Source organism: Phodopus roborovskii, unplaced genomic scaffold, assembly GCF_943737965.1.
Source record: "Phodopus roborovskii unplaced genomic scaffold, PHOROB, whole genome shotgun sequence".
Taxonomy (NCBI): domain Eukaryota; kingdom Metazoa; phylum Chordata; class Mammalia; order Rodentia; family Cricetidae; genus Phodopus; species Phodopus roborovskii.
Window position 1 is genome coordinate 8,429,097 of NW_026126571.1, and position 144,179 is coordinate 8,573,275.

Consider the following 144,179-nt stretch of genomic DNA (forward strand, 5'->3'; position numbering starts at 1 on the left):
GCTTTGTGGCTTACCTGTCAATTAATTTTTTGTACTTATTCATTTCTGTTTTCAAATATTTGTGTGGTTTATTTAAAGTGTGCATAAAGAGGGACACGTACATTTTCTTAACAATTAGGATTCTTTAGTTAACTAAATATTTGAGTTGGAAAGAATAGACTGCTGATTTAATTAAAGGACAAAAGTTGTACTGTTAATTGCATTAAAGGCTTGATGGTGTTAATTATCCACCTGACAGATTCTAGAATCAACCAGTAGAGAAGGCATGAGGCACACCTGTGAGGGATTACCTATATTAATGTCTGTGTCTGAGATATTGTGTAAGATGGACTTCATCATGCTAATAAATGATAAAAAATGCCATATTAACTGAAAGCAAGAAGGACTTGGATGATAGCCAGAGTGGGCATCTTGAACTGTGTAAAATGGAGAAAAGGAACCGACACAAACATTCCTCTCCTTCTGGTCCCTACCAAGAGGTTGTGGTTTCGAGTGCCTACCCTACCAAACTTCCTCACCATTTTGGACTAAACCTTGGTTTATGAACCAGAAATAAACTCTTTCCCCCTTAAGTTGTTTTGGTCAGGAACAGGAAAATAACTAAGACAATAGCTGTGTTCCAAAGGAGTAGAACAATATCCAAAAATGCTAAAGACGTACACTCTCAGTAATTATAGGACTTCACAGTGAGAAAATGTCTGGTGAAATGTTCCCACAATATACTCTATGGTCTGAGCGTATATACAAATAAATAAATAAATGCAATGCACTAATAACTAAGTACAATTTAATTAAATAGCTGTGTAAATCATCTATAAACCTGGAGAGAGGAGATCAAATTCATAAATTTAATTGAAAATGAGGACCAGACCAAAAGCAGCTAACAATTGATAAGCCATCCCCTTGAGATAGTACATCACGAAAATATTACGTTGCCCTGTGTGATGGTATAAATGAAAATGGCCCCATAAGCTTGTATATTTGAAGATTTGACCCTCAGTTGTTGGGCCTATTTGGAGAGGATCAGGAGACGTAAATATCAGTCAGCTCTTTCTGCCTTGTGCTTGTGGATCAGATGTAAGTTCTAGCTACTGTCCCAGCACCATGCTCGCCATCCTGCTGCCATGATACTGCCAGGATGCTCGTGGCATAAACCTTTGAAACTGTAAGCCTCCAATAAACTCTTTTTTTCATCATGCTGTCCCTTGACAGCAATAGAAACGTGATTAGGACACCTTTATTTGTCCTTACCTGCATTGTCAACTTGAGCTGCTGAGAGATTTCCTAGAGATCTTGATATTTCCATGCCTATTACCCTGTGCTGTAGGGCACTTTGAGTGTTGTAGTATTTTCATTTGTAATAAGTTACAAGTCTAAAAATTTATGATGAACTACAAGCAACAAATTTGCACCCAACAAACTTAAGTCAACTTTCAAAACTCTTTTCTCACCAAACAAACCTGAAATCCTTAAGCAATAAATCATAGAAGAATGTTCCTCTACCCTATTTGAGCAATCTGCATGTCCTCTTTATTGTAATTTGGTTGCACCCATAAATGGGGACCTGTCCCTCCATCCTAACTCTATAATGTCCATAGGAGCATACCATCTTCCAATTGAACTTTGTAAGTACACTTCATGTCAACACACTCATGTTCATTCTAGCTATTCAAAATCATTGTTGATGTGAGTTATTAAATCTAACGCATATCATACTAACCTCCTATATAAACATACGAAAGTATCTCCTGGGAATTTCACCTTGATTGGGATATGATGCATATACCAAAATTGGCCTACATTTCTATTCTTTTAATTCCACATTAGTTCTGAATTTCTCTCCATTATATTGGAAGACTGAGACCAGAATTTAGTTCTGTGATTGCATTTGCTGTAGCAATCATTCTAAATGTCATTCTTCACTCTCTCTCACTTTTCTTGATTTGGGGGTATGGCAATGAAGTTTTGTTAGCAGATGTAATTAGAAAAAGCTCAAGGATCACATTCAACTGATAATTGTGTTAATGCCACATCATATTTACTTAAAGATTCATCTATGGATTTGTGTTTATAAGGATATCACATCTTCTTCCAACCATCTAATCATTCATGCTCTTTTATGTAATAAAGCCTATTATATAGTTGTGTTTGATAAAGAACAGATAGAATTAAATAAATAACTTCTCTACTATCAATACAGATTATCTCCAATCACCACAACAAATACATGTAAAATTACTCTATTGGCATAAAGTATTCAGATGGTACTAAAATAACTCAGTGGAAAGACTAGTAATTTTTTTTCTGTGTGATCAGAGAATGATACTTTTATAAAAGCAATATAAAAACATGTAAGAATGAGTTGACATTGCTATGTTTACTTTAGACCTTCCAGAGAAGACATTCCAAAGACAGAGGATAAATTACAGGGACAGTCCTATATATTTCACTAATTTAAATGATCCTGATTATCACTCAAATGATATTCCTCACAATTATTATGTGGAAATAATATCTGATGTTGAGGACAAAGATATGCACGAGCATTCATGGTTCTTGATCTAATTTTATCACGTAGGACCAAATGGATGGATACAACTTGATGATGCTCAAGTGTAAGTTTTCATCTATACCCCATCCAGGTTTGGCAACATTTAACAATGAGACAGAAAGTACTCTGTGAGTAAACAATGTTGTGGTCGTTAACTATTACTTTGTATAAAATAATCAAAGGAAGTCTTCAAAAGGAGAGAAAAGAAAAATCCCACAAAGCATTAAACTTCCTGTACACCATAGCAATGTTTCCCCTTTCAGAAAGCCCCTACAGGGTTGTTTCCATGGAAAATGAAGACAGATGGGCTTTCTGATTTCATCATGACACCTGCTCATTCTGTTCACCACACTGCTTAATCACGCGTTCCAGCCAACGGAATGGCAGGCCATATTTCTTAATATGTTTTAATAATAAAAATTACAAAACAGTAGCTTTGATTTATTTGACATAGCAATGGCCATTTGGGACTTCCCCAACTCTCCACACTAGTTTTTTTTTTTTTTTTTTTTTTTCACTTCAAACTTACCCTCTGAAAAGGGGGGAAGTCTTTGTATGAATGCAATAAAAATTTTATTGGGCATTTTAAATCCCTGTGGAAATAGACAATAGACAATAGATAATTAAATAAGAGTTTTACTTTTTAGCATATGCAAGGATTTCTTTTTTATGTCACACAACACATTTTCCGTTTCTGTTCTGTTTTGGTTTTGGCTTATCATCTTTGCAGGCTGGGTTATAAGTCGTGTGTAAATTCCTGCTGACCTAACCTGCCCTGTAGTTCTAACGACTTATCACTACACCCATAGGTTAAAATATGTCCTAACCCTCCTCCGAGAAGCTTAGATTTACATTAGATGATAATCAGCACAGAGATCTACAACTAGTCAAGGGGCAGAGAGTAAGTGAATGCATAATGTTCAGTGCTGAATTGAATGAGAATATCACATCCTCCTCCTCAGAATGATTAGACATCATTGCTAAAGAGGACAGAGCAAATCTGTAAAGAATGGAGATGGTAGATGGCTATAAGGGAACAGTATCCTCTGGATACAATAGGGCACCTGCACAATTGAACTCACAGCAGTTTTGAAAGAATGCACAAGGCCTGTGCAAGCTCTAGCCAGACTATATCACAACATGAAAAGGGAGTTGCTCATAGAACCCCACTCATACAGGAGGAGCTATTGGCAATTGCTAGATGATGGGATAGAAAAAGTTTCTCTAAACATGTGGCCTTTATTAAGTCAACAACAATCAAGTGGAAGAGCACAGATCCAAGAACATGTGCGCAGCAAAACTACACCTAATGGGCTTAAAACACACACACACACACACACACACACACACACAAAACACACACACAACACACACACACACACACACACACAAAGTTGGATTTAAAACACACACACACACAAAGTTGGATGGGGAAGATGGGGGAGGATCTGGGAATAAATGGGTGAATATGATCAAAAATCATTGTACAAAATTCTAAAAGAACTAACAAAATATTTTAAGATTATTTTTTATTTATAGAGCATATACCAGATGTTGAGTTGCCTAGAAAGGACATGTTAAACCTGTTTAAGAGCTTCTATGTCCCTCAGAAAGAACTCCAGAGATCACAGATGGTATTTCCCAAAAGACAACCAACTAGTTCCCCTCTCTTCAATAGCATTATTGTTATATTCAAGGAGTGAGAGATAAGCAAAGAGTTAAGCAGACATTCAGCCATCCTAGTGGATACATAGGAGTTAATTACAATACAATTATTATGATAGAGCTGAAACAGGCCTTTATCTAAACACAATTAAGCCTCTCTTCCTGCTTTTTCCAATTACTGCTCATCCAGAGGGAGACCTCTGAACCTGAGAATGTAAAAATAAAATGAAACAAAGGGCAGGATATATTCTTTCCAGTAATCCTCCTGGCTACTGTTCATGCTACCTTGTCAATGACCTTCTTATACATTTTTAATTGTTTGTCTTACTGACTGACCTTACTAAGATTACATTGCTCTGGTCTATCACAGTGTGAGGGAGACTTTTAGAGGCAGTTTTGTGTGATCTCTTATGAAGGACAGTTAGGAGTAAATGTCATGCAAAATCAGAGTCACATAATTATTGCAAGTATACTGAGAAGTCCCACATTTATGGAATATGCATACACAGACAGAGAGTTATTTCTTTTGAAAGTTATAAAAAGCATGATGGTGGATAAGTTAGTTGTTGATCTCACTATCTGGGAAGGGCATTTTTGGTAGCCTTTCCACAGTTGCTCAAATTGTTAGTTGGCAGCAATCTTGTAGGTCTCTAGATATTTCTTTAGGTTCAGTTTTCTCATCAAACCAATAATGGCTCCCTCTTTTATGTTTATTCTCTCTCTCTCTCTCTCTCTCTCTCTCTCTCTCTCTCTCTCTCTCTCTCTCTCTCTCTCTCTCTCGACAGAACCACCTTTATAAAGATAACTACTACATCTGCACCCAGGACTCTAATCCATCTCCTCAAAGACCAATTGCAGTATCTGTTTCCAGAGTGGGACATAAACTCTCTCCTTATTTATAAAGCTGTCTTTCAGTAATATTACTAACTCTTCTAGTAAGTACCTTTGCCTCCACAATCCATCCCTGTGTCCCTCTTGAACCATCAACATTGACATTCCTGACTGAAAAGCATGGGTTTCTCTCCATTTCCCTCCCTCTGGCAGTCACTGGGATTTCTCACCCTGCCTGTCCTATTACTTTTCATTCAAACTCTAATCAAATGCTCAGTGAGCTTCCTTCTGAGTCCATTTCTAAATTCTTTCATTCCAAAAATTGGAATCCAGCTTCCCTGGTAATGTAATTACTAAGTAAAATTTAATTTGTGACCTGGGCATTAATGTTAGTAATTAAGACTGGAATAAGAAGACCTGTGTTTTCCAGCAGCCAGTTATCAAGGGATAGCAGAACCTGTTAGAAAATTCTAGTCAATACAGTCCCTGTTTCTTTTGAATTTATTGAGATAGTCAATGGGTTATGAATATAAACACAAATATGGCACTCTGTTTCTAACAATGGAATCACAGTAGCAATAAAATATAATTTTGATGCCTTACTTCTTTCCTACTTTGTGAAAAGTGTTAAGTAGGCAGGTAGGTTGAAGCTCCTATATAGCACTGCCAGGAGAGGGTGGCAGGCATAGTCATGCAAAAGTACTCCAAGAAAAGGCAAATGATTGTCTATGAGCTAACAAAACTCACTGTTGATGCCGCCAATGATTTGGGTCCATAAACCATTGCTTTAGTGATCCATATTTCAAAAAGAATTATGAACCAGAAATGGATTAAGGGTGGGGAGAGAAGTCGTCTCTCCACTGTTCCTATGGTAGTCTTATAGTTTGTGTAAAGCTATGACACAAAGGCCAGAAGGTGCATTGATGAGTAATTAGTGACAAGACACCTCAATGTCCCCTTTCTGAGGAGGCAGGCTAACGGCTCCCAGGTTGCCTGCATCATCTCTACTGTCAAAAAGTCTTTCCTTTTCTCACATGAAGGTATCTTAATTTCCAACAGACAGCATACGCTTTATTCTGCAGTGGCTCTGCCTCAGTCAGCATAGGACCAAATTTCCCAGTGGCAAGGTTTTCCTATGGAATTCTCTGGACAGGAGACATTATTTTAACATATAAAACTGTCAGACCACAGATATATAGCTGCCTTTCATTCTTCTCTAAATATAAGGTCAAGTCCCCCTGGTTTCTCTTTTAGAACAAACGACTGTCAGGCTCTGTCTGAGATAGTAACAGCTTTTAAGTCTCAACTGGAAAAATGAAGCCTAACCCTCCTCCTTGGAACTCCAAGATAAGGCTATAGTCCTACCCAGGGCCTACCTCTGTGACATATGTGATATGCAAAGCTAATCCATGCTTTTCAGAACTTCTGCCTCAAACTGCCCCCCATCTTAAGAGCTCAGAAATCAAGTTTATTTGATGACTTTAAAGTCTCCTTCCTTGAAGTCTGCTATCATACTGTATACTATATCTACCTCTCCTAAGGCTGCTCTTGGTTAGCTTTCGAAGGGTAGGCTGCTTCTCTTACTTCAAGTATTTGTCATTCTGTCCTAGAGGATGATGTTGCTTATCCCTAATGTTCTCTTCCTTCAATTCCCAATCATGACCCCTTTGACTCTCTCTGTGTCTCTCTCTCCCTCTCCCTCCTTCTCTCTCTCCCACTCCATCTTTCTCCCTCCTAATAAAGCTCATTCTGAAAGGACTTCTGTTGTGGACTCCTTTCCTGAACCTGCATTTCTGTTATCATAGTGATAGTACTTTTGTTTTTAACATTCAACTTACAGGGATGTCCATCTACAAATGTAGTAACAGGTGGATCAAGACTATGTGCATGGAGAATTTTAGGGCATTCTTGGCTAGAGGATCTCAGTAAAGCTTATTGTGCAAATCCATCAACTGCCATTGTCTGAAACCATTTCAATTACTTAGCAACAGTCATCTTTGACATTACTGACTCACAAGCTAAATGAAAGGTGGGTTATCAAAGTGACTCCTGACTCTTGCAATTTTATCTCATATTTTTCATTAAGTGGGACTCAAATATTCTCTAAAATCTCTCTCAATGATCAAATAGTATAAATCTCATGAAGATTAATTAATCTGCTTAAATGGTTTATAGATATTGAAAAGCATATTTTTATGAAAACAAGAACATCTTTCCTGAAGATCATAACCTGTGAGTGGGGTCAACTTGTTAGGGCCATACTCATAATACTCATATATTAATGCACCTTTATAAGTGACCATACAGGACCGATTGTGTCCCTCCTGTTGGCTCTCAGGCTGATGAAACAATGAATCTTGGTTAATTAGAACTTCCTCAGGATCCTCACACAGGAGGAATAGAGAGATTGAGGCTCTTGTGCCAAGCAGAAGAAAAACTTTCTTTGCCGGGAGAGATTGCATAATGCTGAGGTAAAGATGGGCCTGTGATGATAAGGATCACATTTTGATGTGGAATGTTAGTTATGCATACCTCTCACCTTCTGTGTAAACAAAATCTCTTGTCAGAACCACAGAGACTGAGGGGAGTCACTGTAGCTCTTACTTGTTCTTCTCCATGTGGCCGCATTGAGAAAGCTTTCTTCGAGTTTCCACTAGTACTTAGCTTGTCAACTTCTGCAATGAGGACAGGTGGTAAAGCCTAGTGTTTTGGGGCTTCTAGGGCTCAGGCTTTGACACTGAAGACCCTAGTAACACCCTCATAATATCCTTTATTTTCAACTAGCACTGTATCATGCTACCTGAGCATGCCCAGAGAGTTCAACATCTATTTTTTTTTTTAACTGTGTGTTGTAAGGAGTTGAGCAAAGCATACCCTAAAAATCATCTCCTAGATATCCTTCTTAAATTATGTCATTAATGTAAAAAGTGGAATGGAGAATTCTGAGGAAGAAGCCAACCTGATGCTTTCTTTGGGTCTCTGGGGGCACTGATTTGGAAGAAACTCCCATTCTCCCTGCATGCCACAGGAAATGAGTGTTTCTCTACTCTTTTATGTCTGTGATGCTATTGCCTTGGCTTTGCATACACCAGGATGCCAATCCTTTGCTTTGGATGAAAAGATGACATTAGTAATCATCATAGGAAGGATTCAGGTTTGGCACAGTTAAAGTGTTGGAGGTGAACTGGTAAAACATTTGCTTTTGTATGTGTGAAGTTATTAGAAGTAGTGGCCCTTACATTTTTTTGTATGGACCTTGTGATCTGTTCAGGTAGCTTAACGCGATGGCAGGTGCCTGGGCTATGTGACTTCCATCCATGTGATGGTGACTAAGATATCTTTACACTCCATAAGATATTTGTTCCTGCTTTTCTAATTCTGGAATACACGTTAGTCCAGTGTCTTTCTTGGAAGCATTTGCTAATTACTACTTCTTTCTGTTCCTCATGTGCTAACATTCTTAAAAAATGTCTTGCTAGCTTTGAGAAAGAGGCAGTCTCTCTTACAGACCTGAGAGTTATCCTTTTGAACAGCAATCACCAAGGAAGACAAATAGAGCCTCTGCATGTCAGGCTTGGTGGAAGACGAAAGCAATGGTTCAGGGTCCCCTAAGGAAAGGAAAATAATCCAAAACAAATGTTGCTACTTTTGTTTGTGGATTTACTGGAGTGGGATAACTACAGTTAAAACCATTTTCAACAAATAAATATAGACAACTACAAAAAAAAAAAAAAAAAAAGAAAAAAGAGAAAGGTCTCAAGAGATACTCAGTAACAGTTCCCTCAAATGACAGCTTTTGCAAATTATTAATGGAACAGAATGGGTGGCAGAATGCGAAAACATGGGAGAGCCCTCAGTTCAACTAAACCAAATCAGCTCCAGTGGGAGGAACGATGGTACTCCCTAGGACAGAAACTTTGGTCAGTATTGACAAACATGTAGTCTATGCCACCTGCGTGGTGTCAGGTAACACTCTATATAGGATGGGAGCATTAGGAGTAATACACACAAACAGATCAGCTCAGCAGAGTAAATTCTTGAGAGGAGAGTGTCTTCAGGGAGCAGGACTGAATCTGTAAGGCCCTTGGCAGCAGCTAGGTTCCAACAACCTCTTCACCTTTTCTAGCTGAGAATTTGTGTTGGATAGTCCAAACAGGGCATAAACTGATGGAGTGTAGACAGTTGTCCTAGATGTGTGTCAAGGCTGTCAGTATTTCCAGCTGTTTCCAAACTTCAATGCAGATGGCCAGTCAAGACCCTGGCATCACCTTGCTATGGTTTCAAGCTGGAGACATGACCATGATGAGCATCAACATATCTGGCTCTCATACAGGCTATTGCATCAAGTTATTTCAAGCAATGCTAACAAAACAGTTTTGTATACTTAAAAATTCCTTAAATTCTTAATCCCTTTTTTCAGAAGAGGAACCTGTATGAAAATCATCTGGTTTAAGCCAATGTTTGTTAATCAAATATTCATGAAAATAAATCATGGTTCTTTTATATTATTACAATCTCATTTTCTCTTCATTTGTTTTAAACACAAATAAATGAAGTGTATACTTATTTCCACACTTTGGTTTCAAGCCTTTGCGCTAAGTCTGGCTCAGTCACCCATCCTCAGTAAACCAATTAGAGGTGCCAAACTGATAGTGGAAATCAGGAGAGAGAGAGAGAGAGAGAGAGAGAGAGAGAGAGAGAGAGAGAGAGAGAGAGAGAGATCCATTCCATATGAATATGTTGGAAAGAGGGACAAATAAACCCAGCAATCTCTTCAAGTCTGGTTTTTGGTTTTTTTTGTTTTGTTTTGGTTTTTTTTTTGTTTTTTTTTTTTGTGTGTGTATGTGTGTGTCATGAATAGATATAATTTAAAAAAATAACAAAAATATTTAAAAATTCTAATTCAAGGATTTAACACATAAAAGTGAATAGAAATCCCCACTTGAGATATTTAAGAATTTTTAGGATATAGACTCTAACCAGAGGGAATGAGACATAGGGAGTAGACCTTAAGGATTTATATATCCCCTCTTCCTCTGTGCATTCTCTGTTTCCTGAGTGTGATTGTAATATGACCAGCTGGACACTTGTTTCTATCACTGTGTATTGTCAGTCATCATAGAATATATTTCCCTGAAGTTTAAGTCTACATAGACCCTTCTTTCCTTAGAAAGTGTACACTCCCAGCCATGTGGAAAGGAAACAAACATAGAAGAACTATTACAAAAAGAAAAGATATGTGACTCTGCCTGGACGGCTGTTTGGAGGAATACAAACAAATAGCAGAAAAGTTAGCTGGCCAATATTTTTCGTATGAATTCTCCTGAAATGTTCTCTAAGCTGATGAAAGTGTATAGCTGTCCTTCCTTTTATTGTATTATTTATGTGCACATGTGTGTGCAGATGCCAGTGGAGGTCAGAATATGGTACTGGATGTCCTGGATCTGGAGTTACAGTCAGTTATGAGCCACCTCATTTGAGTTCTGGGGACAAAACTTCAGCCCTCTGAAAGAGTAGCCATGCTCTTAAGCACTGAGCTAGCTCCCAGCACTCATCTTTTGTACATCTATATCCTATGCACATATAGCAAAAAGAGTACTCTCAGGAATTTGTTTCTTTTGCTTTCAGGTAATGAAATTATATTTCCAAGAGGCAATATTCTGATTTTCCACATTACACAGCAAGTTAATATAAATGAGTAAATGAATGGATATAGAAGAATATATGGACAGTCTTAATAGTTTCAGTCTTTTTAAGTCATAAACAAGAATTCCAAAATCCAAATAATTTCATTTATCTTATTCATATGTATTGGTACTTAGAAAATTCATAGGTATTAGACTTATGATACAGCAATGTCTTTGACACTACACATAGGGAGAGGCACTGAGTATGTTGAAAAGATTAATGACTTCAGATGCCAAGAGAAATAGTGACCATATTTTCAATGGAAACCACTTATCCTAAGTACAAACAAGGAATTCTGCACTGGCCATGATTATAGGCAATATAACTTTGTTGAGAATCAATAGAAATGGTGAATAGACCACCATAAAATAGATGGAGGAGGTGATACAGAGTTGCTCAGTGTCTGAAAGGAAATTAGAATCAGCCTCTGTGCTCAGACTTTTAGCTTAGATTCTTTATATAATGGTAAGTCATGAAGTAGAGAGGAGAGAGGCTTTATTTCATCTTGACATTTCTTAAAAAGAATAGAGAAAATGTCAAGTTCAAGGACAGAAGAACTAGGAATAGACTACAACCTTAAGGACTACTGCCAAGGACTCACTTGCTCTTCCTATTATCAACATGTTTAATCACACGAGTCCATGTAAGACATTTCACATTCAAATAATATCACCTCTATATAAATATAATATTTATTGTCTTATCCTGCTCTCTAGCGAATGGCATGTCAAACATTTAAGGACTGTATTAGAAGAAGCACAAATTATCCAGGTGTTGAATTCTATCCATTTAAGGACCAGTGTAGTTGCTTTGCTGAATTCCATCGCTAAGCTCACTGGTTTTCTTAAACATTTACTCAAAATCATGACACTCTCTTCCTATTAATTCATTCTCCCCCAGCACCTGCTGAGATTTACAGCTTGCCTGCCCTGTTATGTTTCTCGCATACTATGATAAATGGTCCTTTATCTACCTGATGGAAAAAAATAATAATAAAAATGAAAATAAAAAAGCAAAGCTGTTGTTTTGTTTTTCAAAGAGATCAGATGAATGCTTGGCGGCACAGAATCTATTCTAATGTGCATTGTCAGGAAACATACAGCATAAACTCATGGCTCTTCCTAGTAAATATTCAGACCTAGTTTCTCTCTCTCTCTCTCTCTCTCTCTCTCTCTCTCTCTCTCTCTCTCTCTCTCTCTCTCTCTCTCTCTCCCCAAAATGGCCTCAACAGAAGAAAATGAGTGCAGATATCTTTATGGTATCACATTTCTGGTATTATAACTAAAGGTCAGTTGTCATATTCACTATCATCTCTGATTTTTCAAGGGTTTATAGCATATCAAATTACATCTGGCAGAAAATTGCAATGATATTTTTCAGCTTGGTGTTCAAATGTCTGTGGAATCTGCATTGTGCTAAACTTTATACAGAGAGCAATTTAAGTAGAAATATGAAGGAAGTTTTCAGATGACTTCTACTTTAGAACTGAAAACTATAGCAGTTTTGCACAAAGTAATAATGCATTTGAGCATTTGGCATTACCAAGTTAGAATTGCATATGTATCACTAATTCCTGGGAGATCCTCTGCTAATGAAATTACTGTGTAATAATAGGAGAACACGAATATTTTAATTTCTAACACTTAAAAGAAATAAGGAATCAAGAAAATAAAAGCAGTCATTTGATGTTACTGGGGTGAACTCTGACACAAGTTTTTCAAAATAAAATCCCTTGTTATTGATTTGGAGAAGAAAGTATCCCACTAAGCTCAAGCAGTCAGTATAAAAGGGCAGTTTAGCCGTGCAACATGAATTAGTGAAGAAATCATGTGTAACATAGTCTAGGTGCTGAGAGCTGAACAGCTTTGGACTTGACCTAACTGGGGCAATGAGCCAATGAAGAAAGGGCAGACACACAGAATACATATGTAGAAAAGCTGGGATATGGGGGACAGGGATGTCGGATGAAGAAGCACCAGCATCCAGGAAGCTTAGTGCGTTTATTACACAGTGCTGAGTGAAGAGATGGGTTTACTGTCTACAGCTGAATGAGGACATGGGGTTAATCATAGGGAGCTGTTGGAGGAAGTGGTGTGTTAGGGGATTTTGGTAGGAGACCTCTGTAAGGGAATGGGTTCAGGTTGTAGTCATCCACAGGGAGGAAGCTGCGGTTGATAGTTTATGCAAACACTGCTTTTACTTAAATGTCATTCATGCATCAGCGTCATACTTTACCATGGGAAAGGTTCTTCGTTTTCAATGTTTGGGGCATTGGGGTCTTGACACAGGCTTGCTCGTGTTGATAACATACATTCTCTCAGGACCTCATCCATTCCTCATGTTTAAATAATAGACTTAAGATGTATATGAAGGGGTAAGTGTTTAAAAAATTGATATATTGTGGTCACTGGTGAAATACCATACATGGTCATTGATGGCAGGCACAGTAGCAGGCTTCAGTAAGACAGGATATGCAGAGAAACGTAGAGTCAAGGAAAGACATGGAGAGTATGCTCCCTTGAGGTCTCCTCATTCAACTGAAAACACTGGACCTATTCCAAGATCTTTTCACAAATTGAGTAAGAAGTAGGAAGATAGCAGGGTTGTCCAAACATAATACCACAGATTTAAGGTAGATGTTTATATTCATGAAGTTAAACATACTGACCTCTTAGCAAGATGACCAGAGTGACAGCAGAGGTAATCTGCTTTGATGTGTTTTATTTTCTGGCTATAAGCAAATAGATACTGGACAGCTAATTACTATGTTTTCTGAGAGCTCAGAGTGGCCTCTTAGTGAACAATAACTTAGTGTTTCATTATAAGTAATACTCTGAAACCAATTTTCCATTACCTTAATGTTTCATGATTTGAATTTTATCAAATTTTGTGACACATAGCAGGAATTCTCACTAAATTTTAATAGATAAACAAGTACACTTGAGTAATCCTACATCCTGGGTTCTGGTTTCATTTTCTCACAGTTTCGAATATTCTTGACCATTTGAGGTGTAAAATATTAAGTGGGAAATTCCATAAATATATAATTAATAAATTTCAAACCACTCTCATTACAGCTGATTTTCATATTTACTCTATCTTAATATTGTTACCTAGTTTTAATTACTTAACATACATATCAGCATAAAATAATATAGAAATAAATAGTGAGAACATTTCATTCTACCTGTGTTGTTTGACTTATGTGACACATCTGGGTGTGTACATACATGTAGAGTGGTAATATTATGCAAAAAGCCTCATGTGTTCAAAGTAGAAACTGTAGTGTCACCTTGCCTTGCCAGTGAACTTGTAGTACTGGCCAAACCCATTGGGTGTGGTTTCAGGTGTAGACACAACCCCTTTAAGGTAGAGGAGCTGCATGCTCTTTGGTTGCTGGGAGCATTGTAAGGGCAGAGACTGCATCTTCTGGAGTAGGAAGGAAGTGGTGGTTATTTACTCTTATCGGGGTAAGTTTTCATTTACCTTGGGTCTGGTGAACTCATTTAAACCCTGCTTTAAACAAAAAATCGCAGGGCTAGAGTGATGTCTCAGCAGTTAAGAGCTATTTCTGCCCTTACAGAGGACCTAGGTTCAGCCCAAAAAACTCACTTGGCAGCTCACAGCCACCTGTCATTCTAATGTCAGAATATTTGGCACCTTTTGTAGGCACATGCATGCACGTGGCACACAACATACATTCAGAACACAACACACACAAAAATCTAAGAAAAGAAACAGAAAATCTACCAATAAAAATCACTCAAGAGTTGGGTCTCCAGGTTGGGGGAGATGGCTCATCAAATAAAGGTACCTGCTACCAAGGCTGATGATCTCCAGGTGGCTTCTTTGACCTCCACACATACACTATAGCATGTATAAATCCCATGTATAAACACACACACACACACACACACGGAAAAGTAAATAAGTAAGACTAGGTTTTAGGACCAAAAGGATATTTTGCCATACTTGCCATGGGGAACACAGTGTATTATTAACAACATTGAGTGTCCTTTGTACATTGTACATTTTCCTTTATTTTGTGAGCAGAACACATATTTGTCCTTTCTACTTAGTTCTTTTTTTTTTTAAATAAAGACAGTTTTGTTCATCTTTTCTGTTGTTAGTAATTGCCTATTTTACTTCAAAATCCATTATTTACATCTTCCCATAAGTTCACTTGTGCCTTATAATATGACTTAGGTTGTGGCTGTGAAATTTTTCTTCTTTTTATTAGCCATTTTGATGATATACGTTTTGATTAGTTGCTTATTTTGCTACATTATGAAGGGTTGGGCATATTCCTTTGTGTTTGTGTCAAGGTAATTCTAATTCCCTTTGTAACTATTTTTTTCTCTTATCAATTGGTGGCCAAAGAATGTCCAATTAATTGACATGTGCTTCTAGATTTCCCTCCTATTGATTCCTGGTTTCATCCTGTGGTGATTAGTAAAGATCCTTTAGCTGGGCTTAGAAGCTGAGTGCTTCTAAGCTGAGCATTTGAGAGGTAGAAGTCAAGAAATCTCTAGTACTGGCCAGCCTGGGCTTCAAAGAAATATTCTTCGAAAAAGGAAGAAAGAAAAACTAACATAAACTTTGCATGATTTGAAAACTACATTAGGATCAGAATATATTGTATATTGTATGGAAATATATCTTCAATAAAAACTGAAACCTATTTTGTGGCCTGCTATGGAATCTATTCTGCAGAATGTCACTTAAGGACTTTAGGAGAAGGTGTGAATTCTGGGGATATGCAGTGTTTGTTCTAGGACTGTTAGGTCCAGTTGTTCAAAGTGAACTTCAAATCTGCAAATGCTGTCTTCAATATCTATATAATTATCCCTTTCATTTTCTATGTGGAATAGCAAATCTCTTTGTACAGAATGTAGAGTTGCCTAGGAAACAAACCTTTGGACATGTGAGCACTTAACCAAAGTTAGGTTAAGCAAGGTAGAAAGCTCTTCATCTGGTGGGGGGGCATTATGAAATTTTTCCCAATTCAGGTTGGCACACCAAATGGTGTTATCATTTTACAAATCTTGTTTAGGTAGACACATTGTTAAAGTTTCATGAGTTTAAGTCCTTTTTGCATGTAGAAGAATCTTTTTGAAAGCAAAGCCTGGTCCTTTGGATGATAAAAATTTTCTGTTCTTTTCTATGATGTTCCCTCAGTCTCATGTATATTACTTGTGCTGTTGATGTATCAGTTGGAATTGGGCAAGACATGGTCATTTTCTCTGCATTGCAACTACCTGTGAATGCTGTGAATGTCTTTGATGTTCTCTGATACTTCAAAAACAAGCTTATATGGTAAGGGATGTGGGAAACACTTCCATATGAGTATAAGGATGGGTAGTTAGGTGCAGTTGGGAATTACATAGGTTTAGGAAATATGCTCATTTAATTAATTGTTATGATGTTATGATAAAAGTGAAGATTCAATATCTGTATTGAATATGTGTGCTGGTGTATGTTTATGTGTGTCTATATATGTGTGTTTGAAAGAAGAAATATGACAGTAACTCAGTAACTTTAAATAGAAAAGTCCTAAGTCCTATGAAAATACTCTAATTTATCTTCATTGCCAGATTGCCTAGCTCCTTCATCTTTCTCCCTCTGAATGAGATGCTAGTAGAGGCCAATGTTCCCCAGTGGAAAGAAATGTACAGCCTATTGCAAGTTCCTCAAACTAAACAGTCAACACACTCTGGTAGGGTAAGTTCCTTCCCAACAAAAAACAAAATGCCTTTGCATTTGTTATAAGAAGTAAGTTCATATTTGGGAGGAGAAAAGTCCATCTGTGGAGGTAATTGAATGTATCTCTTTCTGTGGATAAATCAAGAAAAAAGAAAGTTAACTCTAGAATAATGATTAACTTAAATCTTTCCCATAGACTTTTGTATTGCTATACTAAAGTTAAAATATGGCAGTAACCTACAGAGAAGGTAAGAAAATGGCATGCTAAGCAAAAGGAGGATGTAGATGACCAGTGTATTTAAATCACATGCCCACAATTATGTTCACTTTATTTATGAGTTGCTGTATTTCTTTTTTATGAACATTCAATATGCAGTAGGAAGTTAAGTTTAAAATGGTTTCCTGCTTGTTAATAGTAAATTAACCCCGTAATATTTTCACATAATATAAAATGTGATTCATCAGCTCTTGGAAAGCCTATCATTGGGCTTACTGAGTCCTCTCAACATATCTGTATATGCCTTTATGTGAAGGATGAGTAAGTTTGGCTTTTGGCATGAAGGACATTTTAAAATGTCATTTGAAAGGCTTAGATGGTGACATCAAGCTGTGTTGCAGGTGAAAGCCTTTTCCCACATTAGAATCCAAAAGAGGGAGTTGTGAACATAGATGATTAAGAAACTGATCATTGTGAACACTGTAGCTAGTACTTATAATTTATTATTGATAGTCACTTGAGTTTGTGGTAGAAGGTGTAAGAGACAAGTACATTCAGCAAAAGTTTTTAGTGTTACATATATACCTTCCAATATATCATCTAACTATATCTACACACATATTAACTAAAAATAATATGGAATGAGTACATTTGCATGTGTGTATAGTATATTGTACAATGTGTGTATTACTATATATTATGTATATGTATACTAATATATATATATGGAAACATGGCTCAGTGATTAAGATTGTTTTCTGCTCTTCCAGAGGATCTGAGTTTAGTTCCAAACACCCAAGTTAGTTAGCACATATCTGCCTGTATTTTCAGCTCCAAGAGATTTGATGCTTTCTTCTGGTCTTCTTTGGCAATCATATATATTGCATATGCTCATTTTCTCTCTACCCCCTCTCTCACACATAAACCTATGAATAAAAAATGTAAAATATCATATTTTTATAATATAAATATACATGTGAAAATTTTCATATAAATGATATTATGCCATTTCGACTGATAATGATAATTTTTCTCACAAAAGCCAAAGGCAATGTAACAAACACTCCACTACCAAGCATGAGGAACTTCTTTCTGAGTTGTTGGTCTGGGTAGCCTAAGAGACTCAAAAAATAGCACACACTATTGTTATTGTTCTTTGTGGCCTCCCATAGGTTGAAAGTAAGTCCTTATTGCTGAAGGCATTACACACTTTTGAACAGGACATTGAAAGACATGACAAAATCTGCCCTGAAAACTCCTTACTGAGTTCTAGCTTTTGTAAGACCTGACAGCTCTGTTCAGGGTGCCAGGGGAGAGAAGCAATAAGTAGCCCTAAGCAGCTTTGATAACTATGAACTGTGGAAATTACTAACATGGTGAGCTACCCCTTAAGATGCATAGTAGCTCTCTTATCTTTAAGTAATCAGCACCTCTCTAAGTGGACATAAGATCTATTTAAATGAAGGAGAAAATACTTCATACTAGAAACCTAGGCAATAACATGCTCATGGATTAGAGAAGAACCACTTTTAGATCAGCAAAATTCCTAACTACATTCTAAATTTTATCCTTACACACAGAGATAAGAGTAGCTCTTGTTTCTCAGTATATAAACTTCTGTTTATGGAAGATGAAAAAAATATAGAAAACCATAGCAAGTCAAAATGTAGGGTTGTAGAGCTACACAGAATACATCCTTATACAATGCCATGGGAATCAGAAGAGGGGCAGAAAGATTGTCAGAGAAAAGACAAATCTGCTTTGAGAGTCTTTCCTCTCAAAATGACAGGGAAGCTATACCCATGACACTTAAAGAATATGGTAATACTATTTAATACTTAAAAAACAAAACTCAAGCAATGATCATATCAGTTGACATTCTAATGCACTGAGTTAAATGACATGGTATCCACCTCTAAATAAAGACCAACAGGTAGCTTATGAATACTTAGAGAGGGAGAATTGGCTTCTTCTAGGCATGGGCCCCCTAATTGGTTATCCAGTATCAAGTGGTCAACCATGTAATAATATACACATAAGGTTGTATTTATATTTATGTACATAATACTTTTATTGTGGATGGCATTTTTAAATGACTTTCTTAAGGAGCTGGTTCCAAAAGGAACTTAAAGGCAGGGGGCGTGGGGGTGTATGCATTGTATATGTGCTTCCAAACTTTTCCCTTATTTGGGTACCCCATTAACATAGTTTTAAAATGCTTCCACTTTCTCTTGTAGCTTTCAGGGTATGGGGAAGCTAGATCTCATGGTCACTTAAGATTCATGTCACGAGAATAGATGAGGACAAATAGGGAAGGCAAGGTGATATAGAGATGTTAGGGCTTAAGCATTTAACAGTTTGTCAAGCTCTGAACTGCTGCAACAAAAATGAAACAAAGTTTTATGTCATAAAGTTGTTAAGATATCAATCCTGTGATTTCTGAGGCATCAATGTGATGTAATCATTATGAAGACTACAACATTGGAGGGACATGGGTTAAGAGTGAATGAATACACAAAATGATTGCATTATGTCATACAGACTTTGAATTCCCATATTAACTAAAGTGGAATACCATTATTTAAAGTAAAGCAAAATCAGATAAAATGAAATGAAGGAAAAATAACCTTGAATTAAATCTGGAAGGTTATCATAGCTGAATTACTGAAAGAAAGGGACCCTGTGTCCAAGCTACTGAATGAAAAGGATGTGCTGAGGAAAGAGAGGACAGTTTGTCCTGGCCACACCCATAGTATCGATTTTGTACAAGTCAGAGGTAACAAAATCTGATACCAGGACACTGACCTACTGTAGTTTCACAGGAGACAGAAGGCAGTGGACCTCGACTACCAGAAAGAATCTTAGTAGAGAGAGGACAGACATAGTTTGAGCCTATAATTTAAAAATCATAACACAAGGACTGTTACTCTGCAGAGTAAAGCTCATACTACTTTTAATGTTGGTTTTTACACGTGAATCAACAAGATAACTTATAAATAAACTGCTCATCAAACTATAAGGAAATACTATAAATATATCACACAATAAAAATTGTGAAAATAAGTTAGGCCCATGGTACATTCTGATGCCCAGTGGGGAAAACTTTCCGAAGAACTATACTGCCTCATTGACATTAATAGTATGTAAAGAGCTATTAAATCACAAGTGATTAAGACAAAAAGAGATTCTTAAGTGGCCCCAGATTTTCCTTTTGCTAGATTCAATAGCTTAAAACTCCAACATAATTAGAACCATTTCGTAAGTTATAAGATAACAATTATTCATACCCATGATCTGATTTTTGAAGAAATTATTAAACTTAACAAGATTGTGTAATAAACTGTATGAAAATCTTTTATAAGTTATACCCATGGGCTGCATAAAATTTTTAAAAGTTTTATTGTTTAACAGTTTCTTACATGCCTATAATGAATGCTCGTTTTTATTCTACTGTACCCCCCTCTATCATCTCTCCTGTCACTCATGTTGCCCTGTATCTCAATAAATCACCATCCTGATTTCATTGGACAGACCCTGAATCATAAGACAGTCCACATTCCAGAATGGTGGGTCTAACAGGTGTTATCTAAAATTGAAAAAATATGCTGAAAGACCTGTAAAACTTATAATAAAGTAACCTAGACATCTCTTTGTCTTAAGTTATTTGTATATCTGTTTGTCGAAAACTAAAAGACAGAGGGAGGAAGAAAGAATATTATATTCATAATTATGTAATCACTTTCCATGCAGTGAGAACTACAAAAAATAGTATCTAGTTGCTAGTTGCAACTATGACAAATATTGACCAAGTCTCTGTTGAAGTTGATGATACCAACACTGAAAAAATCAGATTGGATCGATTGGGATCGATTCTTCCTGAATACAGGAAGAAATATCTGACATGACTTACTATTCCATTCCTAATGAAATCCCACAATAAATCTTTTTTAGGGAGAGGGATTTTAAAGCAGTATGTATGTTGATTGTGCAAAAGCAATGTTTCCCATAATGGAAGTAGATTTTTGTGTTTTTCTGTTTTGTTTTTTTGTTTTTAATTGGTATTTGCTACTTTAAACAAAAAACAAAACAAAACAAAAAAAAAAAACAAGGTTATTACCTAAATTCTAAAGCTTTATTTACTCTTTATTCTCTTGTAAATATAATTTACTTTATTTGGAAAGTTTATTCTTTCAAATACCTGTCTTAGTTTGTAGTTGGTACTCTCAAGACACTTGGATGTCATAGTTCATGGAAGATTGTATTTATTAGACACCAGAGGGAAAGGAACTCAGTAAAGAAAAAGTACTCAAAAAAAAAAAAGTGCACTTTATAAGCTGGAGTCAGATTGTTTTCCATGCAACACTTTTGCTAACTCAACTTTTTTTCTTCTTTTGGAGATGAGATGTATAATGTTACTTCTTATAAGCAACCCTTCTCCAAAATGGGTTGTTCTTATCCCATTTCAATTAATTTTACTGTATTCTGTTCTATTCATGTCTGGTTATAACTAAGTATATCTCCTAGTATTTGGAGCATTTGCCTTTTTCTATTTTTTTATCTTTATTTTCTCCCTAAATCTAGGGAGATGAGGACCAAATCCAGAGCAAGCCCTCTCTACCAGTGAGCCCAACTCCAAGTTAAATTGAATGAAGAGCTTTGAAAATAAATTATTTAAAATACTGACATCTAGTCATAAATGAATCAAGAATTTTTATTTATGCTTTAAAATTCTTGTATATGAATATAAGGTACATTGAGCATAGCCGCCCTTCATGCACTACATTCAATGGAAAAATTGATTTAAGAAAGTCTCTTCCCACCTGCAATGTGATCACTAGATTCCATATCAATTCATGCTAATACATACATGAATGGTATTTTGAAGGAAGTACATGCTACTATAAATTGACAGGCATGAGGTTCATTGTATCAGTGTTCAGGAACAGTTGTTTCAGGCAAAAGTTTGATTTTTATAACTTAACAACTTAGAGCTCCTTGCCTTTTCACACTGTTGTCAGAGCTAAAGGAAACTTTCCTTTATTCTGTGGGGAGAAAACACTGAAACATGGATAGGTGGAATACCAGAGATCCTTATTCAAGAAAGGATGCCTTGAGAAAGTGCTCACATACTTCAGCATGTTGCCATTCTGTGTAGAAAATTATGGAGCAACAAAATTCACAATGTGTCAACTCATTTGAATATTTCAATCAAGTTGAAGCAATAAGCTTCTGTGACTGAAGTCTCCTATCAAGGAGGGGCAGGAGGTTATAGGATATGTGAAGGATTGCTTGCAGGTAGAGAGTTATTAATCTCTCACGAATTAAAATACAGACAAGTAATTTTAGGCAGTTGGCACAGGATTGCACTGCTCATAGAATGGTGGCAATGCATTTTTATTCTGATTTAGTCATTTGTCTTTAGCTTTAATTTGCACTCTCATCTTAATGTAGAATAAGCTCTTTAGTCTCAGGTACAGTGTAGAATTAAAATTAATGCCTATTTTTTAGATGTCAACTTGATTGACAAATAAATTATATCTTTCCCCATCAAAATTGAAGAGCAGTAGAAATATTAGGTCTACCACAATATATAATTTGTTGGAAAATTCTCTTTTTTGTTTCTCTGTCTTCCTAACTTACTTTTTATTGAAAATATTTTTCATACAATATATTCTGATCACAATTTCTCCTCCTTCATTTCCTCTTAGACAGCACCTCTTACACCCACCAAACTTCAAACTTTTTTTCTCTACTTAGAAAACAGACCAAATGATGAAATAAGAGAGAGAGACAATAGGAAAAAAACTCACAAGAAATACATACACAAACACAACACACACACACACACACACACACACACATAAACACACACCCAAACTTATACACATATAAAATCAGAAACTATTATAACAATTAAGGTTTAAAAATGCTGAAGCACATGAGCTGGCTTTTTGAGAGCCCACTGCCTATGTTGGGCTCAGCCTTGTGACAGGAGGAGGGACTTGGTATGCCAAATTTTGTTGACTCCCCAAGGAAGGTCTTACCCCCTCTGAGGAGTGGATGTGTGTGGGAAGGGTGGGAGGCATGGGCCAGGAGAAGAGAAGAGAGGGAGAGCTGGGGTTGATATATAAAATGAAAAATAAACTTTTATGCAAAATGACTTGAAAAAAAAGTGCCTAAGCAAAGCTATATGAGACAAAACACCGCCGAAAATACCATTGTGTTTATTTTGTATTGGTCATCTATTACTAGTTGTGGGGTCTTCCTTAAGTATGATTTGGATACCCAGTGAGATTTCATTGGAGAAACTAATATTTTTTCTCTTATTGTCAATTGGCAATAGCTTCTTGGTTAGCAACGAAGGCACATGTACAGATCCTTCTTAGTGGAGAGACACAAAATTGCCCTTTCTTGCTATGTCCCTTGATGACTTTTATAACATGAATGAACTAAAAACTAAAAACTATCATGGTGGTATGATATGTGAACTTTTAGCATTCTCAGTGAAATTGGATTAACAAAATGGCAACAGCGTAAACTCAACTGAATATATCTTTAATAGGATGCAGTTAGAGGTGGCAATACTTGACTAAATGCAACCACATGGATATTGGATAAATACATAAAATGAAATTACCTTAAAATAGTTCACTACTTAAGAGTCCAGGGAATTCATATTAAGTGGATATAGATTTTTGCAACAGCTATGCTTTTTATTGGAGTGGTCAAATGTCACACTGATAAACTAGCATTTGTGTCAGGACTCTCTTTTGTATAAATTTTAAGAGTGGCAGGTTAATGCTCTGGGAAGCAATTCAGATTTTGATCATCAATTATCTTAAAGAGCAGATTCTAGATGAAACCATGCGCCTACCTATCTCCAGCCACACGCCAGTTGCTTCTTTCTTTGGTTTCTCCTCTCCTTAGAAACTGCATAACAAACCACTAAGGAGATGTTATAAATTTTCATTTGACCCCTCACACGTTCAACTCGACCTTATGTCTCTGCTGCTTAGAAAATTTTTGTCATCTAGAAACAATGTAGAGTAATAATGTGAAGAGGAAGGTTAATTGAGAAAATACTTCCATCAGACTGTCTTATAGGCAAGTCTTTAGGGTATCCTTTAATTGATGATTGATATGAGAGGACACAGATCACCCCTGGACAGTTGGTCTTGGGTGGTACAAGAACTCAGGTCATACAAGCCAGGGATTTTAAGCCATTGTTTGCAAGCTCATAAGCATTGTTCTTCTGTGTGTGGCACCTGCTTCAGTTTCTACCTCCTGGTTCCTAACACAACTTACCTTCATCATGCAGAATAAACTGTAAGGTGAAATGAACCCGATATTCTCCAAGTTGCTTTTTGCTATGGTGTTTTAATCACAATGGAAAGTAAGCTAACACAGCATTCTTCACTATTTTGTTATGGGATTCTCTATGGCCTGAGTGAATATGACCTCCTTTTATTAGTGTTAAACTGAGGAGTTTGATAGAATGCTAAAAGTTTAGTTGTACCAATTGCGTGATCTTTGAAACAGCTGCTTAGGATGTTAACCTATGTACACATACACTTCAGCACACTCAACTATCTTTCACTAGATTTGCAGTTTTGTTCCCCAATTTTAACTACGTATCAAAAGTTACAAGTTAGAACCTGTAGAAATAGGTGAGTGGGTGAATTGTTTACCACACAAGAATGAGGACTCAAGGTCAGATGCCCAGAACCCATATACATTCACAAGCAGTAGCATGTCTATAATCCCTATAATCTCTTCTGAAAAGACTGAAGGCAGAGATAGAATACTCCTGGAATGCAGGGGACCAGGCAGCCTGATGTGTGCAGAAATGGAAAACAAAATACCCTGTGTGGTAGTTTGAGTGTAATTGCTCCCCCCCCCATAAGCTCATACAGAGAGGCACTATTAGGAGGTGTGGCTTTCTTGGAGTACGTGTGGTTTTGCTGGAAGTGTGTTACTGTGGCAGTAGGCTTTCAAGTCTCTTGTGCTCAAGCTATGCCCGAAGTGGATACAGACAGTTCACTTCCTGTTGCCTGTACATCAAGAGGTATAGCACTTAGCAACATGTCTGCATGCATGCTACCATGTTACAACATGATAATGGACTAAGCCTCTGAAACTGTAAGCCAGTTTTCCTTACTAAGAGATGCTGTGGCATCACTCCATAGTAATAGAAACCCTAACTGAGAGAGAGAAGTTGGTACCAAGGACTGGGGTTGTGACAGGCCTGGCCATGGTTTCGTTTGGAGGAAATTGGACTTTGGAACTTTGGGTTAGAAAAGCAGTGAAAGGCTCTGAATAAGGCTTAATGGACCATACTAGTAGGAATGTGGAAGATTTGAAATGTGGGGGCCTATCTCAAGAGACTTCAGAATAGGAGATTTTTAGTATGTTACCTAGAGATCATTCTTAATGATATTTTGTGAGGAGTGCAGCTCCATTTGCCCTTGCCCCAAGAATCTGCCTGAGGCTGTATTGAAGAGAGGCGGATTAATTATATTGGCAGAAGAAATCTCAAAACACCCTCGTATAGATAAAAGAATGCTGAGAAAAATAAATAAGTCTATTCAAAAATGCTTCTAATTTTACTCTTCAACCTGAAAGTTCAACAGTTTCTCAAGACTACAGCAATCAGACTGGACATCCCAAACCCAGAAGCTACTTTCAATTCATAACCATTTGCCTATTAAAATTTAGTTTTATCTAAGGGAGGAGTATCCCTGGAGGAACAAACTACTTTTAAGTATAGGCTGCATGTCCAGCACTATATGGCCAAAAGAAATTGAAACATCATCTTTGGAGCTTCCTTACCTCTCCTACCTCCTTACCTCCTGCAGGTACTTCTTTTTGCATATATTATAGCTTCTGCATTTGTTTTTGTTCTGGGATTCCTGATTGTGAGGATGAATGTCTCTGCGTCTATGTAAGTGTGAGGTGCTTTTTCTTAGGCCTTTCCCCCCTTTTCTTTGTTTGTGTTATGTTGTTGTTATCCTTTAGATGCCTATTTGCTTTCAGATGAGAGATAGAAAGGGGATGGATCTGGATAGGAGGGAAGGTGGGGAGGAACTAGGAAGATGAGATGGAAGTGAAACCGTAACCAAAGTAGCTAATATGAGAAAAGTCTAATTTCAATAAAAGGAAAATAAGGTTGAGGCAAGGATATGGGGAAGAAGAAGAAAAGAAATTAGACTAGAAAGGGGGTCCAGAGGTTAAGAATACTGGATCCTCTTCCAAAGGGCTTGGGTTTGAGTTTCAGCAACCAAATGAAAGCTCACAACTATTTCTACCTCGGGTTCTATGTTATTTGAGGCCCTCTTCCAGGATTTGCAGGCACCAGGCACACAAGTTGTGCCTATAAATTCAGACACATCATCCACAGACATTACAAAGTAAAAGAAATCTTAAAAAAAGTTAAGAAGTTAAAGAAATCTCTTTAGCTGCCTGTTACCCTCCATAATTATGTCACATGTAACATTCAGCCAAGAATACCATTGGTGTGATATGAAGATTAGATGGTTCTTACATAATCCTGATAAAGCTTGTACTCATACTATGTGAGCTTGAAGAAAATCTTGAAATGGAGTCACTTAATCACAGATCACGGGACAGTATTAATATAGCCAAGAAACTCTTAATACTGTAGTAAGATTTAAGAAGGGAAGCCCTGGTGTGGTTTTTGTTAACTCACCATCTCTCCTTGATTTCATATATATGAGAATATGCTGCCATCTTCATATAATGCAAATAAGGGAAAATAAAATTCAGAGTTCTTTTTCAAGGGCTATACACGAAGGTCATCTGCTGAGTGAAGACCTTCCAATAAGTCAATAGCGAAAGCCAAGGCTGTTGTCATGAGCCTGAGGAGATGACATAATCCGTAAAGTGCTTGCTACACAAGCCTGAGAACTTGAGTTCATCCTCAGCACCCAGATAATAGCTAGGTTCATAACTATATGCATCCAATCCAGCACTGGCTAACAGGATAGACAGTACACCAAATAAGTACATTCTAAATCCAGGGATAAGACACCTTACCAAAATTAAACAATGTAGACAGAAAGTGAGGAAGACCCCTAGCATTGTCCTTCAACCAGCATACACACACACACCCATATCCCACACATACACACAAAAAGGAAATACTACTTTAATTAACTAATTGTGGGTGTAGAACTGCTATGCAATTTAAATGTTCATTTTCATCAAAGAACAAGATGTGATAAAAAATATCCTTTATCAAATGACCTGTAGTTATACAAGAGATAAATTATCTTATACAACTAAACAAGTTATGTTATAATTTATGTCATGCTTTTACATGCACTTTAGTTTCCATAAAAACCAGTGAGGTGGATATCATTTTTTATTACAGCTATTGTTTCTCAAATTAGCTTATATGATTAAAGAATATTGCTTTACATACACATAAAATATAATTTATTTCTAAGTAAGTTCATTTGTCTATGTGATATATCTCTTTTCATCATTGCCTGTCAAATCTATGAAAAATTCTGTAATCTAGATTGCATTTAAATTTAAATTATGAAAATACAATGATCATTTGCTCTTGGACTTTGTAGACAATTTAGGCTCTATCTACATATTGAGTTGTTGCAAGAAACCATACATAGGCTGCACTATACCTCCAACCAAGGTAACTGAAGACAAGTCATTGTATTACTAGGAATTCCCACAATCATTTTAGGTACAAACATCATAGCTATAGTCAATGAGTAAGATCAGTAGGCAAAGGGTAAAGGTATTTACAACCAAGCCTGACAATCTGAATTAATTCCAGAACTCTCATAGGGAAGAGAGGACTGACTCCCATGAGTTGTTTTCTGTCTTCTACATAAACACACACACACACACACACACACACACACACACACACACAAACACACTTGTAATACAGTACTCAACAGAGTACAGATTTCACAACAAGGATTCTGTTCGTGTGTCTGCTCTATTGTGTGTCTCAATGTGCCAGATAGTACACTCTGTAATACTGAGTTTAAGTGTGTGAGCTCAAGACCTCAAATCTTTCACTTAAGGTGATTACAGTCCTTCACCTGATATATAGTTACCTTTCTATCAATCTGAATAAATGATTATGTCCATTCTTTCTGCCTTTGTGTATGTCACACCAAAGTTTGAAAGTTAACACTACTTGCCGTTTGTTTTTACGCAGAGAATCAGTTATCAGCAACACCGGATTCCGGTTGATAGACTTCCCATTTATCTATTTTCTTTTGGTTCTTCTTCATCCATGCAACACATTTGGTTCAATGATTCTATATTGTTCATTTTACTATTGAAATAAAATAGTATGTATTGCTTGCTTTTTTCCTTCTACATTTTCTGACAACTTAGTTATTTTTGTTATTTTCTCCCTTTATCATACCTCTTTAAAATAAGATGTGCTTTTACACTGTAATTATTTTTGTGTCACAATAACTTGGAAAACTCAAGTTACATGCCATACTTCTTCTGCTTTCTCACCTATAACTAATAATTTGTGCTCCTTCATGCATCTCTATAGTCACATGTTAGGCTAGTTTTTGGTTCTAATTAGTCAGTGTTATTGTGTATAAGACTGAACCTTTGGCTGCAGAGATCTTTATGTTGTAAAAATATTGCAATAATTTAAAGTTTTGACAACTTGTCAAAAGCTACCAGTTGGATTTCTATAAGTTCAACACCTTGAGATTCGTCTTCATTGACTATGTGCACGAAACTTCCTGAGATAAATCTGAGTTTCCTCACATTTCTTCCACGTTGAGTAAAAGCCTTGGTTCCTGTAGAGAACACATTTGTGAATGAAGTGCAGTGGAACTGAAAATGGTGTAGTGCATTAGTAAATGGCAAGACACTACTTACCACGTGAAAGCATTGTCAGGCTTCCCACTGGCTACGAGACTGGGATAAAGTAAGCCCACATGGTAAGATTATAAAGTTGTTATTGTCATAATGATTAACATGAAGGCAAGGTACCCATAAACTCTGGGACTTTTACAAATCATGACTTAATTCTGACATCATTTAAGCACCCAATAATAGGACCCAGTTCATTTGTTCTTCTTTTGTGTGAATTATTCTCAGGAAATGCTTGTTTGATTAGTGATATGTCAAAGAAACTGTTGGCAGATTAAAGTTGCAATGCTACAAGGAAGAAAGAAAACAAGCAAGAAAGGAAGGAAGGAAGGAAGTCCAGTGAAATTGTTTGAATCTTGACTAATGAACAAAATACTTGTAATGAGTAATATTCATGATTGATAATCAACTTGGCTGGATTTAACATCATGTAGGAGATGACCTCTGGGGTATATGTGAGCCTCTAGATAGGCTTCCAAGCAAAAGGAACAAGCCTGTAAGTAGCACTCCTTCATGGCCTCCACTTCAGCTCCTGGTCTAGCCTGACTGACTTCTTTAACAAATTGGAATTTGGAAGAGGAAATGAAAGAAATCTGTTCCTCTCAACATAGGTTTTAGTCATAATGTTCCATTAAAGCAATAGAAACCTTAACTAACTATGTTGCTTTTGTGGATATTTTTATAAGAGCATCTGAAATGTAAGTAATAGTGTACATGTATCTCTGTCAGGCAATTGCAAAGAAAAGAGGTCAATTATAAAGCTGTGTTCTCTTGATAAGGGTGAGCAGGCACTGGCCTGATATTCCATTCCAGATACTGAGGCAGAAGAGCTCAAGGAAATTCATCTCGAAAGGACATGTAGCATACAAGGGAGGCTACCTTGCTTTTCCACAATTTCAGGTCTTTGGGAATACTCTCCAGCCACAGGCAAATGAAGCTGGGTTTTCTCACATTTTGTGACCCTTTTCCTCCTTACTTTAAGTAAATTATTTAACTCCACTATAAATATTTAGTTTTTAAAGTTGTTTACATGCAAACTCAGTGATTGTCTCAACAATCTAGTAAGATAATTTATCAGAAAATGCTTAGCAAAGTTCCTAAGCAAACCCTTAATACATAATTAAATGCCATTATAACAGGAGTTATAACAATAGTATTAGTAACAATAGTAACTGTGATCGTTATCATTAACATTATTATTGCTTTATTAAAAGCATTACTCTAATGTATTATTTAGTGTTAGTATTAGTAGCATCTTCTGCTGCTAATAAGCTCAAGGCTAATCTTGTTTCATGATTAGCCTGTTACTCAAATATTACATACAAAATTTATTATTTTCCATCATCTAAAACTTCCAGAGAAAACTGCATATGGTAGTAGAATGAAAGCCACTGCTCTGTGGGATTGCTGTCTCCTCAATACCAAAGAGTGTGAACTCTTTACCTACCTCTGATTTCACAATGTGTTCACAGTATATTCCTTGCCATTGATGTGTGTCTACAATGCAACATTATCAACATAGTACTTTATCACAGAAGGGCAGAGCTTTCATCACTGGCTGACTTCAAGGTTAATTTTCCTGTCAAAGCTGAGAATTGGGTGAGCTTATAGTAACGAATCTATGCAACCCACAATTTAGCAATGTTATGGTCTTTAATGTTTGTTGAAGTGCTTGGGGAAATCTATAGCAATATATAAGTGTCAGTGTTTATTGCTGTTCCATTACTTTGGGTTGGCTTTTATTTTCACTATATGGAAATGGAATTTTTCATGAATTACTTTAGAATCTTGCGGAAGCTATAATAGAAAAGGAAAAAGAGCCATTACAGAATAGTGTTAGGATATTTAATAAGCCCCATGTTCATAGTTTGCCAGGTGTGTATGAGTCTCTTAACTGCACTGTATATTCCTCTGTAAAATGAATATAATGATCTCATCTTTCTTAAGGTACAGAATTGTGGGGATTTGAAAATATAAAGACAAACAAATAATTATTTAAAAATTCTGTTCTATCATGGAGAGATACGCAACTCAAGCGTCTTTATCAATTCAAAAATGAAAATGTAGCCAAACCACTGATGGCTCTATTTCTATCTGCTATTATATTTCTTTGTGTAAATAGTCGAAGGACAAACCCCACTGTATGGCCCACGGTAAGCAAATGTTTATCTTAAAAATGAGGTGTTGGGCTCTTTGTCTTAGAGCTATTCCTGCTGTCTAATAGTCATCAACAAGGAGTCCTGAATGTGATTAGACCAGACTTGTGACTCACTCCTATGTTATAATTTCTGTCCCACATTAATTGTGCACTAGTATAACAATCAATGGTTGTGATTGATTGCATGCCTAAAATTAATATACCAGAGATATGTGGCCTCTGAGCATATGCCTTTATCTTTATTTTTATTATTATTAATTTTTCTTATTTTACATATCGATCCCAGTTCCCTCTCCCTCCCTCCCATGTCTCCTGACTCCTGGTCCCTTTGCCGTTCCACATCCACTCCACAGGGAGGGTGATGACTTCAAGAAAGGATCATCAAAATCTGTCCAGTCATTTGGAGTAGGGTCTAGGCCCTCCCCACTGCCTCTAGGCTAAGTGAGTATCCCTCCATGGGGAATATGCTCCCAAAATCCGTTTATGCTACAGGGATACATCCTGGTTCCACTGTCAGAGGTCCAGTAGACTGCCCAGGACTTCTGAGACTTATGTATAGGGGGTCTGAGTGGGTCTAATGTTGGTTTCCCAGCTGTCAGTCTGGGGTTCATGAGCTCCCCCTTGTTCAGGTCAGCTGTTTCTGTGGGTGTCTCCAGCCTGGTCTTGACCTCTTTTCTTATTACTCCTCCCTCTCTGCAACTGGATTTCAGTTCAGCTCAGTGTTTAGCTGAGGGTGTCTGCTTCTGTCTCCATCAGCTACTACATGAAAGTTCTAGGATGGCATATAAATCAGATATCAATCTCATTATCAAGGAAGGGCATTAAAGTTAGCTTCTCCAATGTTGCTCAGATTGTTAGTTGCGGTCATCCTTGTAGGTCTCTGGGTATTTCTCTACAGTCAGTTTTCTTTTCAAACCTATAATGGCTCCCTCTATTATGATATCTCTTTTGTTGTTGTTGTCTATTCATCCCCCGAATCTATCTTCCTACTCCCACATGGTCTCTTTTCCTCCCCTTCTCTTTCTCCTAGCTCCCTCTTTACTCACTGGCCCCCACCAGCTACCAATATGCTCAGGAGATCTTGTCCCTTTCCCCTTCTGTGAAAGACCTTGTATGAATCTCTTAGGTTTTTCTTGTATCCTAGTTTCTCGGGAGTGTGAATGTTAGCCTGGTGATTCTTTGCTTTATGTCTAAAATCCCTACATGGGTGAACACATACCATGTTCCTCATTTGTGACTGGGTTACCTCACTTAGGATGGTATCTTTGAGTTGCATTCATTTGCCTGTGAATTTCAAGATTCCATTTTCTTTTCCACTGAGTAGTACTCCATTGTGTAAATGTACTACATCTTCTTTATCCAGTCTTCATTTGAGGGACATCTAGGCTGTTTCCAGGTTCTTGCTATTACAAATAATGCTGCTATGAATATAGTTAAACAAATGTCTTTGTTGCATGGATGTGGATCATTTGGGTATATGCCTAAGAGAGGAATTGCGGGGTCCTGTGGTAGACTGATTCTCATTTTCCTGAGGAACTGCTATACTGATCTCCAAAATGGCTGTACAAATTTGCACTCACACCAGCAGTGGAGGAGTGTTCCCCTTTCTCCACATCTTCTCCAGCATAAATTGTCATTGGTGTTTTTGATTTTAGCCATTCTGACAGGAGTAAGATGGTATCTCAGAGTTGTTTTGATTTTTATTTCCCTAAAGCTAAGGATGTTGAATACTTTCTTAAGTGTCTTTCAGCCATTTTGGATTCATCTATTGAGAATTCTCTATTCAGTTCTGTACCCCTTGTTTTAATAGGATTATTTGGTGTTTTGGTGACTAGTTTCTTGAGTTCTTTGTATGTTTTGGAGATGAACCCTCTGTCAGATGTGGGCTGCTGTTTGGTCTTGTTGACTGTTCCCTTTGCCTTATTGAAGCTTATTAGTTTCAGGAGTTCTCATTTATTAATTGTTGAAGTCAGTGTCTGTGCTACTGATGTTATGTTGAGAAAGCATTGTCCTGTACCAATTCTTTCAAAGGTACCTCCCACTTTCTCTTCTAAGAGGTTCAGTGTGGTTGGATTTAAGTTGAGGTCTTTGATCCATTTGGACTTAAGTTTTGTGCATGTCGATAGACATGGGTCAATCTGTAGTCTTCTACACTCCATCATCCAGTTGTGCCAACACCATTTGTTAATGGTGCTTTTCTCCTTCTATTGTTTAATTTTAGATGTTTTGTCAAAAATCAGGTATTCATAGGTGTGTGGAATAATATTAAGATTTGTGATTCGATTCCATTGGTCTACTGTCTATTTATCTGCCAATACCAAGCTGTTTTCAAAACTATAGCTCTGTAGTAGATCTTGAATTCAGGGATGGTGATGTCTCCTCAAGTTCCTTTATTGTACAGGGTTGTTTTGGCTATCCTGGGTCTTTTACTTTTCCATATAAAGTTGAGTATTATCCTTTCAGGTCAGAGAAATTTTTTTCTGGGATTTTGATGGGGATTGCATTGAATCTATGGATTGCTTTGGTCAAGATTGCCATTTTTTTTTATCTTTTCTGCGTTTAATTTTTTTATTTTATTATTTTATTTTATATAACAAAGTCCAATTAAATGAAAACAAACATTTATACACAATATTTGGGAATTTGGGCATCGTTCTTTCCAAACTACTTCCTGCTGGTAAGGGGCACTGTAAGATTGCCATTTTTACTATGCAGAATTCTACCAGAAGTTCAAAGAAGAGCTAATACCAATACTACTCAAATTGTTCCACACAATAGAAGCAGAAGGTTCATTACCAAACTTTTTTTTTTTTACAAGGCTATAATTACCTTGGTACACAAGCTACATAAAGTCACAACTAAGAGAACTATAGACCAATATCCTTCATGAATATTGATGCAAAAATACTCAATATCTTTCTTTTAGTCAACACATACCTACCGTGGAAGCTAAATTAGTAAAGTCTCTAACACCAGGAGACACAAATTAATGTTATTTCTTACCATTATTATGCATCTGTTCAAGCACATGATAATACAATATGATGCAAATATTTTTATGAAACTAGCTGGAACATTTATAAATAATGGGATATATATATATATATATCCCATTATTTTGGGACACCACGTAAATTATTTGGGTACTTCAGTTACTTAACATTATCTTAATTGCTAAAACAGTATCTGGATTAGGATAGTATTTTCATGTGTATGAAAGTCAAAATGTTTTGGAAAGCAACCTTTCCATATGATTCCTTCTAACTTCTAACACATGCTATATGTAACTCAAAGGGTGTGGAGATTTCTTTAGTCAACACTTTACAATTTCTTATTTTATATTACACACACACACACACACACACACACATATATATGTATGCATGTGTGTGTACTATATATATATATATATACACACACACACACATATATATATATGCATGCATGTGTGTGTACTGTGTGTGTGTGTGTACCTGTGAGTTCTATATACCATCTTCATAGAAAAGTTTGTTGAATTAATAAGAGAGCATCATATGCTTGTGAGGCACCCTATCAGTTATGGGATTCAAAATCAGGTCCTCTACAAAGTCAGCAAGTGCTCTTAATCACTGAACTATATCATCATGCCCTACATTGTTCTATGGTTTAAAATATATTCCTTGAATATCTTTGATACAACTGATTGTTTCTTAATCAGAAATATCTTCTCTGGGTTTAAAAAAATATCAGCCATTATTTAGATGTCTTTTTCTGACTCTCAAAATAAATGTACAAATAGAAACAATTAGATGATTCCAATCATTTGCCTTTGTTATTTATGTTCTGTAATTTTAGTCATCAAAGGAATTTGTTTTTATTACAAAAGCATTAAATTATTGCCTAGCAATTATTTCCATTGAGGATTTGAGATAATAACTTATGATGAAAAATAAAATGTAATGAGATTGTTCTGGTAAGTAGAACATCTGAAAAATGATATGTCAATCATTAATCCGTGCTATTTTCAAACTCTTAATGTTTGACAAACTTTTTTTCTATCTAGACATTAACTAAATGTATGTACATTACCATAACTACATATTATTTGATTACTAGACAGAGTTAACAGATAAATGGATCCTTCCCCACCAAGCTAAATTAATCAAATCCCATATCTGGGAATTTTTAAATCCCTTCCATTTCTGCTTTGGTTGTTGTAGTTGTAAAATAAATTTTAGTTGACTCAAAGTGTTTCACAATGGGAATGAAGAGTTATCTCAGTGGTTAAGAGAATTCTGTACTTGCAAAGGATCCAGATTTGATTCCTAGCACCAACAGGGTGACTCAAAACTGTCTGTAACCCGAGTACTGCATACCAGTGAATCCACAGCCTCCTCCTTGGGCACCAGGCAAACACAGGCTTTATATGCACATATGGAAGTAAATCCCTCATACACATAAAATATAATAAATGTATTTTTAAAAATATTTCGCTAAATATTAATAGATACTATAGTATGCACTGTTTAATTAAATCAAAACTCCCCTGCTAGAGGTAAGAAATATTATGAACTTTGCAATGCCCAAATAGAATCTAGGAAAGAAGCAAGATCTTCCATATAAATTACTGACTTCAGAAGCATATTCTTGGAAAAGTCATCTTTTTTATGCCATCAGAAACCATTGATTGCATAACTGACTCTACTCTCTGTGTTCAATAATAGAGCAAACTCTGTGGGTGTGAGAAGTTGTCCTTAGGATAAAATCACTCTGCATCTGAAGAACCAATGGTCATATACATAATCTTACATTACAAAAATAACTTGAAATATGTATTTGTGGATACTGACCATAGATATGCATTTGCAGGTTTCCCATGATATCATATTATATTAGTTAAAAATTTCAGTGAAATACGGGATCAGTTTTACTGTATTAACAAATAAATATATATCCCAAATTCTCAGTATGTAGATGAGGTCTAAATTTTCTCCTCTTTTCAGCCTTTCCCCATTTATGAAGCACCAGTAAAATGATGTATGTTTACATGTCCCTCATGTTCAAGCAAGTAATTTTCTAACAGCTGATGTTTGATTGTGCTCTGAATTTTAATTTAATGCCAAATGTTGGGCTTTATTTCTGTGTATTTTGGACATCCTGATTCCTAATTCATACCAATTGATTTTTAATAGCACCATTTGAATTAGTAAAGGAAATAATCTTTTCTGAAATATGCTTGTAATAAGTACCTTTTCTGACTGAAACTCTGAAGGTATCCAGAAAATTTCCATGACATTACTAATAATCTATTGTAATACAGTTATTCTGAGATGTCTGTTCAAAGATTGTCATGAAGTATTGATTTCTTTTCTCATTTTTTCACTTGGCATAGTCTGTACTTCACTGTGTGTATCCATTCTTCCCTTACTTTCCTCCTTTTTAAAATAACCTTTATATTCTTGCCCTTCTTATTATACCCCTCCTTTATTTCAAAGGTAATATATTCTGTGTGTTCATATAGTGGGATATACTGCCAAATGAAATTTATTTTTATTTTCTTTCTTTTTTAGTTTTTTTCATTTTATTTTTGTGTGCATTGCTGTTTTGCCAGCACATATATGTGTGTGAGGATTCTGCATTCTGGAACTGAAGTTAACAACAATTGTGAGCTCTCATGTGGGTGCTGGGAATTGAACCCAAGTGCTTTGGAAGATCAGCCAGTGCTTTTCACTAGTGAGCCACCTCTTAAGTTCTTGGATATGAATATATATATATATATATATATATATTCATGTCTCTTTATTTGGTCTAATGTGAGAGAGTGGTGCCTGGAAATGAAGGCAGGTTGTTTGAAGTCTGACTGGCTAAGTTTAAGTTTTGGTTCAAAGTTTAGAGTCTGCAACAATTATACAACCTCTCAATTCAGCTCTTCTGCTTTCTAAGATTATAAAATAGGACCTATAAATAAAATTAACCATGTGATCAAGAATGACCAGTATTGAACTGGAGAGACAGCTTCATGGTTAAGAGCACTAGATATTATTCTACAGGACCTGAATTTGATTCCTTACATCCACATGGCAGTTCACAGCCATCTGTAACTCTAGTCCCAGGGGATCTGATGCCCAATTCTGTCTTCTGAGGGCATTATACACATAGGTGCACATATAATCAAAACATCCATATACATAAGAAAATTTTAGATTCAAAATAATAACTAAGACAATGTAGCTTCTGTGAATTAAGTTCTAATTGCAATCACTATACGGATGGAGACAGAGACAAGAATGGAAATTGGGACCAGAGATTCAAAGACACTGTAAAACTAGAGATGCAAAATCAAAACAGAAGGTCTACAGGAATTAGGAATCTTCAAATAGTCAGACTTGTGAATCCAGAGAAGATTCAACATTCAGACCTGTCTATCTAGATAAAATTAAGACAAGAATACAGTAAAACAATCAATAGTGATAGCGAATAAATGAAATTGTTGGCAACATTAAGGAAAAATAAGAACAACACCACCTTAAGTTAACCCAGAAAAAAAATGTAAATAAAAAAGAAATCAACAAGTTGGATTTGCACCTTGATTAAGTTTCTGTAAGGTGCTACTAATTCCAGCTTCCAGAGAGAAACTGAGGAATGTTGTCCTTTAGATAAGAGATGTAAACTAGGGAAATGTTCAACACTGTAGAAAGAGATCATTGAGAGTTCTCTGAGGAGAGTTCTGGCTCACAGGCAAAGTGGGGGTTTCCATCTAAGATTTTCAGAGTGAAAAGAAGAATCTAGCACCTGCAACATGATTGTAAGTATCCTGCAGTGCTTGCTTCTACTCAGGCTGTCTCTGATTCCCAGATAGAAAGGGAAAGAGAAAAGATTCAGACCTCTAGTTAATTTTTGTCCATCATACAGGATACCCCATCTCTACTCATGAGAAGCTTAGGGTCTGGTACTCTGAGTTTGATGTGTTTCCTTTAGAGAGGTAAGGATGACAGACATGGGCAGCCTCTCAGAGAGACCATTTCCCCCATAGCAGTGGGAATTACCATCAGCAATGAATGGAAGAAGAAGCTGCAGGTGAGGACCCTTGTGAAACCTAACACAACTAACTAGTCTTTAATCCAAGTAGCATATGGACTGGCATCTGATAGCATGTCAGGTATCCCAAAAAGTACTGTTGATTTGAAAAGAAAGAAAACAAAAGAGCTGTAATTCATATCACTAAGAAGATGATGGTAAAAATAATTCCTCCAATGTAATATACAACACAGTATCTCTGCATATTAGATAACAGTGTGGGTCTGCTATCTTTGCTAGTGGGTATTGTGATGGTGAACATAAACAGCAGAAGAAAAAAAAACTCTCATTTTATTATTACCTTGCATGCTCAATTATCTATCAATCAAAAATTAAACTAATCTAAAAAGCTGATTGAAGGCAGTGAAAAAATCTTGGGTGCCACTTCCTGCATACATGGTCAGTATAAAAGCTACATTTGTAGTTAAAAGTGGAAACATGTGGTTTTCTTTTAAATGATATCATGAAGTAATTAGAGATGAATAAATAAAAAATAATATATATATAATATTATATATATAAAGAAAGGAATAAATATTTACAAATAAACTTTATAAAAAATATTTATGCCTCTGCAGAAACATATGAAGATATTGAGAAACTGTCATTCATATCTAATATGTATAATGTTTCAGAGACAATGAAATCTTAAGTACATAGATTAAGCCATATAGAGATAACTATAATAAGACCCATATTTAAATAAAAATGATTAAATATAAAACTCTTTGCTGAATGTAGTTGTTTGACATAAAGGCATCTTTAAGAAGGTGTGCTCATTATTTGTCAATCGTTCTGCCTGTCTCTCTTTTTCTCGCTTTCGGGATCATTTACACGCAGCATCTTTCCCCACATTCACATAGACTTAGTGTTTTGGTGTGTCTCCTATGATCCTAGGTACTTGTTTGCATCCTGTATCCTCATAGGAATCATACCAGCCAATTCTTGAGATAAATTATGAATATGAATATAGGCAGAGCTCAGTAACTCCATGCAAGCTTTTATTTTCAAGTGCAGGAATGTCCCCTTTGCTCTCCTTGCTGATTAATTTACCATGAACTAATTTCCAAGAGTCTTACATTATAATTCAAACTATTATGCATGCAAAAAAAGATGAGACCATGGATACTCCTGAATGTTTTCACTCGTGTTTAAATCTGAGACTAGCACCTGAGTTTCTTGAAAGCACAGAGGAAAAAAAAAATCAAACAATTGTGACAGTGTCAGAGACTTCTCTTTCAATCCAAATATGACAATTTAATATTGACTAAGAGTGTCTTAGTTTTTAAAAATGAGAAATAAAGCACAGAAAGGGTGATTGGGTGTTTAAGGGTGGTTGTTATGGAATCATGAGGTTCAGGGAAAAATACTACTTCAAAGGAATAAGTGGGAAGGGATAAAGAGGTCTTGCAAATACTGCTGTCTCCTCTGTGTATTGAAGGTTATGTGTGCCCATACACACTCACAAAACACATATAAACAAAGGTTTATTTTATAAATACCTTTAAAAATGAGACCATAAATACCATAAAAAGAACGATCTACAACACACTTTATGATTCATAAAATCTTGACATGGAATCAGTAACTTTTGGAAACGTACCAGGGAAAATTAGTGCAAAATATCTTAATAAATATTTAAATGAAATTAGCATATTTAAATCTGGTCAGTACTTCTCAACTCTGATGGAACACATGTGTGTTGCAGATATACATATAAAAAATCATTTTCTAGGAAATGACTTGTGGCTTTCATGGGCTTTGATAATCCCTCTGGCTATGAAATTTACAGCTTTCTCTTCTGGAAGTTTGGTGCTCATCCAGATAAGACAGAATCCAGCGTGGTAGTGATATGCATCTTTCCTAAGCCCTCTTATATTTCTTGTGGCACCATAGTCTCTCCTAAAGAATCTTTGTGTGTCTCAAAAGACTCCAGGTCTCCATTTGATGAAGAAATGGAAGCTAAATGTCTTTGTCAGAACACATAAGTTTCTCAAGCAGTTGCCATATTACCATGTTACAGTGTCATTTTCAGAGTTGTCTTTCAACTGTGATAGAATTTCAACAATATAAACATTTAAGAATAGTATCTGAAATAAAAAGTGAAAACTGAAATAATAAAAGAAAGCATTTGATAATGCAATATAAATAACAAATAACCAATGGCAAAATTTCATAGCCCAAGAATATGACAATCAACAACATTTCAACAAGACTTTACAATGTTAGTGAGTTGCTTGTGGTGCATAACTTTTACCCCAGTACTAGGCAGGCAGAGGTAGACATATCTCTGTGAGTTCAAAGCCACCCCGGTCTACAAAAGCTAGTTACAGGACAACCAGGGTTACACAGAGAAATCTGTCTCAAAAAGCAAACAAAAACTGATTGTATAATCTTCCATTCCATAATTGAACTATTTAGTCAGATTAGTGATTTCTTCATGAAATTAAACTTGCCTCAGTATGTTTATGTTGTTTTACGTAAAACAGAAACAAAAAAAAAAAATATAGAGATAAGAATTAAGTGGAAAAATGGGCCAACTAGGACTATTCATGGTATGTATGTTTGTGTGTGTTTGTGTGTGTGTGTGTGTTGAGACGGGGTCTTTCTACGTAGTTCTAGATATGGAACATGCACTGTATAGACCAGATGGCCATGAATTCATAGAGACACTCCTGTCTCTGCCTTCCAATTTCTGCAATGAAAGGTGTGTGCACCCACCCTGCCTGGCCCCATTAAGATTTATATTTAAGAATCACAAGTTCTATCATGGTGTCATCCCTATGCTTGAGAGTCAAAGACAGAAGGATTACCACAAGTTCAATGTCTGCCTTGAAAACATGGTAAGAACCCCCCCCCTCTAAAAACAAACATATAAATAGAGACACACCATGTAACTAAAATCTCTCTCCTCGAAGCAATGGATGATTGATTCAAACTAGGTATGGTGTAGGGGTGATGATAACACAGTGTTGTAGGAAGAAATAAAAGAAAAACCTCATTCAGAATGGAGCTGAAAGCTATGTCCTGCTCCCGTTGTTCCTGTTGAAGGGCAATTATTTATATTCTCTAAAGAAAACTAATTGAGAACGGAAATCCACATGTCTGCAGAGACAGCTTACAGAAAGATAAATGTAGGATGAAAGCCTGTGTAGTTTCTGGCACACTACATCACCTTGAGAAATAAAGCTGAGTTTCTAAACAGTGAGATTCACCTAAACTTTTAAACTTGATGGGGATATCTAACCTACAAATTAAACTCTGGTGTAACACTCATGGACAGATGGTTCCAATTGTGTTCAGGAATAGAACTTTGTAAGTGTACCCTAGCATGCCCCATAGGAACTCCCCTACTGACAGTACTTTTCATTAAAATCTTTAATACTTGAAGGATGTTAAAATGAATATATTCTTCAAAATGGTACAACTCATGAGCAATTCTTAGAGAAAAATAATCACATTCTCCTTTTCACTTTTAATGAGATTTAACTTCTATTTCAATTAGTGTATTAGTCAGGATAAAGCTATTATATGTGCTTTCTTTCTTACTGTACTTTATAGACAAAGAAGACACAAAGAATGCAAAGAGAATAAAGTTTAAACACAAATCAATTAGGAGTGTCAAAGGCCAGCTCAGCTAAACTGTAACAGCTATTTACACTTTCTAAGGCTGAAGGAAGCTCTTGGAAAGCAAGAAGATGGAGAAATGTGCAGCAAAGGGGTATTTAGACATGACATGACAATTGTACTCAACAATTCCTAAGGCTGAAGGAAGCTCTTGGAAAGCAAGAAGATGGAGAAATGTGCAGCAAAGGGGTATTTAGACATGACATGAAAATTGTACTCAACAATTCAACTGACCTATGTATTCCTGCATGAGTTCTGCACCAAACTGGGCCTGTTAGAAGTCCAGCGTTGGTCAAGGAGAGATCACAAATCCTTTCCTGGAGGACTATCAGCAGCTCACCATCACTGATAACTTAAATAACCTTCCACCCCTACTCATGTGCATAACATAATTAAATTCAGTTCATCACACAAAGAGAAGAGATATTATATCGTGGTGAGGGCTTGCTGGGAGGAAGGGCTAGTGTGGATTGGAAGGGATGGGAGAGGGTAATGTATATGAACATAACTCAACATATATACAGTTATGAAACTGTCAAAAGAAAATTTTAAAGTGGATATGTCATTCACATTTTGACAAGACTTTTAAAGTGAGCTAACCCTTATGATCCATGGCTTCACTTCATTGTAAAACATTGCTTTCTGTCCAATGGTAAGCAGAGACAGCTTATTTTGAAGCTACTGATACACAACCAATCACACACAGGTATGTGACTTTACCCTGTGCAAAGGAACATGTTCACATTGTGAAAATGGCTGTCAACTTTTTCCATCACTGGATGAAAGAGATTTATTTGAAGTATTTATCAAAATACATTTGGTGAGGGATCAGGTAGGTGGGGTATAGGAAAGAAGGATTTTTCTACTCATGGGTCTTACACTATATTAGAACATTCTTATTGTGAGATCAGTGGAAAAAATTTAGTGAATTGATAAATTCCAAAATTGTTATTCATAGACAAAATGATGTTAGGTAAGTTAGATAATATACAGACTTTGGTGATAAACTCTACCAAGTAGATTAAAAATAAAAGGTAGTCCAAGATCATATAGGCTTGGGATCTGCAATATTGACAGTAATCAAAATTAGGAAACTCTAAACGATCAATCAGAGCTTCTGTAAAGCTGAGCCTTTCCGGGAAATTTCAAGTCACACTTCTCATGATGACTAACTAGGAATCAGTCTGGAAAATGTTATCATATACCTCATATTCATTGTGGTGAAGCAGGACTGTCATAAATGAATTATGTTTTTATTATGAAACATCTGGAATTTCACTGGAGAATGAAAACAGATGTTAAGTTCTACTTGCTACCTTACTTGCAACATTCGATGGGAGTGTTAGCACCTTGCAAAATGAAGTATGAAGACTAGAGCCCTAAATTTCCACTGGAAATTTGGTGCATTATTATGATATAGAAAATGGTTTACATTATCTGGAAGCCCTCTTTTATGCCAGGTGGACAAACTCCTCTTGGAATCAGACTCTACATGCTCAGTGCCTCTAGTCGCAGCATGCATATTTAATAGAGCAAACTGGCCCTAGTATCTTGCAAACGTAGGGGCAGAAAGAATCATAAACCTGATGTTACTTCTAGATGATTTGGACTTCACTGTAAACCCTGTGACTGATTTCAAATTTAAAACATGAAAATTATTCAGAAACTAGGATGATGATAAATGTCTTCTTCAGATGGAAAAGCAGAACTACTACAAGTAGTCTAAGTCTAGGGATGTTTACAGACAATGGAGTAATACTATGATTAGGAAAGAGGTGACTACAATTATGTGACATAGGTCTATTATTTAAATGTGAAGACTTTTAAAATACTTAAACCTAAATAAATAATTTTGTTTGAAGTATAGTTTTCTGGGAAGAAAAAAGATACATAGTTACATTCATGTTTACTAACCATAAATGTCACTTTGTTAACATATAAAAATATTAAGATTATTTTTAGATAGCATTTAGCATTTTTTCATGATTCACTATATTTTAAATTTGTTTTGTATGTATGTTTGCTTTGGTTTGTTTTGTTTGGGATGAGTGAGTTTATAAAGTACAGAGAAAACCACCATAAAAATGATAAAAGAATAATTAGCAAAGGACAGATAAGTGGATGTATTCATCTATAGGTAGGTAGGAGGGTATATTGATGATAGGTAGATAGATGATAGATAAATCATATATATACATATAAAAAACATCACCTAATTGAGTGCTCAATACACCTAACAAAATCCACTAGGAAAGTCCCACTGAGACAGTCCGTTGTAGTTCGCTATAGTTTTACACAGACAATGCTGACTTTCAGGAGCCCTCCAAGTAAAAGAATGGACAGCAACAGATAAAGATGACATCATCAAACTGGGTATTTACAATGTCCAGTGGCAGCTAACATGGTAGATGAGCCAGTCAGCTGAAGTTACTGGTAGATCTTATGCTCCATAAATGAGCACCCCAAGGCTAAACTTCTGCTACTTTTTGCCACTATGAACACTCATATCATGGGATAAAAAAACTGTGACATCTTTTCAAAATGACTTTCCTTCTAGCTGTTTGAATAAACAAGATGTTCTTATTCTTGAGATAATATTTTTGTTGTGATGTTGTTAATTTGTTGTTGTTGTTGTTGTTGTTTTCTCTTTCACTTTGTCATAGACTAATGAGACTAGCCTGAGACAAAGAACTTAGATCTAAAATGGGAGAGGGACAAGCCTGCTTCTAGAGCAAGCTCATCAGTGAGCTAAAACAGCGTAGGACAATTTACCAAAATGGTATACACTGAAATCATGATTTGAAGTTTAATTTTATAAAAGAATAATTCTTTCCATTCACGTGTAGTCATAATACAGAGTCAATGCACTTGTAACATTTCATTGTTAATTTTTTTTTTTTTTTTTTAGTTTCAGAACAAAGTATAAGACCTGAGTGAGATTCTATCAGTACAGAGGTCTCCAACTTAGGAATCAACACTCTGCATTTTGTTTGATGATCTGTCATCTTTAAACAAGTAATAATCTACATCACCACAGCTCCAGGGATGGGAAGTGTTTCCTATACTGAACTGAAGCCAATTTTTGGCACAATAAATTTCATGAAATAGACAAGATTTTCTGACAAATGAGATCTCCAAGAATATGACCATCTCAACTCACAAATAATTTAATTCCTTTGGAATAAGTTCAGAATTGTAGCCTCTATTTGGACTCTAAATGTATTTCTTTACCCCTGAAAATCAGAGAAAGAAAATATTGAAGGGAAAATAAAGAAATATTTTTATATTAAGGCACTTTAAATTAAAATGTGGTGGCTTCATAAGCACTCCAATAACAGAGGCTATTTTCATTGCTTTTAGTTGCAAACCATAACTAGAAAGTAAGGCCCTATAGCTTAAGACACCCCTCACTTTTGATGCAGGGCATATAGAAATAATTCTCAAACTCACCAGGAATCTCTATGTGCCTGCTAAGTGTCAGAGGTGTTATGCAACATGCCAAGGAGAAGCTGTGAATGGCTTCACTAAAAGCTGTACTCTACCTGTACTCTACAAAATCGGCCTGCCTGGCAAGATGTGCCCACTGTGCAATAGCGGCATGATTGCCATGGAATGACTGCATTTAGATTAGATATGTGGTCTGTTCCAAGGTCTAGATTGCAAGCCTGACACTGAAACCTGATCAAAAGCCCATGACTGCGAGAAACCTGTTGTTATTATGTAAAATTTGCATGCTATCAAGCTGACTTTTAAACATCACAAACATGTGTTTTGTAACAATAGTCCGTTTCCTCCTTCATATAGTAGTCCTCTTATGAATCCTTTGTGAATTTCTTAGATATAGTTTGATCATATTTGATACATAACCCTTTCCTTCACTCCTCTCAGATCCACCTCTCACCTGTAGCAACAAAAACAAAAGACCCAGAGACAGATGTTTGGGTTCAAGCTGAAGATCAGAGAAGAAAGCAATCAAACCAGTAGATTTTACCTCTACCCAGCTGAAAAGGCAATCCTGTCTCCATGAATCGCCAGTGACAAAGGGCTCTGAATTCGTGTATCCTGTCCCTTATATTCCTATTCCTGCCTAGCCATGGCCTCCTGTTTCCACCTCCCCACAATGGGATCATAGGTGTGTGATCCTAAGTGTTTCTTCTAGGACTGGATCAATTTCATGTAGTCAGTGTGAACTTGAACAGAGATCTGTCTACCTTTTAATCCTGAGTCCTGGGATTTAATCCATGTTCCACCATTGCCCGGTCTCCATAGCTTTAGTCTGCCTTTGTTTGCTGAATCCTCAGCCAAGCTTTAATACATTATAAATAATATATCACCAAACTCACCTTTCCATCTAATTCAAAATGTATGTATGTAAGCTAGGGTTCTGTAAAACCACTAAAAGTGGCCACACTACAGAAAGAAAGGTCTGTTGGAGGTCAGACTGACAAACTTACCACCGTGGGAACAGACAAAAACAAAATAGTAAAAAAGCAAGCACATTTTATACAACCATCAGCAAGATGGAAGTCTGAACTGATAGGCTACTTGGAGGTAGTTGAAACTGAGGGAAGATTAAGGGAGGTCCTGGCAGATGAAGGGAGGTTCCTGGTAAACAGGAAAAAAAAAAAAAAAAAAAAAAAAACAACAAACCTTTTAGGATTCTGTTTGCTAAGATAGAGTCCTTTTGCTTAGAACATTGTCACTGTCGCTGACATTTGAAAAGCTATTTTGCACCTAACAGTATGTTTTTTTAATAACCCACCAAGTCCGATTAGTATTGTCCACATACTAATGAGAGTGGGCTCCTCCACTCTGGAGTGGCTGAGTGGGGAACACCTTTATCTCCAAAATCCATTAATTGTCAATAACCTCACAGTTACAGCTGGGGGCATGGGAAAGCCCCCATGTTGCATGTTATATTTTGTATGGCCTGATCTTGCAAAGTCAACCACAGCTTCTGTGAATTCATGAGAGTAATAATCCTGACTAGGTACAAAGGCAAAAAAAAAAAAAAAAAAAAAAAAAAGCTCATTATTTACATATTAGGGAATCACGTATTTTATTTTGTTTATCTTTATATCATCAGGTATATTAGTCTATATGAATCCATGATATTTACTTTTGCAGAATCTTTATCTAGCTTTGATTTTAGGCCTAATAGGATGAGTTTAAAATTAGTGTCGCTGGTTCTATTTCCTGGATGTTTTCTAAAATATATCAATGGAATTATGTGGACTGCTCAAGTGATTTTTTTTTCTATTTGTGTGACTCTGAATATTTTTAAACCCTCAAGCTCTATTTCATCTGTAATCAAATTTGTTGTGTAAACTATTTCAGTTTATTTTCCTTAATTTATTTAAATTCAAGTTGTTATGTTTCTGTATTTCTAAGGTGGAGGTTTAAAACTTTTGATAGATTACTGGGTGGTGTAAAATTTTCAGTTTGCATTATTTGGCCTAGATGAGCTAAGCCTCACTCCATGTTTATATGTTTATAGTATGCAGGTTTTGTAAACTTTGCTTGTATGCATTCATTTCTTACTACAGGTGTTGCTGGGTAGATGATGCCTTTCAGTATTAATTTCTTTCCCTGCCCCACTACAAAATTATACTCCAAAAAGGAAATTAAGGGACAAAGGGTATCTATTGTGTCACACCTGAAAGTCCATCCTGGTGGGAAATCACAGTAAGAGGATCTGATGACATTCTAGCCACAGCAATGTAGCTAAGAACAAAAGATGCATATTGTTTCTCAGTTACCATCTCAGTACTTTCAATTTAAAATCCTAATCAGGAAGGCTGCCACCCACAGTAGGTAACTTGCCCACACAATCAAGATATTCCCTGAAAAGTATGACCAGAAGCCCATCTTTCAAGTGAGTCTAGGTTCTTTCAAATTGTCAGTTAATACCATTTATTTCATCAACATATACCAAAATTCACAGAAGCTCTATGTTCTCATTTGAAAATTCTTATTATTTGCAGAAGTTGTTTCCCTGCCCAGCTTTATTTTTACCATCTTGAGTTATTTATAATATACAGTGAAATGTTATGCAAATATTTGTGTAAGTTATTATTTAGGTAATACTAAAAAATAGACCTATGCATGATCACTATAGATTTACTTTACTCAGATTTTTTTGGTCGTCTGTTGTTTGTGGGAGAGGTACACAAAAAGGGCCTAAACAAAAATTAACTGTCGATAAACATAAATAAATATAACTTCTCTAAGAAGAAATGATATTTTGTTAAGCATATTCAAAAGAATATAGTTTCTATCCAAAAATATAGTTTCTATATAAAATAATATTATCTTCAAATTTTATTTTATATGTATGGATATGTTGGACATGTGTATGTCTGTGCACCTTCAGATTTAATAAGAGGGTGTTTTACCCCTAGAACTAAATCTGCAAATTGTTGTGAGTTGCCATGAAGATCCTGGACTGAACCCTAGTTCTCTGCAAGAGCAGCCAATGCTCCTAATTGTTGAATATCTTTCCAGCTTCAAAGACTATGTTTCTTTTTTAAAAAAAATTATCATAGTCAAATACTAGCTTTTAACACCAACATGTGAAATATGTCTATGTGAACACAAATATTTCATGTTAATTATATTTAATTTTATATATGTATTATACTTTCAAACGCAATGTAGTGCACTTGAATAGAAAACAATGCATTGTTTTTAAGATGTAAAAGGTAAAGAAAAGTGAGAGGAATTAGTTTCTGTATTCTCTCTCTCTTTTTCTCATCGTGTGTGTGTGTTTTATTTTGGACTTAAAATTTAAATGGAATACAAATAAAAGTAAGTTTAAAAGCTGTCTTCCTGCTTATTGCAGCTTTAGGGCATTTAGCACACTTCTCAGAGGCTCATTAGTGATGCTTATGAAACAAGATCAGTGGAAAGAGGGAGGAACAGCTGTTTGGAGATGCAAAGAGGGATATTAGAGCAGAAATGCAGGTAAAATATGGGCACTTTGAAAGTAATTGTCATGACATCAAAGAGGTACAATTTAAACATTATTTAAAAATACTCATAAACTACTCTAAAACTCAAGAATCTTGATTCAATGAGTCCCCACACCAGCTATTACAAATGTACATGAACAAGAAGAATGCTATGTAAGTTATTCATTAACAACCCCGTCATGTAGAGGAGTAAGAAGTAATTTCTCCTTTGGAAACTCTTCAGAAATCAGTGATTTAAAATACTGGGCAAGAGTTTCAAGTATATGAGTGTTTTGAGTTATTTCTTGGGGAGAGTCTTATGGGAGAGGATACTTTTGTTATCTTATTTGTACTTATTTTTCTTTTATATATATTTGTATATGTATGTGTTCTCAAATCACTTTCTGTGTCTTATGTGCACGGAGGTGCCAGAGGAGGCTATAACTTGGTGTGGAATTCTCCTGAACTGGGGTTTTTGGCAGTCTGAGCCCCCTGATGATGATTCTGGGAATCAAATCGAGATCTAGAGCACAGGGATGTAAATGACCTGTACCACTGAGCATTCCGATCCTGAGAAGACATTTTTTAAATCTGTTTTTCTCATTAACTGGAGAAGCACAGTGAGCGAGGAAAACAAAACCAAATGGAATGTAACAGTGTGGATAGTTAGATTTCCATATATGGGCGTGATATGAAAACCCAGCCTGGCAACATTACTGTCCTCTCTCCTTTTAACCCAAATCAGGCTCAATATCCATGTTTATAGCACCCAAATTGTGTTGTTTGCGATTCTGCACTTTCAAGCTATGATCTTATTGAATCCTTTCTGTCTTCAGGAAAGAATGTGACAGTTTTAATTAAATGACATGTGACTGAAAAAAGGAAGCAGGTTGACATCGTTCTAGGATGTATTGACAAAAAGTAAAACACTGTTATTATACTAGAAAATATGTTACAACATCCTTCATCTTTGAATGAAGTAATAAAATGTATTGATGTTTAGACAAATCATGTCAATCAGTACAAGATGAAAAAATCTTTCAGACATATTATATTTTGTAGAATTTAGTGTTAAAGGCTCTTTCTGTGAATACTATTCAGCAACACAAACCTTTAGATTATCCCCATGTGAAAGTCTTACTTTAAATCTTCATTAACTAAGTGTCAAATATGAAAGATTAAGGGCAGTCTACTTGGGAAGGAACACCAGAAAGAAACAACCCCTCTTCATGCTTGTATTATTCATGTATCACCAGCAAGTCAGACTTAAGATGCACACCAACTATAGTAAAGATAGGATTGCCCATTTCTAATGCCAGACATGTTATACTCAGAGCATGGGGCATTCCACATAGTGTTTACATCAGCAGGAGATCAAAATATAAAGTGAATAAAACCATAGAGATTCCAATGAAAGCTACTATTGAATTACACTTCCCAAGATTACAAAGTCGTCTAATTTCCTAGTGTTAGCATCTTGGGATTAAAAACAAGTGTCAACCTATGAACACTGTCCTATTTGTTTAATCATTTTTAGTAACAGTAACAAGGAAAGAAGAGATGATAAATTTGAAAGAGTGGGGTGGAGTATGTGTGAGCATCTGGGAGGAGGTAGAAATGTCATGATTATAGTATAGTCTCAGCTATAAAGTAAAATAAAACAATACAAAGGTAGGGAGATGGTTCAGTAGTTAGGAGTACTGGCAGCTCTTCTGGGGGACCTAAGATTATTCCCAGCAAAAAAATATAGATATTAAAGATAATATATTGTAGTGATTACTTAGTGTTACAGACTGAGTTTCGTTTGACTATACTTAGCTGCACCAGGGATATTTTCAGAGAATCTGTTGTCTCATGTGCTCTGGTGGTAGTTTTTGTAGCTCTAAAGAAATTAAACTTGAGAAATCTTATCACCAAGAAAGACTGTTTTCAGATGATACTATAAAAATATTCTCAAATTAGGAGTCTGATAAAAATGGTTGATTTCTGAATCGATGTATTTTACTAGTTAAATGGTTAGAAATGAATGATGCTACGTACTAGATCAAATAGCATTGGGTAACAGTCTTTATGTGAATTTTACTAATCTTGCAGTAGCAGAGATAAGAGAGTTAGTACTTGAATTAGAACTAAAATGTCAATTTCACTGAGGCTTTCTAAAATAATATTCCCTGGAAAAGTTTTGTTCTTGTTTTTTAGGAGAACAAATCTTATGAAAATAAAAGGTGCTCAAAACTTTGCCATTTTATTATAATTTCCAGTAAGAAATTATAAGCATGCACATATATAAACACACATACATACTTAGCTAGATGTAGTTAGATGACATAGATAGATATTAAGATAAAAATTAAGATAGATAAGTAATTAGATAATTCAAGATATACCATTTTGAACAGAAACAGTTTACATACAAGTGAAATTCAATTTATATTTGTTAGTCTGTGTAAAATACACAATAACAATTTCTTCTACTTCTAATTTCAGAAAACTTACCTATTTACAAGTCCATCTGCCAATACATTATGTGCTAAATTCATGTGTGCCCTTATGTACATGGTAAAACTTTAATAATATATATCAGAATTTGGAAGCTCTTTTCATTACTTATCCTCCATACAATTTTCTTCCCAGTGTCTACTTTAATTCATGGGAATGATTTAATCATGGACACTGCACTTTAAATCTCGTGGGAGTCTGTGTATGTGGGAGTTGTTAGGATCATGTACAGAGGAACAGAATTCGGTTCTTAGCACCTGGTGACACACAGCCTCTCACTCTAGTTCCTTGGTATCCGGTATCTTCTTTTGGTCTCTGTGGGCAACAGCTATGATGTGCATAGAAACTCATGCATGTAAATTAAAACAAAATAAAGGAAATGTACTTGAGTTTCTGTGAGTGTGGAATTAGACATGAAAATGCCTACAATTAAAAGTTTTTTTTTTTTCACTTTGATTAGTCATAGAACTGTCTTTGTGAGTGAAAACATTTTCTCGTAATACTTGGGGATGTTTGGATGAGAGGAGAATTTGCCATAACATCTGTTTATTGTAAAAAGAAAAAAAAATGAAATCAGTCTAATGATTTTATATTATGCAATTAGAGCATTTATTATTTTGTGCAAGGAAAATTTTAACCGATTTAAATCACAACAAATAGAAAGTAATTATCACATTCCTTTCTGTTTCCTAAGTGAGCAGATGTATGAAAAGAGAGCACGCCATCTGAGCGTAAAGGAATCAGGGCAAACAATTTACACATCAGGTACAAGCTATCACAGCAGGCAGAAAAAGTTTTGTCAAAGAAATAGCCAAACACTTAAAAACTTCAGTTATATTCTGAATTTATTTAAGCTTAGGGCATAGATTAATTTTATTGAGTAAAAACCATTCGGAGAAAAGATAATTCTTTGTAAGCCTAACACGGCACAATATCTTAAGGGATATAATGTAGTGAGGATCTCAATACAGATTTAGACAGAATTTAAATTCAAGTAATGGAAACATGCTGTGAAGACAAAAGCCACAGATATCATGTGATTGACTGATAAGCTCCTGAAACGTATCCATTTCTGTGAATTAAGAACTGAATCATTGTTGCGTGGTGGTGGTGGCCTACACCTTAATCTCAGCACTCAGGAAGCAGAGGTAGGTAAATCTCTGTGAGTTCAAGGCCAGCCTGGTCTACAGAGCTAGTTCCAGGGCTGTAAGGGATACACACAGAGAAAACTTGTCCAAAATCAATCAACCAAACAAACAAGGAACTTAATTATTGATTCTTGGGTTTACACTAACAAGTGACTCAGTGACTGGGCAAGATTCTAAGTCTCTTTCAGACTGTATGAGTATGTTGACCTCAGAACAAATACTTGAATCTAACTACTCTTTGGGTTTTACTTATATGAATCAACTTCCCCTCTATCAATGTAGGGTTTCTTTTAAATCATTTACCAATTTTGTTTTTCTGACCATGACACACAACAGACACAGTGCAAGAGAGTTAGGATATCTATTGGATTATGGATTTAAGATAATATAGGCAGTATTGTCAGTAAAGATGTGGCAAGAAGGGTATGAGAATAGATTCCTTCTTATGTCACATCAGAAATCAGGAAGTGTATTAGAATCTAAGTATATCCTTCTTAGACCTCTGGTGATTTGTTTCTACCATCAAAGCTATACCTGCTAAAGAATGCATAGCCTTCCAAAAAAAATAACACCATCACCCTGAGTATGATAATACAGAAGATACATCAACATATAATTGCATTTGATTCCTAAACATATTTAAAAGATTTGTGTGCACATATACATGCTGGTGCCCCCCCCCCAGAGGCCAGTCAAGTGTGTGTGACCATCTGGAGCTGAAGTTAAGAGCTGCCCCATACTGGTGCTAGGAAGCAAACTCTGGTCCTCTGAGAGCTGACCTAATTTTTTTTTTAACTTCCCAAGACATCTTTTAAAGTCCATATTGCCAATTACTTATTTTTCAAAGGAGGATAGTCCTGTCAGCCACACAGCAAAAGTCCTTCTGATCACATTTATTTTGAAACCTTAATTTAGAATTTACTTGACTGAAACACTTAACAAATCTTTTTGAGTTATATGTTTCTCATTAAAAAAAAAGATCAAAGGTACACTATAAGTACACCTTTAAAACTCTTTTGAAAACAGAAAGGTAGAAAAATACCTAAGTCAACATTCTTACTTGTTTTGAAATTTAGCTTATTTGATTTGATCATATACATTGTTACAGTTTAAATTTCTAATTATTGGGAAAAAATAGCACAAATAGAAGATTCAATAGGAAAGGAGAAATTTAACTTACCAAAATGCCAGGAAAGTGGCATGCATTGTATATTGTTATATAACAATGCATTGTGTACTCCGTGTGACAAAAGCATTGGTTTTGCCATTTTTCAACTCTAATATTGATCTATAAGTCACTGTGTAAACTTAATATTTTAAGAGTAATTTTCTTTCTGACCAGTATGACTATATATTAAATTACTATTTTTTATATTTGCTACCTTTTCCTTATAAAACTTATGCATTCTCCATTGGCCAGCATTTATTTTTTACGAAAATAAACAGGTCAATTCAATGGTGTTGCTCTATAGAAAAACAGTACTCGTTGCCTAAATCCAATGAAATTTCCAAGGGAAATTAATGACAGGCAGGACAGCAGGGATAGATATATTGAGAATTGATGTATATGTTATTTTTTTAATTGTGTGTGCCTATACATGCATTTGTAATCTTTTTCTCCTTTCCTTATTTATTACACATATGCATACATATAACTACATGAATACAAGCTGCCTACTCCATTTAGTGTCATCAATTGGGGATGGACAAGTCATGAAAACCTTTGCCTTTTCTCTTCTTTTTAACTGGTTGCCTTTTTTTTTTTTTTTTTTGGAATGTTCATACTGAAAAAAAGTACTTTGATAAGAGATGAGCAATACACTTATCTGTGGGCATATTAATAAATATTTAGAACTGAAAGGCTTCTGTAAGGCAAAGGACACTGTCAATAAGACAAAACAACAGCTTACAGAATGGGAAAAGATCTTCACAACCCACACCTGACAGAGGCCTGCTCCACATAAAGAACTCAAGAAACTAGACACCAAAATAAAAACAACCTAAACAAAAAATGGGGTATAGAGCTGAACAAAGAATTCTCACCATCTGAATCTCAAATAGCCAAAAGACATTTAGGGAAGTGCTTAACATCTTTAATGATCAGGGAAGTGAAAATCAAAACAATTCTGTAATGCCATCGTACACCTGTCAGAATGGCTAAGATCAAAAGTTCTTATGTTGGAGAGGGATGGGGAGTAAGGGGAGGAGCACCCATCCAGTGCTGGTGGGAGTGCAAGCTTATACAGCCACTTCCAATGTCAGTGTGGCAGTTTCAAAGAAAATCTACCTCAAGATCCAGCGATACCACTCTTGGACATATACACAAACGGTACACAATAATTCCAAAAATATACTTGCTCAACAATGTTCATAGCAGTATTATTCATAATAGCCAGAATCTGGAAACAATTTAGATGCCTCTCAACTGAAGAATGGATAAGGAAAATGTGGTACATTTACCCAATAAAGTACTACTCAGCTGTAAAAGATGATAAATTCATGAAATTTTCAGAGAAATGAATGGAACTAGAAAAACCATTCTGAGTGAGGTAACCCAAACCCAGAAAGACAAACATGACATGTATTCACTCATAAGTGAATATTAGATGTAAAGCAAAGCATTACCTGACTAAAATCCACAACCTCAGAGAACCTAGGTAACAAGGAGGACCCTAAGAGAACACATGGATAACTCTTGTAAGGGATATTAGATGATATCTACTGGGCCAACTGGTGGGGGGGGGAGTGGATGAAAACATGAGGGAATGGGATGGTCAGGGGGAGGTTCAGTGGAAGAGCAATGAATGAGCTATCTTAATATAGACAGCCACTATGGGTTTAGGGAGAAGCCTTGTGCTAGGGTAATTCCCAGGACTCTACAAGGATGACCCCAGCTAAGACTCATAGCAAAAAAGAGGAGAGGATGCTCAAATTGGCCTACCTTTGTAATCAGATTGGTGAGTACCCCTACTATTATTATAGAGCCTTTATTCAGTAATAGATGGAACCAGAGGCAGAGATCCATAACTAAGCACCAGGCTGAGTTCTGGGAATCCAGTGGAAGACAGGGAGAAGGGAATATATCAGCAAGGGAGGTCAGGATCATGGTGAAGAACTCTACAAAGACCACTGAACCAAACTTGTAAAAACTCATGAACTCTAGACTGGCAGCTGTGGATACTCCAGGGGATCAATTTAGGCCCTCCTTATGTGGGAGACAGCTGTAAAACTTGGATGATCTGAGTAGTCCTGGCAGTAGGACCATGATACAAACCTGTACATTCGTTAGCTTGTTGGATCCCATTCCCTATGGTGGGCATCTATGTTCTGACTTAATGCATAGGAGAGGGGTTTGGCCCTATCCCAATCTATTGAGTCAGACTTTGTTGACTCCTCATGGGAACCCTTATCTGTGAGGAGTAGTGGATTGGGGATGTGAGGCGAGCAGGTGGGGGATGGGAGGGAGAACTGTGGTTAAATTTTAAAAGAATAAATTATATATAAAGAATTCAAACACAATTACTCCATACGTCTCTTAGGTACTCTACTTAGGTTAGACACAAAACCTAATCTTTCTTTAGATTTTCCAATCGTGTCTGTTTGAAAATGCTTTTAAGATAAGCAGATGGACTCTGATTCACTCCACTATCTTAAGCTGTTTAAAAGTCTTCATTGTTTAATGTTTATACATAGGTTCTAAATGTGGACTTGCGTTACCATTTGTCTTATTGTCTAGTCTCTCAAAAGTTAATGGCAGTGAGAAAAGAATTGTACAATAATTTATGTTACATTTTGGAAAACGATGATTATGTGGAGACAGTGATGCTCATACAGAACCCTAGGGGATTAGCTTAATAACCAAAGGCAGGGGATAACTCAGCTTCCATTTCACACGAAACTTGAGGTTGACATTGTTCTATGTCCTATCCACTGTTTGGTTATGTTGACCTCTTAATTTTAGTAAACCTGATATGTTCATAATGGTACATAACTGAGCAAGTGTTGTTTAATTTTACATATCCTAGTGACTAACCATGATGGGTAATTAATTTTGCATATTCTAGTAACTGACCATGATGAGTATTAGGCAATTGTTACACTTGTACATTCATTTAATCTCTCTCTCTCTCTCTCTCTCTCTCTCTCTCTCTCTCTATGTGCATGTGTGTGTGTGTGTGTGTGTGTGTGTATGGTGTGTGCACATTCATGCCATAGTGCACATGTGGTGGTCAGAACACAACCTGTGGGAGATGGTTCTCTCCTTTTATTTTGTGACTTTCCAGAGTCTCAGGTTTCAGGCTTGGCAAGAAGCCCTGTGACCACTGCACTATCCAGCCTGACCAACCCAAACCTCTTTATTTCCTGGTTACTACCTAAAGAGCTAGGCACAATCTACTAATGTTTTTCAACTCATTGATATTTGGAATACTTTCTTGTCTTCTCATTCACTTTCAGAGAATTAGTTATTACCTTAAATATCATAATTTGACTTCATTTTTGAAAGATGGAATAACTCGTTAAATAACTTCAGCTGGCCCCAAACTGAAGATCATCTTACTGTCTCTGCATGTAGATTCTTTGAACTAAAAATTGGATCATAATACATAGCTACTTTGTCAGTTTCTAAAATATTTATATTATGTCACTTTAATACCAGAAGCCATATCCAGAATTCTAGTGACATTTTTAAGCCAAAAAATCATTTGTGTGTGTGTTTTATGTTTTACTAATAAGTCTTCCTTTAAGTTATTTCTTTTTATTTCAGCTAGTGTAATTACATCTCTCTCCCTTTCTTCTCATGAATCCAGTCCCCCTATATGCCCCAACATGCTTTCTTTTCAAGTTCGTGAGCTCTTTTTTCATTAATTTTTACACAAATGTATGGTTTTACGTTTGTGTATATCCGTGCCTTTCTGTGAGTATGTTCACTTCCTGTGTGAGTACTCCTGGAGACCAGAGTAGTTCATCATTACCCATGGAGTTTCAGTTATAGACAGTTATTTCCTGCGTAACTACAGTTCTGGGACTGACTCCTTGATCCTCGAGAACAGAAGTCACTCTTAACTCCTGGGACATCTCCCTGCCCACTTTAAGTTCCTAAACTGACAGCTTAGTCATCGGCAGTTCAGTGCCTTTCACAAGTGTACTTGTCCTGTGGTTGATTTATCACTGAATTATCATTCCTACTCAACTTGTATCTGTAATGATGTGTTGGCTTTTAAACATCCTTTTCTTTCTTTGTATACTTTCCCTTATGAACATGGACATATTCCCTTCCCTCAGGAATGCGCTCGCTCAAGGGCCTATAACCTCCTCTCTGGTTTAGTATCTCCTCTCCCAGCAGGCAGAAGGGTTCTGTGATTCACTTTGCTTCTATTCTATATTGGATTCAGGATTTATCTCGGAACACCTTAAGAAATCCAGCGAGGAGTAGAAACAAAATTAGTCCCATCATCCATTAATCTTTATTTTCTCTTGAGCAAAATATGTCTACACACAGAATTACATTTTCAAAATAATGGTTTTTTTTTATTAGTCAGTTGTAGTGATATTAAGCCATGTCCTCTTTCTAGCATTTGGCAATGAAAAACAAAGAGAATGAATGTATTACTCCTCTCATAAGAAACCTGCTATGTCCATAGCAGCATTATTTGTAATATCCAGAACCTGGAAGCAACATAAATGCCCCTCAACTGAGGAATGGATGGAGAAAATGTGGTACATTTACACAATGGAATACTACTCAGCAGAAAAAAAAATGGAATCTTGAAATTTGAAGGCAAATGGATGGAACTAGAAGAAACCATCCTAAGTGAGGTAACCCAGTCACAAAAAAGACAAACACGATTTGTACTCACTCATATATTGTTTGTAGACATAGAGCAAGGATTACCAGCCTGCAATCCATACTGCTAGTAAAGCCTCAAAGTGACCTCTGCAGTCTGCACCCACCAATCAGGAGTTACAAATGCCCTGACTCCATTACTCTAGTGCATGGGAAGTGCCTTTCATGAGCTCTCACCTGCTTCTGAAATCAGAGTCTGGCCATGTTTGAACTTATTCACCCTTAGACCGGGGACTGTTTCAAGACATCCAGGAAACTTAGAATGCAAATACAGCTGCCAGAGTTAATGGGGAGCTGAAAGGTACAGGAAGGCTTTGATTTGCTTTTGCTTTCACCATTACACTATGTATGTGGCTAGTAGATCAACTGCTTCTTCCCCATCACAATCTCTCTAATTTTTAATGTGCACAGTCCCTTTTGTGCACACCCCTAGTCCCGAATATTTAACCATAAGGCATTTTAGTCATCTGCCTATTATTATTACATCATTTTACTAATTATTACAAATGTCTTCTAATTCAAGCAAAATACGTTTTAAAATGTTGCACCTTAAAACAGTTATCAACCAACAGAAAATTTCAATAATGATAAGGACACAATATAAATACACTTTCATGTGAGTTTTTTCCACTTCTTCCCTCATATATTACAGACTAAGATATCACATACTACACATGGTGAACTTCAGTATGCTTTTGCTTATGTAAAGTTTGGTAAGTATAAGCAATTTTAAGATTAAACAAACACCTAGGCGCTAGGAACGTGACTCCTACATAGGACCTGAGTTGAGTTTCCAGCAGGCTTACAATAGCCTGAATTTCAGCTGAATGGAATCTGATACCCTCTTGTGGCTGCTATGAGAAATTGTGCTCTCCTGCACACACAGACACACACACACACACACACACACACACACACACACACACACGATGGGGACTGGAGAGAGAAAATTAGGTGGTAAACACCTTAAATCCCAGCATTCAGGAGGCAGAGACAGGCAGATCTCATTTACAAAGAGAATTTCAAGGAAGCCATGGCTACATATAAAAACAGTCTTAAAAAACCAAAACCACCAAAAAATAATTAATTTTTCTATATGCTCATCCATTTAATCTCCCACTGATAGTTGATCAATTTTCTTCATGTTCTTCCAACATTTGGTGAAATTACTCTTTTGATATTACTGTCTTTATTGCCTATAAACTAGTATACCATTATGTTTTATTTTTAAGTTCGTCTAATTGCTATTGACTATCTTTTCCTTGTCTGATTTTCTACTCATGAGTTCATTTGTCCTTTATAATATTGGCTATTCTGTCTGTATGCTTCTATAGCTGCAAATTTTGAGTGTAGCTGAATCTCATGAGCTCCTCAAAACACCATTTTTCAAGCCACTAAATTTTCTGCATATTAAAAACATAGGATCTTTTATAAAAGGCATATTTTATTTATGCTAATTCACAAAGTAATATAGTAGGCATAAAATTATATATCAAAATCATAGGAACCAGATAATTGTTCAGGTTCTTTTTTTTATTATTATTAATCCAAGCTTTTAGAAGATTGGCCAAGCTTACTAGTACAAAATTCTGTTATATGAAAAGAAATTGTTAAGTCTGCAAACTCAAGAAAGTTTAAGTTGAAATCTTCTTCAAAAGTTTGACATTATGAATTATGCATAGTTGTAAGAATGGCTATATCTCCGGTACCAACTCCTGGATTACAGCTTCCGTGGAACATTCAGCAACATGAAAGTCTTAATTTTAAACACAAGATGTGAATTGACATATTCCTTTTTGCCAAACAAAATAAAGGAAAATCTACCAAGATGTATTTTTCAGAATATTTCTTTACAAAAGACAGACAAATCAAATATCAACAGAGGATAGTCTGATATAACATCAGAATCATGAATAGTTTTATAGTCATTATTATTTTACATTCAAAAAGTTAGCATGAAACACCAGACTTCTTTTCTATTAAACTTGTACACTAATACGTTAGGCTTCAGTCCTTTTTAGTATTGACTTTCAGCAATGACTTGTACTCGGCATTATTATTTCCTATCATCCTGTTTTTCCTACTTCTTTTTTACATAGTATCATCATTTCAGACTTTCATTATTTTTATATTCATAAATTTGCAATGCACAATCTTTAAGTATATTTAACCAACTAGATTTACTTTATTTTTATTAAGTTAAGCATGTTATTATTTTCTCTTAATGTTTCTTTCTCTTTAGCTGATATGTTATTTAAATGTTTGAATTTCTGAATATTTTAGGAATTTCTGTTATACTTAACAGTCAAGAGTATATTTTCTATGATTTTAGATAAATTTAAAATTTTGAATAGTTTAATTTTAATGAAAATATGGTTAACACAATAATAAAACTCAGAGGCTGATATTGGCTTTCAAACTGAAGATCAGAAAAGCAAAGCAGCCAGGCCACTATCTCTTGCTGCTACCTCAGACTGAAACAGTTGATCCTTTCTCCATGAAACCTCAGAGATAGCGCTCTCCCTGTCTGGAAACTAAGTCTCACATGAGACCCTTTGTTTCTTCCTTTTATATTTCCCTAGTGCTGGCATTAAAGGCATGAGCTCTGTTATTGTTTCAGACTGATTCACTCTTGTGTATCCTGGGACTCCCAGAGATCCATCTGCCTGTCTTCTGAGTCCTGGGACTAAACGTGTGTACCACCATCACCAGTCCTCTACAGATAGCTAGTATGGCTGCTGCGATTAAAGATATGTTTTTTTCATCAACTTGGTATAAGCTAGAGCCATCCAGTAAAAGGAAGCTCACTTAAGATAATGTCCTCTCACCCACACAAGTTGTTTCCTGCCACCTTAGCAATAAGAAAATACCTAAAAATGAGGCAGAAATCTTAACAAAACACATAAACTTGCTCTAAACACTAAACTTCGACAGAAAGAAATGCAGTCATCTTGCAAGAACATTTCCAATTGCATTGGGCAGACAAATCACACTGGCCAGATTTTGATTTTATCCACAGTACCTCCACAAGTAAAACAGTATAGATCTGAAAGGAGCCCGGATTATGCTTAACATGAACTTCTCAGGTCTCTGGTTTTGGATAGTTGAAGTAGACTGTGGGTCATAGAAGCCTTGTGTGTACAGAAGGGAAAAATGGGGAACAGCGGGTTCTGTACCATAGGCCACATTACCTAGAGTGGCTAATGAAGTAGCCTAGGGTGTGTCCAGCCCATGTAAACTGTCCATCTTGGTCAAGTGTGTGGGGCTGAAGTGGAAAGTAAAGAAAGACTTTTTAATATTTCCATTGAAAAGAAGAAGAGAAGAAGAAGAAGGAGAAGGAGAAGGAGAAGGAGAAGGAGGAGGAGAAGAAGAAGAAGAAAAAGAAGAAGAAGAGTATATTCACATTCAGGAAGAAACACAGATGCACAAAGAATAACAATGAAAGGAACGGAACTTTACCAATAATGCAGCAGGATAAAAAATGCAGTAAATTTCTGAGCAATTGATCATGAAAATATATATACTCAAGTGTAGACACAACGTGGCCACCATTTTCTGGCTCCTACCACCTTCTGCCCATTAAGCTGCTTTGGTCAGGGTTTTTTGTTTGTTTGTTTGTTTTGTTTTTCATAGCAACAGGAAAAGACAGAGGAAGAAGCAATAATGATTTATTAATTATTTAACCATAGGATTGATATCCTATGAATAACGTTTCAAGAAATAAAACAGTTTAAGAAGCTATTTTTGGCACTTAATCAGGGAGAAAGAAAGCTGTGGCAAATGAAAGTGTTATTGAGCTATTGCGTTATTTAAGAGTCTGCAATTTGGATCAACTGAGGGCATAGAATTTTGAATAACTACAAGTCATAGTCAGACACTTTGTTCAGTTGTCTTTGGTTTGTTGTTTGTTTTAAATCTTTCAACCTTTCAAAATGAACAAAATGACCTTACCCAGTAAAGAATTATGGTATAGGTTTCACAAGATTTATGTTAGAAGCTAATGGATTTGTCATTGCAGCTGACATTAGCTTCGCTGACACTTTAATCCACACCAATATCTATAAGATTATTTTAAAGGTAACGGTATCAAGGTTCAGGTCCAAGATTTGTAACATTTTAAGCAAATATGTATGTACACATATTATACAATATGTGCCTAGTTTTTAAATATGTGATAAAGCTTTCTTTTTATGGCCATTTATAAAATTCACATAATAAATTATTTGTGTATATATACATATATGTATGTATATATATTTGTGATATGTATAAATACATGTATATGCACAGATGTTTAGCCCTTTGTTATTTCTATCTCATATTTATTTGTTCAAGCAGAACTACAGATCACCAGACTTCTGTAATCAGTAGCTCAGGGTAACTGGGGTCTTGTCTTCACTCTGGCAGACAGAACTCTTGTCTCTGGAGCATGTGGCCAATGAGAAGAGGATATTAAGTTACATCTCACAACTATGTTAGTATCTTGATATGAGGCTTGGCCTTTAACGTTGGTGTTTATGACTAAGATCTCTGGGAATATAGATGAAAACATGCATCTCATTACCACCCACATGATATGAACACACTAACTGTGCCTGGAATTAATGCTCTTGTAGAACTTTGTAATAACTTGTGATTACTACAACACTGATGGCCTTAATTAATGGCCTTTGTGTTATGGTTGTAAATATTCTTTGGCGACACTTGGACTCTATCCCTAAAGAGTGTGATACATTTGTGATCAGGAGTTTGGATCCTGTTTCCATATCATTGTCAATGCTGGTTATGTGTCATGGAGGTCCTTGTAATTGGAGAGATCTGGCCCTGAGTTAACTTACAAAAAGATGACATTTTTTTAACTACTTGTGATTTCTATATCACACAATCTCAGCTGAGAGAAAGTAGTTGGCCATCCTCTCTTTTCTCTTGAGAGGTGTTATGCTTCCTATTCTTCAAAATCAGGTACAGGAAAACATCTAATCACATGTGTAACATATTGTGTTTTAACTGATGGGAGTTAAGTTCATAAACCATTGTTAATTCTGTGAGTAAGGCTGTTATATTGCAATTTATGTTTGCACTTTCTTCATCTGAAAAACATTTTAGGAGAACTCGTGACGCAGAAGTCTGTGTTGGTGCCAGCTGAAGTTCAATCTGCTGTCAGCTGAGGAGACTGCTTATGCATCTTCTGGGGAGAGGAAGTAATAAATTCAAAGGACAATGCACAACTCATGAGAATTCCAATGTGGCGATTCCAAAGACTAACTCTCACATCACATGTAAAATTATGATAAAATTGTGGGGTGCTGACTCTGAATGGAGTATAAAAGAGCCTTTCTCAGACAAGAATAAGTAAGCCAATATCTAAAAAGGTTTCATTGTGAGCTATATCTGAGTATTCATTGTGATTTACAGTTTAATCATGTTTAGAGTATATTACCTGTCATTGTTTTATTTCTGCTGCTGTGATAAAAACAACAACAAAACAAAATAAAACACACCCACATTCTGACATATAGCAGCTTGGGGACAATAGGTTATATCCAGGCTACAGCCCTCGGTAGGAGGACAGGAGGGTGTATGCACGTGTGCTTGCAAACATGCTTGAAATGCAACACATATGTGGAAGTAGGAAGGCAAGTGCCAGGACTCGGCTGGCTGGACTTGGAGATTTTGGAGATTCTCCTGTTCCCATCCCTCATCTCCTCACAAGCAAGCTAAGGATTAAAGACATGTGAGCTAATTCTGTTCTTGTGTGGGCTATGAGGTTCAGAACTGGGAACGGAAGCCTTGTGCAACAAGTGCTCTTACCCACCCACCCTCCCTCCCCATGTTCACTTTAGCAAAGAATCGTTCATTTAAGATATATAAGTGGACTCTGTTCATTATCAACCATACAAAAACATATATCGCTGATTTTGAACTATTAAAGGGAGGTTTCGGAGTGGAGGAAGAAGGGAGATGGGGTTGAGGTAGAAGAATATTGGAAGAGACAATGAGAATTGAGGGAGAGTTGAGGCATGGTACGGAAACCTACTGCACTGGAAACTGTCCACATTATATGAATTTTGATCCCAGTGAGATCTCCTAGTGATAGGAGTGACAAAGTCTAAACTGGCCATTTCTTGTCACCAAATGAGGTGCCCAGGACTGGAACCACATTGCATTCAACTGAGTTGTTGGCCAAGATGGTCTCGTGGACATCCCCAACCTACCCAGGCTGTTACAAACTGAAATCTGTGCCCGCCCCGTTGCCAAGGGAAACACTCACACAAATCACTGAACATTAAGAAGTCAAGCTTGTTCCTTTATGCAGATTTTGTCAATGCATTTTAGTGTCTTAGGTATGGAGAGCTAACCGCAGGCTAACAAAAAAGAAACATAAACACCATCGTAGACACAAAAAAAAAAAAAAAAAAAAAAAATCTTTGATCCACAGTCTGTCCTGCATGCAAGATATGCTAGGACAATAGTGGCACAGAAATTGTAAGGGTAGCCAACTAGTATTGGATTAGACTAAGGCCCATTCCGTGAGATGGAACCCAGGCCTGATACTGCTAGAGTGGCGAAGAACCAGAAACTAAATAGCCCACTTACCTAGAATCAAATCAAATACTACTAGTCCACACCTCCTCCCAAGTTCTACCTGTCTCTCTCAGAACTCTCTCCCTCCAACCCTGCCCTGCCTACTACCACCTGGTACCTTCAGCTCTCATTCCCACCCATCCTAAGTCTCCCCCCAGAATCTATTCCATTCACTCTTCTCTAGGATATCAATTCTACCCCCACCCCCCACACACAACTCTCCACTTTATAAATTCTTGTGTGTCTGTGGATTGTATCTTATGGTTTATTGCTTTTTAAATAGATATATAGTGAGTCTATGTACCAGTGCTGAACAGAATCATTTTTTGTTGTTGTTGTTATACCAAAATTTCTAGGCTTCATCCTTCTAAATTTCCCTACCTCAAAACCAATACATTATACTAAATATAAACTCTCTAAACTGGCTTCGCTTGTATGCCAATGTGCAATATATGTGTTTGTGTTTATACATGCTTGTGGGTGTGTGCAAGTGTGTTCATTCATACACTGAGGTGTTCATAGAGAGTGGAGAGCAAAGTGAAAAAAATTTAAATTGGTGCTGAGTATAGAAGTCATGTTCTTATGTTTGTGAAACAAGTACTTTGTTGACTGAACCACCTCCTCATCTCTGAGAACAGTTTTTTCTTTTGGTCTGACTAAGATATTTTATTATCTACTTTGCTGGGTATTCTTTAAGCATCTTGAATCAGTATATTGATGCTTATTATGCATTTTCAAAAAATAGCTACCATCATGTTCCATTTTGTTCTTTCTTAGCTTTGTTTGAGTATCCCAGCGGCATAGGTGTTATCCCAATTTAAATTACATTAAGTCCCTAAATGGTTTGTTACATCATTTCTTCATGTAAATCACAAACACTTGCACACTCACACACGCACAGAACACTGATTGATACTAAGTGGCTCTGCTTTTTCCAACTATATTTCTGTCTCTTTAAACCCTTTGTTTATTATAGCTCATTCGAGTACTATTGTGATAGCAGCTGCTGTTGTGTAGGTAAGGCATCAGTTAGTTAAGGTTTGATGTCTTCGAAGAAAAAGCACTTTACTTGCAGTGGGCCCATGTCACTGAACCTCAGTCTTTCCAAGAGGGATTTTATCCAGCCATGTGAAAGTGTGAGAAGAAGAGCTTGAGTTGAGTAAGTGAGTTTTTTTTGTGTGTGTTTTTCCTGGATGCTAAGACCTTCAGAAGGCTTTCATGATACTGATGTGGTTTGGGTGAGCCCCTTGAGGACTCACATACTGGTATCTTGGCCCAGTGTCTTAATATTACACGTAGTGTGGAGGCCATGAGGTTAATGGGATGATGCTGTGCTCATTGAATGGGCTGGAACTCAAAAGGATACCTCTGATTGTTATAGCATAAACCCACTCTGTAAGCATGACACCTTTTCATATGGGAATTTTCAATGTTTTGCTGCTCTGTCATGTCCCAGTGCATCCAGAAGGCCTTTCCTCAGATGCTGCCTTTATGCTCGTCTGTAATTTGCAGGTACCAGAATCATCAGGAATCTACTCTTATTTTTCTTTCTTTCTTACTTTCTTTGTTAACCAGTGACAGATTTTTGTTTTCTTTTGTTTATTTTTGTTTTCAAAAGAACCCAAAATTAAAAGGCACATATCTTCATGATGACATATGGATGAGATTCAGGGTGTAAATCTCAGAAACAACTGGACATTTATTTAAGGCTTGGAAAGTATCAGTCGGCTTCCAGTATTTAATCAACTTGTCAACTTAAACATTCCTTGCACTTTAAGAGTCACACAATTTCAGATTCATTCAGAAAGATGTCCATTTAATTATTTATGTGAATGTTTATTTTATGTAGGACAGAGTCATATCCCATAACTCATAAGCTGACGATACACAAAGTGGGAACTGTGGTTAACATACGTGACTTACAAACCAGCACATGTCGCCTGCAGAATATAAAGGGTATAGGTTGTTTGTCCCCAGATTGCTAGTGTGAGCGAGGAATGTTTACTATTTCCTACTGAAATAACATACATAGAATTTTCCTCAAAGGATACTAATCATGGTCTTGGTTGAAGATTTAACGACGTGATCTGAATCTTGTGCTTACCTTGCTAATAAAATAAAAGCAGGTATATAGCAGATGGTACATGATGAGAATTCCCAAACATGGGCTGCTTCCTGACAGGGACTCTAGGCCTCGTTGCCCATTAAGTATTATCTTATGCTGCTTTCCTTCAAATAATATATGGTACATGAGAAAATGACTGGAAATTCCTGAGACAGGGTATAGATACTTACATAATGACCATGAAACTTTATGTTTCACCGCCTTCCATCCCTCAGAGTCTGTCATTTTCAGTGTGACCATTGTTCCCTCATCAGAATGAAATATTTCTCTTTCCCCATATTTTAATAACACTTGTGTTTCCTATTCTTTCCTGGTAAGAATCCTTACATGGTCCCTCATCATTATTAGAATCTCTATGCTTTGAACTGTTTATTTACAATAATGCCATATACAGCAGAATTTCAGTACATACTTGTTGAACAGGGACATATCAAAACAAACTAAAGAAATAAGGACTGTAATAGAATGCATCAAACAGTAGATGCATAGTAAAGGATATTAGCTAAATCCTGATTTTTTTTTTATATTGGTTATTTCTTGAGTGATGTTCAGCACATTAACACATTTTAATGTCCCTTTCTTCCCTAAACATTGGGAGAATTTTTTCAAAGGACACCCACTTTCCAAGTCAAATCATGATGAAATAATACATATTCACACACAGGCATCTCAGAACGACACAGGCTGATTACCACTTGCAAGAAAGGGTCCACTCTCTGCTGCATATGAATGATGCTTCCACACTACAGTTGCTTCCTTTCAGGGCCTGTGATGAGCAGAGGAGTCCCTGGAGCTAACACTGCAGCAACTGTGGCAGAGAAAGCATGGAGGACTACAACCTCGCTCTTACAGATTGTCCCAAAGAAAACCAAGTTCTCTTTTGCTCATTTTTAAATGCCAGTAAGAAAAGACGCAGCAAAGCTTACACCCGACAAAACACAGGAATCAAATGTCTCCAGAAGCAATACAGTTTTGAAATGGGGAAATAAAAATGTCAGTAGAAGTTTGTGTGGCTTGCTGTAATATTAGTAAATCAAATGAATGATTTCCACAAGAGATTGTGATTATATCAAAGGCAAATAAATATAAACAGCTATATTAAAACCATACCACACCTGGCACTCAAATGAGCTGTGGTTGCTTCTTTCAGTACGAGAGTACTGCTGAAGTAGGCAGCCTTTTATTTTGTGAAACAGGTGATGTTTTGGAAAGTTACATGTGTATTGTGTACAAGATAATGATAGTTTCTGATTAAAAAGGAGACCTTGGATGCTACTGGACATAAAGAAAAGCTTATGTACTATTTCCTGGGTTATCTGAGGCACTGACAAAAATCTATACAGATATTAACATTTCTATTTGCCTATAGGAATGATCATTCATAACTGTAAGACTTATTTAAAGGAAGCAGTTTCAAATTTACGTGTACAAAAGCAAATCACACCTCAGTAAAGAGGAACCCTCATTTTGTACTCATTACTTTTATTTTGTCAACTACAGGGCTAGTTAAATTGGTTCCATAAGAAAAGGAGTTAATGAAAATAGAGGGTGAAACCTTTGTAGGTCTAAGTTCTAGGACCTCTCTTCATTATCAGGCTAATAAGAACTATTGTTTCTTTGCCTTGGATTTTGTTTCTTTTTTTTTTTTTTTCTCTTTATATTTTTTCTTATTTTACATATCAATCCAAGTTCCCTCTCGCTCCCTTTCATACCCCCTGACCCCTCTCCCATTCTATCCCCTCCTCCCACTCCACAGGGAGGGTGATATCTTCCAGGAGGGATCATCAAATCCTGTCAAGTCATTTGGAGTAGGTTCTAGGCCCTCCCTCCTGCCTCTAGGCTAAGGGAGTACCCCTCCATGGGGAATGTGCTTCCAAAGTCCTTTCCTGCACCAGGGATACATCCTGGTTCCACTGTCAGAGGTCCCTTAAACTGCCCAGGCCTTATGAGAGCCATGTCAAGGGGGTCTGAGTGGGTCCAATCCTGGCTTCCCAGCTATCAATCAGTCTATTGTGTATGTTTTTGTAAGTGTAATTAACATTCTTAGGTTGAAGTTTTCCTTCCAGAACTTTCTGTAGGTCTTGATTTGGGGATATATATTGTATAAATCTGGTTTTATCATGAAATATCTTGTTTTCTCCATCTATAATGATTGAGAGTTTCGCTGGGTATAGTAGTCTGGGCTGGCATCTGTGGTCTCTCAGTGTTTGTTGAACATCTTTCCTGGACCTTCAGGCTCTCTTTTGAAACAGATCTTAAGGAGACATAAAATCTCCTATTACAGAGTGGCTAGATTCTTTCTAAGTTCAATCTAATTTGTGGCTAAGAGATTTGAAAAGTAAGAACAGAATAACTATCAATACATAAATCGATGTGTTTTGTGTTTGCTGTGACAGTTAAAATTGTTTTTTGGATAAGATGTGTTAAATATCTTTTAATGAGTATTTATATCCATTACTGTATTATTCAAAGAGACAATATAATCTACTACCCAGATGTCTTTCCTCACCAATAGGCTTCATCTTGAATGAAAATTCAGTAAAGGAAAGTTTGAAAGCAAACAAAATTTTGTACATTTATTTAAATTTACTTAAGTTTTTAAGTTTTAAATGTCAGTAATTGCTGTCTTTTCTACTCATGTTCACCTGCCTCGAGTATCCTTAGTTCCGAGGGGTTGCAGACATATTTTATACTCATAGATTGACTCTGAAAAAAAACTTCTATGCATAATTTATTCAGCTTACAAGACACTTCATTGACTTGCAGAGCCTGTCAAACTCACAGAACTCTGACTCACATTATAGTTCTTCATAATTAATGTCCAAGCCTATCAGCAAATAAGCTCCACAACCTGTATGGCTTGAGCAGAAATGTGAGCTCGGTTCGTAATGCCAACTCGGTTTTTATTCTCTCTTCTGGCATATTCAGTTGCATAATGTAACCACTTCTGTCCTTGGCTCCTGATCCTGCTGCTCAATTTAGAGTAAAGCAATGCAGGATAATAAATACCCTAAATTTATGATGAGTTATCCTAACAACCACTTCCTCTATTTTTTAATGTAGATACTGCCTGGCTTTCCCAGTGAGCTCATTTAAAAAAAAAAAAAAAAAAAAACCTGCTCTCTGCTTTTGACTCTGTCTTCTGGTCATGAACCTTCATCTCTCTAATTAAATGTTGGCTATGTATAACACAGTGGCATGGCTAAGCCATTAAATAACTCATTTTCATTTCTCTCTGCCACATAAAATTCTTTAGCTACTATACCTCTATGGAAAAAGTGCCAATAGACAAAATGTCCTATCATCCTGTGTAGTGATTAGGGGTATTGAAAATTAATTTTGCACCCATGACCTAACATCTGTGCTATAATTTATATAGCACACCATGGAGACTGTATCCTAATAAATGAAGATTATATAACTCTTTATAGCACATAGACCTTCAATGCTGTCATCCTCACACTAATGAGTCCATCAGTGCTTACCCAAAAATTTCATCACATAGACAAACCTTCCTTCTTTAGTTGTAATAAATCTCTTTGAGTTTGAAGAAGCTCACACATTTATAGCAACTGACATCTTTGCTGAGGAACAATGTCTATGTTCCACTATATGCAACATCAAGTAACTCCAAAGCATAATTATAGACATTCACCGTGTTAGAAATGGAAATGTAACTGTTTCTCTAGTTAAGCAAAGTGATGCTAGAAATATATTTGAAGTTTTGAATGATGAATTAAAGCCTTCCCGGGAAAGAGTAGTTTTGGCAGAACTTTAAAAAAGAAAGAACACTGTAAAAGCATACACACCTGTAGTGAGATATTTACTTTGTCTCTGTTGTAAGTTATTTCTCCCTGAATAAACATCCATTCAGCCTATCTGTTTTCCCCTTTAAACCACTATACACAACATTCTGAAAGGGCATTCTGAGAGCACAGATGCTCTTCTGAACTACAACTGGGTTAATACATTAGAATCAAACTGTTGAAAGACTTGGGTGTTAGAACAGTGAGTCACCCATCAATTTCATCCAGAAAGGGACAACTAAGGTTGAATGGGAACTATGTTAAGAATGACAGATACTTTTGTTGTTCTATGAGCTTTCCTGTACAGATGTGATCATATTTTCAATCACCTCAAAAAAGAGAGTGACAATGAGTGAAAATAATCCCTAGTCTGCACTGTGACCCAATGACTCCACTATTACAGGATACTGGCTGTCACCCACTGGGAGTATCTTCCCATCTCAATTAACCCAATCCAGTAAATGTCCCATCACATCACCTCCCAGTGATGTTAAAGATTGTGATTAAACATCATATAGCAATAGGCTGCTTTCAGAAGCACGGGTGACTCAAGGACACCTTTATCTATAAAAGACCTATTATATAATGGTGAAGACTCAAAAAATCCAAATTCCAGGAAACCCCTAATCAACTTCCAGGCAGCTCTACAGAAAAAGCTTCTCTCCCCCAGTAATTGTTTACTATTGATAGAACGTTGATCAAAAAACTCATGAATCTTGGGAATTTCAATGCTCCTGGAGCCCAATATGTCCCTTTGTTCTTGAGTCTCATTCCCAGTTCCAGAAGGGAATGTTTCAATTCTATTTTATTTTATTTTATTTTATTTTATTTTGGTTTTCTGGAGCTGGCTGTGTGTGCATCCTTGTATGCAATTTACATGTACACAAGATTTTTTATTAAGTATAGAAATTCAATAATTGTGTCAGATCAAATATAGTAAAGCTGTATTCTCTCTTCAAATAGCTGGAACATCGGAAAATGGGAGAAATTCATTTCTACAGCTCTGGGAACAGGCTAGACTGTTTAGAATTATTCCAATGGTCATATACGGACAACTGATGCAGATTTCAATGACTTATAAATTGGTCCTTGGGCCAGCAGGGGTGACTTATAGGGTAAAGACGCTTGCTTCTCAAGTCCCCAAAACCTGGACTTGATGCAGGAAAGCTATATGATGTTTGTGGAAGGACCTGTGATTTCAACTGCACATCATGACATCACACACACCATGCATATACACAAATAACAATTATAATAAAATAACAGAAATAAAAGAACACATTGATCTGGGTATATAGCTCATTTGGTAGAGCATTTGAAGAGGATGAGCAAAGTCATGGATTCCTTTCACAGAGCTGAACACAACTGAATGTGATGGTGCTTGTCTGTAATTCCAGGAATTGGGAAGTAGAGATGGGAGGATCAAGACTTCAAGATCACACTTGGCTAAATATCAAATCTAAAGACAACATGGGATATGTGATTCATTTTCTAAAACTAACAAACACAAATTTAAAAAATGAAATCTTGACTAAAATAATTATATCACAAGTCACCTGGTTGCCTAGTTGCTGTGAACTTGTCTGATGTGTCAAGGACTGGAGACTTCTCAGGAGGAATGTCCTGTCATCTCAGAGACACATCAAAAGCTAAGCCCTCAGGTCTTCATTCTGATGTTGTTCTATTTAATGCTCAGGAAAATGCTGAGAATGTCAGAAGCTTTCATTCTTTATTCTGTGGCATAAGAGAAATCAGACTTTTTTTTGTTGTTTTTCTTTTTTCTTTTTTTTTAATTTAAATTTGAAACAAGGTTGTTTTATATATCAATCCCAGTTCCCTCCCTCTCCCATCCTCCCTTATCACCATCACCAAACCCTGCTCTCCAGAGAGGGTGAGGCCTTCCATGGGGAGTCTTCAAAGTCTGTCATATCATTTGGGGCAGGGCCTAGGCCCTCCTATGTGTCTAGGGTGAGAAAGATTCCCTCTATGTGGGATCGGCTTCCAAAGTCCATTTGTATACTAGGGATGAATACTGATCCATTACCAGAAGCCCCATAGACTGCATAGTCCTCCTAACTAACACCCACATTTAGGGGGTCTAGGTTGGTTCTATACATTTTCCCAGCTGTCAGACTGGGATGCATAAGCTCTGGCTTGTTCAGGTCACCTGATTCTGTGGGTTTCTCCAGTCTGGTCCTGGCCCCTTTGTTCATGACTCCTCCCTCTCTGTAACTGGATTCCAGGAGGTCAGCTAGTGACTAGCTGTTAAATAATAATTAGAATTTTAAAACCCGTAAGAGCAAAGCATGTTTTTAAAAATTGATCACATTCATGCATAAATATATTATAATTGATGTCATGTTCTTACAAATGCTCTGAAATGGATGCAGCAGAATGAGTGTGATACTTTAAATATACATCTAAAAGCAGGCATACCATCATGAAAATTAACCTTGCAATTATTTAACCGAATTATTAGTGCTTGTGGTCCAAGGCATTACATGCTGTATTTTGCTTAGAATTCTTGATTATTCTTTAGTTTGTAAGAGTGATAATAACAATCTAAAAAGGCTGATAATGTTGGCTTAAGTAATTTTAGTTTAATAAAACATAGTATGCATTGATATGGCAGGGATGATACTGCCTTTAATCCCAGCACTAAGGATGCACAGGCAGGTAGATATCCGTTAATTTGAGACCAGCCTGATCTGCAAAGTGAGTTCTAGGACAGCCACAGTGGTTACACAGAGAAATCCTGTCTCAAAAAAATTAGTCTGCATAGGATTTTTTTTTAATGATTGGCCAATTTTTTTTAAAAAATGACTGAATATTACAGTATTGCTGTTGTTATGAAAATACACATCAAAGCCTATGTGGAATGCAATGGTATTTTATTTTAAAATTGTGTTTTAAAAAATCATGAGAATGTAGCATTGCATATGCCTTTATTAACAATAAAAATGTCATGAGAATTCATTCATGCCTAAAATGCCAATATTCTCCGTCAAAATTGGAAACCCTAAAGACAGACTCAAACTCATGATAGAAATGGCTGTCACTGATGCAGTGAGGTGATTGCAACCATTTATCTTTGTAATAATTTTGATATCTGAATATTATTTGGTTGATTTAAACCTTACAGACCTATACACAAGAGTGATCTGGGCTTCTATTGTCTTTTAAAGGTGTGTGTGTGTGTGTGTGTGTGTGTGTGTGCATGTGCGCGCGTGCGGGTGTGTGTGTATGCATGTGTGTGTGTGTGTGTGTGTGTGTGTGTGTGTGTGTGTGTGTGTGTGTTTACCCTAGCATTCTAGAAACTGTCAGATCCCTTTCAGCTTGAGTCAGAGGAAGTGTGTTCTGCTCCATGTAATTAGAGAATTAAACTCTGGATTTTCAGAAGACAGCAAGCTCTCGTAACTGCTGAGCCATCTCTTTATACTGTGTATTGTCTTTTAAATCAGGAAATTGATTCTTCTATGGGTGACCCACCTGTCTCATTGACCAGGGATACAAACAATCAAATTATCTACAACCTGCATAGAAAATACTCATATTTTAATAAGAACTCTTTAAAAGGTTAGATTTAATATTCATTAGTCAGTATTATGCACTAATCAACAGTAATGATTACTTCATTCAAAACTAATAACATATACTTGGGGGATTCTCTATGAAGTTCAGCTCTTACAACTGTTTTTATCCTGCCATTTTTGTTTAATCTTTAAAATCGTTTTCTGTATGCCTCATAGATAGTAGGGTGCTATAGGTAGGGAATACAAAGAGGGCTCATATTTCATGGGATCTAACAGTAATCGAGAAAGAGATAGCAGCTCTAAGCCCATGTCACATGTGAATTCTCAGTTCAGAGCTCAAAGAGCATTTAAGAATATGTAAAATACTTTGAGAGCTCCCAGAAATGCATAGAAGTAAATTTGGATACTACCACGCTATTATTTTAGGGTTTTTGTTTGTTTGTTTGGTTGGTTGGTTTTTGGTTTTTGGTTTTTTGTTGTTGGTTTTTTTTTTTTTTTTTTTTTTTTTTTTTTTTTTTTCTAGCTTCATCTCTATCCAGGGATAACGTATTTGACAGGAGATAATCCAAAGTGTAAACATGATGTACAGTATCAAAACAAGGAATTATAAAAACGTGGAGTGTACTTTTTTCTTTGACCTCTCTTTTCTCTGTTTATTTTTCTTGAGTTCACGTGAGGGCAAAACCAGTCAGAAATTAGCACTAACTCACACCGTGATTCACCAAAAATCATTCCATTTTTATATCATGTAACCTTTTTCTTCCCAGGACAATGGAAATATTACAGAAAACTGACTCAGTTACTTATTTGCTGTTTACTTTTTGGTAAAGTTATGTTCAATCTACATTCTACAGTTTGATTTTTTTGATGAATGAAGATTTAAACAAAGGGAGATACACAAACTTCATCTTTCAAATATATTGATTTTTTTCCTATACGGATACCTGGCTTAGTGCATTAAATCAATAGTTTAAGGGCAGAGGGAAAATTAAAATTAGATATATAAATGAATAATCAAACAAATAAATCAATAAGTAATACAGGGACAGGAAGTTGAGAGGGGGTGTTATGGAGAGAAATTGAGGAGTTGATATCACAAAAATGCAATGCACATATGAATGAAATTTTGAAAGAATATGTAAAAAGTTTTTGAAAATATAAGATAATCAGCACTTAAATCTGGATAATTTGTATAACTTAAAAAAAGCATTTATTTATTTATATATCCTTTGTTTATTTAGTGTATGATTATGTTGCATGGGGAGGCACACATGCAACATGACCTGCATGTGACATTAGAGGACAGCTTTCAGGAGTTGGTTCTCTTTTTCTACCATTTGGGTCCCAAAGATCAAGCACAGGCCTGGGTGCAAGCAGCTTTACTCAATGAGCCATCTTGTAAGCTATGCGGTGTATCTTAACATCCCATTTCCTTCGCTGTGTATTTGAATAAAGCTCAAGCTAGCAAGTAGTGAATGTGGCCTGATTGCCTTATATTTGCTCTATCTTGCTCACCTGCATATATTCTAAGCCAATGTCATTACTTCCTTATGTGATCAGAAATACTGTTGCAGTGTGTGTGTGTGTGTGTGTGTGTGTGTGTGTGTGTGTGTGTGTGTGTGTAGACATGTATGCCACTAACTAATTTGGGTCTTTTATCCACAATTCAATTGTATGAATACAATGCTATAGGTACATATGTGTACATGCACACTTCCATTTACACCTTTGTCGACGTCTACTAGTAAATTTCTTTTCATTGATTTGTACTGTGTCCTTCCTTTCTATGGTCCCAACAAAATCCCAGCATGTTTTATCTTACTGCTTTGAAGAAGTCCTATAGTCTCACAGTGATCTATGGCTATATTGTGTGAGATGCAAATCCCTTTATATGAGTTAATGTGAATATTTCCTGAACATCCATTTCTTAGACATCCATTCATGTCAGCTCCCCAATTTCTACTGGGGGTGTTTCTGAATAATGACTTTCAACAGTGCTTCATGTTATGTGGAATAATCTTTATATCACCATGTGAATAGCATTTGTAATTACCCCTATAATTACCACTATTCTGAAATGAGATTGGTTTCCGTTGATAGTCCAATTGTGACTGCCTGGAATACTTTATAAATTTCAATCCTTTAAAGTAAGTCTATCATCATTCTGAAGTCATTTTGCAATTAATGATTTTGTCTTTTTAATGTTTTAGCTATGTATACTAAATAAGTAGTTTAAAATAATTTTAGATATACCAATTCAAACATTTCAGATGTTTCATTAGCAAGGTAGAGCAACCAATTTTTTTTCATTAGGTGTATGTAACAAATTGAGGTTAGTTTTCATTTCTGATATATTAAGAAACATTTATATCATTTTTTGTTTGATCAATGTATTTTTGTTGGAATAATTTTTCAATTTTTTAAAAATTTCCTTTAAGTTTTTAATTTAATTTCTCTTATACTTCTTCATTATTTTACATTTTAGATATTCAATATTTAAGAAAAATAGCTGACATCCCAATCTGAATTTCATTAAATATCTGTTTCTAAAAAACAAGATGACAATTTTCAAATCTCAAATATGTTCTTAATTCTGTTCTCTAGTATGTTTTATTTAATATTTTAATCACTTTCACTGAAATCATTAACATTTTCATACTTAAGTATTTTTTCAACTTACTAATATCAACTAATTTCTCATTTTAAAATTATAGCCTTATCTGCCATTTTCCTCCCCTACATAAATGATCTAGAGATTGTAACAAAGTTTCTTAATTGAAACATGAGTACTAGAATTCTCAGACTTTCATTCAAGTTTCTCTGATTCCTCCATAACATTTAGTGTTTTAGTGATGCTTTTTCTTTTTAACTCATTTTTTTTTTGTGTGTGTGTCTGATACCATATAACAAAATAATCCTTAGTGGTGATATTTAATTAGGTTCCATATATTCAGATTCATCCATACACAAATGCAGATTGCTAGTGGCCATTTTAAGAGTACATACTAATTCCTTCTCCTGCCTACTTTTAGTTGATTTTCATTATGCAACTCTTATCCGCTACGTTATGTGTTTTTCAGTGTAAACCTTATGTATTTAATTCCCCCTTTATGTTTTAGGATGATATAAACATAGTTTCATGCATTATATTTATCCTTCTCTTTCAATTAATATTAATTTTCCTTACAAGCTTTGTTGTTGTTGTTGTTTAGCAAACACCCTGACAAAAGCAGTCTAAGGGAGAAAGATTGCATCTGAATCACAGTTCCAGGTTATGGTTCATCCTGCAGAAAAGGAAGGTCCTTGAAACAACTGTGTACATCACATTCACAGTCAGGACCAGAGAGCAATGGACTATTGCATACGTTCTAGAGCTCAGCTTACATTGCCCAACCTTATGCAGACCAGAATCCCTGACTTAGGGATGGATGGCCAAACACAGAAGGCAAGCTCTTTCCATCTCAGTTGACATAATTTACCTCAGGCCTCCGAGAGAGAATAGCCAAACAATATAAAACAAGATACAACAAGACAGGGCAAAAAAATCACTCATATTGAGGCTGGAAAATGCAATGCAGTAATAGGAAAAGAGTTCCAAGGGGAGGCAAAAACATCAAAGACACATTTGCTCCCACTGTTAGGAGTCCCACAAAAACACCAAGCTAACAGTCATAACATACATGCTGAGAACATCGTGCAGACCCATCCAAGAGATGTGTTGGCCATTTCCCTCTTTGTAAGCACATTTGAGCCCTGCTAAGTTGATTCAGTGGGCCGTGTTCTCCTGGCATCCTCAAAACGCTCGACCTACAGTCTGTCCTGCGTCAAGGTGTGCTGGAGCAATGGTGTCACAGAAGTTTTGGGAGTCGCTAACCAATATTTTGTTTATCTTGAGGCCTGTGCTAGGCGAGGAAGCTCATGCCTTGTACTGCCTATGTGGCCAGGAACAATAGGTCGGATGGCCCAGAGACCTAAAGTAAAATTAGCTCTGTTGTTGAAACTTCTTTATTATTTTCCCCCTAATAACTGCCTGTCCTATACTTAGACACTGAAGAAGATCATATTGATCCTATTCCCACTCCAAAAATTAATACACAATGCCACTTTGTTCTATTTTTTTAATAGATAACTTAAAATAGCAAATGACAAACACAATCTGTTCTGAGATTTATGTCTTTGCATATCCCACGTTGCAGTTTCTTGATTTTTGTGTCAAACAAAAGAAGATTCTTCTATATATAAGAAACCAGTTTCATTATTTGAAGACAGAATTTCCCCTCATTTAGCTAAGCAATTTCATGTTCCACCAATCCTATACTCTACAATGCAGAAAACATCTAATATCCAGAAATACAGAAAGAATGTCTTCAATAAGTCTGCCTTTCTAGATAGACAGGAAAAAAATATGGATTTCAGAAGATTAGTGGAAGATGTGTTATAGAAGTGATGTGGGGTTGCTTTAAATTTTGAAGGTTTTTTTTTAAATGAGGTAATACTAGTCCTTATTTTACACAATTTTCTATCTTAGCAAAAACCTTCTCAGTATTTTAATCACTCTGCTTAGCCTCAGAAATACTTTGCAGTTAAAAAAAAAAAAAGCATTTGGTTGTTTTCCTGTCGATCAATTCTTATTTCTCTCCAGCAGTCTGAAATAGATCTATTGGATTATAATGTAAGTGGAATATGAAAATATGTATTTATGTGCACTGAGCTAAGGCCATTAGTTTTTCTTTAGTTGTTAATTTTTATAAATTATTCTTTTTGCCAAATAGAATTGTTTGTGTTGTTCTAATCAATACATATTTTCTCTGAAAGCCATCCAAATTATTCATTTGAAAATGTAATACCATATTAATTTAACAATACATTAGACACTAGCGACAAAGCAATGAACTTCAGGCTAACTTCAGAAAACCTGACTAATGTCAGAAAATACTTTTAGTATTTTGCAAGAATAAAGTTACTGATTTCTGAACTTCATATCTGAGGACTGAAAGTTTGCTAGTAGCATTGGCAAGAGTTACAAACATTTAAGATTGTCCTTTTCTGTAATGTTCTCTATCTGTTGCATAAAAAAGTTTTCTTGATGAGGGGAAGAACAATAGTTATATGTGGGCCTAAGAACAATTATTTAGAATTAATAAGGGATTATGCTGATTTAACTAAGTGGTATTTATAGATTCTTCTCCAAGATCTATAAATTCACTAGTACTAGGAAGTTCCTTAGGCTTCCAGTTCCAAACTGGTTTCTTTCTCATTGAATAGTTCTCAACTACAATTAGAAAGTCCAGTCTGAATGGGTAGGTACATCTACAACTTCCACATCTGAGACTGTGATCAATGCAGAAGAGAAAGCATTTAAAAGACAGAGGACTGTAGAGTTTGCTGTGAGACTGTGTCTCCTACTAAAATCAGAAGCAACACATAATGTCTCATCTACACGACCACCCAAATGTGAACTGAACAAGGGCCACAACAATAGGCATTCCAATGTGGACTACGAAAGATCGATCATGAGAGCTCAATCTTACACAAAGGACTTGTACTGCCTATGTGGCAACTAAGGAATGCTGACAATAGAAATTTCTTTCCTCCTTATGGAAGAGCACACTAATTGGTTATCATACACCACATGTTATCCCCGAGAACAAGCAAACTGAGCAGGTTGTATCTATGTATGAAGTAATATGCATGTATGTACTTATATACGTATACACATGTCCCTGTAATAGCAAGTAATGTCAAATGCAGCCATGAATTCTTTCTTGATTTTGATTGACTGACTGATTGATTTTATATAAAATAGACTTTCTTCTCACATAAAATTTTGACAATGACAATGGTATGCCCCCCTCCCTCTACTCCAAATTTCTCCGCATATCACCTGACATTCATTTTTGTTGCCTTCCTGGCTCTCATTAGAAGACAAACAGAATTCTAAGGGATAATAGCAAGATGAAATACAGTATAATATAATAACATAAAACAAAACTAACACATCAAGACAGAACAAAATAAATAAAAAGATGTAAAAGAGACCAAGAAATGGAAAAAAAATAGATATTGACCCAGAGATTCACTCATTCACACACTCAGGACTCCCATAAAACATTAAATTGGATGCAATAATATATATATATATATATATATATATATATATATATATATATATATATATGAGACCTATAGGGTAATGGTGTACGTGTGTGCGAGTGTGTGTGTGTGTGTTTAAAGAAATAAGATTTTTATATTTTTCAGAAGCCCTGGCATGATAATCTCTGATTCATTGAGTTAATTTTCTGTCTGGTCATTTCTTATTGGGCTTTCATCCAATACTTAGGAATAGTTCATTTTCCCAGTGAGACTTCTTTGGAAAAAAAAAAAAACCACCCTGAATTTCACTTGGAAGAGGTTATCAGTTGGAGATAGTTTCTATGTTAGGAGTGGGAGCTTGTGTCCATTCTTTCCACTCTAGAATACAATCTTGTAAATCCTGTCCAGACTCTGCCTGTGCTGCCTATATCTCTGAGTTTATATGCGCATTTATCTTTTTGATTTAGAAAGACTTATTCTTCTGGAACCTTTCATCCCCTCTTCTTACCTCATCTTCTCTAGCTATTGCTTAATGTTGCTCTTGACGATAGTAGGTTTTCATTTGTGTATGTTTACAATTCCTTTCCTTGGAATAAACTCGACAGTTGTTATCATTGTATATAGTTTTTGCATCAGGCTTAAACCCTTCTTCTTTAGACTAAAAGGAGAATTGTAGTGGTCTTGCGGTGAACGGGCAATGGTGGCCATACCGCCCTTGGGCATGGCCTCAGGCAGATGGAAGCTGAAAGAGGAGGCTTGAAGCATGGCTTCCCTAGGCCAGGTCTTCTTGGTGGATCAGCAGATCGGGTAGGAAGGGCAGAAAAGCACTCCCGTGGTTCTTTCTATTCTTCTGTGTAATTGTTCCCCAGTAAACACCCATTTATCATTTATGTTGGACCTACTGAAATAATTACAAACTCATCTTCAATCTTCTGCAGGGTTCACTGAGTCCTGAGGGGAGGCATCTGGTGGAGAGAGCAAGGTGGGGTGTATGAAAGGGTTAGGAGGGAGGAAAAGGAAGGGGCAGTTTTAGTAATTATATTATAATCTCAAAGAACAAAACAAATAATTTTAAGACTATGACACTTGTTTGTAAAAGGACAAGTCTAGCTATCAAATTAATGTTTTTTTGTGTGTATGATCAATCCAATTCTTCCCATAGCACATAGCCTCACCCAGGATGGATGATCTTACAACTGAGAAGAGGCTACTGTTCTCCCTAATTAAAAGGACACTTCTAGGAAGGAGAATATAACTTCTGAGTTAGGAGTTATAGAACATCTAAGAGTTAGTAACCCTGAAAAATAAGTTTATACAACCCACCTTAATGTTTTATCACTTGCTTTGTATTTATTTGCTGAAAGCTCTCCTGCCTATAATGCCTGCCTGCTCAGTGAACGTTTTCCTTAATTGTAAATTTTATAATTGATAAAATTAAAACAGAGTATGTGTTCCTCAACCTTGTCTCTTTAATACTATTTTATCTCCAACTCTAACATCCCAATGACTGTGTATGTGAAGGTACATAAATTTTTATTTCACTTTTACCCTCTTACTACCTAATATTACTTGAAATTTGACTTACCTGAAATCCTGAAAGCCTTTTATAGAATCAGCATAAAATTGCAAACAGCCCACAGCTTCACTTTTTACCCACTGAAACTGCTACACAAAACCTTTCTTGACACAAGGCAATTTCAGTTTGGATACTTCCCCTTAAGTGGGTCCAGAGACCCAAAAGGAGTCAGAACTGTAACATCCTGGAGGCAATAAAATATCATGTCAAAATTGTTGATAAAGGAAAAATAATCTTCAATATCACAAACCAATACAATAGGAAATGGCATTCTTGGGGAGATTTGTCAAGTACTCAGTGTCTGATCTTAGCTCAAGAGAAAATTGATTGATCCAGTCCTACAGATTTCTCTCTAGACCTCAGCAGGAAACGAGCAGAGCAGGATCTGTACTTCAGTAACTTCAAAAGTTAAACAGATCACATTGCATGAAATCATCCAAGATATATATTTAAAATAAGAGGATTGTTTTTCTCTGCAATTAAGAATAAGTCTGTGGAATGCAGAGATTTTCTGAATATGATCCTCCATTTATTTGGACAGAACTTCATGATTTTTGACATGGAATATTCAACAGATTTGTAAGTGTGAATCTTTCATACATAAGAGATTGATTATTTTATACAGTTACTGGGTGAAAGGCATACTTCAGGAAAACAAATGAAATTGTCACCTGTTTTTATTTTACTCTAAAAAATTTCACACATTCAGTGTTTTTATCTACTAAAATTGTTCATGTCAAATATGATGTTGGGACATCTCCTTTATTTAAGAAGAACTTGAAATCTGAATGTAATCTCTTTGTACTACTGATTTCAGAAGTGGGGTATCATCACATTTTCTTACTTTACAATGAAGCTAGATGGTTGAAGAAATATTGGATTCACTCACATGCTGTGGACAACTGGCTTCGTCCCAGTTAGTTCTTACCCATGGAATACAACACTGAGGAAAGAATGGAAAATAAAAACTACAAGTGTAAAATAATTTTAAAATGAATTACATATTTTTCTTGCTAAACATAAAACCCTGGGGAATTATAGTATATACAACTGCTGAAAAGGAATAAATAGACATAATTTATAGTTAGTTCCATATTTACTTATTTCCATCGATAATTTTGTTCACATTAGAAGTCTCAAAATTGAAATTAGGTTTTGTTGTTTATGGTTATATGAGAGAATAAATTAAACATGCAACTTGGTAACCTAGAGGCAAGCTGTCTTGGAAATATGATTTTTTCTTGGTTGATAATTAATAAAGTATAAAGAGAAATGCTTTGAATATATTATATAAAGTAAAAGCGTTGAGCAGTGGGAGTCATATGATTTGTCTACTTTTTGTGCTCTAATCATAAACTTAGGCAACATAAAGACAGATTAGTATAAAAGACATTATTTTATATTGTGCTAGCCTGACCCCACTGTTAACTTACAGATATTATTTCTTCACATTTGTTGTGACCATGTTTAATATGCTAATAGTCCAGATGAAGCATGATTCTTGCTCCACTTGTAATTCAACGAGTGTGTAGTAGAATATTTATGAGCATTTGATGTGTTTCTGATCATGACCTTCACAGTAAAGTCATATCTTTATAAAGAAATAAAATATGGTAGAGGATATAATGAGAGTATTAAGTTAACTTGTGTAGAACAATAAAAGTGTAGAATAAACATGTACACCAACAGGAATTGGTGTTTCTCACTTTTGTCAACCACAGGAGAATCAGTAGGATGAACTTATTCACTTGCTGTCTTCCCCACCCATAAAAATATAAATTCAGAGAAAGACATCTGGGTATTTATCCAAAAGGCTCCAAAAATATTTGAAAAAATTCCAAATATGTTGGAAAGGTGGCAATAGCCTACTATAATTATTTATTTGTAATACAGTTCTTTCATATGTGTTTTGTTTTGTGTCCTAAAATAAGCATGAATGATAAGTCTGGAATGGCTTATAGACAGCCAGGTGTACACTTACAGAATACCAGAAGGTAAAACATGGTGCTCAGACACAGCGCCAAAATCATATAACTTTGTAATTGTAAATTTAACTTATCTCGGTTTTAGTCCACCAGAACAAACAATTCAGATATTAGTAAGAACCAAATATCTTATGTTGCATTTTCTTGTTCTAACTAACTATTCAGAAAGATGATAGACACTGAAATAGCATTGGAAGTAAACAAAGTCAACTAACAAATACAATAACATATCTGATAGTGATTGAGATTCCAAGATATTCGTTGTTTATAAAAATCTTTTCCCCCACTGACCTTATACCTATCCCAGCACACAGAATGACCTCCACAGACCAACAAGATATGAGAAGTGTCAAAATGAATGAGGCATCTACAACAGTGATTCTAGAAGAGAATATTTACTTACATAAAGGTCTGCCTGCTGCCTTGCTTCCTGCCATGATGGGAAAGGATTCCTTCACTGGATCCTGTAAATACAAAAGAAACCCTCCCTTCCACAAGTTGTGTTGATCATGGTTTGTTATTACAAGGGACAGTTACTAAAACAGAGTCTTACTTACTCATGCTTCTAGAAGGGTCCATTACTTTGGTTTGCTATTAGAGGCATATTTACTGTTGGTGGTGTATTTTGACCTTACAGGGACCTATTTTTTGAACTATCTAGAATTAAGAAGTGACAAAAGATCTAAAGGCTAAAAAGGACATGGTTATGTATCATATTAAGTGTATTTCAAAACATTACAGTGAGATAATACATTGAAACAAAGTAATTTATTCAGCATTCTGATAATATGATGGAAAATACTTCAAGAGAGACCTAAAATTGCTGTACATGGTTTTAAAGGGATTGGGAGTTAATTGTGTACTAGACATAAACTAAAGTCCTAGGATTTTCTGGACACATTCTATACCTCTGGGGGATCCTTGTCTCTTCTTCATAGCTAAGGAAAATTCCTATGAAACAGTTGTATTGTCATTGCTAGTACGCACATGCTTGTGATTTAAAAAAATACTATGCATAAAATAAAGTAATTATTTATAAACACTTAGCCTCAAACTCATGAGCATATTGGCAGCAATAATCAGACTCATTGAGAGAGCAAATAAGCACAACAAATACATAAGGTAAAGAAAAGACATATGAGTCTTCCTATCAGCTATCAGTGTTGTTGCCAAAGTAACATATATTGAAATGCAAAACTGCGTGTGAAGCTCACATATCTGCCTGTGCTGTTCCCACAAAATATCTGAATATGACACAACATAACTGCTCACAGATGATTAGTTTAAATGTGCATTAGTTTCACAGTATCATTCAATAAATGATCGCTATGTGTGGTCACATATCACTCAACTGTGGATTTTAACTGTGGATCAGCGGTGTCATTTTAGTGTTTCTTTTGAATAATATAACCAGTTAGACATTGTTAATACACATTTAATGCTGACATAATTTGGAAGTATTCACGCTTTCAAATTCTTGTATTTTCAAAGTCAATTTCTCCTAGCTGTCATTAAAAAAAAAGTCAGCCCCCCCCCCCGTTACACTTATTTGAAAAAAAAAATCAATGTAAAGCTCAAGAGACTTCCAAGGTTTAATCTAAGACAAGTGCGGCTCCAGGTTCTGAAATCTGTGTTCCCTCCCATGACATGGAAATGGCGCTACTGGTTTGCACCTGTGAACTCCTCTTGTCCTGAACTAATGATGACATCATGCTGTAATACTGTCAACCACAGCGGTGGTTTTCTGTGAAAGCCTTCAAATCACAAAAGGTGAAGTGAATATATGAGAACGTCTTAAATAAGGACTTGAGCATTTGAAAAAAGGATGTTCTGTCAATCATTCTAAACAAATGTAGTTAAAGTATTGATTTATATCCTGTGGAAATCCAAACCAGAAATGTTAGAGATACTGAACTAAAAGCTTCACCTAGCCCAGGTCAACATGTACTGGTCATTAGTAAACAACAATCAAAACAGCACGCTCACCATATTAAATGACACCAGGGGAGAGTCAGAGAAAAAATGAAACTTAGTGCTTCACAAAGTGCATGCTTTTCATATACTGAAAGTAGCAAGACTTTTTTTGGGGGGGGAGCTTGGGGATTCAATGTCTGAGGTTTTTCAAGGCAGTTGATGTCAGTTATTTTGCATCGAGTCAAGCACAAGTAGTCTAACAAACCATTTACCTAAGATATCTCTTATAGGACCTGTCAAGTGAACGCACTTTAATTTATGATTACTTTTTGTTGGTGTAGATCTGCAAAAAATAAAAACTTAAAAAGAGTTAGAAACAATAGAAGGTAACATATATGTATATTGATTTTGAAAATATGAATCTCAGCAAGTGTCCTTGAGATATGATTGAGCATCTCAGAGTCCCTTTGATTTGCAATTCCATGAGAGCTAAGTGCCTTAACCCTTGCTCCAGAAGGGTACAATGACCTAGGATGGATGTGTTAAATTGGAGCTGTGGAGAAATTTTGGCCACTTTTTTAGTTCAAACAAGTGGCCTTGGATATCCTGGGCTTTTATTATTATTATTATTATTATTATTATTATTTCTACAGCTTTAATGGTTTAAATGAACAGCTTTACAATCAGCTTTGCTTCCCAAGTTGCTAAAAATGGTTGCAATAATTACCAGCTTCTTCCTTTGCCTCTTTCCTCTCCCATCCCCCAACTCTCCCACTGATAGCTGTTTGATCTATAGCTCTACTGTTAGAAATAATAGGTAATGCCACAAAGCATGAAGGGAGTTTTCTAACTAGGCACACCAACAGGTAGAACAGTGTGCCCGGTTGGCGGCACAGGTTGTTACAGCATTATGCAGGGTAAGAGACATTTTTGCCTCCAGTGTATCTGGTAGGAGTCTGGGTTCTCACAATCAACTCACCAGCCAAAGCTGGATAAATTCATTCTACATTCTGTACTACTCCATCTCTTCTGGTGACATACCAGGTTGTTCCTTTTGTCCTATAAGCAACACAACTAGGAAACTTACTCTTAATAGTTGTCAGTGTTTAGCCCTTGTCCTCATGTCCATCTCTCTTGATTTCTTAGGGTATTGGCACAATTATTAGAACAGAGGGAACTGTGGATTTCTATGATTCTGTTTCATTCCTTCTTCCTAGGCTGTTCCCATTAACTCCTGATATCATGTAAATAAACTTTATGACGTATCATGGCTCATTCAGGCCAGCAGTATGGCTCACATGGTGATAGCAAGGAGAGCTTGTAGCACAAACGCTGTGAGAGCCATGACCAGAATTATGCAGCAAACTGTCCACAGGTCTTTACCAACTGGGTCAGGGACTCCAGGGTTTTGCCACATTGAGAGCCACTCATGATATTCTCAGGCCTTGTTCTCCCCAAAGAAGTCACATGGCTCCTGCCACCTGAGGATGTTGAATATCTCCTTAAGTGTTTCTTAGATATTTGATAGTATTCTGTTGATAATTCTGTTTACATCTGTACCCAATTTCTAATTGGGTCATTTGGTTTGTTGATTCGTCCTTATTTTGGATATTGGGTTTTTGAAGATCTTTACCCATGCAGAGTGGCTTTATTTATAGTAGCCAGAACCTGGAAACAACCTTATGTTTCTCAACCAAGAAATAGATAAAGGAAATTTGGTACAATCAACAGTGGAGTATTACTCAGCTGTTAAAAACATGGACACTAGGAAATTTGAAGGAAAATGGATAGAACAAGAAAAAAATCATCCTGTGAGGTAACCCAGACCCAGAAAGATAAACATGATGTGTACTCACTCCTGTAAAATAAAGAATAACTGTGCTACAATCTACTTTCCTAGAAAGACTAGGTAACAAGTAATGTTCAAGAGTGGGGCAGTCGGATCTCCCTGGGAAGGAGAAAGGGAAGAAATTGTGTGAGTGAACTGCTGCTTGTGTGTGGGGATGGGAACATGAGTGATCAGGTTTGTAGGGACAATGGAGCAGTAGAGTACTGAAAGAAACTACTAGAAAAGGGGGTGGTATTTCAGGGTCAGAAACCGCCTAGAGTACCAGAATCCACATGCTTGATGACCCAGAGACCTAGGGTAGTACTAACAGAAGGGGAGTGTATTTGGGGTTGGAAACAAAAGGGGTCTGGGGAGAAGGGACTGGGAGAAAAGGAGGAAAGAGAAACTGGGTCTTGGATGTAGAATAAATGTATTAATTAAAAAGTGAGTTCAAGTCACTCAAATCTCATTGTTTATCACTCTATAGTTTTAATCTCTCTGCAAATTGTACTGTAATTTCTATTGATTATAATATTTACTCAAAAAAAAAGAAATACACAGACTGACCATATTTGATGTTATGCTCCCCCAATTTAATAAAATCAGAGGAAATAAATATTCTTATTTGTAAGAATTGTTTTCTTAAAAATGTATGAACCATTGTTCTCAAGTTCATTTAAATTATAAGTTGAAATTGATCCATTTTTCAACATTAGAGTCTGAGATATTAATTTAAATATATCATTAGGATCACTTTTGAAGTGACCTTTAAAGTAATTGAAGACCTTTTCCCAATATTTTGGCGACATTAAGCCCCTACTTTGTCATATAATATCCTTTGAAATATCACCATTGAATATTTTAGTTTGTTTAATGTGAACAGATCAATCAAATAGCAAGGAATCTTAGGGTTGGAAGGATATTTGGAATGTCTTCTTTCATATTTTGTTCTTCCTTTCCAACATTCTAAAGTATTATAAACACACAAACAAACACTTACAGAGAAAGAGAAACAGAGAGGCATATGTTCTTCATGATCAGATGTTTGTTTTAATTGGGATCTTTAAATAATTGAAAAGATCATAAATGTAAAAGTCATTCAATTTTTAAAAGCATAATATAGGCAAAAGAACAATACTTCATTAAAATACAATTGAATATATTCTAGGACATCTTGATTCTGGCATGGTGTTATATGTCTGCTATCTCGGTGCATAGGACACTGAGGTGGGAGAACAATTGGTCTGAGAAGAACCAGGGTAATTAGAAAAGATCCATTTTAATCAATCAATAAATAATAGTAGTTAAAAAAACCCTCAAAATCCTGTATTGTATTCAGGAAAATATCAAAGCATTTGGCCTAGCCTTCCTTGACTCAAGCAATGAAAACAGGACCTTGTGAATATTCTGCAAGTGGCTTAAAGAATACAATAAAATGCATTGAAAGAACATTTTTTATGATAAGAGGAAAGATTATAATGAGGATAAGCCTCATTATATGAAGCTTCTCTTTAAAAACTAATCATAGGGCTAGAGAGATGGCTCAGTGGTTAAGATCAGTGGTTGATCTTCTACAAGGTCCAGGCTCAATTCCCATAACTCACATAATGGCTCACAACCACGTGTTAGCTCCAGTTCCAGGGTATATAACAGTATAACACCTTTATGACATCCTTTTAGGGCCTCTGTGGGCACCAGGAATAATAATAATAATAATAATAATAATAATATATATATATATATATATATATATATATATATATCATGGAGGCAAGACACCCACACATAAAATAATAAAAGTAAAACCTAATCTGAGGTAGCATGTCTCCATTGTAAGGTGAGGAGACCAACTTATGAAGAAGACTGTTGGCCTCCTTCTGAAGCTGGCCATTCCAGCTTTCTTAGATGCTTCTTAAATATTCTTTCTTTATGATGACTGAGAGCTGGCACTCAGTCCTCCTTCATCCTCCACACACTCTATGTCTGCTCTGCAGGGAAAGCACTGACGATGTCATTTCTTTGGAAGAGATAAGGTAAAAAGACCCACAAAGTATGAGGTTTGCCTTTATATATATGATGGAGAGGCAAAACAAGAGAGCAGCACCATTTTACAGAACTAAAATAACACATAAAGAAGAGGTTACATGTATCTGACAGTAAAGTAGAGAAATCTGCGATTTCATTTGTGCAAGCAGTATAAAAATAAGTACCATTTTGGATCTCAAAACAGTACCTTTACCATATTAGCAGCTCTACTAAATCCTTCCTAACTTAACACATCGCAGGAAGCTCATAAATTATGGACTTATCTGGCATTGCCTCCTGAATCATCTTTATAATTAGTTAGTCTCCTGTGATTTTTAAAAATGTATTTTGCTATGAATTGATCCTTCCTTCTAATTTATTTATACAAATAACTTGCTGGGAGTTCTGCTTAATGTATATTTTATTTACTAACTCATGAGTGTCAAGGAACACGAACTGAAATTCTCATAGGGACTGAGGGAATGTAATGTCAGTGTCTCTCCTTTGACGCTGCTTGCTCTAAGATGCCCTGACGCTAGAGGCCTCTGTTTCTGTCTCTGTGGATTGTCTCTAAAACTAATTAAGTTATGGACATCCTCAGACATCCAGGTTAATTTCACCAGTTCTACAAGTATGAAGCACTAACTACAGCGTGAATGGGGAGAATCCAGACCTCCTGAAAGCCATGGAAGGAACAGTAAACTCAATGCACAGGAAAATGTAACTGAGATGTGGTACTCTTGGGGGATGAAGGAGTATTGCTTGATTGCTGTGCAAAATGCTGAATAACATAGCAGTCTGAGAAAGGCAGAAAGGAGATGGGATAGGGGGTCAGGTTGATGCATCAAGGTACTGTATGGAAAATGAGGGCATTTAAAAACATTCTGTTTAATTTGAAAGGGAAGAATATGGAGTCACACAAAGCACACCTTTTGACAAGAGGGAAGGAAAGTAGCAGACAGATTGTCAGCTTCAGGGTTAGTCTACTTGAGTTCTAAGTAAATACACCTCTGTACTGTAATTGTTTCACAGTTGACTAGTTATGTCAAAAAATTCTGCAAAAGCCAACACTGTCCTTCTCGGCATCAGAAGCTACATGGAATACTGGAAAAAAACATAACCTTGAGAGAAAGATTTGTGATTAAATCCTGGCTTCATTGCTTTATTAATCAGTCACTTTTGACCAAAACACACATGATTTTCCCATCTGTCAAATAACCCACAATGTGCCATGAGCCAGTGAGGGGGCTTACATTTGTGGGGGTGAGGAGGTGTGTAATGGGTACAGTGCATGCTAGGAAAGTGTGTGAACCTGAGTGGAAGTTTCAAAGGGCAGGAAGCAAAGCAAAGTCCCCTACATTTTCATTACCATAGAAAATAACTTCAGTCCTTAAAATGCTTTTCAAATGACACAGTAACCAATTGCAAACCAAAGGATCTATTTTTACCATACATAAAAGTAAATTAAAGGCAGCCCCCTAAAGGCCTTCTGGTTATTAGGTTCCAAGCACACTTCAAATACTAGGGGCCAAAAGCAGAGGTGTCTTTTCTCTGGGTCAAATGTGTCTTTCCTGCATACTCTCACTAATTGTTGCTTCTGGAGCCCAGCTGTGTTTGCTCAGACTCCCCGGATGGCATTTCCTCCCAGAGATGATAGTGCTTTATGCAGAAACAAACACAAAGTTTATTTTGTACTTACAAAGCTTTCCATTCCTAACAACACTATAATCCTTAAAATGAAAGTATCCAAGGGAGTCATCAAATGAAGCCCCTTGCTTTTCAGCAAGATCATATGCAAACTGCAGATTAACATTATCTTATAAATCTTGTTATCACAATAGTCTCACTTTCAGGGGTCTGTGGCATCGGTAAGATATGTGGAAAATAGAGTAACAGCAGAGGATCGAGAGATAGCACACTAGGTAAGGGCTTTGATACACAATCACGAAGACCTGAGTTGCAATTCACAGAGTGCAGCCAGGTGGTATGCATCCTAGCAGGAGGAAAGGAGACAGCCTGATCAAGATAGATGTCTGGGGAGCCTGTAGACTTAAAATGAGAATGCCCAACTCAGTGAAAGACTCTACCTCCAAAGAGCATGTGGCTAGCAATGAAGGAAGTCACCAAGTGCTTTCTATTACATTATATTGCATGCTATAAAGTCTTATATGACTTTATTCCTATAAATATTTATCCACTTGAAGTCTATTTTATAGGCCAAACCAGAAGGTGAGGCAGAAGCAATATGTTGGCTGTATCTTACAGAGCACAGTCACAAACAGAAGGGATACTACTGATTAACACAAGCTTACTTCTGACATTTAACTGCGGATTCAGGTAGGTCATCCGCCAGACAATTTCAGGGACCACTTAATTTTGATTCCATGTGTTACTAAAATACCATTTTATGTTAGCGTGGTGCATCAGAGTACCAGCTCTGCAGTACAAATAATAAAAACCTGGAGACAGGTATTGGGATTCAAGCTGAAGATCAGAGAAGCAAAGCAGCCAAGCCACTAGAGAGTTCTCACCTCTGCCAAGGCTCAGACCAAAGTGGTGGGGATGCTGTCCTCAGAGTGACTGGAGACATTCTACAAAATGCTCTCTGTCAAAACTCAGAGTGGCCAGAGACTATGGTGAGCTCCTGCCTTATATTCCTCTCTAGTGCTGGGACTAAAGGAGTGTCATCCCCAGTGCTAAGATCAAAGGTGTGAGCTCTATTTCTCTTTTAGAGTGATTCATTCTCGTGTAGACCAGGGTGGCCTTGAACTCATAGACATCCATCTGCTTCTGTCTCCTGAGTGCTGGGATTACAGTTATGGCCATCACTCCCTGTGCTCTATGGCTAACTAGTGGTTTAGGTATGTGACTAACTAGTGGCTTAGTGTGTATGAGATAAACTAGTTAGTGCCTTAGCTCTAACTAGGTATGTGGCTAACCACCAGCTTAGCTCTGCACTAAGATCTTCAGGAAAGCTTTATTTGTTAGATTACAAACAAAATACAAACACTGCAGCAGTGAATAATTTGGCCTTGTTGATCAGCAATGATTTAGCCTTAATTAAATCAACTGTTTTCTTACCAGAACTCTTGTGGATATTTTTTTTTTCTCTGTTCTGAAAATCAGCAATTGTTATTTTTTTTCCTAGTAACTTGACTTGTTTACACTTTAAGGTTTTGAATTTTATAATTGATCATGATTGTTTTAATTTCAACAACTGAGCAGAACGCTGCTGTGAGCAGTACTCATCCCTACATAGGAGAATAGGTTAATATCAGCTTTAACAAATGAGGAAAATTGGTATTGAGGAGGAATCCAATGACCAATTTTGATAGCATATTTACTTCTAACCTAAAGCATCCACAAACCTATTTCCTACCTATACATCATACCTACACGTCAATAACTACTTCCCAAATATGATGGCACTGAACATAAATCGATTCAGTATCAGGTTCTACAAATAAGAACAAAATTGAAGCTCAATTTTAAATCCTCCATTTGTTTTCATTGGATATCCTGGTGTGAGTGCAGGCAAATGAAGGCCAGTCCTATGCAAGAGTAAAATGCTCTAAACAACTGAACTTTCTCACCAGCCCGTAATCTATAATTCTGAATCCATTTCACTTTGCTTAAAGTGGCTTTCATTTGCCTTAAATTGATTTTGCTTAGAAATCCTTCCTTTCTGGTATTTTTCTTTTCCCATTTTTTCCTTTTCCCTTGCCTGTAGGTCTTCAGAATTCAGGTGTCCTATATACCGAACTATATGCTTGTCAAACGCTGTGTCCAAAAGAAAACTGATTTAATGTGTTTATTATGGGTCTTCTCAATATTACTTTGAAATATACACCAATTTATAAATATATACATATGTATGTATGAATGTATGTATGTGTGTGTATGTATGTATGTAAATTGCAATCTATGATAATAAGTTTTGCTTGGCTACATGCTAACTCACCTTGGTCAAAGATCATTTTTCTAAGTTCTTTCTCAGGATCTTCCTGTTTGTGTCACTATTTACCTCATTCCCTTCCCTCCACTATCATTCTGACAATCCAGTCTCCCTGTAGCTCCCAACCACACAGACTGAAGCATGAGAAATACCCTTGTATGTAACCTTTATAATTCACCATATAAATGTATTTGTTCTGTGTTCTTGGAGCAGAAATTCTTTTATCAGACAGCCTACTCTTATCATGGAACACAAAATTTTCCAGGTGATGTCGATTTAGTCTCAGCAATGAATAAACTGGTATATTTTTCCACCAGCAATGTGTCAAAGTCAGAAGAGCAAGGGTTTATTTTAGAGAATAAGCATGGAGTATAGGTTACGGTGTTTTACAATGAAGAAAAGTTGCATTGCCTTATGATATGCCAATTTACATTTTTTCACATAGATTTTACTTTTTCTTTACTTCTTCCAACTCAGTGTGTATGCATTTGCATTTACAATATGCAACAAACAGTGAACTGAGAAGTCCCTGAAAGTAAATTAAAATTGAACTTCATGGCCTACCGAGAATTAACAGCATGCTAGAAAGAAAAGCCATGTGCCGTAGACTTTCACATCCTAACACTAAAACCCAGTAAATATGTTTCAACATAAAAAGGAAGAATTAAGGTTGTAATTGGAATTATTATTATTATTATTATTATTATTATTATTATTATTATTATATTTTAGAGAGATTTAACTGGTCGTTGTTGAATATTGAGAAAAAGAAACAGAACTGAGTGATAAAGTCAAACTCCAGAAACCCAAAAAGGCAAGAAACTATGTTGATCTCTGTTATGAACATTTTCCCGCCATACTGGTCCAACAGCCACACAGGGACAGTGTATTAGATATAAGGCTGTTGGCCTGTTACTAGTGTTTTTATTGTCTAGTTCTGTCTTAAATATTAACCCATTTCTATTAATCTAAGTATTTCCATGTGGTCTTATCTTACCAGAGAAAGATTCTGGACATCTTTTCTCATGTCCTACATATTGATTCCTCTCTACTACATCTCCCAGAAAACTCCTTGTCTCCTAGCCCTGCCTGTCTTTCTTTCCTATAGGCCAAAATTGCTTTATTCATTAACCAATAAGAGAATCATATTTACAGAATGACATCTCCCTCATCTCCTTTTTCCATCTAAGATAAAAAGGTTTTTTACTTTAATATAGTAAAATATATAAAAAGTAGTTATCAAATAAGAACTATAGTTAACAATATTTAGTCTATTAGCATTTAGCAAGACTTTAAAAAAAATTCCATCATCTATTCTATCTTTGTGAATCTAAAGTCTTTTTTAAATTTATTTTTCTTATTTTACATATCAATCCCAGTTCCCTCTCCCTCCCTCCGTCCCTCTCTCCAACCCCCACCTTTCCATCCTATCCCCCCACACCACAGGTAGGGTGATGCCTTCCAGGAGGGGTCAACAAAATCTATAAATCATTTGGAGTAGGAACTACTCCCTCCTGTCTCTAGGTTAAGGGAGTATCCCTCAATGGGGAATGTGTTTCCAAAGTCCCTTTGTGCACCAGGGGTCTTATATATAACTTATCTTTAATCCTACGGAAAACTATAACCATAACTATCTGTCTTCAACTCCATTAAAGACCACAAAAGGATAGTATTTAAACTCTAAAAATGACAGCGACATCTTGCTACCTGGTCAGTCACCTGAAGTTCTGCAATTTGGCACATCTATCTTTGGCCCATAGGCCACAGTGTATCTGGCAAGCTTCTCAAGTGTGCCTCACTGTTAAGAAAAACTCTAAATCATTTTAAATGCCATATTATATAGGTCTTTGAAAAGTTTGAAGAATATTTATCCACCTCAAATACATCTCTGAATATCTATAATACCTAACTAACCCAACTATGTTTTGACTATTGTAGGTAACTATCTATAATGTACACTTAATTATACCACACATTTTTAAATGAGCTATACAAACACAATACCTAAGCAAGAGGAAAAATATGCTTATCACAAAATTGACATTAAATTTGTATCAATAAATGAAAATCAGTTCCAAAACAAAGTATTCATTCTATACAATAATCCCCTTTTTACCTTTAAAAGAGACTGCTTGTGATCATTAACAATTTATAACTCACTGCATTTAAATGAACATTTATAGACAATATTTGGGAATCTGGGTGTCATTCTTTCCAAACTGTTTCCTGCTGGTTGGGAATGCTATGATACCATGGGCATCCTAGGAAGATGCAGAAATCCTGGCTGTAGTCTGAAAAGCTACCTTGTTCCAACTCTTTTGAATGTTGGATCACCTGGGACACTGCTTCAAGGGTTCTTGCTTGATCAAACCATGTTAGTCTGGAAGGAATTCGCACACAGCTTTTCATTTCCTGTGGAAACCAAAATAGAATTTTTTTCCCCAGTAATCTTTTCTTAGACTTAAATTTTGAAGTCAAGACATTTTTAAAATAAATAAATTGGATTAATTCAGCAGCATTGATAATCAAGTGCATTTTAGCAGATGTTCTTTCCTTTGCAATTGAGCAATTCAAAGAAAACACAATAGCATACAAAATCCAGACTGTCTGTCTATTTCCCAATTTTAGGTGGCTTTTTAATTATTCTATTTCTTTTACTTTTATTTATTTTTTTTTCATTTCTTGAGACAGGGTTTCTCTGTGTAATTCTGGCTGACCTGGAATTAATTCTGTACACCAGGCTGGCCTTGAACTCACAGAGATCTGCCTGCCTCTGCCTCCTGAGTGCTGTAATTAAAGGAGTGTGCCACCCTGCTACTCTCTTTCTTTCTTTTTTTTAAACCACTTTATCCTGTTTGCTTTTCTCTTCTAAGCTTATGTATATTTTAAACACACTATAAACCTTTAGAAGTTTTTCTTTATCTTTACTGTAAATCTTTATCTTTTTCTGACCACAAGTCCTTTATCTGTTGAACAATATTGTTAAAATTAAAGCAGTGGCTCTTTTAGCCAGCAGTTCATGTAGACCATTTAACTGTTATCAGGGCCTCTTAAAAGAGCCCTGTGATTTTTTTTTTTTTTTTTTTTTTTTTTTTTTTTTTTTTTTACTGCTTATGCTGAGTCAAGAAGACTTCCTTAAAGGAGCCGTGCAAATCTCTGCTTGTCTCTAGCAAAACAAAGCCCACCCAAGAAAAACGCTGCTACCAACAAGACTTGCTTGCCTCTGTGCTTTTGTTTTGAAAATCCCTGTTTAAGCTTTTCTCATGTTTTAAATGAAAGGTTTTAGTTGTATGTGCCATTTTGTTATGAACTCTTTCTTACCAGCCTGGTCCCAGAGCTGCGTCAGCCCCAAAATAACTCACAGAGACTCTATTAGTGATAAAGCTGTTGGCCAATGGTTAGAGCTTCTCATTGGCTAGCTCTGTCTTAACTGTTAACCCATTTTTATCAACCTAAGGGTTTCCATGTGGTCTTAAATCTTACCAAAGAAAGGGTCTGGACCTCTTCTCTCATGTTGTACATCTTGACTCCTCTCTATGCATTTCCCAGTCCCACCTGTCTTGCTTTCCTATTGGCCAACAGTTCTTTATTCATTAACCAATAAGGGAAACATATTTACAAAATGACATCTCCCATCAGTTCAGATTGCATTTGGAAAAGTTATATAACTACACAACTAATGGATGAGCTCCTGCAATGTACACAGAAGATCTACTGTGCTTTAATAATGCCATAGCAGCCAAACATATTTTGCACATAAAGGTTCAGAGAACACTTCAAGTATGAGAAACTTAGTGATGTCCAAAACTCTATGGTCCTAGAAATAGGCTGATAAAACTATCCGTCTGCATTTTTTTTTTTTTTTTTTTGGTCCTTATACTTTTCTGACAAAGAAATAATTCCCTGTAGGGAAGAGCCATAGACACAAAGGGCAGACCCAGAAAGATTTGGAATGGAAGTTTCCAGGTTTTCAAACCTCCTAGAATTTACCCTGTTTGATATTAAATGTTGTCTGGGACTAGTGACTACTTTCCTAATACGAATGACAATGTCTATACCTGATAGACCATTCTTTCTAGCTAAAACAAGTTCTTTACCTATGCTAACCTATGTTTAAATTTCACAGACTGAAGGAAAAAATATTTTGCCCAAGAATCCTTGTAACCCTTATCTTGATTCATTTAGGTGCTACTATTTTAGATCTTAAAGTGATGATATTAAGAAGAGAGTGCTATAGAGTTGAAAATTTTGGGGATATGATAATTGAATTTTTCATATAAGCCAGTTATGAATCTCTGGAGCACATGGAAGAGTATATTGGATTGAATAATTGACATGCAAATGTTCACATCTCAGTTGAGAGAATTTGTGAATATATTATGCTAATGGTAAAAGCAGCTTTGCAGATATGGCTAAAGATCCTGAGGAATTATCCTGGATTAATTGTATGGACATAACACAATAAAAACTTTCTTATAAATGAAGAAAAGGGGATCAGAATACTAACAGACAAAATGGTATTAGAAGAACCTCCACAAATGGAATGACAAATCAAGTAAGAATCTTCTTTCAGAAGAAGTCAGAAATGTAGATACCCCAGCCAGCTCTTCAATTTAATATCTATTTTAGTCTTGTGACCTATGAAATAATAAGTAACAAAAATTTGTCTTTTTTATTAAGTTGGCAACTTGTTACCACCTCAGTAGATTAAAAATACATGTGCATGTTTTCATAACATTGTTTTTGGGAAAAAAAATCCCTTGGTTTCTCTTCAGTCTCTTATGGAAGAGTTTAGAATATGAGATGTTTCCAGATATGTTTATTTTATCCATGTTAAAAGAGATTCAAGGTAGAATTTACTCAAAGTTCAGCTATTACAAAGCTTCTGCACCGATGTGTTCCTAACATAGCATGATAAACTGTAAGTAAAAGCTGGCAGAGATACCTTGGTGTCTGGGAAATGCCACAAATTATAATGATCTAAAATGTATAGATGGTAAATTTCTGAAGAAATGCAAACATAATCTTATAATCTTAAGAGTCCAAAACCAAAAGAGTTCCTGGAAACAAGTGGTCAGCAGTATTTATTGAATAATGAGTGATTGAATCACCTGCTCTTCCCAGAAATGTCTCAGCTTTATCTTCAGGCACTTCTTAGTCTTGCATTTGTCAGCAGTGGACCTGCCTCCTTACTCAACTTCTTCATCTCCATCCATTGACTAGATTATGGTTTTTCTTTCTCTTAGATACTATTAGAAAGGTACATAAATGATATTAAGGTGACACAAAGGACAATAAAATGGATGTCAGAAATATGTTATCTAAGGTGACATTTTACATAATTTATGTTCAAGTTTCTTTCTAACATCTATGTATGGTGTGTATAGATTGAATTATTAATTGACATGATGAATAAATGATGCAAATTAAAGTGTGTATATGGATAAAATTTTTAGTATGTTTGTGCATGAAATGCATTGGCTTATAGATTCTTTTATTTTCTTGCTCTTCCCTTTCATAGCTACTTAAACAATTCCTTTTAAAAAGTGGCATCTGTTATCCTTATTATCATTAGTGTGTTTGAGAGAGAGGGAAGCAGAAAAACTGAGAAAGTGTGTGAGAGAGTATGTTTACTTCTAGGGATTAAAAGCAGGAATTTCTGCATACTAAGAAAATACTCTGCCACTGAGCTAGGTCCCAAATCTGCTGAAATGACCAAGAGTTTCTTGAAGATAAAGCATTGTCAGAATCTAGCAAAGCAAATTCTAACAATTTATTTAGGAAAAATGCCGGTTAATACTTGCAATGTCTCATCTGGAAGAAAAGGAAAAGAATCAATTTGAACTAAAATGATGTTTAAGGATTATTCTTATCATGTTAAAATTCTTTACTTGCTAAATATTGAACTAAGAATTAATCTTAGAATCATGATTAATCCATGGATAGCCTTAATGCTTGGAATTTATTAAAATTGGCAAGGATTCATTCATTGCTGACCCAACCAATGGAAAAGTTTCCCAGGATGCTGAGACATCTTTATTCCCTGCTTCTTTATCCATATGCTGGTGTTCTACTCTTGGATCCCTAGAAAGATGAATGTGAATAACACTATGATTATTCACCATAAGTCTAAGGCTACAGAGAAATGATGAAAGCACCTTTTGTCTCAATATCTTCAGTCTATGTAAATAAGAATTCCATGGATCCTTTCAGAGAGCCATAGCCAAGTATCAAATGCCCCATGTTTTTGTTCTCAAATATACCAAATTTATTATTATCTACCATAAAAATATAGATAAACTGAATTAATTCTAAGAGTAAAGGTTGTAACATTTTAACATTATAGTTTATAGAGATAAAAGATACTTTCCTGACTTTTTGAACAACAATAGTATTTTAAGAGATATAAAAAAGTATATTTTTAACTTTAAAATATTAAACTCAGAGTTCCTATTTTCTGCAAGAAAAATTTAGAAGGAAAATTCCTGAACCATTCATACATGTTATCCTCAAGCCCAGAGATCCCAGGAATAATACATGATCATGTCATCTTTAAATTCCCAAGGAATTTAAGGCAAAAGTGGTAGCAGCCCATCTCCCATTGGCTATTACTATTACTAAGGACTGAATATCCAAAACACTTTAAAACATGAATACATTTCCTTCATAGTAATCCAAAAAAATAAGCAACCTCCTGCAGTGTATAACTGTATCTGTATTGTCAAGAAGAAGACTTTATTGGATTTCTTTAATTATAAGCAACACACATAAGAGCCTCTTCCTTGTGAACATTTTAGGAGCAAACTTGTTCATATTTTTATAACGTAGCAGAGTGTTTAGTAGAAGGCATTTAGAGGCAAAAAGAAAACACCCATTTTATGAATTCAAAATACTGTTTCTCTAAATGCACAAAGGAATACCAGGAAGAGAATATATCTTTATAAATCTCTAATTCTTAGATCAAGCAGGATACAAGATTAACTCTTGTTATAGTAGTCCTCCTATATATAGATGATAAACAGGCTGAGATAGAAATCAGATAAATATTACCCTTCACAATAGCCACAAACAACATAAAAAAAATTTGTGGTAACCAAACAAGTAAAGACCTGTATGACAAGGAATTTAAGTCTTTAAAGAAAGAAATCAAAGAAGATATGAGAAAATGGTAAGATCTCCCTTGATCTTGGACAGGTAGGATCAACATACTAAAAATGGCAATCTTACAAAGAGCAATCTGTAGATTAAATGCAATCCCCATCAAAATCCCAGCACAATTCTTCACAGACCTTTACAAAAATACTCAACTAGTAGCTGATAGAAACAGAAACAGACACCCACAGCTAAACATTGAGCCAACTGAAATCCAGACGCAGAGAGGGAGAATAAGACCAGGCTATAGAAGCACAAAGAGACAGCTGACCTGAACAAGGAAGAGCTAATGGGTCCCCAGACTGATAGCTGGGAAACCAGCATTGGACCGACTCAGACCCCCTGAACATGGGTCTCTGTTAGAAGGCCTGGGCAGTCTAAGGGACCTCTGACAGTGGAACCAGGTTGTATCCCTGGTGCACCAAAGGACGTTGTATGCACAGTCCCCAAGGAGGAATACTCCCTTAACCTAGAGACATGAGGGAGGGCCTAGTCCCTATTCCAAATGACTTGAAAGATTGTTGACCCCTCCTGGAAGGCATCACCCTACCTGTGGAGTGGGGGGGGGGTGGGATGGGAGGGTGGGAGAAAGGGAGGGAGAGGGAACTGTGATTGATATGTAAAATAAGAAAATTTTTTTTCACATTTATGGGTATTTATTCCCACCATGAAAGAAGGAATCTATGTCCATAATTTATTCATTTCCAAACAACTGCACCTGCTCATTGTATTACATTAAGGCTGAGGTGTTAGCACGTAACTTTGAAGGGCTACATATATTCCATCCATCAGAACCCCTCAAAATACCCAACTTTATATTGAAAAAAAAATCCCAAGAGAGCCAATACAATCCTGTATAATAAAGGCACTTCTAGAGGCATCACCATTCCTGACTTCAAGCTCTGCTATATAGCTATAGTAATGAAAAGAGCTTGGTGTTGGCCCAAAACAGACTGACAGACCAATGGAATTGAAGTGAAGACCTTGATATTAATTCACACACCTATGAACACATGATCTTGGACAAAGGAGCTAAAATTATACAATGGGGAAAAAAAGGAAGGTGTCTTCAACAAATGGTGCTGGCATAACTGGATGCTGACTTATAGAAGACTGCAGATAGATCCATATCTATCACCATGCACAAAACTTAAGTCCAAATGGATCAAAGACCTCAGCATAAATACAGCCATGCTGAACCTCTTAGACAAAAAAGTAAAAAATACCCTTGAACGAATGGGCACAGGAGGCTGATTCCTGAACATCACTTGTTTCTTATTTTGAGACAACCTTCATTTCATCTAAAGTCCTCACAGTTGTGTTCAACTTACTTCAGACTCTTGCCTGTGAGCAGGTGTTGTACCCAGATAGATCATTTTGAACCTGCTGCTCAGTCCATGCAGAAAATATATTAATGTAGCTCATGATTGTTGGATTTGGGCTGTGTTGTATCAGTTTTGCTCTTCTTTATTTGTAGTTTAGTGTGGAAACATATTTACTTTCTGTTCTCCTCTTGGATGAAATGGGCCCTTCAGTTTCATTTTTCCCTTTATAAACCTATTGCTGAAGTCAGCTTTATTTGAGGTTCTTACTGGACAAACATTCATTTTAATAAAATTTTATGGATGTCATAAACAAAATGAAATTATTTTCTCCATCTGTCTCAACATATTGTGCCATACGCTTGACATTTCATTGAGACAGAGCATTCTCTTTTGTTTACTGGATGACACAGAACCCAAATTCTTGTGTAAGTCTTTGAAAGTGGCTGAGTTTTCTATTAAGAGCATAAAAGGACAACCATGATTAACACTGTCAACATAATATTGGCTGCTCTTGTGTGGTAGCCAAAGTGTAAATATATTTTCCTATTGAAAACTCCTAACTTTAGAACTAAATGCAAGGTATTTTGTTTGTTTGCATATTTTTCATTTCTTAAAATATATTCTGATTATGGCTTTTCCATCTCCCAACTCCTCCCAGACCCTCTCCGCATCCTCACTCATTCAACTCCATTGAACACAAGAAATCTTTTTTTATATACATTTTATATACATTTTATTTAAATTAGAAACAATCTTATTTTACATATAAATTCCAGTTCCCTCTCCCTCCCATCCATTCCCCCCCACCACTTCCCACCACATTCCCCCATCTACTTGCCAGGGAGGGTGAGGCCTTCCATGAAGGATCATTAAAGTCTGCCACTTCATTTGGGGCAGGGTCTAGGCCCTCCCTCTTGTACCTAAGCTAAGAGAGTATCCCTTCATGAGGAATGGGCTCCTGAAGTCCATTTCTATACTAGGTTCCACTGCCAGAGGACCTATAGACTTCCTGGGTCTCCTAACTGACACCTACATTCAGGAGGCCTGGTTCAGTCCCAATTTGACTCCCCAGCTGTCAGACTTGGGTCTTTGAGCTCATACTTGCTCAGATCAGCTATTTCTTTGGGTTTCCCCAATACGGTCTTAACCCCTTATACAAGGAATCTTAATGCGTTATAAGACCATTGATCTATATTCTACCTTCTTATTAGTGCAAATGCCTAATCAAAATAAGCATTGTGCCCATAGATAATATAATGCAGAGCCTAAAGTTTTATATATTAAAAAGTCAGGATCTCACATGAGGAATATCCAAGAGCAAAGTGAAAGGTAGTTTACTTTTAAAGCTGTAAAAACAAATTATATGAACTCAGCCAAAATAGCATTTTTAAAATACTTAAGTAATGTATGCAATTTCATAAGTGGAAGAGTTAAGATGGGAAAAACTTGTCCATCACTTACATTTGAAATAAGAACAAAATGAGTGCTATTGCTTACATAGAGCATCCTGGAACAGTGATAATGTTTTTGAAGCTAATGAAGAATGGCATTTTGCTCCCTCACAACTTCAGTGAGCTTTGAAACTCATTTCCCTTCACTAGGACAACTGGATCGTCCAACTAGGTTAATATGATTACTTTCTACACTGGAAAATTTGCAATACTGTGTGTATTTTGTGAAATCCAGAGTGTTGATTGAATGATTTATACATATACCCAAATTAACAGGTGGTGAAATCTGTTCTATAAAATGGTGTAGCTATTAAAGTTCATTTATGCATGTGTGCCTTTATATTTTCTAACATTTGTAGATCGTCTATAATGCCTTATACAATGCATATGCTGTAGAAATATTGTTTTCACTGTACTCTTTATGCATTGATGACAAGAAAATATGCTGTGCATGTACAATACAGGACAGAATAGTTCTTTTATATCAATTATATTTGATTTTTATTTGGCTTAAACTAATGTCACAGTATCTGTAGACATGAACATGTCTATATCCTGTTCTACTAAGCCAATGAGAGCCCACATAGTTCATAAAGAATTCAAGCTTTACTACTAATAGTATTTCTTTTGAAGACGTTCTTAAGGTCATAAATGTAATCATTCTGAAACAATCATATTTACATTAAATGAACATTAATATTAGGCCAAAGAAGAAAATTTGTTTTATTCTTTCTGCCTCCTACATTAACATAAGTGGTATTTCATTTATTTTATTATAGAAGTATTTGTATTAAATTTATTTATTGTGTGTTCCACATATGTGCTTGCACATGAAAAAGACAAGTGAGAGCTCTGAGCATGGTTTGGAAGAGTAGATTCTCTGCTCCTACCATTTGATACTTTTGGTTCAAATTCAGTTTCCCAGGCTTGGCTGCAGACAACTCTATCTGCTGGGCCATCTTAATGGCCCATCATTCTGTTATTTCTTTTAAATAAATTTTATTTACATTATAAACAATCTTATTTTATATACCAATCCCAGTTCCCCCTTCCTCCCATCTCTCCCATGACCCTCCCCCACCTAACCCCCATCTCAGTCCTCATCCACTCATCAGGGAAGGTGAGGCCTCCCATGGGGGATCATTATTTTACTATTGAAAGTTTGAAGGGTATATACACAACTCTCACTAGACTCTCTAAAATCAATAGAGCTTGACCATATTCCCAAGATCTCTTTCCCTTGGTTGAGAAATGGATATTCTTTTCTTCTTATTATTTCCTTTAAATTTCCTCTCCAAGTTCTCTATTCAAATGTCAAGTAGAGCAATCAATTCAGAAAAAGTTTTGAGAATAAAGCCTTACAGAATCCAGGGATCCAAAGAATGAAGCTACATACTGATGACACCATCTGAAATTCAGTGTGGGAAGCATAAAATTGCTAAATATAATTAACATTTTCAAACATAACTCATTTTTAGAGCACTTTAGTGTCAGGGTTTGTGCATTCAAATATCTCCTCTTTAGGATCACTTTGAAAAAGTGTGGCTTCTTCAGTTCCATATGGAAACAGTTCCATATGGAACACATTTAGATCAATGGATTTGATGTGTTCATCTATTCATTTCTTCATCAGGTGCATATTGCAAAACTGACAATCTATAATTTGAAATACAGATTTCCATTATCCATGTTCAGTAAAGTATGACATGCTCAGGCCACACAACTCTCTTCTAACTACAAAGAAAACATTTCATCCCCTCAAATGTTAATGTCTAGCCCTGTTCTTTCTAATTCGATTACACTTTCTTAGCTCTTCACTTTTTGGTTCCCTCAGGCTCAGTTTTAAAATTGTTTACCAACTGCTGCTGACAATTACACCTCTGTATTTTCTAATAACAGAATGAGGGGAGAGGAAAGACAGTCCCTAAGGTTTGGATTTATGTCAGAGCATGCAGAAAGTTTGTATCTCACTAGGATTCTGTGAAATGGTTTAGTGGAAGGGTTCAGGGTTTTCTTTTTGTTTATTTGTTTGTATAGATTGGTTTGGCTTTTTAATTTGTTCCCTTTCCCATTTCTTTTAAACTTACACTAAATGAGATCAATGAATACCAAGTGTAAAAATATGTTTGGGTCCTTGGGTAAAATGTAAACTTTATGAGACCTTGCCTTAAATAATAAGACACAGGAGGAATAATTGGACAAGATCTAAATAAACCCAATGTGGTTTTCTTTGATACAGCAAATATTTAATGATGCATTCCCATGCTATAGGTCAGTAATATAAAGAGTTGAGTAGAAAGACATACAGATTTCTAACATGAATTTTAGGATCTAATAGAAAATATAAACATTACATACCTTCCATCTATCTCTTTGTAACTACATTTTAGCATCATATTAAGATCCAAGCACTTATCTGTGACATTGTATAATATTGGATGTCACCCTAGACTCTAGCTAATTATCATCCAGTTAGTTGTTTTAGCTGATAGTGTAGGCATTGTGTACATGCTCTTGCTTCATCCCTTTCTTCTTAATACATTTAAGAGTTATTCCAATTTTCCCAATGACTTCCACTTTACTAAATTCAGTGATATATATTCAGGGATAATAATATTCTTTATTATTTCATTAAAATTGCTATTGATTTGATCACCAATGGAATTCAAGTTGCTATCTTTTTATGATTCAACTACCTAGCTGACATCTTCTGACTTTCTACTCTCCCCAGTTTATATACATATTTCCTCCTTCTACTGATACTTTCTTACACCCCTGACCCACAGATTTTGGAACTCACAGGGCACAGATTCTAATGACAGTAATTCTATACTCACTGCCCAAGAGATAACAAGAAGCTCTATTGTCAAATCCTATGCACAAAGATGTATAGATTTTTCGGATTCAATTCTGGTGACTCATATAATACAGATCTAAGAAGCATATGAAGCAAAAATATTTACATATCAAAACTTAAGTGCAATGTCATTGCAAACATTCTAGAAAACTATAAGCATAGAAAGCAGGTATTCTCTGTTATGCTAAATCAGCTAAAAAAAAAAAAAAAGAAGACCCCACCAGTTGTTGACGGAATACATCTGGCCCATTGGGAATGCTATCTGTGTCAGCCCTGTATCAGTACACCACCACATACCTTAGGTCTAACCTCTTCCACTTACCTCTGCCCAAATGCTGCCTATGTGCTTTAACTCCAGCTACTTTTCAGTGTGTAGTAATAAAAATAATTTCCTAGCACTTAACTTCACTCCTCAACTCTTCAGTTCAGGGTTTCCTTTGGCTTTGAACCTCAATCAGAGGGAAATTAAAGTTTTGATGGTTTTTATTGTCTGTGTGTTCAGGCTCCAAAGAGGTTCCTTATCTCATTCACCTCACACTTCTTATCGGATGCCTTTCTCTCCAGCCACATTGGCTGCTTTTTATTCATCCTTAGAGCACCAAGTATGGAACTTTGGAAAGGGCAATGCATGTGATGAATTGAGTTCAGAGTCCCAGAACACATAGAAAGCATCATCCAGGCTTCCAGAATATGCAGCATGGAATAAAAAGACAACTCTCAAACATAGTGTGGCAAAGACCACCATCCAGGGCTGTCCTCTGACCCCCACACATGTAACACATATGTACCAGTAGTGACACACAGGAACAGATCCACATAAAACAATCTCACATATATACAAACACATACTGCATGTAAACTATAGTTTTGATCACCAAGTGACCCTCAATTAAACAAATAGGTACTTGATATTTTTGACCCCACACACATAACATTTTGAAACACAAGTCTGTGGCTATCTCCCTGACTCTTTTCTGGATTTAAATAAAATGTGCACATCTCTTGAGATCTTAATGTACATGTGACTCTTTGGGACAAAAAGTATTGTCACTACCATTCACATTTGGTACTTTTAGCCTTCTTTCTCCTTTTCCTTTGTAACTAGTGAGTCATTGGGCAGGAAAATTTCTTGGTTGCATATTCTTGATACCAAAGTCATCTCCTCTTTAAATGCATCACTTAGTTGTGTTCTATGGATATGTAATATGGGAAGGGGCGGTTAAATGAATTTAGCTTCTTTTTCTAAGTTCTAAGATATTAGTAAGATTGTTTCTGTTTCCTCTTCACCAAAGTAAACCTTTCACACCCCAAAGGGAAAGCTAAAAGAGATAAAGAGAAAATTTTAGCATTTATTCTTTTTTATTTTCAAAATTTGGTACTATCATGACTGTGTTGTGTACTTCAAGATGCTTGCCAGATATTTAGAAATATGACAGAGGGAATAATTCAGGGAAATTATTTGCTATAACTCCATATCTTCTAGTTGGCAGTATAAAAGTGTCAGAGAAAAACATTGTGTATAAATAGAAGAGTTGCTTACTTTTCCAGATAGCTCATGTATTGAATAATGTGTGTTATATACACTGAATCAATGGATGCCCCATTCCCAACACCTTACACCTCATCATGCCTCCTCTTTGTTCATTTGTAGATAGAGCATGAAAGAACATAAGATAGAACTACCCATTTAAATTGAAAATAAATATTGTAAAGACAAGCATATTTTTCATTTGCTTTACTCTCAACAAAGTGTTTCTTCAGATGATCCTGTTTCATGGTTTATATTCTGAGACTTCACTAAAGAACTGGGGAACTATTAAATATCATCCAGTCAAATCATTAAGGGCTGACAGTGTAGGTAACTCATAGAACAACTGTCCATGGAGAGCCGCACTACTGATTTCCAAAGTGGTTGTATGAGTTTGCACTCCCACCAGCAGTGGAGGAGTATGTCCCTTTCTCCACATCCTCTCCAACATAAATTTTCATTGGTGTTTTTGATTTTAGCCATTCGGATAGGAGTGAGATGGTATTTCAGATTTGTTTTGATTTGCATTTCCCTGATGGCTAATGATGTTGAGCACTTTAAGTATCATTCAGCCCTTTGAGATTCCTCCATTAAGAATTCTCTATTTAGTTCTGTACCCCACTTTTTAATTGGACTTTTTGGTGTTTTTGGTAACAAGCTTCTTGATTTCTTTGTATATTTTTGAGTTCAGCTCTCTGTCAGATGTGGTGTTGGTGAAGATATTTTCCCATCCTGTGGGCTGTCATTTTATCTTGTTGACTGTGTCCTTTGCCTTATAGAAGCTTCTCAGTTTCAGGAGGTCCCAGTTATTAATTGTAGATCTCAGTGCTACTGGTGTTATGTTCAGGAAGTAGTCTCCTGTACCAATTTGTTCAAGGGTACCTCACACTTTCTCTTCCAAGAGCTTCACTGTGGCTTGGTTTATGTTGAAGTCTTTGATCCATTTGGACTTAAGTTTTGTTCATGGCAATAGATATGGATCTATCTGCAGTCTTCTATACACCGGTATCCAGTTATGCCAATACCATTTTTTGAAGATGCTTTCTTTTTCCATTGTATAAATATAGCTTCTTTGTCAAAAATCAGATATTTGTAAGGATGTGGGTTAATATCAGAGTTTTCAATTTGATTCCATTGGTCTACCTGTCTATTTTTGTGTCAATACCAAGCTTTTCTTCAGGACTATAGCTCTACAATAGAGTTTGAAGTCAGAGATGGTGATGCCTCTGGAATTTCCTTTACTGTACAGGGTTGTTTTGGCTCTCCTGGGTTTTTTGTTTTTCCATATAAATTTGATGATTGTTCTTTCAAGGTTTGTGAAGAATTGTGCTGGGATTTTGATGGGGATTGCACTGAATCTGTAGTTTGCTTTTGTCAAGATTGCCATTTTTATTATATTGGTCCTACCTATCCAAAAGCATGGGAGATCATTCCATTTTCTGATATCTTCTTTAATCTCTTTCTTCAGCTCTTCATGATAAAGATCTTGGGTAGATCAGGGACAACAGGATCATACCTAAATATAAAAATATAAAAAAGCAATAAACAGTGAATCACAGCCAACATCAAAGTAAATACAGAGAAACTAAATGTAAGTCCTCTAAAATCAGGAACAAGACAAGGCTGCCCACTATCTACATATGCATTTTATATTGTACTTTAAGTACTAGCTAGAACAATAAGACAACAAAAGGAGATCAATGGAATACAAATTGGAAAGGAAAAAGTTGAACTATCATTATTTGCAGATGATATGATGTTTACATAAGTGACCTGAAAAACTCTACCAGGGAACTCCTACAGCTGATAAACAACTTCAGCAAAGTAGCAGGATACAAGATTAATTAAATAAATTAAATAATTCAGTAGCCCTAATATATACAGACATTAAAGGAGTTGAGAAAGAAATCAGAGAAATATTACCCTTCACAATAGCCACAAACAACATAAAATATCTCGGGGTAATGCTTACCAAACAAGTGAAAGACCTATAAAATAAGAACTATGAGTTAACATATACTTGATTGGAACAGTTTGCTTCTTTTTTATGTTCTGTTCTTCTTTTCATTTCAACAAATTCCCCAGTCATCCATTCCAGTCTAGATGTTATGATTCTGATTTTACGCACTAAAATTGTTCTTCCAGGAAGTGAGAGCATCTAATTAAGACATCCAAATATTGTACTGCTTGATGATTCAAGAAATCAACTGGGGCACAAGTGATAGGTTCTATACAACCTGGAATTTAGTCTAATGGAAGCATGTGTAAGGCAGGGATGAGGGGAAATGCCAATCTCTCAGCTGTATTCCATAGCAATTAGCAAAGAGCATGTGCCAGAAGATGATTTATCTGTTCACTTCATTGTCACTTGAACACTCAAATACTTGAACACTTTAATAAAAAATTCACTTGGATAGAATTTGGTTTCAGAGTTCTAAACATAGTGAGCAAGTGTGACAGCTTGGATGAGGCTTGAGAAGGACTTCAAAACAGCAAAATGAACTTGTTGTTCACAAGTAACTCAGCAAATCATCACAGTGAGCAGTATTATTTTAGGGAGCTGGGGAGAAAGAGATGGTTCTGATAGTTAAGACCTCTGTCACCAAGCTAAGTCTGAAGACCTGAATTCAATCCACAGGACCCACATGAGGGAAGGAGAAAACAGGCTCACTTCGGTTTTCCTCTGACTTCCACATGTACGCTCTGGTATGAACACCGTCCCCACACCTCTTTCTCAATAAGAATGCAATGTAGATTTAACAGTGGTGTTGTTTGGAAAATCGTGCACAACTCTGGAAGACATAAAAGACTCAACTATCTGAAAGCAATTAAATTAGATTGCTTTCTCCTCCAGAAGGCATGACCCACTTAAGAAGTGTGTATTCAGAGGGTAATACTGTGAGCTGCCATGGCTTTGGAGACCTATTCTTTAGCTCTTTTCCAGAACAAATACTGAAACTTCAGACTTAATTATATAACATAATAAAGAAAATAGATCATTTCATTGCCAAGTAAGTTTTCAGAGACCCTTCATCCAGTAATTGATTGAAACAGATGAAGAGACCCACAGCCAAACATCAGGCCAAACATGGGGAATCCTTCTGAAAAGAGGAAGAAAGGACTGTCAGAACCAGAGGGGTCAAGTACTTCACCAAAAACCCCACAGAAACTTTTAACCTGAGCTCATAGGTACTCACAGAGTCTGAGCCAGCAACCTAGGAGCCTGCATGAGACTGACAGAGGCCCTCTACATATTTCTATAGTTGTGTAGGTTGGTCTCCTTGTACTATTCCTGATGCTTTGGCTGGCTCTTGGGAAACTATTACTCATACTGGATTGCTTTGTCCAGCCTTAATCAAGGGGAGATGCTTAGTCTTAGTGCAACTTGATATGCCATGCTTTGTTTGATACCCATGGGAAGGCTGCTCCTTTCTGAAGAGAAACAGAGGAGTGGCTTGAATAGAGGGTGGAAAGAAGGTGGGGGTGAGAATGGAAGGAGTGGAGGGCGGGAAGAGTGTGGCTAAGACGCAAAATAAATAAATTAATTGACAGCACAAATAAATTGTTCTATAACAGAAAGTTATAATAAAAGAAACAACCCGAAAGACTCTGTTCTATTCTTCCATGTGGGTTCCGGTGACAGAACTCAAATCGTTGGGCTTGACCAGTCCCTGGTCATATCACCAGTCCCTGGTTTTAGAAATCACATTGCATTGATTTGGAGTCTTTGAGTTGATCAGACAGTTGAAACATTATCTATTTTGAGACAATGTGTCTTCCAGTTAAATAAGGTACTATGATTATTTTGTACAGTTTAGATAAGGAATAAATAGGATCTTGTCTGGAAAAAAATCTACCCAAGAGCATTTGGCAAAGCAAATATTCCAAACTCACTTGGTTACCTTAGATTTATTTATTTTTTCTTTACTTTCCTTTGCCTTAGAAAAGATCTCATTTTTAGAATTGCCCTGCAGCTGGCCAGCCCACAGCAAGACAGACAGACCCCCTCAGCCCTATAGACATTATTGTTGCTATGAGATAATCCATCCAGTGCCTGGAAATTGTACTGAAATGGACTATAGAAAACACCATTTCTATATGAGCTAAAAACACATCTTATCGCAGCTGGAGCATGGAGCCTAGAAATCTGCCAGCATTTGGTGACCTTTGGCAAATAATCCATTTCACATTATCAAACATATGCAGGAAAAGATAAGTGCATCTCAGTAAGGAGTTCCATACATCTAAGTGGCATACAAAATATTGAGAACCTGAGTATTTCTTGACAATACACCAGGGAACAGTCGGAACCTAAAATGGGTTCTATGTAAACACAGCAAAGTGCACCCTGTCCTACATTAAGGCTGATTGTTACATCCTGAAAAGAAAATAAATGTCTCTTGGACATGTTTCAGTTTTCTCTCTTCACAATGGGAGTGTGTACATTCCTCTCTCTCTCTCTCTCTCTCTCTCTCTCTCTCTCTCTCTCTCTCCCTCTCTCCCTCTCCCTCTCTCTCTCTCTCTCTTCTGTCACATTATCAAAGGTTTCCGGTAGAAGTATTGATTCCCACTGGTTGGAGTGCTATAATCGTCATGCTATAATCATCACACATTTTTGGACTGAATCTAAGGCAATAAATCCGAACGGGCCATAAGCAATGGTTGCTTTACAGCACTGACTGGGAAGACTGAAAATACATAGAAAAATAACCTTGAACCTGTTGGATGGGAAATAAATTTAAACACTGAATGAAGTGTGTTCTAAGCATGGGACCTAATTAAGGAAGTGACAAACAGACAAAAGGGAAGAAAAATCTCAAGAAAAAAAAATACTTTGTAAATCCCATCACAAACCATTACTCTTCGCAAATTTAACAAACGTCTATATTAATTATGTGTCTGATAGTGTATGTGTTTATTTACCCACATACATATAAGGATTTGAGATGTTGTCTGTCCATTAAAATTAAAATTTCTGAAGGAAATATGTGCAAGCAAATATCACAATGATGCATTTCATTGACTAATAATTTAGTATTAAGCAATAGGTTTACAGGAAATGAAACACTGGCACTGCATGTAGAAGGGTAATGTATACCTACAAATGGAAAGAAATCACTCCAGAAGGAGAAAAGACCATACACAAGTATGTTGTGCCCAGTGAAGGGTTTTATGATCAGAACATGGGACAGGGTAAAATGACATGTTCTGAAGAAGCAGGTTGGAATACTATTGCAAACAATGTACCGTGTTTCCCATCAGTACAAATCAACTGCAAGTTGGAATTCACCAGAGAAAATTCAATTAAATCAGAATGGATTTAGGAGTCGAACAGAGGATGCAGTAGTTAAAAACAGCATGCACCTTGCAGCTCATAACCATCTGTAACTTCAGTCTCAGAAATCTGATACTCTCTTCTTTCCATCATGGGTACAAGTAGTATATAGACACATGTAGGTAAAACACTTAAATATAAGAATATGTAAAAATAGCTTTGGAAATGTTTACAGCTTAATTGTGAAAAATCTAGCCTTGAGTTTCCAATATATAGGGATATATTTGTGGATAGGTACATTGACATAAAGAAAACATAAAACACACTAAGGTAGCTCCAGCTGGCAAATTTAGAAATGAAATTCCCACTTTGATATAAGTGTATGAATGTCCTCAGATGACATAAAACAGCTGATGGACAGTTGGAACTCTGTACTCTTCATAAAGCTGGAAGCTTAGCTTCCTCTGTATTATATGTATGACAACTTAAAGTAGACATATGGAACAGTTGGGTACAGCAGGGAATCATCAGGAAACAGGAGATTTTATAGGATGAGTGAGACTACTCAGTAAGGAAGGGACATCTGCCAAGCCTGAGGACCTGAGTTAGAACACTGGATTCTCCTGAGTGGAAGGAAAGAACCAACTGCCACACACACACACACACACACACACACACACACAAAGGCAAGATGGAAACAATACACTTCTCATTATGCTATGTCCTCTTTGTCAAGGCTCAGGGAACATCATGGAACAGGACAATTAGAAAAATGAACTTTACCAAAGTTAACAACATAGATGAAGGTAATGGGTATATACTTTATGACTCTGCATATGTCTTTTAGTCTTTTTATAAGTAAAGAATTTTCATAACACAAAATGATAACATCCTATATGGTAGCTTGGTAGCATAGTTGGGTGCCTTCTGCATATTCTGTTAAATGTTGCATATCTACTTCATGTGGGTGTACCATCAGCACCCTAATGCCTGTGTTAGTGAATAACCATGTTTCTTAGCAAATATTTCTTATGTTTTTCTTCATTTCATTTATTCTTGTTCTTTCACCTCTACTGTCCATGTCTGTCTGTAGAGTACTTGTGATCTAGACATTTGTTCTCTTCTTTTGTCCTTAACATTTTCACTTACAATGATGTTATCCTGAAACACAGGATTACATTTTCAGTACAGATGTACATGAACTAATAATTTACTGAGTATTGGAGTCTATTAGTAACATCAAGGACGTAACATAAGGCTTCGGATAAAAAGTGGAATCCAAGTTGAGTGGTGGTGGCACAAGCTTTTAATCTCAGCACATAGGAGGCTGAGGCAGGTGGATCTCTGTGAGTTCAAGGCATGCCTGGTTTACAAATTGAGTTCTAGAATGGCCAGAGATGTTACACAGAGAAACCCTACCTCAAACTCCCCCACCCCAACAAGAAAGAATAGAATCCAGAAAGGTGGCCTACATCTACAATCCCGGCACTTGAGAGCAGGGGGTAGAAGATCTCTTGAGTCAGAGTGTTAGCTTTGTCTAACTTAAAAATTCCAGGCAAGCCAGAGCTACATAAAGAGATATCCCTCCAAAAACCAACCCATCTACTAAATGCACAAACCAAAAAGGTTTGTTCTACCCATACAATGCCTCTATGCAAACAGGAATTTCTATATGAAATTTTGAAATTACCATCTACCAAGAAGTGTTTTTTAGTTATGGAACATATTCATTAAGATCTCTAAAATACTGTGCCAGTGGTATATTAGCTTTTTTCCCCAGTGATGTGTGTTTCAGGATATACAGTCCATCAGGGGAAGTAATGGTTAGTCATAATGCATCCATACTAAAAGGAAGAAATCAACAAATGCTTGAGTTTAGCTGGATTTCTCCTTTCTATGTAGTTTGGGAAACCAGTTCATGGAAAAGTATCATTCTATGTTCAGAGAGTGTCTACCTACCTCAGGCAATATAATCTAGATATTTAATCATAGTCATGGCCAGAGGTTTGTATCCTAGAATTTTCTAGAACTTGTGTGGTTCGTAATCAATATTTACCATCATAGGTGGACCCCTTCTCCCCCTTCTCCCACAGCAAAACAAACAGGTTGCTTCTTGAGGCCTGGTTTGAAACAACAGAGATTTTTCACTGTGAAATGCAATAACTGAATTATTCTTTTCTAATGAGGGTCAGGAAAAATAGAGTTAATAGCACCAAGGACAGTGCAGATGTACTCTATCTTCCCAGAAGTACATAGTTAAAGGATAAGCATTACTTATTGCTATGAATGTAAATTCCTTCATCTTCAGGTTAATCACCATTTAAACTTTTGGGCTTTATTTTTTTCCAGTTTTTATTTTGTTTTGTTTCCCCATGGATGAGAAAAAGTGAAGGAACTAGTTATTTCAGCCTTTGAATGACAGTTGACTTCTCCTTCCCCCCATTATGCCGGGGAAACCTCTTTCACGTCTAGCCCCTGGGGTAGACCAGTTGTATTTGTCTGTTTGATTGTTTTAACACTCATACAGCTGAAGCCTTTCAAAGCTTTGTTATGGTCAGTTCTAAACTACAGCAGGCAGAGATGCAGCCTCAGCCTTGTCAGCCTGGGTGACCTCCAGATGACCCCACCCCAGTTACTCTGGATGTGGTAACAATGCTCTTCAACAAGGATGAAGCAAAAGAATACTTTGCCAGTAACTCAGCAAAATCCTTGCATTTGACAGACAACAAGTCTTTTGTGTGCTGAGCTTGTGATTGATGCCTCTATGGGGCTTGACAAGTTTGAAGAACAAGCTGTAATCAGCAGAATTACAATCTAAGCACAAGGGTGCCACACAACTTTCCCACCTGTCTATATATTGGTTAGAAAGGGTTTGGGGGTCTTTTTGGCTTACATTCTTCTCCTAGACAGCGTTGCATCATTAGGACCTAAGAAATCCTTTCCCCAAATGGTCTCTTTTCCATGTGTGGTCTTTCTCACCAGTATAGAGTAAGCTGAGGCTGTTCCACAGAAAGCAAACAGCTGGCTCAGACAGATTAAGAGTTCTGCAGTCTCTAAAGCCTAAAGATTCCAGCACCTGAAGCTCTGAGTTGTAGCATGAGGAAGCTGCTAGAAAGTTCCAGAAGTCAGAGAAATAATAGAAGGTAGAATCTGTAAGCAGCTAAGAAAAACACCAAGTGATGAGAAGGGGAGAGACTTCAGGGAGGCTGGGAAGGTGCCTGGCTTGGATTTCCTTGTTACCATGTTAGGTCAGTATAACGCCTTATTATGGAAATCAACCCTATGAATATATTTTGAAATAAAAACTAGGTTTTAGAATTCTTTTTTCTGAGTTTAAAGTATGTGTATTGTTGAAGATGTTTTGTTTGTCCGTTTGTTTGTTTTTTATCATGGGTACGTGATGTCTGAGAGACAGAGAGAGAGAGAGACAGAGAGAGAGAGAGAGAGAGAGAGAGAGAGAGAGAGAGAGAGAGAATGTGTGCCTGAGAAGGTGTGATCACTGTCTTGTGAATAGGCCCATTTGCACATGAGTATATCTACCCATAGAGGACAGAAGCTGACTTCAGTATCTTCTTCGATGGCTCTCCTCAACTTTATTCTTTGAGGTAGGATTTCCCATCTGAACTAGAAGTGTGCCAGTAAAATAGTCTAGCCAGACAGATTGCTGTACATACTGTCTTTAAAAGACACATTGTTTTCCATTTTATTTTTTGTTTTTTCCAGACAAGATTTCTCTATGTAACAACCATAGTTCTCCTGGAACAAGTGTTTTAGACTAGGCTGGCTGGGAACTCACAGAGATCCTTCTGCCTCTGTCTCCCAAGTGCTGGGATTAAGAGTTTTCAAGGCAATGCTAAACAAATGTGACACTGGTTTTATTCCCACCCTACACCTTGCCAATTCTTCCTTTCTCTTGGTTCCTGTTTCAGGCCCTTCCCCTTCCTCTTTGCTTTGCCACCCACAGACTACACAAAGTCCCATTACTTTACCTTGACTTTGTTTCTTACTAACACAATTATGACTCCACTTCCCAAACAGAGCATTTCATTACGTGTGAAACTTTCTTTGCCGTATTTGAAATCTCAGGCAACTCATCTCATGCATTTCCATGCTGCATGATATTCCAGGACATTTGCACCAGTTCCAAATGTGCCATGAATATAAGTACTCCTGAAAGTGATGTGAATATTTCAAAATGTTTATTTCTCATCACATGATAGTAAAATACAGTATCTTTTCATCTTTTTAGTTTGTAATTATGAGTTTTCTTTTTTCTACACACCCAGACTCTAGTTTCCCCTCCCTCTCCTCCTCTCAGTAACCCCAACACCCCTCTTCCCCAGGCGCATTCCTCCTCAGTTCCCCTCTCAGGGATATCCACTCAACACAGCATAACAAGATGTAATGAGACTAGGCACAAACCATAATATCAAGGATAAGCCAAGCAACCCAGTGGAAGGAAAACAACTCCTAATACCAGAAGAATCAGAAACACCCCTATTCCCACGTTACTAGCCCCACAAAAAAAATGCCCGGCTAATAACCATAACATCGATGCAGAGGTCCTATGCAGGCTCTGAACATTACTTTAAGTTTATTTCAGCAATTTGAAATTCCTTCATTGTGAATTCTGTTTCGATCTCTACCCCACTTTTTCCTTTTGTTTTATTTTTAAAACAAGCGTACTTTATATACCAATCCCAGTTCCCTCTCCCTTTACTTTCTTGCCACTCCACCTCCTAGCCACTCCCCAGAGAGGGTGAGACCTTCCATGGGGAATCAACGTCCATGGGGAATCAATAAAGTATGTAACATCACTTGAGGCAGCACCAAGACCATCCCCATTATATCTAGGCTGAGTAAGGTATCTCTCCATAAGAAATGGGCTCCAAAAAGCCAGTTCATGAATTAGGAGTAAATACTGCTTACCCTGCTAGTGGCTCCCAAAACTGCCCAAGCCACCTAACTGTCACCGTAAGATCGAACTAGGCCAAGTGCTAGGAACACCTTTGTGTGAGCTCTGTTTCTCTTTTAGACAGATTCAATGTCATGTAGACCAGGGTGGCCATGTACTAATAAAGATCCATCTGACTCTGTTTCCCGAGTGCTGGAATTAAAAGTGTGTACCACCATTGCCTGGCCTTTATGGCTAACTAGTGTGGCTAGCTTTGCACACTCATCTTGAGGAAACCATTATTTGTTAGAATGCAAGCAAAATGCCACCACATTTTTACCATGTTCATTCTACCATTCCATGAGCATGGGAGATCTTTCTTTCTTCTAATATCTCCTTCAGTTTCTTTCTTCAAAGAGTTGAAGTTTTTATCATGCAAGTCTTTCACTTGCTTGGTTAGTTACTCCATGATATTTTATATTATTTGTGGCTATTATAAAGGGTATTGTTTTCTTGACTTCTTTCACAGTTGAATTTTCTGTTGTATGTAGGAGAAATAAATTTTTTAAGTTAATTTTGTATCCAGCCACTTAACTAGAGGTGTGTATCTATTGTAGAAGTTCCACAATAGAAATTTTTGTATCATTTATGTATACTATGATATTACTTGCAAATAGTGATACTTTCACGTCTTCCTTTCTGATTTGTATTTGTTGATCTCCCTTACTTGTCTTATTGCTCTAGATGAAACATCAAATACTATTTTGAATAGATATAGGGAGAATTGATAACCTTGTCTTGTCCTTGATTTTAGTAGAACTACTTTGAATTTCTCTCCACTTAACTTGATGTTGGCTGTAGGGTTGCTGTATATTGCCTGTAATATTTTTAGGTATGTGTATTGTGTCCTTGATGTCTCCAATACTTTTATCATGAAAGGGTGTTGCATTTTATTGAAGACGTTTTCAGCATCTAGTGAGATGATCATATGTTTTATTTTATTTTTTCTTTCATTTTGTCTATATGGTAAATTACATTGACAAATTTTCATACTTTGAACTATCTCTGCATCATCTTGGATGAAGCCTACTTTTTCATGGTGACTTATCTTTTTGATGTGTTATTCCTTCGGTTTAGTTTGCAAATATTTTATTAAGTATTTTTGCCTCTGTATTCATAAGGGAAATTGGTCAGTAATTCTCTTTCTTTGTTAAATCATTGTGTGTTTTTTATATCAGGGTGGCCATGACCTCATAAAAGTAATTTGGCAGTGTTCTTTCTGTTTATAATTTGTGGAATAGTTTGAGATGGATTAGCATTAACTCTTCTTTAAAAGTGTGGTAGAATTCTGTGATAAAAGTATCTTGCCCTGGGCTTTTTTGGTTGGGAGACTTTTAATGACTGCATCATTCCCTCAGTGATTGAATTGTTTATCTGATCTTGATTTAACTTTGCTAAGTGGTAATTGTTGAGAAAATTAGCCTTTTTTTTTTTAGATTTTCCAATTTTGGGAAGTACAGGTTTTTAAAGTATAGCCTAATGATTATTTGGATTTCCTCAGTGTCTGTTGTTTTACCCCCTCTCCATTTATGATTTTATTTATCCAGATATTCTCTCTGCATCTTTTAATTAGTTTGGATACAAGGTTTTCTACCTTGTCATTTTCTCAAAGAAATATCCTTTATCCTTTTATTCATCTTTATATATTTGTACCTCTTTGTTTCAATTGAGACTTTTATTGTCCTCTTTGTCTCTATATTATTGATTTCATCCCTCACTTTTAGTATTCCCTGCTGTCTCTTCCTCTTGGGTGAACTTCTTCTAGAATTTTCAGATGTGCCATTGAGTTGCTACTATGAGGTCTCTCCCATTTTTTAAGGTAAGCACTTAGTGCTATAAACATTCCCCATAACCATCACTACTTGCCTTATGTCCCGTAAGTTTTGTTATGTTGTGTGTTTATTTTCATTGAATTCTAGGAAGGCTATTCTTTCCAACTGCCATTCTTTGGGATTTTATGTTAGCATTTTCTGGTTAAATTACAAAAAGCCTGAATTTCTTCATATGCAGGAAACATGGCTGATGTGTATCAATGTGGTGTCAAACAAAAGCAAATGAAAGGAGGAAGGATAATATGACACTTTCTATTTATTCTTAGAATTCACTCCTAGACACCTCTCTGCTTAGGTGCTTCCTTAGTGGCTGAGGCTGAATTAGTCACATACTAAGATCATATGCATGAATCCTGTCTGCAACCAAACCTTTTTGGTGAGATTTATTTCTCCTTTGTTCATTACTTTCCCAGCTTCCAACGGTTCGAATATTATATTAAAATGCATGATAAATGAGCTGGAGAGATGGATCCATGGTTATAAGTACTTGCTTGTCTTGAGAGGACTTGGGTTCAATTCCAGCACCCCCTTGCCAATGTGTTTTCCCAAGCAGAAACACACATACACACCATCCCTGCTTCCCACCAAGTTGAACTGAGACAGATTCTCTTGGCAAGTGTTACAACAAAGGAAGTTGGTTTTAGAGCTAGTGATGGGGGAATATCTTTCTGTATATGTTTCTCTTACTGGTTTATGAATAAAACCAGTAGCCAGGCAGGAAGTATAGGAGAATGCTGGGGAGAGGAAGGCACAGAGGAGCCACCAGGGAGATACCATGTAGCTACCAGGACAACAGGACATGCTAGGGTTCTCTGATAAGATAAGGCAATGTACAAATACTTATATTAATAGATATAGGTTAATAATTCAGAGAGACCTAGCCAGTACGAAGCTTAGCCATTGACCAAGCAGTTATACTTAATATAGTCTCTGTGTGTTTATTTGGGGCAGGACCAGGATGGAAAGAAACACCAACTACAAGTTAGTGCAGGGCTGAACTGAGTTTGTTTTCACCAGTGATTTCAATATAGTTCATTTGATATGCTGCTACAGGGCAGGCAAACGGCAGATCATTTTTTCAGCACTCCCAAAATATTTCTGCACATCTTTGATCTAAGGTGAGAAATACATAATGCATCCGTCACTACAAAGAAATATTTTATTTCATTTTCTTTCTTCTGACTTGACTGGTGCCAACAAACACACAGAATGATTCATCTACAGTGCTTTTGGTGGAGGTAGTGGGTAGTTAATCTTTGTTTCTGTCCTAACTCTTTAATTTAGACTTTACACATTTTGAAGTTATCTTGACACCCAATAGCTCCTCTTATGTTATAACTCCCTCCTCATTCAAATGTTTGCCGTGCAGTATTTCACCCTTTATTTCAACTACAGAGCACTCTGTTCATTGGCTGTGTTCTGAAGCAGCCATAGAGAACATAAAAGCCTTTAGTGGTACAACAATGACTAGAGTAAGGGGATGCCTTAGCATTTTCTTTCTAACTGACTTTATTGCAATCATGGATAACAGATTAGCCCTTCCCTTTCTAAAAACAAGACAGACCCAAAATACTTCTCTCTTGTCTATTGTGTATAATCTCTAAATTGTCCTACTTTGTGGCCTAAGTATTGTAACTTAAAATATCCCCTCCCTGTTTTGTTAGCTTGTATTAATTACAGTCTACATCCTTCAAATTAATACTGAATTGAAAACATGAACTAAAGGGCTTTAGTGATAGGAAATGTGTTCACTTTTTCTGGACAGCAAATATGGCACCAGGTCTAGGCTCTCTGTGAGTATAAGATCTACCTCATTTTGAATTGTCTTTCTTTTCCATCCTTCCTTTCTCCCTTTTTACTCCCTGTAATGTCCTGTTAATAAATTGTATATATTTATAGTTTGAAACAACAGGAATTGAATCACAACCTTTCTTACAGTCGTCAATCTGTTCTTTAATCGCCAATCTTGTAAATGTGGGGCTGTGGTGGGGGGTTGCCTTCTGTCACTAGTTGCACAGCTGCCTATGTTCCTGAGTATCTCCGCTTGCTGTGGATGTCTTCATAATTATAATTATAAAAAGTGTTGAACACATCCATGCCTCATTGTTCATATATGTTGTAAGACAAAATACAAGCCTTCCTTGGTTTTGCTAAGAAAAGAATATTTTCATTTCTAGATGCTTCTGCATTTGTATCCTGGTGGCTCATGCAATACTAGCTTTATTTTTAGTGAAACAGGGAAGATCATGAATTGATCAATACAGTCCAATTAGGACTGGGTCTGGTTCCAAACAATAGAGTTGCTGATTACGCTTATCACTTCTGTCTTTTATGTTTTGTTTGTTTCAGAGTTTCATCAATGCATAAAATGTATGTTGATTAAATTCAGTCCCTATTCCACTCCAGTTTCTCTACCTCACCACCACTTCCCCCCAACTCTTCATGCTCTCTCTCTCTCTCTCTCTCTCTCTTCTTGAGACACACTGGATCCACTTAGTTTACTTATATATTCATATGTATTGTAGCATCTGCAACAGCAAAGGTTGCTTCTTTGGGATGACATCCTTGGTACCATTAGAATCTCCCTCACCCAACAGCAATAGAAAGCCAATATCTCCTCAGCTAGAAGCCCTCCCCCCCCATGCTGGAATTATTGTTGTCTTAATCGTATGTGAGTCTTATGTATGCAGTACAGACACAGTTGTGCTACAAATGTGTAACACCTTTGCCTCTTAAATCTTCCCTCTGCTTCTTCCAGGATGATACCTAAGAGTCTGTTGTGATAAAGATACCTAATTTAGAACTGAGATATCCAGTTTTTATTCTCTTTGTGTTGACCACTCCCTGGTCTTTATTTTTAAGCATCCACAACAAATGAACAATCTCCAATAAGTGTTAATAGGTTCAATAAACTAAGGATATGAAAATGAGATCTAGGAGGGACTCTATTATTGTACCAATTTAACAGAATGATAGTATTAGGTTCTCCTCTAGGGCCTCTGGCCAGGGGGAGCTCTGGTTTGATCCCTACATTTTAAGTCACTCATGGTCATAAAGTGGCTTCTCTGAGTGTCAGACTCACACTGTCTCTTAATAATAACAATGGACAGAATTGAAATGCCTCATTACCACCAATGTTAGCACCAACCACTGCCATTTCTCCATTGCACATGCCTACTAAGTACCAACACCATACCAGGAGAGAGGCAGGCAATATGTCATTTCAAATGTATATAAGACTGTATATGTATATGTGTGTGTGTGTGTGTGTATGCATACATATATACTTAAACATATATATATATATATGTGTGTGTGTGTGTGTATGTATATTACTAATAAAATAAGGTAGTTTCTGCAAGGGTCACAGCATTACAGTGATGACATTCGAGGAGAGGCTCATTACTGATTAAATCATTTTGTTTATCCTGAAGATAGTCATACATGCTAAAACACTGTGGCAGAATCTATTTTCTGCTCAATTTTCTTTTTATGTTTATCTTCATAATTGTTACCCTTCATAATAAACTACTCGGACCAGTAACACCTGAAATAAATCTTAAGTATTTTAAGAGGCTAGTATAAAGAACTATTCTAAATATAATCCCTTTTTTGTTATAATTACTTTCTTTTCTATAAAAACAATATTTTTTCACCAAAGTAAAATTTGAGGGATAAAATGTGTCTCTGGGTTAGGATTTAATTTTAAAGCAAAGATAATTTTATGTCATCCATAGATTTTATATTCTTCATTAGTAGCAGTTTTCCTCCCTAGTAATTTTTATACTTAATTAGATTTACAAAGCACAAATAGAAACATATTATTTCTCTATCAAGCTCTTTACTGCCCCCACTGATGTCACTGAATGAAAAGCTCCTTTAATTCACAATGTGCTATCATACCCTCTATGTATTAGGTGCTGGAAATATGATTTAATATCTTTGATCTTATTACAAAAACTAAAATTTCACTCTGTGGAATTTCCATGCCAATTAATTTTAAGTGTTTTCTTCTTCTTCAACACTTTTGACACATTTTTTTTCCTTTTGGCTATTTATCCTAATTTAAAATAGCGAAAATGCCCCATGTAAGTAGCTCTCAATATCGCTAACAATTCCATTGTATAAGAAAAACAGCATATGACTTTCTTTAGTATGGCAGTGCTTCCCACTATCTGAAATCGAGACAAGAGTAGGCTCACATCCATGAAAAAATAAAAATAAAAACACAGAGATGCGCATTGATTTCGCAACAGGGAAAAGGGGAATGGCCTACAGCATGCTATACATGCAGACAGTAATTGCCTTTGCCCTCCTCAACTATTTTATAACGAAGTTGTCAGATTCCTTGCTCTCTTAACTGTGGATGCAATATGATCCTCTAGTTCCTGCCACTTTGGCTTTTCCATAAGGACAGACTACTTTTTCCTACAAGACCAATATACTATGTTTGTTACAATCCCAGGTTTGTCTGAAAAAGCCATTTCTACACAAAATTATGATGTCTGTCCAGGTATTTAGTCAAAGTGATGGGAAAGAAACTAAACCAATTTTCTTCAAAGACAAAACAATGCAATACTTAGCCACTCAGTGTCATTGCAAGAATAACAACTCTTGACACAATGAGAGAATTAATCACCAACCACTGTCACTGACCCTGACCTTTACTACCACTGGATTTATTGCTGCAGTCAACTTATATCATCTTTCATATCCTATGAGCCTCAGAAATCCTACAAGTAATTTTTTTAATTAAAAATAATTTTATTGCTATGAACACACAAGTAAAAATACCATTTAACTGCATTAAGAATGGTCCAGTACCTCCAATGGCACAGGCTATACAAGTGGTACATGCATTCCAAACACTCATGCACATATAATAAAAATAATGTTAATAACATAAACAGAACTTTATGGAAGAATTCAAATGATTCTTTTCTTCTCCAAATGCACAGATTTTGAAATATTTCATGTCATTTTTAGAAGAGAACAACAAATTTAATATCTCCAAGTTAAACTAAAGTACGGAATTGTGTATGACATATTAATAAAAAATGTCAACTAAAAATTTAAAGCTCCATGAATGTTACATTTTGTGTGAAATATTAGCTTGGGGATATAATATAAATTAAAAAGTGACACTAATATAATTACATAAAACACATTAGAAGGAGCTTCCAGCTACCCCAATGCTCAGCAGAAATCATGTGGAGTATTTGTAGCTTTAGACCCTGCTTCCTGACACCCTTGAAATATTTCATTTTGAAAATAAGTATGTTGCTGTTGGACACTGTCTCCATTTCAAGTTAATATGTAATTTACTATGTTGAAAGGGAAAGAAGTCTCAGCCTCCCTGTGTTGAGTTAACTTATGTTGACAATAATGTCATTAAATACATTTAAATATAAAGTATAAGTTCCTATTATGTAACCATAAACTAAAGCAAATGTATGCATTAAATAAAACTATAAAACCAATAAAGCCACAAATTAACAGCATTTGTTTAAAGTGCCATCTGAGGATTTTAACTGACCAAATTTGTAATGACTGTGGGGCAGTTTCTCCCAAAACAGGCTGGAGATTCCTGAGTCAGGATTTCTTCTTTTCCAGGGTATTCTGTGAACTCAGTTTTCTACCACAAATCTCCATGCAAAGAACTGCGGGAACTTGATTTTCATACTATGCTGTGAACCAACTGACTCTCGCATCACACAGAGTATTACATAAGCATTTTCGTTGTCTCATTACTCTATCACAATTAAGGCCGTACTTCTAGTGCCAACATAATTATAAACTCCAAAATGCTGAATAATACTGAATATAAAGTCACTAGATACAGCTTGGTAACACTAACAATCAGAGCATTCTTAAACTTTTGTGAGCTTATATTAGAGAACTAACATTCAGAGGGACAAACATGTATGTTCAAATCACATAACTACTATGGATAGGACAAAAGTCACACTAACACACAAAGATTTAAAATGCACAAAAAGAAAAATAAACTAACACAGATGAGGGAAAATATGCTTATTTTAATGCAGAAAGCTATTGATAATGTGTTATATGCAGGAAGCCGTAGGCATTCTGTCCTATGCAGGCCATCACAGAAAACTATATTGACCACCAGTCCTTTATCATTCATAGCCCTAGAAAACATGTCATGTACATGTGTCTTTGTTTCTTTTCTTTTGTTCTTGAATTTTTTTTAATGATGGTGGCTGTTTGTGCTCAAGTGCACACATACACACACACACTCACACACACACACACATGCTAAGGCACACATGTATGGGATAAAAAACAATTTAATTCTTCCCTTCTACCATGTAGCATCTGGATCAAGCATCTCTACCTTCTAAGTTCTCTGAATAAAACTGGTACTTCTTGTCTGTGTACTGTGATAAAATATCCAGCAAAAAAGCTCCTGAAGGAATGTATGTATTTTTTATATAGATTCAGAGGACAAAGTATGTCTCTGCAGGAAAGGCATGTCACCCAACATCTCCTTAGTGGCAAGAGGATACTCTTCTCGAGTCTCATCTTCTCAAGTTTTGGTGGAAGAGGAAGCAGAAAACAGATAGGAAGTGAATTGGAGTAGAAAACTTCAAGCCCAGGCAAAAAGGCCCATTTCTTCTGTCTCTTCAGGGTTCCAGGACTTACAAAATGCTGTCCCCTGGGGGACCAAATGTTTAAGCATGTGAATTCATGTGGGGCATTTCACATCAAACCAACATATGCAAATGGTCTATGGTATGAGCTCTTAATAAGCCTAATACCTAAAGCAGAACTACTGCACAGAGCACTTAGTATGAGGACCCTAATGAATGCAAGAATATGCTAACTGAATGAATTGAAGCATGGTCCTTCCATGCACTTAATGCATAATGGGTACATTTGCAGAGCCATTTGATGTGGATCTCTGTCAAAGGGAATTTAAAGCTGACTCCCGTTTTGCAATTGAAAGTGTGCATAGGGAGAATTTAAAAACATCTTACCTTCTAATATTCTGCTCATGTGTTGCCCTCAAAAGCATTTTCAAATTGTCATGCTAGAGTCCTTTGGATGCAGATGATAAAATAAGACAGGAATTGATATCAAGGGACCCTGGTTAATCATAACATCAAGGATACATGAACATCATTTAGCCATTATGCAGGGACAAAATTTAAAGGGCCTATGACTTCATAGAATTAAGTCTATGGAGGACATTTGTCATTCAAATAAACACTTAGGTCATAGTTCTTAGAGAATTCCAATTGTAATGAGTTGATTTTTAAGTGCTCTTGTTCATATAAAAGGATATTGTAATAAAAAACTGTTTCAGATTAGTGTATAACCCCCACATAGGCTTGTGAACACAATGATGAAATTTTGATGTTTAGATTGCCCATTTTTACAGCGCTTACATCATTATCAGAAAACAATATTTACTTCATACGTTTTTACTGAATATACTATTAAGCAAACATGTTTTCTCCTTGGTTGGGGGAATGAGGTTGGATTTGCCAGTCTTAAAACCTCTTAGAACAATGAGGAGGATTTTCATGCAAAAAAAAAATTAGGGGTGGAAATGATATGTAAGAGAAATAATATTCAAAACTTTAAAAGGTGATTGAAAGTTGGAATACTTCCAGAACATATAAGAGTATAGTGTGCCAAGCATGAATAAAAGAGTAAAAGAAATGTGAAAAGAATGAAGTTGAGTTGATAGAATTTTAGATCAAAGTAGTAGGAAGATGTATCTCGGAGCTCAGAGAAAGATGTGAATGCCGTTATAGACTTCAAGAGAAATCCCTGACAGTTGACTGTACAAAGGTGCTGTGCGGAATCCACATAGCTAAGATGTGTGGTTCAAACATGGAAGACATATCCACAGGAAGAGAATGTTGACGCATTAATTGAACACCTAGGAGATAAAGTCAATTATTTTTTCTGGGAAATTAGCTGCAATTAGGCAATGAGAAGACACAGATCAGGAAAAACATCTTGTAAATAAAAATGATAAATTGATAATTATTCAGACCTTTGTTAGTTTGTTGCTGTTTTGGTGCTACTGTGAGTTCTTGACATATTTTTATTCCATTAGTGTCATTCGACACTGTCTTCCTTCCTCTTTTCCTCCCTTGTCCCCCACCCCCTTTTCCTATTCTTCCTTTTATTTTCCTGGAGATGTAAAAAAAAAAAAAACTTTTCATAGTTGTTCTCTACTGTCTCTTACATAGTGGGGCTCTATCATAGTGGATAAGTTAGTTATCAATCTCATTATCAGGGACAGGAATATACGGTAACTTTTCCACTGTTGCTCAGATTGTTAGTTGAGGTCAGTCTTGTAGGTCTCTGGACATTTCTCTAGAGTCAGTTTTCTCTTCAAGTCTATAATGGCTCCCTCTATTATGGTATCCACTTTTTTACTCTCTTCTATTTGTCCCTGACTCAATCTTCCTGGTCCCAAATGTTCTCCTTTCCTCCCCTCCTCTTTTTCCTAATTCCCTCTCCATTCACTGCCCCTGCCCAATATACTCAGGGGTTCTTGTTTCTTTCCCCTTCTGTGAGGAACCTTGTAGGAATCTGTTAGATTCCTCCTTGTATCCTAGCTTCTCTGGCAGTGTGAATTGCAGGCTGGTGATCCTTTGCTCTATGTCTAAAATCCATATATAGTGACTACATACCATGTTCTTCTTTTCACTCAGGATGGTTTATTCAAGTTTCATCCATTTCCTGCGAATGTCAAGATTCCATTGTTTTGTCATTCCATTGTGTAAATGTACCACATCATCTTTATCCATTCTTCAGTTGACATGCATCTAGGTTGCTTCCAGGTTTTTGTTATTACAAATAATGCTGCTATGAACACAGTTAAACAGATGTCTTTGTTGCATGGATGTGGATCATTTGGGTATATGCCTCAGTGGAATTGCTAAATCCTGTGGTAGACTGATTCCCATTTTTCTGAGGAACCGCCATACTGATGTCTAAAATGGCTGTACAAGCTTGTACTCCCACCAGCAGTGGAGGAGTGTCCCCTCCTCTCCACATCTTCTCCAGCATAAACTATCATTGTTTTTTTTTTTTTTTTTTTTTTTTTTTTTTTTTGATTTTAGCTATTCTGGAGGGAGTCAGATGGTATCTCAGAGTTGCCTTGATTTGCATTTCCTTGGTGGCTAAGGATGTTGAGCCCTTTAAGTGTCTTTCAGACATTTTAGATTCCTCTATTGAGAATTTTCTGTTCTGTGTTTTTTGATGGAATTGAAGACAGATAGTTATGGTTATGGCTTTCCTTAGTTACAATAAAAGAACTTACATATAAAACTTTAGACTCAAAAAGATAGGATAGGTAATAGACTATTTTCTTTAAATTTTGCCAAATATTAATTAACTAAATATTGTTAACTATAGTTCTTGCTTGATAACCATTTTGATGTGTATAATCTTACTATGTTAAAGTTAAAACCTTTAGTTTAGTTAGACAGAAAAGAGAAGATGACGGGGGAGTTGTGAATAAACACTGATTGACCAGTAGCCAGGCAGGAGGGACAGGCAGGGACAGGAGGGACACTAGGAAATTGCTGGAAAGAAGAGAGTCAAGGGAGCAGTCACCAGAGGAGTCACCATGTAGCTACCAGGAAGAGAGGATGCCAGGCATTCTCTGGTAAGCCAAGAACACATGGACATACATACATTCATAGAAATGGGTTAATAATTAAGAGAGAGCTAGCCAATAAAAAGCCTGAGCCATTGGCCAAACAGTTTATAATTAATATAAGCATCTGTGTGTTTATTTGGAACTAAAGTGCTACGGACCCAGACAGGAAAGTAATTCCATTTACAAGAAAACACAAAATCAAATTCTTTTATAGTGTTTTGCAGTGAAAGACATTTGGAAACAGACTGAATATTAACCATTTCAGCACGTGTTTTTAATATCTAGACTTTATCAAAGTCATAACACTTGCAGGTTGTGAAAATGGGTACTTCACCAATTTAAAACTGCAGTAGGAGAGAATGTTTTTAAGCCTCAAAATAATGGGTTAATTTTGATAATCAATTTAAAGACTGCTACATACCCCAAATTGAATTGTTTTTTTTTTTTTGTTTGTTTTGTTTTGTTTTGTTTTTTTATTTCTAAGGTCCTTCTCCTCTAATGATGGAAGTTAATTCATTTGGTTAGTAATTTCAGTACCAAGTGAGGAAAAAGTTTTAGGGATCACTTCTCAATTATTGATACAAAATAATTGGTTCAGTTTCTTTTATGACAGCTTCAGTATCAGCTTGTGACAAATTAGTGATTCTGATAAATAAAATACAATAAGACTCTATAAATTAATTGTTATTACTTGTCCTTGATTTTTATTTTATATTCTTATTTTTTCATAATATATTTATTTGAGTTTGATAGTGGGATAATCTAAAGGGTGATTGTGACAGCTCTTTGTATGTCACCTTGACAGAATCTAGAGTCATCTAGAATCCTGACTGAGAAAATTCCACAATAAGATAGGGCTTATAGGCAAATCTGTAAGATACTTTTTAAATTCGTGTTTGATGTGGGAAGGCCCAGTCCATTGTGAGTTGGGCAAACCCTAGGCTTGTGGTAATGTGTTCTATAAGAGAATAGGGTTGAATAAACCATGAGCAGTAAGTCAGTAAGCAGAACTCCTCCATGGCCTCTGCATCAGCTTGTGCCTCCAGAATCCTGCCTTGTTTAAGCTCCTGTCTTGATTCATTCAGTGTTGAACAGTGATTGGAAGCATAAGCCAAATAAATCCTTTATGCCCCAAGTTGCTATGGTCATGGTACATATGATACCCTAAGACAGTGATCAAATATAACTGACACTGTTTGGAGGTGGAATCTTGATGATGAAGAAGAAAAGTTACTATCTTAGTCTTCATGATAATGCTTAAGATGCATAGATAAGGTTTATTTCATTAATGATGAGTACTTAGTGTGTGTGTGCTATACATCACAACTGTGGTTTTCATTTCAACAAATGATGATAGCCTTGTTATCTCCTCAAAAAATAAACTTTCCATTTGAAACCAGTCTTGAATTTGGATGATTCATTTGTTTGAACACTCTTCAAACCTGTCAACCTGTACCCTCAGTTTTAACCTTTGGACCATTTTATCAATAAGATTTAATATACCTTCAAAAATATACAAAGGTACAGATTATTATGTTTAAGAATCTTCTTGTTCTTAGCAACTCAATTTCAAATTTTTGTTTTTATTTTATAAGGTAAACATTCATGAATTTATTTCAGACTAGGTATGATATTTTTTTTTCTAAGCCTATCTGACTGAAAATAGTATGTATGTCTGAGCCATAGAAAATGTAATTCCTAGCCCAAATTGATCCTGGGCTTCCCTCCGTTCATGATTTCAAATGGCTTACCTTTCCTATCGATTTCTTTCTCCCAGAACCAGCTAATCAAATCTCTTCATCCAGGTCCTCAAATCCCTGTGTGGGAGCTCATCATCCTTCATTCTATCCTATCGCTTTGTCTCTGTGAAAGCCTTAGTCTCTCTCTCTACTTTTACCTCCCAGTGACACTTCAAAGTGTGCCTGCTCTCCCACTTCAGGAAAACATCATCCAAGTTCAATTATTTGGAGAAAAAGACTAACAGACGAGAACTACACGATGAAAGAGGCAGGCCTGAATACACCCTGTAAACACCCATCTGTTTTATTCTCGGGGAGGAAATGCTTTTTCAGATTGCCAGCTTCCTCTCTGCAAGGGGAGCCGTGTAGCTATTTTCCCATCTCCTCAAAATTACTGGGAGAAAATTCGGAATAAAATATCATTATTTGGGAGAAGTAGAAGAACTAACTTAGAAACAACCATTCTAATATTTAAAAAAATTGGGATTGACTTAAAATAAGTTGTTTTATCTACCTCCCTAAAGATGTAAATCATTATTATTAGTCCCACAAACACTAATAGTATTTTAAAGATTTTAATCATCTTTAATGAGGGAACCCAGCAGATATCATGGCTAATCAAAAGAGGGGACAAAAATGTGTGCATATTGATGTCATATACTTATGGTTTGTACACATAAATGCTGTATATGCCCTACATGTGGAATTGGAGTGGGGGGATGGGAGGGGAGGGTGGTCAGGGTGCATGTGAGGGGGCAGAAAGGGTAAGATGGCAGGAGGGAGGGAGGGAGAGGAAACTGGGATCGACATGTAAAATAATAAATTAAATAAATATGTAAAAAAAAAAAAAAGCACGCCACACAGAAAGAAAGACAAAGGAAGAGGACACACAAACATATCAGGGATCCTAGATGACAAGTTGCTTTATATCAACTAAAATGTATCATTTTAAAGACAATTTTCTGGTATATTTGGGAAAGCATTCATACCTTAGATTAAATGGATTCCACCCTAATAAGTGAATTTTTTAAAAGAAGATTAAATTAGAAGTTAGATATCAATGAGTCTTTTACTATATTTCCATATACTATTTATTCAACATTATAAAGCTGCTTATTTTTCTGTTTATCAGTAGATGTTTTTGAAAATTCCCAGGTTTACATATGCACATTTACTGGTGAATTTTTACTACTACTTTATAATCTACCAAGTTGTCAATGTAGCAGAACAAAGAGTTAAATATACCAGTTCCATATTCACCCTCACCAGCAAATACCCTGTGGGTGTGATAAACAGCAAGTGATGTCCTAAATGTATCCTGTTTGACAGTAGTCTTCTGGAAACCATTTATTCTGTTTTGAAAACTACTCTTCCTTAAGATGTGGATGCAGACTTTTGAGAATGTTGGGCTGTGGTAGAGCCCGATGAGCCAGGAAACAGTCAGATTGATATTTTTCTCTCTGTGTCCTTGTACACTGAATAATGGTTCATAGCAACAAACCACCAAGTACTGCTCAGTTCCTTTCAGTTTAGATCTCTCATCATCCTTCCTCTACCTGCCACTTCCATTGACCTACGAGAGGGTCAGATACAGACATTTCTCCTTCCAGATGTTTCTTTATTTTTACCATATAAGGATTTAATATTTCATATAAAATGTTTGGATCCATTCCTATTCCTTCCTTTCTAAGTCCTCACCAGTGTTCCCTGATACTTTTCCTTCCCAACTTTACATGCTGTACAAAACAGTTATCAACAGCAACAAAATTGAATCCACTTAGCCACGCCTTTATTTGCATTGAGTGTAGGACCATGTACAGAAACATGGGTAACCTTTCATGGACCATATCCCTGGAGAAAACAATAGTTCCTCAGTCAATTACTTTGAATGCTTTCCCTGTCCATGCTGAGATTTTGACTGGTTTGGGACTGGTGCAGTCTTGCTGTGTATCCAGAAACAGACACTGTGCGTTCATAAGTTCAATACTACCATCACCCACAAATACCCTTTAGCTTCAGACAACCACTTCTGGTTTATCTTATTAGTGATTAATGTACCTACATATTTCACCTGATCAATATAGAAATCAGTGCACTGATCATACTTTGTTAAATGTCTTTATTTTGATCTGAACTTTGATCCTGTAGTGAGATATTCACTTTGTCAGCATCTGTGGCACTGACCACGCCCATTGGGGGTGGAGACAAGGGCGAAAGTGACCTGGGGAACTAGGTCTGAGGAGGAGCCTGGGAGCTCTCTCTTGCTGGCTGGACTGGGACAGGAGAGGATCCGAGGAACCTGCTGGTATTCATCTATCTATGTTGTAAGTTATTTCTCCCTGAATAAACATCTATTTGGCCTATTTGTTTCTCCTGATCCTTATTAAACCGCAATATGATCCACTCTTTTTCTGAGTGATATGACACGTTCTCCTATAAATAGGTTGGTCTTAAATTGAAATGTTCCCAAATAAGCTGTCTGATCATGTGACAGCTACTCAAGCCTAGTTTGCACACACCTGGGATTTTGAAGCCTTGATCAGTGCCTTCCATAAAACAAAATTCCTCTTTTTGTGAGATTTTGATGGTTGAAAATATGATAATGAGAACATTCTCTTATTATTGCAATGGTTGTTTCAATCTTCCCTCATAGAATTCTAGTAAATAAATTGTGTCTTGACAAGGTCCACATTTTGTTTGTTTGGCATCTCATGAATTCTTTCACAATAGGCACATAGGATTGGTGTTCAGTGTCCTTCTCTTTATCATCCTCTGGTTCTCAGAATCTCATTTAAGTTCTGGGTGGTTTTTCTTCATTTTCCAGAACTTTTATAACATGTTCTTTGCCAGATTATCTGTCTTAAAGTTTCTTAATTACAACTAAGAATAAAAGGACACCTTTGATCAATATCATTAATTCATTGCTCAGAGTATGTGGTGTCTTTTATAAGCAATTTAAGGGTCCAGAAACCTTCTTCTAATGACTGTTTGGTAGAGTGAAAATGAGTAATGAGGAATCAGCACAGACCTACACTGAGTCTGGATTCTGTAACATAATTTCTGCTGCTTTGGGGCAGGACCCTTGATCCCTTCATCCCTATCTATCTTCTCTACACCTGGTAACACTAATGGGCCTCAGGTGGTCTTTGTGTATTTAATGAGATGTAGACAACTTTGTTTTAAAAGGTATAAATGATAGTGTAAATGCAATCTATTACCCTCATTAAAATTGCTAAATTATGGCATTTTCTTTCAGTGTTTTTGTATGAAGGGCATTGAACTATTTTTATTAATCTACTAAACATATTTACATATAAAAAGATTTTAAAATGAGCTACAAATTAATAGGTTCAATTAAAGAGAAGTGTGATAAAAGTCATTTGGAAACCAGCCAGTCCAAGATTTTCCTGACATTAAGCAATTTTGTGTTTTGGAAATTATAAAATAAATTTGTGATTCACAGAAAACAAGCATCTAATCAATGAGACAAGACACGGTAGGGATGAAGGTACCAGGGCTCCGGTGTGAACTACTTTCTCATTGAGAGTTGGTTAAGACTTTTGAGGTGTTATAGAAGGTAGAGTTTGGAGAAGGTGCCAGGGAAAACAGAGAAGGATAGCCATTAGTGTTTCAAAAGCATTGCATGTGCACTGATGTCAAGCCAGGGTTCCAATTCCAACCAATAGATCTGTCTAGAAATAGTAGTCAGTGACTTAACATCAAAGCATTTAGAGATTCTGTGGTTCCTTTGCCATCATTTCTCTTTCTGATGCCCTTTGGTGGTCGTAGCTTCCAGTTGAATTCTGCTTATAAACAACTGTGGGGTCATCAGGCCTGGAGATGGTCCCCAGGCCAGACCTACAGGCACAACCCAAGCCTCTCCTCTGAGGGAGGAATTGTGCAGGGACGACCCCACAAACTACAAAGAAAAAGACTTTATGAGAGAGATTATTTGACTTGTTAATAAAACAGTGGGAAGTGTGGTTATTTGGTGTGAGGATTTGAATGAGAATGTTCCTTCATAGCCTCATACTTTGAATGCTTAGTCATTACAGAGTGGAATTGTTTGAGAGAGATTATAAGGATTAGGAGGTGTGGCCTTGTTGGAGGCCACACTGGGGGCAAGCTTTGAGGTTTCAAATACATATCAGCAAAAAAAAAAAAAAAAAAAAAAAAAGGACTTATGTAAGAATTCCTGCTGTGGCTGAATTGAATGGGAATTGTCAGATGGCTGTGGAGCCTCTGGTACTCAATAGTATCTGCATGGACAAAATCCAGGCTTTGAGCCTCACCGTCTGCTTTCATGGTTCTTCTGAACTGAAGTCAGGATATTGCTTTGTTGCTGACAATGTATGTATTCGAATTCTTTTTTCCCAATTTTTATTTTATTTTTTTTCTTCAAAATGTATTTTTCATTTTATATATGAACCCCAGTTCCCCCTCCTTACCCTTCTTTTACCCCACCCCACACCCCTTTTCCCATCCCCCATCCTCTCCTCAGAGAGGGTAAGGCCTTCCTTGAGGAGTCAACAATATCTGGCTTACCAAGTTGAGGCAGGACTTGGTCCTTCCCTGGGTATCAAGTCTCATCAAAGTATCTGATTATAGACAATGGGATCCAAAACGCCAGTTCATGCACCTGGGATAGATAGGTCCTAGAGCCACTGCCATCACCCCTCTCCCAGATCAAGCCATATAACTGTCATCCACATTCAAAGGGCCTAGGTCAATCCCATTCAGATTCCTCAGCTGTCAGTCCATAGTTCATGAGCTCCCACTACTTTGGGTCAGCTGTCCCTGTGGTATTCTCCATCATGCTCCTGACCCTCCTTGTTCATATGATCCCCCTCCCTCTCTTCAACTGAACTCCAAGACCTCAGCTCAGTGTTTGGCTGTGGGTCACTTCATCTCCTTCCATCAGATACCAGATGTAGGTTCTATGATGATAATTGGGATAGTCCCAAGTCTGATTAAAGGGGAAGGCCCATTCAGATACGGTCTCTACTGTTGCTTAGCTGGGGCCACAGGAGACAACTTCCTAAATATAATACCAGTAGCACAGTCTCTGAGAGCAACAACCAATATGTGGGACCTCCTAAAACTAAGAAATTTCTATAAGGCAAAGGATATTGAAGCGGGATGTCCTTCTGAACAAAAACCTCTAAAAGTATATAGAGTGTTGAAAAATATATGTAGGCCTGGGATAGAAAAGAAAAAGGATAGAGAAAGTCCTTAAAAAAGAATTAGAGTAGCTGGGTGTATTGATACAGGCCTTTAATCCCAGCATTCAGGAGGCAGAACCGGGCAGCCAAGCAGATATCTGTGATTTCAAGGCCAGCCTGGTTTATAGAGTGAATTCCAAGACATCCAAAGTCACACAGAGAAAACAAAACAAAAAATCAACCAAACAAACAAAACAGAAAAACAGAGTCTATTGTGTTGTCTTTGAATTGTTTGATTGCAGAGGAAGGAGCAACAGCTGGTAATAGTCTTCTGAGTTTTCTAGACATCTGAAACCACTCTAAAAATATCTATAATGTAGGAAATCAAACCCAAGGTCTCCTGCCTGCTCGTCTGTCTCTCAGCACTATAGTCCAGTCACAGCCTTAGGAGACTGCCTTAAACAACTTAAGAACAATGAGACAAATATTGTATTTTTCCAAGTAGAGAAAATATTAAGAGTTTATTAAATTTGTACAAAAATAAATACAATTGGCCATTGTTAGGATTCAAAGGGAAAGAATGATGGACGATCATTATTTTTTTGGACACAGTTTCTGTAGAAATCGTGGAAAAGTTGTATTTATAGATGAAATTCTCAAAAATTTCTTTTTACAAATCGTACAATTTGCTGAACATGGTGGCATTTGGCAATAATGCCTAATGTGAGAGGCAGAGGCACACAGATTTCCATGAATTTGAGTTCAGCATGTTCTACATTTATAATCCAAACTAGTCAAGTCTATGTGAGGAAACCCTGTCTCAAACAAACAAACACAAAGGAACAAAACATCACAAGGAAAAAAAAGTTCACAGTTTGTCAAAATACAAAGTGTAAGTGGAGTACTCAGCTACAAATGGGGCATCTATACAATTACCCCAAGGCTGAGGGACCACCACAACAGAAATAGCAGGAAGATTGTAAGAGTAAGGCCAGGGAGGGGTAGAACAAATTTTTCTTCTAGACAAGACAGGACTACTGTACACAGGAAATCATAGCAACTGTGGTTGCCTACACAAGACCTGAACAAGACCAAGTCTAGCATGGAAAGGGGAAGTTTTAACAAGCCCTCTTCTCTAATTAGAAATCTATTGACAATTACTGGCTTCAGGGACAGGGAGAGTTAGGAGAAATAATGGCAGGTGAATATGATCAAAGTATATTGTATTAAATTCTCAAATAACTAATAAGATATACTAAAAATAAATTTTAAATGAAGTATATAATAGGTAATGTTGAATATGATAAATACCATGAAAGTTGTATCTCTTAAAATAGAAAATAGTGTGTGTGTGTGTACACATATATGTAAATATCAATAAATAATTATGAAAGAAATTAAAACTTACCAAGAGATATCTTGCTGAAAATGTACTGTATCTTGGATGTGATCATTGACTTTGAAATCATACTCCCCATCTGCTTTCTGCTGCTTTTTGAAAATCATTAGCCTGAAATAGTTTGGCCATGTTTCTTATGTCGTATGTACCACACCAGAGGCAGACATTAATAAAACATTTTGTCCGCTCATCCTTTACCACAATCGTTGCCCTTGTTATATGTGACCAAAATGCTAAACTTACTGCATTTGTAAATCCACAACTAGATCTAGGATCTTCCCGGCTAAGGTAACACCTGTGTAAAGCACTGGCCCTTGGTTAGCTAGTACTATCCTATCCTGGAGGGAAGAAGATGATTCTTCTACTGCTGGGTTCTTTATAAGTTATTGGGAACACGTGTCGTCTTTGGCCTAGTCTCTGTTTCAATTTATAATGGAGAGTTGCTGAAAGCATTCTAGAAATGGAATCCACAGAGAACTCAGGAAGTATAGATTTCCCTGCGGGCTTTTCTATAGCATAAGTGATGCAGGAACATCTGCTTTTGTTGCTCTTAATGGGATTTTTGCTAAATTAGGATTTGATTTGGATTTGTGACCAGTAAAAGGTTTTAACAGAAGAAGTGGCTTTAAACATACTGCAACCACACTGTACCCTTTCTACAGGAAACCCCTCAATCTTCTTTCCTTTACTCCTGACTCACCACAGAACAAGCAGCTTATTTAGTGATACTCACATAGCGTCTGGGTATGTATATATGTGTGAATGTACATGCCACAGTGCACACACAGAGTTCAGAAGACAGCATTGGCATGCTACCTTGTCTGAGGAGGGGCCTTTGTTTCCTGTTGTGTATGCCATAGTAGATGGCCAGTGAGTTTACAGGGATTTGCTCTGCTACTCCTCATCTCCCAATGAGAGGACGTGGAATGCAGACTGTGTGTTATAGAATGGGGGTGTATACGTTCTGGGGATTCAAAGTCAGAATTATACAACAAGAACTTTACGCACTACAGTATTTCCCCGGCACAACCTTCCATGGATTTTTAAGTAAATGGCATCGATAGATCTCAAGGTATATATTCTGGCTTCCTATCTCAAAATTTCACCCAATATTCAAGGTTGGGTGTATCTGGATTGTGGTTCAACAACAGACTAACACAGTCACATCAAAGCATGACATACTCTGATTGCAGTGTCTTGTATGACTCTGAGGTTATGGACACCTGGACCTTGCTGGTTTCTAATACTTGTACTTGGGGGAATTCTATAAAATAGTATCCTGGACAATATATACTTAAAGTCACTGTGTCTGTGCCTTCCACTCATATCAACAGCCATACTCCCATGTGCACACCTCATTTTTGAAATGTTTTGAACTTCGTAGTTAAGGCAGTTCAGGTTTTATATAAATGAAGACCTTGTCCTGAATAAATCTGCAATAGTGACGGGCAGAATTTTATAGAAAGACTGTTATCACGTCAATACAGGGATGGCTGTGCTTTGTTTAAAATAATAAATGTTTGAAGCTAATGCCTTCAGATTCAGACATAGCTGCCTTCAATTCTAAAAGCAGAAATAGGAGCCCAGACAAAGTATAGTGATAAAAAAAGACCCTTGAGTTTGTTTGGTACTGCTCATCTATTACTGAACATGAGGCCTGCTATTATGTGTGGTTTGTATACACATTGAGATTGCAGTGGAGAAAGTTAGTTTTCCCTTTATGAGCAGTAATCAGTTAGAGATAGCTTCCAGGTAATGGATGGGTCTTGTGTCTACTGCCCCTTTCAGAGCTGGGACCCCATCTGGCTTAGAACTATGAATGTTGCCACAGTCTGTGAGTTCATATGCCCATTAGCCCTGTAGTGTCTAAAAGGCCTCATTTCCTTGGTGCCCTCCATCCTCTCTGGTTCTTATAGTCTTTCCTGTTCTTCTATAGATTTCCTTTAGCCCTAAACAAAGAGGGGGATTTTCTTTTTTAATCTTACAGATCTTTTGCTTATCCATTATGATTTCCTATCTTGCTTTTATTTACTTACTGAGTGTGTAAATATATGTGTGTCACTGTAGGTATTTCTTGTGCTTTTTCTTTGGCTAATTTTTTTTTATTTAGTCTTATTTTTTTAATTCTATCTTATTTTTTATTATTGTTCCTGTTACTATAGATACCTATTTTCTTTCTAATGAGAGAATGAAAGCATATGGATTTTGGAGGGTGGGGAAGTGAGGAAGAGCTGGATTCTCTCGGGAGGGAAATTACAATCAGAACAAATTGAATGAAAAGAAAATAATATTTGGAAATTTATAAAAGATGAATAGGAACCCTCTCAGTTTCAAAATATGTATTTACCTTGAGCTATTCCAGGAATTCTAATATATGTTATCAATGACAAATATGTACAAAGCTTACATTGGATTTTTCTAGAAGGACAACATGGATTTTTTTTCTATAGAATGTTCCCTCTATGATTCCCCTTTGGAAGTGGTCTTCAGCCTGACATTGGCTCAGAGTTCTTATTGTACCTTTAATGTCACTTATATGAAAACCTGCACAAGGCACTCTGTAGCTTTCACCAGCTTCCTTAGTGGCAGAATCCTTTGTTTTAAAAAAAACAATATTTCTATGCTAGTTCCCTGCTCAGCACTGCAGATATACTGACCCAGGTCAGTGCCTATATTTTGTAGGCCTAGCCTGAGTAGACACTATTTCAGTGCTCAACATAATGAGGTGGGGGAAGAGGAGGAATGAAAGAAAGAATAATCTCTAAGGAATATCAGAATTTCATGAAGAAAATGTATTACAAAGATTTGGTTATACAGAGAGGAATATGATTTTTAAACATGAAAAACGAGTAAGAAAGTGAAGGTAGTAACTCATAGGATGGACTCCTGGTGTTCCCTGGGTGTTGGCCAGAATAACACCACCTCTTCAATCATTATAGCTCTGGCCACAAAGCCATATAAATGTTGGGGTGGTGATGTGAAAAACAGGGAATGATACTGTATGTATGCATTTATGAGCCATTTGGAAGAAGAAAGTGTAAAACTATAGTACTATGATGTTAATATAGGTAACTGACAACTGAGACTGAACAAAAAGAACAATGAAAATACATAAAAAGCATCATTTTCCTCCATTTCAGTGGGGTTCCAACTCCTACAAATGGTAAAGCAGTTGAGAATATCAGTGTGCCACACTGGATCTCTTGGCTGGTTAGCAGACATGAAGGTATTGCTTGCTTACCTGTAATACCATGGCATTTCATGTTTATGTTGAGACATTTTTATCATCATGTAATTATGTCTAGTTTCTTGAGTTCTTTGGAGATCAGCCCTTTTACAGATGTGGGGTTGGTGAAGATACTTTCCCATTTTGTAGGGAACCATTTTGTCTTGTTGACCATGTTCTTTGCTTTACAGAAGCTTCTCAGTGTCAGGAGGTCCCATTTATTAAGTGTTGCTCTCAGAGTCTAAGCTACTGCTGTTCTATTTAGGAAGTGGTCTCATGTTCCTGTGCAGTCAAATGTATTTCCAACTTTCTCTTTTATGAGGTTTAGTGTGGATGGATTTATATTGAGGTCTTTGATCTATTTGGACTCGAGATTTGTGCATGGCAATAATCTTATAACTTTTATCAAGGCAGAAGTAATAGGAGACATGGGCAAAGCCTGGCAGAGCCAAATGCTTGAGTGGACTAATGCCCCTTAAATATCCAATTTAAAGAACCTGCTTTGTACATACAAAACATTTATGTTTATGAGTGTGTATAAATACAGGTGTGTGGGCCTTATGCATGTTTGTGTGTGTGTGTGTGTGTGCATGTGTGTTCATGTGTGTGTGTGTGTGTGTGTGTGTGTGTGTGAGTGTGTGTGTGTGTAGAGCATAGTTTTAGGTCTGATGTCATACTCTCTGTTTAATGAAGCATAATCTTTCACTGAACTCCATGTTTACCAAAGCAGCTAGTCTAGCTAGTAATTCTGAACATATGTAATATAATATTCACTATTAAATGCATTGCAATGTAAGAATGTGACACATCAGCAGTTTCCCAGAACCAAATTCCAAACAATTATAAAAATAATATCATTATGTCCTTTAAGAGTCTTAATTCCAGATCTAAAAATGCCACATAATATTTCTAAAGGTTGCTACTGAATGAAACAGGGATCAGACCATTTTTAAAATCATGCATGTCTTTGTCTCATACTGTTCCTTGACACTGTTAACAAATAACTCAAATTTCTTTATACATAACTAGTAAATGTATACTAGTTAGTAAAGCAAAAGCCACGTCATTTCTGTGAGTTGGGAACCTTCACCCTATTCAGCCACCCTTCTACCAAGAGGAACCTGAGAAATCTATTGAGGGTTAGAGGCTATCTGAATCATTTGACAAGAAATTTTCTTTTATTTACCTAGGAAGCATGGGTTTCATAAAATGACCCAAAGTTAATTAATCTCAGTGGAAATTAAAGAATGAAGTAGAAGCCAGCATTGTGCTGCCAAATTCTAAGAGGTTGGCTTCTGTCCAGGGAATTATATTAATAGACACTCTATGTTGATGGTTCCAGGCTTAAGCATAGGAACACCACTTCCTGAGTTTAAGAAAAATGTAATTGGTGTCAATGAAGTCTTCTAGGCTCAGTGCATGGCCTATCTCACCCTAGACTTGGAGGATCACAGAACAGTCCCCAGGTAGTAGTCCCAGATGAGTTGTTCTCTATTGAGATACAGGAAAGAGACACTGCCTCCTCACAAAACAGTCCTGCCTACAAAACTATAGGCTCCTGCTTAGTGGTGTCCTATGATTATGTCATATTAATATATATATATATAGTATATATAGCATATATATATATATGTTGTATATATACTATATATGTAGTATAATATATATAGTATAGTAATTGATTGAGTGGAACATTTAAAAATAATTCTAAGATCTGTGAAATGGCTCAGCAAATAACGGCACTTGCCACTGAGATGAACAACAGGAATTCCATTTTGAGGCCTCCACAGTGGAAGAAAATAACTGAGTAATTGAAGATGTCCCCAAACATCCACCACAGAAGACAGAATGGGACAATATCCCAACAGTACAAATAGCACTACATTCCTGATCTTTCTGGCTCTTTGTTGGTTTTTGTTAGCAAGACTTAGACTTAGATGGATCTGTCAAATAATGTGAGTCTGTCTCTATTCACTCTTCCTATGAGGACACCAGTCATCTTGCACTGTCCTTACAATTCCAGCATGATTTCATCTGCATAAATCATAGTTGGTTACCCTCTAACTTACCTATATCTAAACAAAGCTTATATTCCAAGGGAGTTGGAGTTTAAAACTTCAACATATATTTTTCAGGGAATACACATTAGTTCATAATGTATCTATTAAATCAAGTTAAACTAGATTACGCTGTAATTGTAAAGCCAAAGATGCATATGATTTGTAATGTCAAATATTAGCATTCTGTTCACACTGTCAACAATATTCTGTTTTTACTTACTTAGGATCCAAAGTGCTTGAAACAGTGATCATATCAATCGCTGTGGTCATTGTGACACAGGTAATATGGAACATTCAAAAATCTCACAGGCAGTCAACATCCATAGGTCCAAGGCAACCAGACAATGTGTACTACATTTTATAAAGCATCACAATAATAACACAGGATTATTTCACTTGCAAAGAACAAATAATTAAGCTAAAATAAGTGTAAAAGTTGAAGTATTTTTACTATTTTGTTGTATTTAAAATTTCAGAAAGATTCTCATATATCGAAGGCTTACTTCAAATTCTGTTGATCTGTAGATGATCTTGGACTTCTGATAACCTCTGCTTCCAACCAAGTCCTGTTGATGCAGTGTTGGGAACCTAATCTAAGGCTTTTTACATGTTTAGTGACCACTGTACTGATTAAGCTACATCTTTGTACTTAAGTGCACAGACATGGTACACATATAAATTATGTTAACAAATACCATTCATACACATGAGGTATGTTATTAGAATAAAATGTATGCTTCTTTTTTTTCAACACATCTTGTTTCCTAACATGGTTCCCAAATCAGATAATCTGTAAACAAGATTTTCTGAGTAAAAGAATCTGAAATGCAAAGGTAACAATGAAGATAGGGATGCAGTTCACAGAGGCTACATTTTCTTAAGACGCCAACAGAACAGGAGACAAGACTGACTTACTTTCAGATTCTTGCAGAAAGTCTCATGAAAGTCGGTGAAAGCTGTGATGCTTGTACTTACGGCTTATGGGGAAACAGTATGGATTCAATGACAGGAGAGAGACAGAGAGAGAGAGAGAGAGAGAGAGAGAGAGAGAGAGAGAGAGAGCGAGCTACAGGGTACAATCTATTCAGTGTGTGTACTAACTCTCCAGGTGTCTATTTTTCAGAGAGTAACAGCCTTCAATAATCATTGCACTGACTGTTATGAACTTCAGATGCTTATATTATAGGTACAATCTAGAACTCTTAATGCTCCATTATCCAAGCAGGTATAAATGTCCATCTAGTTGATCTCAGAATTTCTTCCTTCAAGGCTACTCACCCCAAACCACTTTTTAATGTGGCCTGAGGCCTGCTGA